Source organism: Balaenoptera ricei, chromosome 1, assembly GCF_028023285.1.
Source record: "Balaenoptera ricei isolate mBalRic1 chromosome 1, mBalRic1.hap2, whole genome shotgun sequence".
Classification (NCBI taxonomy): domain Eukaryota; kingdom Metazoa; phylum Chordata; class Mammalia; order Artiodactyla; family Balaenopteridae; genus Balaenoptera; species Balaenoptera ricei.
Window position 1 is genome coordinate 29,084,074 of NC_082639.1, and position 103,773 is coordinate 29,187,846.

At 53.1% G+C, this 103,773-nt stretch overlaps 5 protein-coding genes and 1 pseudogene across 14 annotated transcripts; 4 read left to right on the forward strand and 2 right to left on the reverse strand.

Moving 5' to 3' along the window:
• Window positions 1-714: 714 nt before the first annotated feature.
• LOC132375316 (succinate dehydrogenase [ubiquinone] cytochrome b small subunit, mitochondrial-like) lies at window positions 715-2,766 on the forward strand (annotated as a pseudogene).
• A 5,295-nt stretch (window positions 2,767-8,061) lies between these two features.
• On the forward strand, window positions 8,062-11,803 carry TEKT2 (tektin 2). The gene is made up of 10 exons (XM_059919073.1): window positions 8,062-8,187; window positions 8,962-9,170; window positions 9,254-9,379; window positions 9,557-9,762; window positions 10,272-10,415; window positions 10,491-10,605; window positions 10,789-10,896; window positions 11,022-11,165; window positions 11,327-11,406; window positions 11,574-11,803. Exons 2-10 carry the CDS (start codon window positions 9,015-9,017, stop codon window positions 11,785-11,787), a joined length of 1,293 nt encoding a protein of 430 aa, XP_059775056.1. The 5' UTR covers window positions 8,062-8,187; window positions 8,962-9,014; the 3' UTR covers window positions 11,788-11,803.
• A 655-nt stretch (window positions 11,804-12,458) lies between these two features.
• ADPRS (ADP-ribosylserine hydrolase) lies at window positions 12,459-17,893 on the forward strand. Its single transcript, XM_059919066.1, has 6 exons — window positions 12,459-12,684; window positions 15,169-15,265; window positions 15,551-15,758; window positions 15,860-16,044; window positions 16,382-16,482; window positions 17,056-17,893. Exons 1-6 carry the CDS (start codon window positions 12,471-12,473, stop codon window positions 17,346-17,348), a joined length of 1,098 nt encoding a protein of 365 aa, XP_059775049.1. The 5' UTR covers window positions 12,459-12,470; the 3' UTR covers window positions 17,349-17,893.
• A 1,180-nt stretch (window positions 17,894-19,073) lies between these two features.
• Window positions 19,074-50,966, reverse strand: COL8A2 (collagen type VIII alpha 2 chain). 2 transcript variants are annotated; one of them, XM_059919078.1, is made up of 4 exons: window positions 50,903-50,966; window positions 34,764-34,808; window positions 24,172-24,386; window positions 19,074-23,572 (listed from the first exon to the last, which is right to left on the reverse strand). In XM_059919078.1, the coding sequence occupies exons 3-4, from the start codon at window positions 24,368-24,370 to the stop codon at window positions 21,654-21,656; spliced, it is 2,118 nt and encodes a 705-aa protein (XP_059775061.1). In that variant the 5' UTR covers window positions 24,371-24,386; window positions 34,764-34,808; window positions 50,903-50,966; the 3' UTR covers window positions 19,074-21,653. The 2 variants fall into 2 exon arrangements, with proteins under 2 accessions (XP_059775061.1, XP_059775058.1); XM_059919075.1 differs by lacking the exon at window positions 50,903-50,966 and adding an exon at window positions 43,033-43,179.
• Window positions 50,967-52,473: 1,507 nt separating this feature from the next.
• TRAPPC3 (trafficking protein particle complex subunit 3) lies at window positions 52,474-63,031 on the reverse strand. 2 transcript variants are annotated; one of them, XM_059919082.1, is made up of 5 exons: window positions 62,883-63,031; window positions 55,318-55,415; window positions 54,974-55,073; window positions 53,705-53,887; window positions 52,474-53,238 (listed from the first exon to the last, which is right to left on the reverse strand). In XM_059919082.1, the coding sequence occupies exons 1-5, from the start codon at window positions 62,922-62,924 to the stop codon at window positions 53,119-53,121; spliced, it is 543 nt and encodes a 180-aa protein (XP_059775065.1). In that variant the 5' UTR covers window positions 62,925-63,031; the 3' UTR covers window positions 52,474-53,118. The 2 variants fall into 2 exon arrangements, with proteins under 2 accessions (XP_059775065.1, XP_059775067.1); XM_059919084.1 differs by lacking the exons at window positions 55,318-55,415; window positions 62,883-63,031 and adding an exon at window positions 55,208-55,301.
• Window positions 63,032-68,427: 5,396 nt separating this feature from the next.
• MAP7D1 (MAP7 domain containing 1) lies at window positions 68,428-91,428 on the forward strand. Of its 8 annotated transcripts, none has more exons than XM_059919166.1 (18): window positions 68,428-68,940; window positions 82,032-82,382; window positions 82,565-82,633; window positions 83,230-83,393; window positions 84,046-84,160; window positions 85,624-85,734; window positions 86,932-87,054; window positions 87,151-87,305; window positions 87,400-87,542; window positions 88,326-88,678; window positions 88,941-89,118; window positions 89,205-89,352; window positions 89,460-89,564; window positions 89,859-89,912; window positions 90,108-90,153; window positions 90,239-90,335; window positions 90,453-90,646; window positions 90,732-90,826. In XM_059919166.1, the coding sequence occupies exons 1-18, from the start codon at window positions 68,895-68,897 to the stop codon at window positions 90,803-90,805; spliced, it is 2,526 nt and encodes an 841-aa protein (XP_059775149.1). In that variant the 5' UTR covers window positions 68,428-68,894; the 3' UTR covers window positions 90,806-90,826. The 8 variants fall into 8 exon arrangements, with proteins under 8 accessions (XP_059775149.1, XP_059775156.1, XP_059775164.1 ...); XM_059919173.1 differs by having other exon boundaries at window positions 88,326-88,651; XM_059919181.1 differs by having other exon boundaries at window positions 88,326-88,651; window positions 90,111-90,153.
• The last annotated feature ends 12,345 nt before the right edge of the window (window positions 91,429-103,773 follow it).

The window sequence follows — 103,773 nt, forward strand, 5'->3', positions numbered from 1 at the left end:
ATATTTAAAAAATCAGAAGATCTCACATAAAAATCCCTTAAAAAGTAAAGAAGGTCATCGATTTCACTATTCCTTCAGTATCCCTTCACAGCTGCCACCAGGGGAAGCCCAAGAGTGGTTGGTCCCTTTGGATGGAGCACACTCTCCACAGCCCCACCACTCTGCCCAGTCTGCACAGGGCAAATGTTTTCCTTTGCCATCTCTGGACTCAAAGGAACCCTAGTGTGAGGTGAGGCCTCCAAGCAAGCAGGAATCCCTATGAGGATGAGCTCCTTACCTGGGGGTAACTCACTACTTTGAAGCAGTCCAGCCTAAATATTAAAAACTTGTCCCTTCATTATTTCCATTTACCCTATTTATGTTCTCCAGAACATCAGAGAATTCAGTCTGTTCCCTTCTGGCTACTGTGTGTTCTTCACCCCAGTCTTCTCCCACCTACATGTCGCCAGAGTCTGTGCAACCCTAACAGTACAGTTTGTGTTCTTAAAGGATCTTGTTACTGATGCTGAAGAAGCACTAGTTAGCTTAACTAACAAATGCTGATGGGTTGAGTTTTTTTTAACTATGTGTGTCAGTTGTTAAGTTTGACAAATTGAAGAGAATCACTCTACTGTCAATCTGCCCAGTAACTACACTGATATAGGAAAATTCTAAAAACGTCAATAACCACACCCAAATTCATACAGTTAAATGGGGGAAATATGTGTAACGGTGATGGCGAAGGCATGCTCTGATAAATCAGGCTGTAGCATCCCTAAGTGTAGTACCAGAAAAGTATGACGGCTATCTAGGCAGACAGTAATCGGACAATTGCTCTGATTGATTAATAAGACACGCTGGACTGGACAGAACAAGTCACCAATTATATTAGACTTCACTTGCTTGAAACTTCAGGGAAAAGGGTGCTCAGAGCACTACACTAAAGCATAGAGAAATGAGGCGGCAGTCTAAGGTAAAATTCCGAGGTGGTTTTTTTTGGAGGGGGGCCATACATCTTGAACTCTCAGTTCTTGTAGTTTCCATGATTCAGTCGTCTGATCATTTGACAAATTCCTTGGCTGCTGAGACTTGCATACCTTGCAGATGCTTTTAGGAAATTAATTAGGTTAATCTGTCAGTGCCAGGAAAGGACGGGATCATTTTTACTATATTTGATAAAATGTCTCTATCATAAAGGGGACTGGAATCTTTAGTTTTATCTGTAGAAAAGAGATGACTGTTTTCCTGCCTTCTGTCACTTTTGTTATTTCTGTAATTTCCACAGTCTATAGAGATCTTTGCAATGCCTTTATAGAGCAGCACTTGTCTCATACTTTTCTCTATTAAAATATTTTCCTTTAAGAATAATCCTTGGGGGACTTCCCTGGTGGCGCAGTGGTTAAGAATCTGCCTGCTAAAGCAGGGGACACGGGTTCGAGCCGTGGTCCGGGAAGATCCCACATGCTGCAGAGCAACTAAGCCCGTGCACCACAACTACTGAGCCTATGCTCTACAGCCCGCGAGCCACAACTACTGAGCCCATGTGCCACAACTACTGAGGCCTGTGCACCTAGAGCCAAGTGAAGCCACCATAATAGAAGCTCGCGCACTGCAATGAAGAGTAGCCCCCGCTCGCCGCAACTAGAGAAAGCCTGTGCACAGCAACGAAGACCCAATGCAGCCTAAATAAATAAATAAATAAATAAATAATATTTAAAAAAAAAAAAAAGAATAATCCTTGGGAAACTTATACAACATTGTAAAGCAATTATACGCCAATAAAGATATTTTTTTTACAAAAAGAATAATGCTTGGGTTCAAGATTTACTTATAAACAAAGCAGACATATTCGTGGTTTAGGATTATGAAGCCTTATATGATGTCTGATTCTCAGCTGAAATAAAATGTTAATGGACTTTTTTGCTAACTGACCTCAGAAACAGCCCAACTCAAAAGTACTTGCAACTGCTAACTGTACAATATTACTCTTTATTTACTGCAACATAAACTGTCAAATGGAAATTGCACATTATGTTGCAAAAACCAAAACCAAAAACAACATAGGAATAGGATACTTTACCAAACAGGATTTCAGTCACCACTATCATTCAGATGGTTTTCACTTGTATTTCATACAAATGTAAAATTAAGGTTGCTTAACCATTTTATGAGTTTAATTTTTCTAATTTATTTTTGTACTTTTATAAAGATTTTAGATTATAAATGTTTGCCATTTGTGGTATTCCTTTGAATAGTATTATTTTTTACTATATTAAAAGGTGTGTTTTAAATCTTTAATTTAAAAGTATTACTAGTATCTACATTAAGACCCTTTAAGGAGCGACAGGGCGACTCTCTGGAGACCGTGTCCTCTGTGGTGCCTGAGGAGGACAAGCTCTGTTCCTCCGAGCACCAGTGGTCAGACCATTCATGTCTCAGCATTTCTCCAGGACCAACCTACCCCAGGATGGTGTGGAATACAGGACATTCACCTGTCATCCATCCACCATTCTGGTTCCAAGGCTGCATCTCTCCACTGGACTGGTGAGAGGGTTGTCAGTGTTTTGCTCCTGGGCCTATTTCCAACTGCTTATTTGAATCCTTGCTCTGCGGTGGACTACTCCCTGGCTGCAGCCCTTCCCTCTTCATAGTCACTGGGACATTGGACAAGTTGTGACTATGTTCCAGGGATTGGCACTCTCAGCTTTCACCTTTGCTAGGCTTTGTTATTTCAACGATCACGATGAGGGCATCTGCACAGCTGTTGCTATGCTATGGAAGCTCTGACCTTTTAGACGTAATACCTTGAAAATTGATTATACACCTCCCTTGCCTCTGCTCTGTCATGCCATTCAATTCACAGTAAGGAGGAAATAACAGGTTAAGTCCATTGGTGAGACAAACCTCTTCTCCTGATCACCTCGTTATTTTTAGAATGTAATCTTTGAGGAAAGATTTGAGAGGAATTGTAACCAAAAAATTGTCAGACTGAGTTCTCTATGCTGGGGAGTTAATGGGGTGTCTCTCAGCTTCTCACAAGACTCTCAGTATAACTAAACATTATATATGAGCTTTTGCCTTTTAATTTATCAAACTCTTAAAGGGAATTCAGCTTTATTGCTCTCAATATCTGATCAGACTTCTATATTTGTCCTAGGATGGTAGAGAAAGGGAAAGACTGTTAATTCAAGAATAAAGACTTTGCAGAAAATTAGGCAGTGTTTAGTTTTTGCAAACTTCCCCACTCTGTTCAGTCGATACCAGTTACTGATGGTTACATGTCCAAGGTAAATTGGCAAATTAGAAATGCTGATATTTCACATTACTGATTTCTAAATCCTAGGAAGAAGAGCCTGGAGAGTTCCTGAATATAGAGAAATTCCATGTAGGGAAGAGGTCCCTTTATAGATGTTTCAAATTGTTACAGATTCTAAACCTAGACTTAATCCTCAAATGTGTTTATTTTACTTGTCCTAAAATAGTCTGTCCACAGATACAAAATTATAAGTAATAAGTTGTTGTTTTCCCATTGTGGGAATCTCTAACGTGAAGATGTATTCTATGAAGATAAAGTCTTTTTAAAAATAAGATGCTGTGTAATAAAAATTTATTCTACTCCAAAAAAAGACCCTTTAGATATTCATTTTAAAATCTGCACAAAAGTATAACACTTTACTTTGAATGCAGCAAAGCTACTTTCCATTCATTTGAACTGATAGACTTTCTTATACAAGAAAGTGGAAGGGCAAATCCAGTCGGGGAGGGGGGTTGTTGGTTGTTTCAACCTCCAGATTAAATCATCTGCAGCTGTGTAGTTGAAGCAGCGGTTCATTCTCTTTGGCTATTGTATACAAAACTACTTAGTCTCACTTAAGTCTCAACCTTGAGAATCTCAACATGAATTATTTGGCCTGAGACAGGTGCGAGAGCAACAGAAAAGTAAGCTGGAAAAAAGGCCAGAGTCAAGCAGTTTCCTTTGGAGTAGTGTACAAACAAACAAAAATGGCTAAGTTAGAGAAACTATTTCCACTCACTCTGTGTTTAAAAAAAAATACAATTTACTCGAGCAACTATACCCAAATCCCTTGGCAAACAACTCACACAAAAACGTCAAGATCTTCCACTGTACCTCGAAGGTGGGTCACTTGGTTGTGAGCAGCCAAAGCCAGTCCCAATTTAAAGCAGAAATCTTCTAATGTGACACTAAATTGCTGTTGCTTGAAAAACATTTTCACAATCACAGTTCTCACTTTTCTAAAATAGCAATTTCCAGAGGGAAGACCAGAGTTCAATTTAATAGTAAAATACAACTTTGCTGTCATTTGCCAAGCACATTAATAAGCTATTTAGAACTTAACTTTGGTTACCTACATACGACAAAATGAAGGTAAGGGGGCGGTGGGGGGGGGGGGAATCTCCAAATTTGTACTTTGTTTTTCCACTTAAGAGGGTAGAAAGGCCAAAATAGAACAGCTTTTAAGACATTCAGTTTTACATTTCTGCATATTGGAAATAACCTGACATTTTAGCATGCTTCTAAACAGAAAAAGGTGAATAAAATCATCATTCATCCTCTGAATTGTCTTTATATTTTTCCCTTAGATTTAAATTTAATTGAAAACAACCTCACATCAACACCAAAATAGGAACTACTATTTTGTTAGAAATTGCCCTCTTGGAAGAGAAATAAAGAAAGATAATTTACCTGAAATCTTTCCGGATAAAAAGTCGTTAACGATCATGGAGAAACAATCCAGTATTTAATTAGTCTGTAATATCTACAACCATCAAGAAGCACAATAGCGTATTTCAGTAGGGAAGACTTGGGAGATGGAGCACCACATAGTACTGTATCTGCCTCTAGACATTGGAAGTGCACGCTAAAGAAAGATAAGCCTTCAGGCAACAACACACGAAGTAAGCTGTGCAAATATACACCTCCAAGAAAGGCAATACAGTTTTAACTTCAGTAGCTAGATGTGGGGATGGATACCTTATCAAGATATTTTTCATATTAGAAAAAGATCAGCTGACCAAGTATTAACTAAAGTACTTTTAAACACTGGCCTAATTCAGTAAAAGGGGTACACTCTGAGGATTTTAATTATTGGAATTCACTAAGTAAGGTAATCTATGACATTTACTGGGAGGAGAAAATTGAGAAGAACAGAGAAGATGCATACCATAACACTTCACAGATTTTGAGAGAAAATAGCTTGTTATTGCCAGGGCACCTCATGTCTCCTTTGGCTAAGTCTTAATCACTTAAAAAAGTTACAAGTTCATATTCTGCTGTTTCATGTTTTTATTTTCACATTTAAAAAAAAATTCTTGCTTCCTTGTCTACATCTCTAGGATCCTTTTTAATCCACGAGAATGTGGAATGAATAGTTAGGTTCTTTAAATCTGAAGAGAGAAAGCAGCCAACTGAAGAATATTACAACTAGACACAAACAAGTCATGGACATTATCTTCCTATTTATAACGTTCATAGGAGAGGTGGCAGCTGTATCTAACAGCAACATTCCCAGGGTAATGCACACATGAAACAGATAAATGATATACACTTCTGCTACAAACTGAAAGTAATGCACTTCATGAATATAATGTGTCTGTCCTGTGTGAGTATTGCTTTGAGCAAATGGGGCTCCTCGTATATGAGTCCACATTTGACCAGATGACATCAAAATCACAAAACACAGAGCTAAAACTGCCCATAAATTTTTGTTAAAAATAAATTTCCTATTCCATTTCAATACATACACAAGTCCACCGATGAGAGCCAAAGATATCCCTAACTTGAAGGAATAGTAATAATGTATAGGCTTCCTGGTTCTGACATTGACCATCCATCTCTCAGTTCTCTCGGCTACCCACGTGAACATTTGCTGCGCTATGATAACCCTCTCTTTGAAATTATAAATGTCATCTGCTTTAAATTCACTTTTAGCAGAAAAGTGGAGGACATTCGGAACTGACATCACCTGGAGCATTTCAGAGACCTCGGGGTTTTCATCAAAATCCACCATAGCAAAAAATACCTTGTTGCTGAATGCACTGGAGAATTGCCAGGAATCTGCCAAGATCTGAAATTCTTGAAGAGCAAGTTTGCATGTTACACATAATCTAAACTTCTGGAGAGTAGTAAACAGCACAAAAACAGAATAGTTTCTTGGTTTTTCTAATACAAAACGATTGAACATGGCATCATTCATTCTTATCACTCTGTTTTTCTGAGTCCAGTCCATCAGCTGTCTGACCTTTTCTGCTAATATCTTCTTCCTTTGGCCAGGATGTGCAGGAGCCTCGGGAGTCATGAACACCAAAACCACCACCATGGTCAGAGATACACGCCAAAGCCACCACCATTCTTCCATATTTGTTTACTTCTTTTTTGTTATGTTTCCAAATATCTATGCCAAAATCTTATCATTTCTTCCGGCAAATAATTTGTCCAGGACCTTTTAGTTTTCTGTCTTCTTTAATCCTAGTAAAAGAGCTATATCACAAATTCCCATGCATGTCTGGTTTATGAGCCATGTATTAGAGTTTATAAAATATTCTGTGAAAAAAAAAATTTCTGTGATCAAGGAAGTCTTGGAAATGTTCCAGTCTCAGTCTTTCTGCAGAGTTCCAGACTCACATTTCTAACTGCCTGCTGGACAGCAATACCTAGATCCACCACAATCACCTCAAACTACTCAAAAGCCAACCTCATCATCCCCTTGCCTACCAAGCCCTGGGTTCTCTGCCTCTCTTCCCACTGTGACCCCATCCCACCAATCACTGAGGTTTTAAAACTGAGGACTCTTCTTGGACTCCTCTCTTACCCTCCATCCATCAAACCAGAACTTAGCCTCTGGAGCAGACTGCCTGAGTTTGGATCCAGGCTCTCCCACTTAGATTTGTGACCCTGGGCACGTTCCTCACTTCTCTATGCCTCAGTTTCCTCACCTGTAAGATGATGGTGGTCATAGCATCCATCTCCTAGGATTTTTCTGCACAGCCCTCAAAGAGGAGCAGGCGGGCAAGCTGGGCATAGCATCCCTGCCTTCCTCTTGTTGTCCAGCGCCACCACTAGAGGCAGTGCGGAGTCGTAACTGAGAGAAGGTAGAGCTGGGGACCAGATGCATCTGGGTTTCCATCCTTACCAGTCTCTTCAGTTACTGGCAAAAATGGGGGTAATGCCTACCTCACCTATTAGTTATGTACGTTACCTGTCAACATCTTCCAATGTCTAGAACGGTACTAGCACGGTTGATTTTTTTTTTCCTTCTCCTTTTTAGAGAAATGGTTGGATATTGAGCATTACTTCTAATACCTGTTACCTCTCCCAGGGGCGTGTCCTCTCCAATTACGATAATCATTCCTTCTATGCCGTCAAGCAGATGATGAAATTATTGGGAAAGACAGAATCAGTAGAATGTGTGTAAATAATGTTAAATATATACACATTCTGGGAAGGATACCTGCTGGAGAGTGAGCCTGACCGGGAGATTACTTTGGCTTTGTACGGTACTTTTTTTTTTTTTTTTGCCATGTCGCTGCGTAACCTTTATCAAAGTAAAGATTTTTATTTTTTTTAATTAATTTATTTATTAGTTATATTTGGTTGTATTGGGTCTTCGTTGCTGCACGCGGGCCTTCTCTAGTTGTGGTGAGCGGGGGCTACTCTTCATTGCGATGTGCAGGCTTCTCATTGCGGTGACTTCTCTTGTTGCGGAGCACGGGCTCTAGGCCGTGCGGGCTTCAGTAGTTGCAGCACGTGGGCTCAGTAGTTGTGGCTCGCAGGCTCTAGAGCGCAGGCTCAGTAGTTGTGGCGCACGGGCTTAGTTGCTCCATGGCATGTGGGATCTTCCCGGACCAGGGCTCGAACCCGTGTCCCCTGCATTGGCAGGCGGGTTCTTAACCACTGCGCCACCAGGGAAGCCCCAAAGTAAAGATTTTTAACTTGTGAATGAAGTAAACGCGATATCCTGATGCCCTCTCCTCCCCACCCTCTTGCAGCACCAGCCCCGTCGCCGGCCCTTTCCTACCCGGAAGACCTCTGGCCCCAACGCCGCCGCCGCCGCCGCCGCCGCCGCGCCGCCCGGCGGTTATCAAGCTGAACGCGGGCTGTGATGACCCGCGCGCGGAAGGGGTTGCCTAGCAACCGGGGGCGCTTAACAGAGGAGCCGGCGAAGGGAGGCGGAAGTGCGCGCTGGGAAGGTGAGAGGAGGAGGGGACAGGGGTGGGGAGGTGCTCACCCCCTCCCGCTCCTTTCTCTGCGCCGGGGTATTAAACTGAAGATGACTATCCTGGGAGGGGAAGGGAGAGATTGGGCTGGGAACTAGACAGACCACAGCTCCTCCCGCTGAGGCCCCTCACACACCCGCTCCTCCTCCTCCAGCAGAGGGCAGAGGGAGGGAATGTGATCCAGGTGGGGAGGCAACCAGCCCCCCACCCCCAATTCCCTAGTGCCAATTCGAAGCCCCTTCGAAACAAGCCGGTCCTCTCTGGATGGGGACAGGGCTTCTTCTCTTAGATCCCGCAGGGTCCTAGCCCAAGGCTGGGGCAGGGAAAACAAAGAAAGTTCCACAGGACTTGGTTACTGGAAGTAGCGGTGGAAACTGGATTAAGGGCTATTTTTCCTGCTACCTGCCCACCCCCCTCCACCAGCCCCACTGAGCACTTGGCACTACACACACACACACACATGCACACACACACGCGCGCACACACATACCGAGGAACCCCATTATCCCCTTTCACCTGCTCTAGGACCTGAAGGGTCCAGCAGTTTGTGTCTGTGGATGGATGGGTGGGAGGAAACTTAGTGCCTCACACGAAGTTGAGTGTAGGGAGAGCTGTTTCCAAGCAGGCTTCCAGCAGGAAGGGGCTTGGAGCAAAACGGACAGGAGCACGTCCTTTGGAGGGGCTTTGATCCAGGAGAGGCTTTCCTCAGTGGTCTCCTGCAGCCTTGTTTGCTCCCCCCCCACGCAGAGGTGGGTGTCTTGGAACAGGCCTGGGGTCCCTGAGCCTTAGGCTCCTGCACCATGGCCACGCTGAGTGTCAAGCCCAGTCCACGCTTCCGGTTGCCAGACTGGCACACCAACAGCTACCTGTTGTCCACTAATGCTGAGCGGCAGCGAGATGCCTCACACCAGATCCGCCAGGAGGCCCGGGTCCTCTGCAACGAGACCAACAACCAGGTTGGGGGCCGGAGCCCAGTTGGGTGGGAAAGGGATAGCCCCCAACTCCCGACAACCTCTTTATCTGGCTCTGTCTCTTCCAGACCATTTGGGACGAACATGACAATAGGACTCGACTGGCAGAGAGGATTGATACTGTCAACCGGTGGAAGGAGATGCTGGACAAGTGTCTGACGGACTTAGATGCTGAGATCGACGCCCTGACACAGGCAGGGAGCCAGGGCAGGGTGCCAGGAGACCCTGCCTGCAAGGACCTCCCTCTCCCTCCCCTCTTCCGGGTCAGGATATTTGGTGGCATGTCCATCTGAGTCACTTGGCCTAAGTGGGGATGAGAGCTGCTTCCCAGCGGATGGCCCCACCAGCCTCCTGTGCCCTCTCTTTTCTAGATGAAAGAGTCAGCAGAGCAAAACCTGCAGGCCAAGAACCTGCCTCTGGATGTGGCGATTGAGTGCCTGACCCTGCGGGAGAGTCGGCGTGACATTGATGTGGTGAAGGACCTCGTGGAGGAAGAGCTGCACAAAGAGGTAGAGGTCACTGAAGCCACCAAGAAGGCCTTGCAACAGAAGATCAGCCAGGCCTTTGAGAAGCTCTGGTAAGAGAGAGATATGTCATTCGCACGTTCACCCGCCTTTGAAGGCTGTGTTTTAAATGTAGAACATGTGTATCATGGGTAACAAGTCACTGGCTCTCAGGCCGCCTTCTGCCCCTGCTGTGCCCATGGCAGAAACCACTCACCCACTGATCGTAGCACTTTTTGCACCACCCGGACGTGGTCTCAGAATACTTCTCATGAACCTGCTCTAGGCAGCCATTATCAATTTATTGGAAGCATGAGAGATGAAGCCACCACCCTAACTTTCTGGGAGTGTGAGCCTTGAGAGTGTAGCTACTGGAGTGTGCCCTGTGGGTGTGTACAAGCACTTGGTGCCATAATTTTGTCTGTGGGGAGCTCATCCAGCTGTGCCCATATTTGTCTCAGCTGCAGCGGCAGCTCCATTGTCACCTCAGCTTTCCCATCCCTCCTTGTCCCTTCAGTACCATGGGGGCTGCGTTCCAGGGCCTTGGAGGTATGGCTCCTGATCCAGTCTGTTCTGTCCCCAGCCTCCTGCAGGAAGTCCGACAGCAGCTGAACTCTGACCATCGGGGCAAAATGGAGACACTGGACATTGACAGAGGCTGCTTCTCTCTCAACCTCAAGTGCCCGAACATCTCTCTGAAGATTAATCCCACACGTGTCCCCAACGGGTAAGAAGGGCATTTCATTCAGTCTCTCTTCCTCGCCGCAGAGGCCATACTCTGATTATTTCCTGCCACCTGCAGCTCCACCACACTCCAGCAGTGGGATGACTGCAGTCAGTTCAACAAGAATCAAGCAGAGGCTGAAATGAAAGGGGCCATAGAGCTGAGGGAGGCCATCGCCCTAACTATTGCCAAGGTGACTGACCATTCCCCCTACCCCGATCCTCCATGGCTAAGAGATGGCCCCAGCATGCACTCAAGCCCTTGTCTTTTGTTCCCTGTCAGCCGTGTGGCATCCCACCCCTCACCTGAGCGACATCCTCAGCTGGCCAGAGCTTATACCCTCCCCTTGCCCTCCCCGCCTACTTTCTGTCCTCAGACCAACAACGAACTGGAAGCCCAGAGGGTTGCAACGGAATTTGCCTTCAGGAAGCGGCTGTGGGAGATGGAGAAAGTGTACAGTGAGCTCAAATGGCAAGAGAAGAATGTGAGCCTTCTCCGTTTGGTCTCCTGGGGCCTGGACTTCCTGCTGTGGGATGAGGAGCCTGATGCCCTGCCAGGAAGCCCCGGACTGGGTGCACCAGGTGGAGACCAGTCACTCTGTCCCTGCAGACCTTGGAGGAGATTGCCGAGCTGCAGGAGGACATCCGGCATCTGGAGGAGGATCTGCGCAGAAAGTTACAGAACCTGAAGCTGTGCCACACCCGGCTAGAGACCAGGACCTACCGGCCCAACGTGGAACTCTGCAGGGACCAGGTACGAGGGCACCCCGGTGGGGCACGGGCCCCCGGCTAAGGTTCCTCAGGATGACTCACTCCCTGGTGGAGCAGGGGTGCTGGCGCAGGGCAGCCCCCAGACCCGTGGGCAGAAGGAGAGTGTGGCTGACCTGGACTCCCAACCTGCCCCTCTGCCTCCAGGCACAGTACGGCCTCACTGAGGAGGTTCACCAGTTAGAGGCAACCACTGCTGCCCTGAAGCAGAAGCTGGCGCAGGCACAGTAGGTTTGGGGAGTGGGCAGGAGGGGCGGGGAGACACCTCCCACCACTGGGGTCCCTTGCTGCCTGCGAGCTTCCCTGCTGTCTTCCTGACTCAAGGCTGGTGAGCTCAGCCCTGACCTCCCAGCCTCACGCCGGCGGTGGTGGGTTGTTAATCCCTCCTCCCCAGGGATGCTCTGGACGCCCTGTACCAGCATCTGGCCCGGCTGCAGGCTGACATCGCCTGCAAGGCCAACTCCATGCTCTTGGACACCAAGTGTATGGACACCCGGCGGAAGCTGACCATGCCGGCTGAGAAGTTTGTGCCGGAGGTGGACACCTTCACCCGCACCACAAACCGCACCCTGAGTCCACTCAAAACCTGCCAGCTGGAGCTAACCTAGCGAGGGGGCTGAGGGAGGAGGGGAAGGCTGGTGGAAAATGAAAGAGGGAGGGCAGTGGAGAGAACGAATCTAATAAAGGTCGGGGGTTCTCAGTCCAGACGGTTCTTTGCTACCCCTGCATGTAGCCAGCGGGGAGAGGGCTCTTGGCTCTCCTGTGCACGGAGGAGCAAAGATGGGGACATCATCCCTCAAGCTCCATGTTCCCAATCCCATGCCCTTCTCTGGGCTCGGCCAGCACCCTGGGCTCCAGCGCCGTGACCTCTAACCAGCTCTGTCCCAGCTGGACCTTTGCGTGCCCTCTTGACGCCTAGGGGAGGCCCAGACGGGGCTAGGGTGACAGGGGGAGGGCTTGGGGGTGGCCACCCCGGACTGAGTGACCCGAGCTGGGCTGCTGTGGCACGGCTGGCCGACCGTGAGGGGCAGTGGCCCGAAGGTCCGCCTCAGTGCGCAGCCCTCGGGGACGCTTTAGTGGCCGTCCCGCCCGGCTGTGACGCCGTTTACAGGTCGGGGAAACGCGGGCTAAATACAGAGGCCAGGCCCAATCGAATGAGGGCTGCGGGACCGCCCCTTGTCACCCGCGGGGCAGCTGCGACTCCGGGCCGCGGGGCGGCGCTGTGGGGCCGGGGAAGCCGCGCGGTGGGGCGCGCGCGGGCCGCACCGGAAGTGGCGGCTGGTCCGCGCGGATGGCGGCGGCGGCGGTGATGACGGCGGCGGGCTGCGGAGGGGCTGGGGCGGCCCGCTCCCTCTCCCGCTTCCGAGGCTGCCTGGCGGGCGCGCTGCTCGGGGACTGCGTGGGCGCCGTCTACGAGGCGCGCGACACCGTCGACCTGACGTCAGTCCTGCGTCGGGTCCAGGACCTGGAGCCGGACCCCGGCTCGCCGGGGAGCGCGCGGACAGGTGGGCGGGGCCGGGCGCACTGGGCACCGGGGAGCCCCGAGGGACTTGGGCTGGGAGGGGAAAGCGGCCGGAGGGGCCCGATCTGCACGACCCGCGGGCACCTCGGATTCAGCGTGTCCAAATCCGAGCCCCGTCTTCACACGTCTCGCCCCGAACGTTTGCCAGCCCGGGGCTTGGCTACACAGACCGCCCAGCCGTTCAAGCCACGCCTAGATTGCGCCTAGTCCAATACTTACGTCCCTGCCGATTTTACCCATTTTACGCGTTTTACCCGGGTCTCCCGAATCAGTGGGCCACCAGTCCCTCTCCAGGCAGCTGGAGTGCACTTCTGAAAGCAGATCTTATCGCGGCCTCCCCTCGTGAATCTCTGCAGTAATTTTCCATTACCCTTAGGACAGAGCCAAACTCCTTAATGTTCCCTACGTGGCCGGCCCTCACCTTCGTCTCCAGTTTCACCTTATACCACCATTGGCCTTGCTGTCTGCGCTGCACTTCCTCTCACTTCGTGCCTCCTCTAGCTCAGGCCTTTGCATGTACTGCTGTCCCTTTGCCTGTAATGCTTTCTCCCCTCTGCCTCTCCCTCCCTGTGCAGTCAACTCATCACCCAGATCTCAGCGCAGTATCACGGCTGAGGATGATTCTTCTTGGAGAGCATGTAGAATAGTAAGAAAAAGGGGCCACACCCGGAACCCTGGAGGAGGAAAAGGAGCTAGAGAAGGAAACAGTTTGTAGGAAGAGAAGCAGGGGAGATGGGTAACAACAAAACTCAAGAATTTCAAGATGAAGACACTGGTTACTGGTGTGAGGCTACAGAGAGGTTAAGTGGGGGGAAGTCTAGACTTAGAAAAGCATTTTCAGTAGAAGGTTGAACCTTGGAAGTTAGATTTCAGTGGGTTTAGGAGGAAATGGAAAAGGAGAAAATAATATGTTTGGTATGAGGGGAAGGAGAGAGATGAGCTGGGGCTGAGGTGAAGACAGGATGGGGGAGGACAGTTCATAATTTCATTTTTGGTTTGATGTTAAGATGAGGGGAAGACATTTTAGGCTGAGATTTTAGGACCGTTTGGGTGCAAGTGGCAGAAAACCCAACTCAAAATGGCCTGAGCAAAAAGAGAATGCATTGGCTGGCATCACTGAGAAGTCCAGGGCAGGTCTGGCTTTAAGCAGAGCTAAATCAAGCCATCTCCTCAAGACTCAGTTCCTCTGCTTATTCAGATCTGCGTTCTTCTGGGTGGGCTTCACTCTGGCAGACCCTTCCCACGGGGTGGCCCTCAGCAGCTCCCAGCTCAGCATCTCCGGCAGAGGAAGTTTCTCTTTTCAGTGGCACCAGCAGAGGTCTCTGGTGGAGTCTCACTGGCCTGGCTTAGGTCACCCGTCCATCCCTGAAACAGGGAATGGGGTGCTGTTTGGCTGGGCTGGAGGTGGCATTGGCTCCATCCCCTATCATCTGGACTGGGAGTGGGAGAGAAGTGATTCCCTGGGGGAAAGCAGGGTGCAGGGACCGATCAAAGGGAGACCGGGTGCTGCTGTATCACAGAAGGAGGAGTTGAGGAGACAAAGGAAGGACAAGGTCCCTGGGGAACTGGGCTCGGGGGGCACTTCAAGAGGGACCAGTCCCTCTGAGGACAGACTGGAGAGTGTGGCTGTGAGTAGGTGCCTGTGAGCCTCTCTTCCTGGTGCAGTAGGGGGTGGGGGCTCCTGAGAGTGAAAGGGGAGGAGAAGGCAGGGTTGGGGCTTGGGATACACAGAGCAGGGCGGGGATGGGGGGCGAGGGCAGAGGGCAGATGTGAGGAATAAAAAGGGGCTCACTAGGGAGTATGCTTTGTTCTCTGTAACTGTCTCATCTTCAGATAAAACCAAGTCCTTGGCCCTAGCTCACTTATAGCCTATTTGAGAAGCTACCACATAACCAATGGTGTGTGTTAGAAGTGCCAGAGCAGTAGACTCGGGCACCCAGAGGAAGGAGACAGGGCCAGAGGAGGCGGGGGGGGAGCAGCCCCACCTGGGAAGGACTTGACCCAGGCTCCAGGATTGGTTCTGAGGATGTGGAGAGGAGCAGTGGGATATAAGATGGGTGAGGAAGGGCGGGCTTCAAATGGCCAAGGCAGTGAGTTTGGACCTCATCCTGAAAGCAATAGACAGCCATTTGAGCAGGAGAGTGAGATGAGGAAAGTGATATTCTACTCTTTTTCTGGCTGCACATATAGGTTGGGCTGGAGGGTGGGGAATATGCAGGAGATTTGAGAGGCCCAAAGCAGGTCCATTAAGACTGGAGATGCAGTGATGGCAGCCAGAAGGGGTGGAAGGTTTTCCTCCAGAAATCAGCAGGACATGTGACTGACTCAGAGCCCTGGAAACTGGATGGGAGTGAGAGGCTGACTTGAGGCCTTCTGGAAGTAGTAGATAAAAGGAGTGAGTGGGAGGCCAAAGCCGCCACCCTCGAGCCCTGCAGCTTGATCTCCGCCCCCCGCCCTGTCCCTGCAGAAGCACTGTGCTACACAGATGACACAGCCATGGCCAGGGCGCTGGTGCAGTCCCTGCTGGCCAAGGAGGCCTTCGACGAGATGGACATGGCTCACAGGTGAGGGCAGTGGTCCTGGGGTGAAGCAAACCAGGTGGGCAGAGTTATTGCACCCCTTGACCAGACCAGTGACATCCGTGCATGACGGGACACCCTCCCTGCACACCCCGCCACAGGACACTCCCTAGGGCAGCTGCAGCTTCCCAAGCTAGAAGTGACAGCACCGCTGGCACAGGCTCCTGAGGTCCCCAAGGATTCCTCTTTTCCCAAACCAGCCAGGTTTCTTCTCTCCCAACCCTGGCAGGCATCTCTTAGATCATTACACTGTCCCCTTCTCTCCCCTAGGTTTGCTCAGGAGTACAAGAAAGACCCTGACCGGGGTTATGGTGCTGGAGTGATCACCGTCTTCAGGAAGCTCCTGAGCCCCAAGTGCCGTGATGTCTTTGAGCCTGCCCGGGCCCAGTTTAATGGCAAAGGCTCCTACGGCAACGGGGGTGCCATGCGGGTGGCCGGCATCTCCCTGGCCTATAGCAGTGTCCAGGATGTGCAGAAGGTAGTTAGGGCTGGCTGGCTTCTGGACACTCTCGTCCCTCCCTCCCTCTGCAGCTTGGGTGCTGTGACAGCAGGTCTTTGCCTCCCTCACCTTTGCCCTAGTTTGCCCGGCTCTCGGCCCAGCTGACACACGCCTCCTCCCTGGGTTACAACGGTGCCATCCTGCAGGCCCTGGCCGTGCACCTGGCTTTGCAGGGTGAGTCGTCCAGTGAGCACTTCCTTGAACAACTCCTGGGCCACATGGAGGAGCTGGAGAGTGATGCCCAGTCCGTGTCAGATGCCCGGGAGTGAGTATGCGGGCTGGAGGTGGGCTGGAGACGCATCTGTGCATGTGCATGCTGGTGGGGTGGCCCTGCCTCAAGCTGAAACCTTCCTTCTTTAATTGCAGGCCCTAAGGAGGGGTGGGAAGAAGCCCTTTGCCTTGGCTGTGCCTCAGGGCTCTCCAGGTCCCAGAGAACAAACGGGGCAGCTCACACCTCGCCCTTCCCACTTCTTGCCCTGACACCTGTGCCTAAGTGTCAGATGCCCACGTCCCTGCCTCGCCCTCCCATGCAGCCCTTCCCCCTCCTGCCTTCTCCACCCTCCTGGCTCCGACCTCCCTGAAATCTCGCCCCCAACCCACAGGTTGGGCATGGAGGAGCGTCCATACTCCAGCCGACTGAAGAAGATTGGGGAGCTTCTAGAGCAGGACTCAGTGACCAGAGAGGAGGTGGTGTCCGAGCTAGGTGGGTAGCCCCCCACCCGTCATCCTTCAGGGTCAGTCTTGGGCTCAGGGGTGGCTGGAGTCACGCCTGCCGCCATCACACCTTTGCCAGGGTTGCTGAGACAGCAGAGCCATGTTCTGTAGGGTCCTTGGCAGGCTGCGAGCACAGCACCCTCTTGTTCTAGGGCGACAGTACCCTCAGCCTTAAAGCTAAACATCCCAGAAATGGCAGCCGGCCGCTAGTTTTTTACAGCTAATGGTGATAACTGATGTTTATTCATACTGTGTTCTGGGCATTATGCAGAATGCTTTACCTCTAGGATGTCATTTCACCCTCACACCAGCCCTGCGAGAATTCCTAACTTTATTCACTCTCTACACGAGGAGCTGAACCCAAGATACAGCAATCACACAGCCAATAGGTGGGCGAGCCGGGATTTGAACCCAGGTAGTCTAACCCCAGAGCCTGTGCTCTTAATCGCAGCCCAACTTGAAGCTGAGAGTGTTGACTTGTGGCAGGTGGCAGGAAGCCTGGGGACATGTGGGGCTCGGGAAAGGGGGTGGGTCAAGTTCCCATAATCTGGCTTCCCCACAGGGAATGGCATTGCTGCCTTTGAATCTGTGCCCACTGCCATCTATTGCTTCCTGCGCTGCATGGAGCCCGACCCCGAGATCCCCTCTGCCTTCAACAGCCTCCAGAGGACTCTCGTCTATTCCATCTCACTTGGTGGGGACACAGACACCATTGCCACCATGGCCGGGGCCATTGCTGGTGCCTACTATGGCATGGAACAGGTGCCAGAGAGCTGGCAGCAAAGCTGTGAGGGCTATGAGGAGACTGACGTCCTGGCCCAGAGCCTGCACCGGGTCTTCCAGAAGAATCTGTGAGGGCCACAGCTGCTGGGGCTCTGCCATACCCAGCAGGACCAACTACAGCTCGGATTGGAAACCCTGGGCTCCCTTAGGCTTGGCTCCCTGCCTCGGTCTTCCTGCGGTGTGGCTGGAGTGCACCCTTGGGGCTGGGGACTCCTTTGGGGAGGTCACTGAACAGTGAGGGAGGGACGGGTGCCTTCTGGTGCTGGGTTCCTGGCTTCTGCAGAGCCTCGGTGCTCCTGGCTCCTCAGTCAGACATAAGGGACCGGGGCAGGTTTTATTTTGCAGCAGTACTTGTGTTTTCCTTTATTATCTAGGACATGGGATTTGGGGAGGTGGAAATGATCTGCGGCATCATTTCTCCTTGTTAGGATTTAACCAATTTGCCAGGATGCCTGCCTTTGACTGCACAGGGCTCCCGAGCGCCAAGTTTATACGGATCAGGAGGTGGACACGTGAATCTAGCTGATCTAGGTGCACACCTGGCCCTTGGCTGTCATGGGTCTTGTTAACAGCTTCCAGACGAAGTTACAGAGCAATAAACAGTTCTTTAAATCCCACCACTGTTTCCTGTGTTTCTCCTCTGCCCTGAATGGATTCTTCCCCCTTTGCCCTTCTGTGCCTGTGCCTCTCTGTCTGGGCCTCACTCTCCTAGGAGCTAGGGACCCAAGCTGCTGGCTTGTGGAGGCATATTCCTCCAGCTGTTCAGCCAGGAAAAGCAGAGCAGGCGTGGTTTGGTGCTTCTTCCTGTTGGAGATCCCTCACAGTGGCCCAGGCAGCGGGCAGGAACAAGCCAGATTTTCCTGCTCTCAGAGCCTGACTTCATAGGTTGCTCCCCAGATAGAACCCAGGCCCAGCCAGGAACCAGAACGCTGTAGGAGGATGCAGAGGGGACCGTGTATCACCGGACTGCTGACCTTTGTGTGAGGGGGGCACATCATCTCCGGTGAAGGCCGGGCCTCATTCTGCATCTTGGGCCTCAGTCAAAGGCCTTGGCCTGCTGGGAAGTTCTGCACACCATCCATTCTGAAGAAAGGAAAATTGAAATGGAGGAGGCACCTCCCCTCAAACTTGAGGGATATTCCAGCCTCGGTGGAGAGAGACGCATGCCCAGCTCTGCAGCTAGCCTGAGGTTTCAGGACTGTTGGACAGGCCTGCTTTCAGCCAAGATGGGGTTCTTCCAGGCTGGGGAAAACCACAGGACTTTTCAGGGCACAGGTTGGTCTCAGGTCTGCTGTCCAGATTCCCAGAGTGCGGCAAGTTATGGGGCGGTGCTTTCTCCCAGGACAGCTCCCCTGGCCCTGCCTTCAGCGTTGGGCCTGGCACTAGCCCCGCCCACAGGAGCAAAGATTCCTGATTTCATTCATAATTTGTATCAGATGTTGAAACTTGACCTTCGGGATCCTGAGCCAGCTGTCATGCTCCACTACCCTTGAGAGCTTGCAGGAATGTTCCAGGGAACATGTTCCACGTCTCCCCTAGCTCCAGCCACTGCCTTACTTTGCTTTCTTAAAATGCCTCTTGGCATTTACTTGGTGCAGAGCCTCGGCAGCTTCGGAGAAGCAAGCATTTCTGATGCGGTGGTGACAGAACCCCTGGCTGGGAGGAATGCACGCTCCTTGAGAGGGTGCAGAGCAAGAGCCCCAGAGAGCTCCCTGGGTGCTTTATGAAATCCAGAGGCTCGAGACACCTCTGAATCAATGCCAGTTTCAGCACAGTGCTGTTTGTTCAACAGGCTTTATTGAGATTGTGTCAATACAGTCAATACCGTTGTTTTTCTTTTCAAAAAGAAGTCCCATTTTCTTTGATTCCCAAGTGCATTTTTCCCGAATCTTCTGTGACACAGGGTACATAATAGGTATGTAGAGAACTAAGCTCCTATACCAGGTTAGAAATGAAATTACTAATGGAAAACATTTAAACCTTAATCTTAAAAAAATGAGGAATCAGAACATAAAAATGCACAAGGTAATGTAGTTTTGTTAAAACCTGACATAGTTTATCAAAGCTAGTCAGTTAAGTGGACACCTGGAAACCCCATAAATATTTCGGAAACACCCCCCACCTCTCCCCAAAGGCTTCAGGAATGACATTTAGCAGAAACTCAGTTCTGTGAAACAGTTTTGGTTTTTTTTTGTTTGTTTGTTTTGTTTTTTGGCTCCCTGTACCCTCCTCAGGGCCCTGGGCTCCCACTAGGAGCTGATGCATTTCCGCCCAACAGAAGCCTCCCTAACAGGCCAGATAGCAGTGGCTTTGACCCAGGAAGGAGGCTGAGCAGATGGCCCCACGAGGTACGATTTGAGACTTAGTACCCGTGGGTGCCGATGAATAAGAAACCCACCAGGAACCGTAGCCAAAACCTGCTCTTGAAGTGCCACTTGGGCAGATTTGGGTTTTTGTCTCTCCTTTTGAAAGTTAAAGCAAGCAAACGGTCTGCTTTGTTTGGAGAAGTTGTGGCCAGGCGACGGGCCTGAGGAGCCACAGAGTAACAAGTCGGAAGTCAGTGACATGAAGAACCCAGGGGCAGGACGGGAATAAAGACGCAGGCCTACTAGAGAATGGACTTGAGGACATGGGGTGGGGGGAAGGGTAAGCTGGGACGAAGTGAGAGAGTGGCATGGACATATATACACTACCAAATGTAAAATAGATAGCCAGTGGGAAGCAGCCGCATGGCACAGGGAGATCAGCTCCGTGCTTTGTGATCACCTAGAGGGGTGGGATAGGGAGGGTGGGAAAGAGAGGCAAGAGGGAGGAGATATGGGGATATATGTATATGTATAGCTGATTCACTTTGTTATAAAGCAGAAACTAACACACCACTGTAAAGCAATTATACTCCAATAAAAATGTTAAAAAAAAAAATCAGTGGCCAGCCTCCTTCCTCAACATGGGAAGGAAGGCTGGCACGGGCCAGAACTGGAACAGGTTCACGCTGGGTCCTCGGCTCTATCCACTCGGCTTGAACTAGGGGCTGAGGGCATGGGAGGGGGTCCTGCCCGTTTCCTGCAGGGCGGAGCTCTGATTGGGGAAAATGGCAGAAACATCCAACTCATTCCAAAGGGGCCTGTTGGCACCCTTTTTCTCAGAACCTCAGCCTCCTGGGCCCTAATCCTGCCTAGGACAGGAAATTGGAACCAGAGGGTGGAAGGAGAGGAAGCCCCAGCAGATTAACCCCTGTGGTCGACACATACCCATCATATGGCTCTTATTAAGAAAAAGCAGGCGGTGGCCTTCATCCCCAAGCTTGTGTGCACCTTGTTCTGAGGGCAAACAAGAAGCTCTCTGCCTTGGGGATACTGGGCTTGGGGGTGGCAATGATCTCTTACAATTTTGTGTGAGAAAATCAGCCCTCCCCCAGCAGGTGAAAGGAGAGAAAGGGAGGAATACTCATGTTCGCTGATTGCCCATCCTGCCTCGTGCCCGCCTGTGGTGGTCCCTAGGGGCCTGGGTGGCTGGCCTCATGATGAACAGAGCCAGAGCTGGTGGGGGCAGCCTGGGGGATGGAGACAAACATGAAGAGCTGCCATCCTGCCCCAGACCCATGCCCCTACCCCTCACACACCACCGTTCCCCATGGCTGCAGCCTGAGCACTGAAGGGGGGTTGGCACTTCCTGGGAGCCTGCAGGAGGGGCCACACGCCTGTACCTGCCAGGGACAGGCCTGATGCCACCGCCCCACCGCTAGGGTGGCAGTCCTGACAGGGTGTCCACACTGGCCACCTCGACGGTCCCCCTCCTCTCCCTTCCCCTGGAGAGAAACAAAAACTCTTCAGGGGCCCCACCGTCTTATGCTGGAGGTCCTGCCCGGGGCAGCCGGAAGAGCCCCAGCCAAGAACTGAGGGAGGCCCTGTCCCATTCCTGGAGCAGGGGCCGTCTGCGGGCAGGCAGGAAGGGCAGGGCTGGGAAGATGTCTCCCCGGGGGAATGGGTGGGGCCATTCAGTCCCCTCTCAGCTCTGACTCACAGAGCAGCAGCACCCTTCGCCGCCCAGCAGAGCCCAGCACTCACAGGGGGCCAGGGGTCTCCACCAGCTGGGCAGAGTGTCCCGGGGCCCTGCCTGCAGGCCAGGCAAGGCAGGAGGAGGGGCACAACCCCGACGCTGCACAGACACTCGGGGGAGAGGAACGCAGGCCACCTTCTTCCAGAAACAACCTCAGCCTGCGCGGAGGGAGAAACCCACTCAGTCTCCTCGGGCCGAGGCCGCGGCCGCCTCTGTTCCCGCCTCTGTTCGGCCTTTGGTTTTTTCTTTAAATGGAGGTTCTTTGTAAGTGAGAAGGTCTCTCTACCGCTAAAGAGGAGGAGGCCGGGGCAGCATGGGTTATGTGGGGCACAGCAAGAATCCTGAAAAGGAGGAGTGGATGTACTCGGTAGAGTAGAGGCCATTGGCCTGGTCCGAGGGCATCTGCACCCAGACCTGGTCGTTGGGCCGCAGCTGGAGCACGGCGCCCCCAGACGCCTGGTCCAGGTAGCCCTTCTTGTACTCGTCATAGGTGTAGGTGGCTGGCACATTGTTCTTGTACAGGGCCACCCACACGTTGGTGCCCTTGACGTGCACGTGGTAAGCAAAGTAGTAGACCCCGCCCACGGGGCAGGTGAAGATGCCGGTGGCCGGGTTGTAGCCACTGTGGCCATTGTAGAGGGTCCGGTCAAACTTCACAGGCATGCCTGAGGCGGGGAAGGGCGAGGTGAGCACAGCGGTGAAGGCGGGCGTGGCGTGGGCCGACAGCTCGCCCAGCCCAAACCGGGGCTTGGTCCCCTTGCCCAGCACAGCTCCCTGCACGCCGCCATTGGGCAGGTGCAGGCCGGTGATGCCAGTCTCATCAAAGGCCCCAGGGGCACCAGGGGGCCCAGGAGGTCCGGGAGGCCCAGGAGGGCCCGTGAGTCCTGGGGAACCTGGGACCCCAGGAGGCCCTGTAGGCCCAGCCATGCCAGGTTCCCCCACTTTCCCCTCTCCAGGGGGCCCCGGCAGGCCTGGTTCACCCTTCAGGCCTGGCAGACCCTGTGGCCCGAGAGGGCCAGCTGGACCCTGGAGTCCGGGGATTCCAGAAGGGCCCCTCAGGCCAGGCTGCCCAGGGAGCCCCAAGTCACCCTTCTGCCCCAGGGCTCCTGCCACCCCTGGTCCTCCAGGGCGGCCCGTGAAACCTGGCTCGCCTTTGGGCCCAGTCGGTCCAGGAGGTCCATGAGCCCCTGGAAGCCCCCTCTCTCCTGGGAGCCCAGGTTTCCCAGCCAGGCCACTAGGCCCCTGGTCACCCCGAATGCCAGGCACTCCTGGGGGTCCTCCAAGCCCCGTCTCCCCCTTAGGCCCTGGGGGCCCACGTCGGCCAGGTAGCCCTGCAGACCCCGGAAGTCCAGGGGGACCCCCAAGGCCCTGTGGTCCCTCTTCCCCCGGCTCCCCATCCTCACCTGGCTCGCCCCTGTCCCCCAAGAGCCCCGGGACCCCAGCTGGGCCCCTGTCCCCCTTGGGACCTGGCAGCCCTGGCATCCCATAGCCAGTGGGGCCTATCAGGCCAGGAGGGCCCCGGGTGCCTGGCTCCCCTTTGGCCCCTGGTGGGCCCTGTGGCCCTGGCACCCCTGCTGACCCTGGTACCCCCATACCATCCAGCCCAGGGGGCCCTTTTGGGCCCAAAGCTCCTGGCTCCCCCCTGGGTCCTGGCAGCCCAGGAGACCCAGACTCACCCTTATCTCCAGGGGCCCCAGGAAGCCCATCCAAACCTGGTTTGCCCAAGCCAGCTGGACCAGGGAGACCAGGGGGTCCGGGGGCACCCCCCTGGCCTGGGGCTCCAGGAAGCCCTGGTTGGCCCACTCCATTTTCGCCCTTGAGGCCTCGATCACCTGGGGGCCCAGGCTCTCCCTGGGGCCCTGGCTCCCCCCCAAATCCTGGGGGCCCTGGCACCCCCTGGGGGCCTGGTTTTCCAGGGACAGCAATGCCTGAGGGCCCAGGTAGGCCAGGGGGCCCTGGGGGCCCCCGGAGGCCCTGGTCCCCTCGTATCCCTGGCTCCCCCCGAAGCCCTGGCTGCCCTGGTGGGCCAACCTTGCCTGGAAGCCCTGGGGGACCAGCCTTGCCCATCCGGGAGAAGCCAGGGGGGCCAGCGGGTCCAGGCTGCCCATGTAGCCCTGGTTTTCCAGTGCCTGGTTTTCCTGGGAAGCCAGGAGGGCCAGGGGGACCCCGTGGCCCAGGTTTTCCAGGGGGACCAGGCTCTCCTTTCAGGTCCATTGGCAACAGCGGTAGAGGCATTTCTGAGAGAGAAAGAGAGAGAAGGGGCCGTCAGGGGCCTGGACAGTGGGGACAGGGGACCCATCTTCCCACTCCCCATACCAGCATGTGGTGCAACTTGAGAAGACAAGGTTCTGTATCTGTTCATGAAGACCACTCCCGGTCTCTCCCTCCCTGCTGTCATGGAGGATGGAATTTAGGTGGTTCAGTGGCCACCTGGGGAACTGCAGGGTATCCACCCCAGGGCTCTTAGCACCCAACCCACCCAGGCTGGGCCTTCCCCAAGAGCTTCTCATCCCTGCATGACCGGGATGGAATGGCCACCAGGTGGCACCAGCATCCCTCCTTAGAGCCAATCGGAGCCGACACCCCCCCCCACTTCCCCACAAACCTTCCCGCCCCTCCCCCTACCTAATGCCCATCTCCGCCAGCCAGCTGCACCCCACTTCTGCACCCGCCCCGGACCAGCATCAGGAAGAAAGTGGAGATGGGAAAGCCTTTGGTGGGGATTGAGGGGTTGTGGCCGGAGGCGGGGGCGCCTGGGAAGAGCTGGTGGAGGTCGGGAGGCAGGGAGTTGGGGGTCAGCACTGTCCGAGGCGGGGCGGGGCGGGGAGGTGCTCACCCAGGTATTGGCCCTTGCCCTCGCGGAAGGGCGGCCCCACGGGTCCTTTGTGCATGGGCTGCACGTACTGCACCGGCGGGTAGCCCGCTGCCCCGGCGGCTCCACCGCTGGCGGCCGCCCTCAGCCCGCACCCCAGCACCAGCAGCAGCAGCAACAGAGGTGGCGGCAGCGAAGGCAGCGACGTCAGAGCCCCCCGCATGGCGTCCTTAGGCTTGCTGCAGGGAGGAACGAGAGGGGCCATCAAGCCAGCCCATGGGTACTTTGGCACCAGGCCCGGGGACTCACAAAAAGATCAGAATATAGATATTATTCACAAGCAATGCTCAAAGTCTCAGAGTCTTGCAGAAGTTACTAAACCTCTCCTAATCCTGCCCATAGCTCTCCATCACCGCCCCCCCCCAAGTCTACCGAGGACCCCTCCCTGGACAACAGCCACCCCCTAACCATTCACTTGGCAGCCAGATGCCCTTTCAGAGCATCTCTAACCTTGGCACACCTCTACCAGAAACTGTTTGATGATTATACCCAGTACCATGTGCTGGGCTGGCTCTCTGCCAGCCAGGGGCTAAGCTCTCTAGAGATGGAAGCTCACTTAATCCTCCTAACACTTTAACGAGGTATTGTTATTGTCATCCCCATTTTCCAGATGACAAAACTAATGCAAAGGTCTCTAGGAAGCAGACTGGGATTTTTTTTTTTTTTTAATATTTATTTATTTATTTATTTGGTTGCACTGGGTCTTAGTTGCAGCAGGCAGGCTCCTTAGTTGTGGCATGAGAACTCTTAGTTGCGGCATGCATGTAGGATCTAGTTCCCTGACCGGGGATTGAACCCAGGCCCCCTGCATTGGGAGCGTGGATTCTTTTTTTTTTAACATATAAATTTATTTATTTTTTAATTTATTTTTGGCTGCGTTGGGTCTTCGTTGCTGCGTGCAGGCTTTTCTCTAGTTGCGGTGAGCGGGGGCTACTCTTTGTTGTGGTGCGCGGGCTTCTCATTGCGGTGGCTTCTCTTGTTGCGGAGCATGGGCTCTAGGCACGGGGGCTTCAGTAGTTGTGGCTCGTGGGCTCTAGAGTGCAGGCTCAGTAGTTGTGGCGTAGGGGCTTAGTTGCTCCGTGGCATGTGGGATCTCCCGGACCAGGGCTCGAACCCGTGTCCCCTGCATTGGCAGGTGGATTCTCAGCCACTGCGCCACCAGGGAAGCCCTAGGAGCGTGGAATCTTAACCACTGTGACACCAGGGAAGTCCCAGAACTGGGATTTGACTAAGGTCTCTCTGACCTCACATTATGTCGATGCCCTTCTGGGGCTCCACACTGCCTCCAGGATCAAGTCCTTTGTGGGCATTCCCTGGCGGTCCAGTGGTTAGGACTCCATGCTCTCACTGCCAAGGGCCCAGGTTCAGTCTCTGGTCGGGGAACTAAAATCCCGCAAGCCATGTGGCCAAAAATCAATTGATTTTTTTAAAAAAGGGGCTTCCCTGGTGGCACAGTGGTTAAGAATCTGCCTGCCAGTGCAGGGGACACAGGTTCGAGCTCTGGTCCAGGAAGATCCCACATGCAGTGGAGCAGCTAAGCCTGTGCGCCACAGCTACTGAGCCTGCGCTCTAGAGCCCATGTGCCACAACTAGTGAAGCCTGCGCACCTAGAGCCTGTGCTCCGCAGCAAGAGAAGCCACCACAATGAGAAGCCCGCGCACAGCAACGAAGAGTAGCCCCCACTCGCCGCAACTAGAGAAAAGCCTGTGCGCAGCAACGAAGACCCAATGCAGCCAAAAATTTAAAAAAAAAAAAAAAAAGTCCTTGCTGCCCAGCATGGCGTTCAAGGCCTTTTTTTTAAAATTATTTTTTATTTTTTAATGCTATTCTTGTCTGCTTACATTCTTTTTATTTATGTATGTATGTATGTATGGTATGGCTGTGTTGGGTCTTCGTTTCTGTGCGAGGGCTTTCTCTAGTTGTGGCAAGCGGGGGCCACTCTTCATCGCGGTGTGCGGGCCTCTCACTATCGCGGCCTCTCGTTGCCGAGCACAGGCTCCAGACGCGCAGGCTCAGTAATTGTGGCTCACGGGCCGAGTTGCTCCGCGGAATGTGGGATCTTCGCAGACCAGGGCTCGAACCCGCGTCCCCTGCATTGGCAGGCAGATTCTCAACCACTGCGCCACCAGGGAAGCCCTCAAGGCCTTTTAAATCTAATCACCTAGTGGGTGCCTGCGTCTCCAACCCTATCACCTGCCACCCCTTTCTCTGCCTCTCCCCTCCCCCATACCTTTGCCCCAGACACCAGGCAGCCTCACACTTCTGGGCCTTTGTACCTGCTATTTCTCTGCCTGCAGTGTTCTTCCTCTCTCCAACTCGTCCTTTAAGGCCCAGGGAAGCTGTCACCCCTTCCTCCATAGAGTTAACCCCTCACTCCTGTGTCCTGATCTAGCCCTGTCACAGCATTTAGCTCAGCTCTGAGAACAAGGCCTGGGTTGGGAAGAAGCACAGGCTCCAGATTTGGATGGCCAGCCTGAGTCCTCTGCTCACCAGCTGGGGGAGCCTGGGCAAGAGGTTTCCACTCTGTGAACCTCAGTTTCCTCATCTGTAAAATGGAATAACATGTCCACACAAAAACGTGTACACGAACGTTCATGGTGACATTATTCATAACAGCCACAAGGTAGAAACAACACAGATGTGCATCCACTGATGAATGGATAGTGTGGTATATCCATACAATGGACTATCATTCAGCAATAAAAAGAAGGGAAATACTGATAAATGCTACAATACGGATGAATCTTGAAAACATTATACCAAGTGAAGAAGCCAGTCACAAAATCATATTATCTGATTCTATTTGTATGTTCAGAATAGGTAGATCTATAGAGACAGAAGGTAGATAGATGAGTGGTTGCCTAGGGCTGGGGGGAGTGGAAATGGGGAGTGATTGCTAATGGGCACAGGGTTTCTATTAGGGGTGATGAAAATGTTCTAAATTGCTTGTTGTGATGGTTGCACAATTCTGTGAATACCTTAAAAAAAACATTGATTCGTACACTTTAATGAACCAGTTGTATGCTATGTGAATTGTATCTCAATAAAGTTCTTTTTAAAAAAAGCTAAGCTAGGGAATTTCCTGGCGGTCCAGTGGTTAGGACTCTGTGCTTCCACTGCTGGGGCACGGGTTCGGTCTCTGGTCGCCACCAAAAATATAAAATAAAACAAATTAAAAAAAAATTTTTTTTTAAAGCTAGGCTAACAACCTGCTTCTCAAGGCGGCTGTGATAATTAGAGATATCACAGTGCCTCAGGGCAAGCACCCATCAATATCTGCACAGTGGACTAGCCTGGCATTTCACACACCCCAGGAAAGTCCCACTTGCCCTGGCATCCCTGCTCCGGGCTCCCCTCACCCCACCCAGGGGCCTCTCCACACCTGCGCCTGGCTGCAGGAGGGAGTGCAGGTGGGTTGTACACACCCAGGGATGCACGTGGGGCTGAGTCTGGAGCTGCAGTGTGGTGTTCCTCCAAACTCAGTATCACTCAGGGCTTTGCAGGAATGAACGCGGGGCTCCAGAGAAGGTCGGTGAAACTGCCAACCCAGCTCTGCCATCAACCTCTCTGTAACCCTGGGCAGGTCGTTCAGCCTCTCTCAGCCCCAGCATAATGGTAACATCTGCCACCTAAGGGCTCCCCACGTGCCAGGCAGGGCTTCACCAGCTTCACATCGCTAATCCTCTTAATGATCCCCCCACCAGCTCATACAATTATAATCCCCTATTTTATAGAAGTAGAAACAGAAGCTTAGACTAAGAATCTTGCCCAGAACACCTTCCCTCAACACAGGCCACCTGCTCTATCTGCACCATGATTGGTGCTGGGCCTCATGAGGCCACACCGTGTAGGCCTGGTACCCAGCTGCTGCTGATGGAGGCTCTGGCCATGCACTGCCCTAACGTTTGTTTGATGTTCCATCCACGTGCAGCCCTGTGAGGCTTGTCGGCCCTGTTTTACAGATGAGGAAACTGAGGTGCAGTCAGAGCCTAAACCCAGGCAGTCTGACTCTTGAGCCCCAATCCCTAACCACCACACCATGCGGCCTCTCCGGAGCGGGATAAGGGCCCTCCCGCACTTGCCACCTGAGCTGGGGGGCTATTAGGGTGGAGGTGGTGCTCACACAGCACAGAGCCAGAATGTTCTGCCTGGTAGGGGGGCAGAGGGTTGGGGGAGCAGGTGGAGGGGCAGAGCTTGCAGCAGGAAGCAGGGGGAGGGGAGTGAGCAGTTCTGGCCTGGGTGGGCCAGAGGCCAAGGTCATGGCGCCACCATAGGAGGACTCAAGAGAGCCCTGGCTCTGGGGAGCCCTGGTCCCCTTCCCATGCTGAGCTGAGGCCTCACTGGGCATGGGGGGTGATGGAGGGTGCAGGCAGCCTCAGGCTCAGCTGGGAGGGTGTCTGGGGTGGGGAGAACTGTGGAGGAGCACAGGCAGGCCGGGCGCCAGAGGAAGAGCCCCCGGTCCACTCAGGAGCCCGGGCAGGGGCAGGGCCCCCGCCAGCTGCCCACTTTTCTTTCTTCCTTGGCAAGGTGGATCTCCAGGAAGCATCCCCACCCTACACCCTGTAGCTCCCTGAACTTGCCCCATCCCAGCACCGCCAGCATCGTGGAGGTGGGGCAGATCTGCTGCAGGACCCCAGAGCAGGTGTTTCCTCTGGAGGGAGGGGTGCCTGAGTGAGGATGACAGCTCACACCTCTGGTTGGGCACCGCCTAAGTGCTGCACATTCTGCATTTGATTTAATTCCCACAAGGTCCCTGGGAAAAAGGAACTATTGTTCTTCCTCTTGCTATAGATGAGGAGTCTGAGGCTCGGACAAGTACAGTGATGCGCCCACTGGCTACAGCTGGCAGCCGGGATCTGAGCGGAGGTCTGTTAAGAACCTGAGCTCTTAACCGCTGGGACAGACTGCCATGGGGGAGGGCGTGGGGGAGAGTGCGCCAGAGAGCTCAAGCTAGACAGAGGGAGAAGCAAACTGAGAAAGAGAGTCTCTCTTCCAGCTCCAAGCTGCCTGTGGGTTTGAGGAGGGAAAACTTACTCTAGCTCTTAGAGGGGAGGTGGCCATGCCACTCCAGGTGGGGCCTTGGCCAGAGAAGGGGCTGAGAATCGATGGCCCTGGAATGGTGCGACGTGGCAGCCCAGGTGGGAGGGACTGCCCCCCAGCGCCGGCCGCCATCAGAGCCGAGGGAGCCTGGGCGCCCCTGAGCCCCTGACTCCTGCTCACTGTCACCTCTCCCCCCCCCGCCCCCCCCAACTGAGGCTCCCCAGGCTCTCTGGCTTCTGTACGTTCATTTCACCCTACTGCTTCTCCACCTCCTAACTCTTACTCATTCTTGGACATCCTGGAAGCCTATTGGATGCCTCCCCCGGGCTCCTCTGACACCTGCAGGTCTCCCTCACAGCTCTTGTTTCCCTCTTTGGCTCTTCTGCTCTCTCCCCGCCACATTCCCCCGACTCCATGCCCAGCACAGGACTTGGCTGGCACACAGAGATGCTCCATAAATGTTTGATGAGCTCAATTTGCTGTCAGATTTAATGATCACACCAATAACTCACTCCCGGAAGCATCCAGGACTTTGCACAGATACATGTCACACGGCCCTGGGAGCCCCCTCCCTAGGCCAGATGGGCTTATCTGTTGGCTAGAATGGGAACAGGTGGGACATTCACGTGGTCTCAATCAAGGATCTTCAGCTAAGAACTGCCTGCACGGGGAATAGAGGCACACAGGGAGGAACAGCTGATCCCTTTGCTTGCTCCTGGTCTCCCCGTGGGGAATGGCGGCCAAGCAGGGGTGTCAGGGGTTGGGGGAGGGCCCTGAGGCTCAAGCCTGGCTCTGCTGTGTGACCTTGGGTAGTCCATCACCCTCTCTGGTGACCTCTTAGGAAGGAAGGCAGGAGCCAGGGCAGCTGGGAAGGGGCTGGGATGGCAGGGGCAGGAGATGGGATGCAAAAGGAGACGCTAATTCAAGGGATGGAGCGGTGGCGGCAGCAGGGTAGACGCGGTGTTTGGACAGCTGCAAGTCCTTAGCGGGGATTTCCCCCCTTTTCAACAAATCCCCGTAAAACAGCATTTTGTCCAAGTCAGCGTTTTGTGGCAGCCTGGGCCTCCTCCAGGGGCGGCCGAGGAGGTTGGCTGGGAGCGGGTAGCGCTCCAGGGTCTTTCAGACCAATTGAGAGGGGAGGGGAATGGACCTCAGCAGGAAGAAGAAGCGCATGAATACAGACCCCTCTCTCGCTGGACAGGGCTTTGGGAGGGGAAGGGGCATCAGCAACAGTGACCCCTCCCCACCAGTCCCCTCTCAAAGGGTCCTGTCCCAGGGGGCGACCAGCAGAGGGGGCCCAGGTGATCCTATGGAATTTAAGGGCCTGCCCACGCCCCATCCCATTTCACACGTGAGCTATCAGAGGTCCAGATAATAAGGGGAGCCGGAGGGTGGGGCGCAGGCTCCCAACAGACCGTGCAGGGGTGTGGCTAGCGTGGCCCTGGCAGCACCCCCACCCCACCCCCGGTGGGTGGATGGAGCGCGGCTCTGCGCAGGCTCCTGCTGCTCCAAGCCCCCCACCCCAGAAGGGCGGCTGCAGCTGAGGAAGCCTCGGGGAGCTCAGGCAGCCCGGGGCCTGGCCAAACCACAGGTATGTTATGAGACGCTTCCTGTTGTGGAGACATTTCTGCGGGATCGGCTGCCCCACTTGCTCCCCTGGTGCCTCCTGCCTCCCCACTCACCCAGCCTCACTCTGTTCTCTCCCTGGGTCTCTGGCCCTGACTCATTTCTCTCTGTCTCTCTTTCTCTCTCCAACCCGGTCACTGCCACTTCAACAGGTGAGCAGCATTTCTTGCTCAGGCTCTCCCTATCAGGGATCCAGCCCTGGGGGGCCCTAAGGCCCTCTAGGTCCCGGCAGCCCCTGAACTCCCATTCCAGCAAAGCTACTTACCAGCTGGGTGATCTTGGGCAAGTGACTTAACCTCTCTGAACCTCGGTGTCCTCATCTGTGAAAGGGTTAACTGAGATGGTCTAAGCCATCAGCCCCTCCATGCTGCCTTGTCCTGTTACCCTGGTGGCCAGAAAGTCCTCCCTTCAGTCTAACCTCAGTTCCTCCTGCTGCAAAGCAACATCTCCTCCAACCCTTGAAAACCTCAGGTGACTTGCTGCCAAAGGCCAGCACCTTGTGAAGTTCCCTAAAGTCAATTTTCTGGCCTGCTAGGCCTTTTCCCTAACCACTCCTGAGATGACACCGGCCAGGGGTCACACAGCCTGCTCAGGACAAGGATGGAGTTATGGATCTTGGAGAGGAGCAGAGGAACTGCCCTCCTCCCTCACTGGGCATGATGCCCACCCCCACTGCTGAGCAGGGTGGCTCCAGACTTCTCCAGGGTTCCTGAGCCTCCCAGCCCCCACACCTCTCTCCCAGCTTGCAGAGATCAGAGAGCCCTTTCCCGTCCCCCTCTCCTGAGTCTCAGATGAAGGGGGTCCTGTCTCCCACTCAAGGCCCCGGGCCCCTCCACACCTCTACCTCTTCCTCTTCCTCGGGGACCTCTCACTCTCTGTGGATGCCTCCCCCAGTCTCCAGCCTCTCCAGTCCACATCTACACAGGCCTCACCCCCGCCCCTGGCCACCCTCATCTCTCTCCAGCCCTTCTCAGCCAAGCTTCTCAAAAGAACTGTCTCTACCCCTCACCCTCTCACCTCGTGTTTCCTTCTCGCCAGCACTGACTCCCGCCTTGTGACCCTGCTTTCCTCCCTCCTGGAAAGGTTCTTCCTCAGATTCTTCTCTGCTCCTTCCCTCTGCCCACTCTGCAGACCCAGGCTTGCCCCAAGGAGCTGGCTCAGGCCTCTTCTCTTCTCTCTGGATGTTTCTCCTGCAGTTTCCAGCTCTTCCCATCTCCCACAGTTTTAATCCCATCACCAAGGACTCCCACATCTGTTTCCAGCTACCTCTCTCCTGAGCCCCAGACTCTTGGGTTTGACTGTGAGCTGAGCATTTTCGCCTGGCTGTCCCTCATACACCTCCACCCAAACTGCTGTCATTACCTTCTCCCCTATTACTTGCTTCTCCCCCACTCCCTGGTGCCCAGGCCAGAAATCTTGACATCACTTCTGACACTTCTGACCCTTCCTTCCTTACATGGAATCTCTCCAGCCTATACCATGCCTTAGCACAAGTGGAAAAGGCTACCCCTTTTTCCAGCCAACTCAGGCCTACTCATTGCCTTTCCCGAGTGCCCTTGAACAGTAACCAACCTGCACAACTGTACATGACAGCCCTGTTCCTTTACCCTCAAACCCCCAATCCAGTCTTATGGACTCTGTCTCCTCTACTTCTGGGTATGTGACATGCCCACCTGTGTCCCTTCCTCTGTGTCTCTGTGTCGCTGAATCCAGATCCTCACCTGCCTGGGTATCTGAGGCATCTCCTGTTGTGTCTCTCTCCTCCTATCTCTGTGTCACCATCCCATTTGTCCACCCACCTCTGTGACCCTGTCTTTCTCTGCTGTCTTTCTCTGTCCTCTCTTGTGCCTTGTACCTAGATCCTGTCAGAGTTCCAGGTTCTGAAATCTCTAGCTGTTGGTCACTTGATGGGAGCCTCTAGAAGGCCAGCACTTATGGCCTTAATGTTAACGTCAGGTCTGGGGCTGACCACCGTGGACGATCCACGAGCAGCCCCGCAAGGTCTGGGTGGAGACTTGCAGGGCCCAGTGCCCATGAGCTGAGCTCACTGTCCTACAGGCCACTGGGACTCTGAACCTCTCAAATTTAAATGTGCAGGTGTGAGGACCGCTCCAAAGCCAAAGGGCTGCCTGGAATCTGGGAGCTGGCAGGGTGGAGGGAGGTGGGCAGGCTGGGACAAGGCTGGCTGGAGGACACCTTATCATCCAGGTTGATGGCAGGACAGGAGTGCTGCCCTCTTCACACCTTGTCTACCCAACCAGGCTTCAAGAGTCCTAACATCCCTCACCCCTGCAGGTGAGGCTCCCAGACCACAGGGGACCTCAATTTGCAAAGCAGCGTTGGAAGGAGGTTTGAAGGACAGAGGACAGTTCAACATACTCATAGGGGCAAGTGATGGTGGAATATTCCAAACTGAGAGCAGAGCAAAAATCTAGTCAAGGAAGACTGAGGGGCTTCTGGGGTGGGCAGTAGCTAAGAGGCAGAGAACCTGTGGTTCTGAAACTTGGGAGGGAGAGAGATTGGCTGGAGATAAAAATAGGGCTTCATTGGCAGGGTTGTTGCAGCCTGGATGAGGGCCATGGATGGACTCACCCTTAGGGAAATCACCCATGTTTAGGGAGTGAGAGGAGCCCACTGTGCCCTGAGCCCCAGCATCCTGAATCCAGACAACCGAAACCTTTCGATGTTTCCCTGTGCCCACCTGCCTGCCCTTGCCCGAATTGCTCTTTCTATCTTTCTCCTCCAGGCAAACATGTTATTCCTCATTTAAGACCCAGCTCAAACGCCTCCTCCTCTAAGCAGCCTTCCGTGCCTCTCTCAGGCAGAACAGCTCCTCCTCCAGGGCATGTCTTCCCCCAACCCCACCCCATCCCCAGCTGGGGCTCAGCACACGCACTCAGTACAGTCTGCAGCCTGTGTGCTCCAGCTCCTGGCCTCTGACAACCCCACCTCCCACCTCCAGCCAAGCCTGCAAGATGGCTTCTCACAGGGTCCCTTTTCCTTTGTGGCTCTTCCAGGGTCCTTCTCAGCTCTGGGCTGGAGGGGGCTTGCGCTGAACCTCCCTCCCTGCAGGTAACTAGGTTTACCTCCCAGACCCCCAGCCTCTGCCCGTCTCTGGGGCTAGCCACCCCACTACCACGCTGGGGAGGAGCTTCTTGCGGGGCAACAAAGCATCCAGGGAGGTAGGGACAGCCAGGCGGGGGGAGATGAACCAGAAGAGGCCCAGCAGTGGACAGGACCCAGGGCAACACTGTATCCTCAGGCAGGTGGCCAGGGGACCGGCCCTTCCTCGCCGGGGGCTCAGGCCTCAGCTGGTGCCATTTCTCATTTCCCAGAAGAGGCCTTGAGCTTCTGACCGAGACCGGACATGGGTGGGCCACCAGGCCCAGGCACCCCCAGGCCCCAGGCCGAGCCAGGCGGGGCCTTCTCAGCTGCCAGTCCCCGCCCCCCCCCCCCCCCCCCCCGCCTTCTGTTTCGCATTTGCAGCCTTTTCCGGAGCGCCACCCGCCGCCCGCCGCCCGCTGCCTCCCGCCGCCTGCCAAGATTCCTGGGCCTTCGCGGCTTCCCCGCGCGGTGGCGGCAGCTTCAGCATCGGCAGGAGGGGCTGAGCTGGGCAGGGAGGGGGCCCGGCGGGAGCACGGCCAGGCCACTGCACCCGGGCAGGCCAAGCAAACACGGCCACGCCAAGGAGCAGGGGCGAAATAGTTCACAAATGAGAAAAAGCTGCTTCCAAGTTGGGCCGGAGGGAGCTGAGGTCACCTGCCCGCTAGGCCACCCCGAGCCTGGGAGGGGCATCTGCTGCAGCTGGAGGGAGCAAGGGTAGATAGCAGCAAGCACAGGTCTCATCCAGCTGGGGATATCAGAGAGCCCTGCCCCCAAATCTAGCTTACCTTTCAGGTCGGAGGGGCCTCTGAAGGTGCCAGCAGAGACAAGGCCTGAGAATGAAAGAGGGAGACAGTGAGGAAGATGCCAGGAGCTGGCGAAGCCTCCTGCCCTAACTCACAGCCACCCCAGCGCCTGCCATGGGTTTTTTACCAGGAGCCCCTGCTGGAACACTGGCCCCCAACCTCAGTCTCCTCTCAGGGAGCCAGGGCCCCCCATCGACTCCCTTCATTCATTCCATGCACTTAGCAATGCCCATGTGGGACCTGGTCCTGGATTGATGGAGTTCCTCCTGTCCTAGAGCCCAGGCTGAGGAAGCCCCTTCTGTGGGCCAGGGTCCATGCCGGAGAAGTCCCTACACTCTGTCAGGCCCTAAGCTGGGGTGGCCCCTACTATAGACTAGGGTTCCTGCCTGGGGAAGCTCGCACTAGGTAGGGGACCTGAGGCTAGGCCTTGGGACAAAGAAATGGCTCAGCCCCATGCCCTGCCCTCAATTAGCTGGAGGCATCAGACAAGTGGCCATCACACAATTGACTAAGGTCTCTGGGCCGTGGGAGTACAGAGCAGGAAATATTGCCCTCCCTTGAGTTTCCCTGGAAGACTTCATGGAGGAAAGGACATTAAGGCTGGATCCTGAAGGGTGAGTAGGAGTCTGACAGGCAGACAAAGTAAGAAAAGGAATTTCAGGCAGTAGGAAGCTGCTTGGCAGATACAGGGAAGGTCCAGAAGTGCTGTGGGGTTGAGAGGACAAGCAGGAGCTGAGAAGCCTCGGGCAATTTAGTGAGGAGCCTTAAATGCTATGCTTGTATATCTCTGGAAGGCAATGGGGAGCCATGGAAGGTTGTTGAGCAGGGAGAGATGATGTGGTCACAGCCCTCGATGGCCAGGTCCCCATTTCTGGCTCAACCATGATGCCTGGCTATCATAAGCCCTAGTCCAGGTCACACAGCAGAGCTGGGGTCGTAGTCCAAGCCCAGATATGAATCCTGGGTGGATGGGGAGGGGACGCCTAGCCAGCCCACCTGGCAGGGAGGCCTGCCGGCTGCGTCACTCTCTCCCCCAGCTGCTTGCTCGCCTCTGCCCGCTCCCATGGAAACTCTGACATCCCAGCCCTCTCGCTGCACAAGCAGCCAGATGCTGAAGCCAGCGGCTCCTAAGCCTTCTCTCCAGCTCAGCTGAGCCCTGCCTCCATCCACGCCCCTCTGACACCATGACCCCAGAGGTGGGGCATGAGGCTACTCTCTCTGAGGGCCCAGACTGGCTGATGGAGCTTGGGTGGGAGGTCCTCACTGGCCAACTTGACTCCAGCTTCTCTGGCCCCAGCCCACACCCTCACCATGAGGCTCAGGGAGGGGAAGTGACTTATGTTGGATCTGGGCTTTTGAAAGATGAACATGGATTTAACTGGGTGGTAGTGGGGAGAGGTGATCAGTCCAGGCTAAGGGAATACCATGTGTGAGGGTATGGAGGTGTGAATGCCCTGAACATAATTAGAATAAATAAACGAACTAACTAATCATAGCTAACATTTATTGTATACCTACTATGTGCCAGGCATGGTTCTGGGCTCTTCTCATGAATTATCTCATTTAATCCTCACACCAACCCAGTGAAGTAGGTTCTTTGTCTTTCATTTTTACAGAGTGGGAAACCAAGGGACAGAGAGGTTAAGTCATTGGCCAAAGGTCACACAGCTTATGAGGGGTAGAGCCTAGGCTGTTGGTGCCAAAGCTTGGGCTCTTAACCTCTGCAAACACAGATGGTTTGAGATGAGAAGGGCTGGCTGGGGTCAGCCTGAGAAATGCCTTAAATATCAGAATCAAAGACCCCCAGCACAGGGACTTCCCTGGTGGTGCAGTGGTTAAGAATCGGCCTGCCAGTGCAGGGGACATGGGTTCGATCCTTGGTCTGGGAAGATCCCACATGCCGCAGAACAACTAAGCCCGTGCACTCTAGGGCCCGTGAGCCACAACTACTGAGCCCGTGTGGCACAGCTGAAGCCCATGCGCCTAGAGTCCATGCTCCGCAACAAGAGAAGCCACCGCAATGAGAAACCCGTGTGCCGCAACAAAAGTAGCCCCTGCTCGCTGCAACTAGAGAAAGCCTGCTCGCTGCACCTAGAGAAAGCCCGCGCTCAGCAATGAAGACCCAATGCAGCCAAAAATAAAAATAAAAATAAATTAAAAAAAAAAAAAAAAAGACCTCAAGCACAGCTTAAAGCTGGCTGCCCATCCCCTCCACCCATGTTAGCCCTTAATAATAATGGTCTCGCCTGTGCGCCGCAGCTGCTGAGCCTGCGCTCTGGAGCCCGCGTGCCACAGCTGCTGAGGCCCGTGCGCCTGGAGCCTGTGCTCTGCAGCGGGAGAAGCCACCGCAATGAGAAGCCTGCGCACCGCAACGAAGAGTAGTCCCCGCTCGCCACAACTAGAGAAAGCCCGCGCACAGCAATGAAGACCCAACCGCAGCCAAAAAAATAAATTAAAAATAAAAATAAATAAAAAGCATGTTTGTCAAAGAGCTCTTAAAAAAAATTTTTTTAAATTAAAAACAATAATGGTCTCTAAAAATCCCAAGTACATTTTCTGCACCAGACATAGCACTAGACATGCTCCAGGCATTATTTTTTATCGTGCTCTCCCATAACTCTATGAGGCGGGAATTGCTGTCCCATTTTTCTGAGGAGGAGCATTGAGGCTCAGAGAGGTGACATCCATTCTCCAAGGTGACAGGAAGCACCGGGGCTGGGATCTGAACCTTGGGGCTTGCCCAGACCCTAAATGGCCAAACCCCTGTACACTTGGGCTTCCTGGAGACCACAGCCACAGTACTTCTCCCCACTTCTCCTCCACCCCTGCCTGTGCTGCCTCAACCCAGATGCCAGCACAGCTGGCGACAGAGTGAGCAGCTCCTATCACGGGCCTCAGGAGCCCACTCCAGTTGACCAAGGCTCCCGCGGTCCTACAAAATAGAAAGTGGGGTGGGTGAGTGTGCCAGGGCAGTGCCTGAGCCGACTTCAATGGGACTCTGTTCTTAACCTCCGCCCTCAGCTGCCTTCCCTAATCTCCTCCTGAGCCCCTCCCCTGGCGACATCGCCTCCTTGCACAGAGCCTGCCTCCAGCTAAATCCCAGGCCAGATGTGTGGGGCACAGTCTATACCCCCGTCCCCCACCAACTTCGGCGAGCGCAGGCGCCCAAGGAGACTGGCCAGGATCCCAGGCCTGCTTCCCCATCCCAACTTTCCAACCTGACATGCTGATGGCCATGAGGTGAACAGTTGGCTCCTCCCAGAGCGGGGCTCATGGGAGAAGTCTCCATTTTCTGAGCCCCTACCATGAGCTGGCCCTCGGCTAAGAGTCTTGCCTGAAAAATCATGATGGGTTAAGAACCACTCTGGAGGCCAGCTGCTCACAGTCTTCTCCCAGCCCTGCCTCTTACTAGCAGTGACCTCAGTGGTCTGTGCCTCAGCTTCTTGGTCAATAATATGGGAGCAATTCCTACTTCGCAGAGCACTGGAGAGGATTAAACACGTTAATTTCATGTAGCCGACTTCAAGCAGTGCTTGGCATAAAGAACATTCAATATATGTTTCCTATTATCATTATTATCATCATCACCATGACGCCTCCCAAAAGCCCTGTGAGGTTAAATTATAAACCCTATTTTACAGATGAAGAAACAGAGGCTCAGAGAGAAGTCATTTGCCCAGGTTCACCAGCCAGCCAGTGGTGGACGATGTCAGTTTGGACTGAAGCTGAGTGAGTTCCCAGATAATGAGGACATGAGGACAGCCTTGCAGCTCTCTGGAGCTGAGGCACAGTGTGTGTGTGTGTGTGTGTGTGTGTGTGTGTGTGTGTGTGTCGGGTTGGGAGGGGTCCTCCACTCACCCCTGTCCTGCCTGACCTCCAGGGGCTCCCCTGCCCAAGCCCCTGCCGCCGCTGCAGGAGGGGGCTCTGCATTCCTGGCTAAGCAGCCGGATTTGCTGTGCTCCAGGAACTATGAAAAGAATGTTTGCCACGAGCTGAGCCGTGGTTGCCTGTCAGAGGGAGCATGGCCTGGAGGGCCCACACAGAGCTGTGTGGCGGCCAGGAGCCGCCACAGTGGGAGGGAAGGAGGCTAGACACAAGAGAGCTTCTGGTTAGTGAGTGCAGTGGATGCTGGATGGGGGTGGGGACCAAACAGTCAACCTCCTGGGGTCTTTCAGGAGGGAGAAATGACCCACACACACAATCTACATTGCTCCTCCCCACAGGCTCCAACGAGAGCCAGGGAGGCATTACTGGCCCATCTCATGGATGGGACTATGGAGATCCAGGGAAGGCTCACAGCCAGTGGCAGAATTGGGACCTGTGGCCAGGACCCTTCGCTCCCAGAGGTTGCCCACCCTCACGGACCCACCAGGACCACAGCGCATTCTGAGATACTACAAAACACCATGCCAGCCCTCACTGTCCTGGCCACCCTCCGGGCCTGACCTTCTCATGACTGCTACTCCCCATGTTCCCTGTCCCTCAAAAAAGTCCCTTGTGTATGAAAATTCCTGGCACACTGTGGACAGATGCTCAACAATTAAGTTTCCATTCTTTTCCCCTCCAAACCAAGCCCTGTAGGGGGCAGTGACCCGGGAGGTCGGTGGGAAGAACATGAGTTGTACATCCTCACAGACCTGGGAGTGAATCCCAGCTTGGCACTCAGCAAGGGGACGCTTGGCCAGTTTATGGGCCTCTCTGAGCCTCCACTTCTCCCTCTGTTAAATGGGCTACCGACCCTTGCCTTGCAGTAGTGTTACAAGGACTAAATGAGATACGCAAACACAGGCCCTGATACACAGTAGGTGCCCGATAAACTCTTATTGTTACCCTCCCCCAGGGGGACAGAAATAATTGAAATTAGAGAACCTCAGATGACAAGGTTCCCTCCATCCCAGGTTCCTGATAGCCCCTGCTAGGGGAGGGCGGCCTCTGAGAGGAAGGGAAGCCTGAGCCCAGGGTCCTGTCCTCAGGGCTCAGTTCTGCCACTGACTGCTATGTGACCTGAGGCAACTTCCTCTCTGAGTCTCCATAATCCCATCCAGGAGATGAGCCAGCAGTGCTGGCATGGCTCTCTCCAGGAGGCAGTAACCCTCTGCCACCCACTTCTGCCCTCCAAGAGCCAGAAATCTCAGCCTGCATGGGGACAGTCACTTCTCAATTCAGAACTTTCCAAGAATCTGAACGGAAGCAGGGCCAGGTCCTCCCCATTCCCTTCTCAGGATCCAACCAGAGAGGTGTAACAGACTCTGATCAGAAGTCTGGGTGAAAGTTCTTGGCACTGCACCCTGATCATGTGTGACCTCAGACCACTCCTCACCTCTCTGCAGGCAAAAGGACCCTGGAGACAAGTATTAGCATTCCCATTTTATAGATGAGGAAACTGAGGCACAGAGATGGGAAGTCCCTTACCCAGAGTCACGCGGAAAGTAATCCCAGTCTGTCTGACTCCCGAGGTCAGGATCTGCTGTCTACACCCCGCCACCATAGAACAGAGCAGGCCTGGAATTCCCTTTCTGGGACCGTGACTTCCCTAACTGATGTCTGGGCACACGTGTGCACACATATGGCCTCACACACCCTCTTTGGCTTCTAAACATACATACCCAGGCCTCCCAGACACTAAACTAGCCCCCAGACCCATGGCCACACTCAACACTCAGCCCCCTGCACCTAAGCATACCAGACCCTGGTGTCCAAACCCACATCTCCCCTTGACCTGACTCCTCTGAGGTCAGACCACGGCCACCCAGTACAAGGCTCCTGGCCCGCCCTCTCCTATCCCCACAGCCAAGCATCACTGAGGCCTGTCCAATCTCTCTCCTTACTCCTCTCCATCTATACCTGCCTCCCATCCCCATGGCAACCACCCACCTCAGCCCCCATCACCTTCCTCCTCAAACTCTGCCCAGCCTCCTAAGTGGTCTCCTTGCCTGTAAGATCCCTCTTCATCCTTTCCCCCCAGAGCAACCAGAGTGATTCCCAGTTTGCACCACTCTGCAGCTCACACCCTTTCTCTGACAAGGCCCTAGGAAATCTGACCTCGAAGTAGTTGTCAGTCCCTCCCCCTCAGTCTCCCACTGTGTAGTCACCTTCCCCTGAGAGAACTCTGCAGCTTCCCACCTCCACACCTTCGCACACGCTGTGTCTTCTGACTGGAATGCCCTCATTTACCTTTTCCACGCCCTGCACCTGTCAAAGTTCTCGTTCTCCCTGAAAACCGCAGCCAGAGTCACCTCTTTGCCACTTCCCCTGATGGCCCTTCCCACACACACTTCGGCTTGTAAGGTTCCTCCCCTTCATGTAGCTCGACGGGCACCCTGAGACACAGCTGCACCCCATATGAGAGGCCACTGTGCCTCTGGTTCTTCCACCCCGGCTCTGTAAGTGCCTCAGGCCACAGATGGGACTGGCTCATCTGAGGCCCCACTTTCCTACAAGGGCAGCCCCATGCGTGCCACTGGGGGGCCTGGAGTGGGCTGGGGGACTAGTAGGGCAACCAACCTTTGCTCTGGCTCAGACCCGGAGCAGGGGGGGAGGTGGGGTGCTCAGGCTGACAGCCCTGTTTGATATCTTCACCTCCCTTTTTCTTTCCCCTTCCTCTGAGCCAAAGAGCGGAAATTCATTTTCACTGTGGTGGACAGAGTGAAACTGGAGAGAGAGACCCTGGTGAGTGTGAGTGTGCGTGTGTTGTCCTGTCTGAGTACGTCTGGCTGGGCCACGTAGGGCCTGCCATGTGTCTGTAGGAGTTTGTGTGTGTGTGTGTGTGTGTGTGGTGTGTGTGTGCGCGCGCCCGCACGCGCGTGCTTTGTCTGTTATTTCAGCATCTGTGGTGGTATGTGTTTCAACAGAGCATGTTCTGGTGTATGACTGTGTATGACTGTCAATGGGAGGGAGTGTAGCTATGCAGCTGTGCGTGACTCTGTCTGTCTGTGGTGTGCCCTCATTATCGTTTTGGGGTGATTGTGTGTCCAAGGGTCTATCGGTGTTCACCAGCCCAGCGAGAGGCCAGTGGGGACATCTATGCCCTGACTGAGACCACCAACTCCCACTGCAAGGTTGCTGCCCCCCACACCTCCTCTTCTGGGCTCTAGAATGGGCTCCCTGAGGGCCCCCCATCTACTCAGGCCAGTGAGGCTCAGTCCCCAGAGAGGAACCCCAGACTGCCTGACCCTCCAGCCATCCTAGCTCCACAGCCCCCAGATCTTCCAAACACCCAAGGCAGCTCCCTAGGAGGTTGCCTTCGCTAAGGGCACTCCAAGGAGGGGATGGACCCTGCCACCAGACAAGGGCACAGGCCTTAGTAAGAGATGCTGAAGGTAGACAGGAGGAAGGACTTCTGGGTTGCCAGGGTCCCCTGAGGGAGGTCAGTGGTATTTCTGCGTCAAAAGCCTAGCATGTTCTCACACACACTGAGAACCTCACACAAGCACACACTGACTGACGCACACATTAATAACATACTGGCAGACACTCACTGTCCCCCTCACGCCTCACAAATGCACACATTGACAGGCTCACACATGCATACACACAACAAGCAAACTCAGAGGGTCTGCCCTTCCCCGACTTGCAACTCATGGGCTCCTCTGGATGAACAGTGTCTCTCCGCCCGGGGACTAATGGGGCCACTATGTCTCCAGCCCCAGGACAGACACCTGGGGAGGCTGCTCTGGGGCCCTCAGACCCCTGCCCCTCTGAGCCGGGAAACAGTCCGGCTGTGAGTCGGTCCCCTCAACCCCACAGGTCTCAGGCCTGAGCTGCGGCAAGGTGCTGAGCCTCTGGCAGGGACATTCCTCAGAACCCCAGTCTCCAGTTTGGGGGGTGCTGCCAGGACACCTAGAATAGGAGGAACTTGGGGGCAGAAGCAGAAAAAACGGGAAACCGGGAGGTTGCCAGTAAACTAGAATCGGCAGAGAGATGGGGAGAGGAGAGTTGAGCGGTTTCCCCTCCCTGGGGCTACAGGGGGCTCTAAGGCCACTGCTCCGTCCTCCCTGCTCCACCATCCTGCGATGGAAGCTTTGTCATCCCCATTTTACAGGTGGGAAGGGAGACTCCCGGAGGTGAAGTGACTGCTCCGAGACACATGGTCAGGGATGCCACCCAGGACTGTCTGAAGCTGGAGCCCCCGCTTCTGGGAAAGAAGGGAGGAGGGGGCTTTAGCTGGGATTCTGCCCCGGGAAGCAGGAAACAGGATGGGCGCCCGCATACCAGCGCCGACCCCCGGCCCAGTCCCCCATCCCGTCCTCACCTCGGAGTCCAAGGCGTAGGCCCAGCCGTCCCAGCTGTCCCGGACAGTTCTGGGGGAAGCCCAGGCCGGGTCCTGCTCTCGGAGCCCCCAAGCCCGGCAGCCGTGCCGCCTCCCCCCGGTTACCTGCAGGGGCGGCCGCCTGGCGCCGCTCCCGGCCCTCGAGGGCGGCCCGGGGCGCGCGGGCTCCGGGCAGGGGCGTCGTCGGGGTCCGCGCCGGCGGGGCTCCGCGTCGCTCTGCCGGCCGCCCCTCGCGGCTGCCGGAGTGGGCGGGCTGCGCTCGGGGGCCAGGGAGGCGGGAGGGGCGCGGCGGGGCGGGGCCTCCACCCTCTTCTTTCCACTGGCACGGCCAAGGTCCGCGCCCAGCCCGGCCTCGACAGCCGCCTCCCTCCCGGGACCGACTCAGACACCCCCCCACCCCACGCACATCCCGGGCAGCTCGGTCCCCACTCACCCTCACGCGCCCTGTGCCTGCGTCTGGAGCCCCCTGCTCTCGGGGACGACCCGTCTATGGGGACACAGACCCAGACCCTGTCACCGAGAAGGGGGGCATGGTGTGCTCAGTGCGGGGAAGGGGCAGCACAGGGGTGATGGCCCATAATTGAGCAGTCCGCGAAGGTTTCCTGCCAGTGGTGACCTAGCTGAGAGGGACTGGGGCGGGGGTGGGGTGGAGGTGGGGGGAGACTTAGGGGGAAGCGAGAGGAGGGACGGTGGTGACCCGCACATTCTGGGTTTAGGGAGGTGAGCCTGTGTGCTCACAGGGGCGGGCAGCGGGATCTTGTAGGCCGTGCAGACGCTGGTTAGACTTCACTTCAGGGAAATGGGGAGCCACTGAAGACTCTGGAGCAGCGCAGTGACGTGGTCAGAGTTGTGCTTTAGAAAGAGCCCCCTCTACTTCACTTTGCTGTACAGTAGAAAGTAACACAACATTGTAAAACAACTATACGTCAATTAAAAAAAAAAAAAAAAAAGAGCCCCCTGACTTCTACGTGGAGGAAGACAGAGGCAGGGACACTGGTGAGAAGGCTGCTGGAATAATCCTGGCTGGTCCAATGAGGCGGACAATGGGCGCTGGAAGGAAGGGTCAAATGTGAGAGGAGTAAAGGAGGTGGGATAGGCAGGATTTGGCTGTGGGGGTGAAGGACCTAGAAAGAGGGAAGTATCGAGGACAGGGCCCAAGTTTCTGATTGGAGGTGGTGGTCCAGAAGGAGGATGGTCAGATGCATTGAGTTGCACACTGCTGTGGGCTTCCACGTATCCAGCAGGGAAGTGAGAGTTCTGAGCTAGAGATTAGGGGCCCATGGTGTACAGATGGTGACTGATGCCATGGGAGTGATGCTCTGGGAAGGAGTGCCCAGGCCAGGACCGAGGACCATTAACATTCAAAGGACCTGTAGAGGAAGAGAGGTCAGCAAAGGAGACCTAGAAGGTGGGGCTGGGAGGTGGGGGGAAACCAAGAGAGCAGTAACTCAGAAAGCAAAGACAGGGTGTTTCTAGAAGTCCAGTGAGGCCCCCAGGGTCAAGATGTCACAGTCCTTTGGGACTGGCAGTTAGGGGCTAGTGGTTGACGTGGAGGGCAGGGGCAGGGGCAGGGGTCAGGCTGCAGAGGCCAAAGGAGCAGCCACAGGGGAAAAAGTGGAGGCAGCAAGGGCAGTAGGGGAGTTTGGAAGGGGGTTTTGGGTGAGGGTGTGAGTGTGTGTGTGTGTGTGTGTGTGTGTGTGTGTGTGTGTGTGTGTCTGGTCTAAGTGGGAAAGACCCTCCACAGGTCCAGAAAAGGAGCAGGGAGGGCCCACGGCTGTCTGTCTTTGGGTCTGGGCCCACCTCCATGGCCCCCTCACCCTCCTACTGCCTGCCCTCTGAAGGCCTCCCACTTTGCTGTCCCCCTGCCAAGGTACCCACCAGCCCTGACACTCCTCGATGGGGCCTCCCATCCTCACCCAGCTCCAGAGTCTGGGCCCACTCCCATCCTAGCCCTCAGATTGGGGGGATTGCAACAGGTCTTTGGGTCTGGCCTCCTGGCCTGAGCCGCTCAGAGGGACAGCAGGGGAGCCAGGCTGGGGCACTGTCCGAGGAAGGGGAGGGGGCCTGGTTGGCGGGGTACCTAAGAGGACACTGGCTGGGGTGGAGAGCTGTGGCCCTCCCCCAGAGCTGGTGTGAAAACCAGGCCCTTGATGGGGATCAGATGGGGGTGAGCGTTCAGGGAGAGGGTGGGAGCTAAGCGGCAGGGAGTGTGGAGTTAGGCTGCCTGGGTTCAAGTCCAAGAGCCACCACTCACCAGCTGCGTGTCTTGAGCAAGTTACCTAACCTCTGGAGCCTCAGTTTCCTCATCTGAAAAACTCTCATAGGCTTGTTGTGAGGATTAAACCCATTAATCCACGTCGAGCTCTTAGCTCTGAGTGTGAGCTGTTCTTGGGGGGGAGCTCAGTGAAGGGGGCGCTGGTGAAGCAAGCAGGCAAGTGAGGGGGTGCACTGTGCCCGGGAAGGGGCTCCCATGGGCTCCACGCACACAGTTGCTGCAATAGATACTCAGTCCCCTACGTGATCCCACCCCTGATTCTCCTGACTCACCCTTTAAACTTTCCTGAGGCCCCCCTGCCTGGTTCTATGTGGCACACATGTCCCCAGCCCCTCTTTTCTCCCCATGCTGAATGCCCTGCAGTTAGGCAGGGCTCCAGCTCCTTCTCCTTTCAACCGGCCCTAGGAGGCCAAGTCTGGCCCTGTCCTGTTGTCCTGTGGCCCCTGGTGTTCACTGGACCCCCAAGGTGAGCCTCAGCTACCCATCCCCCAACAGAGGCTGAGACAGTCTTGCCATGACCCTGCCACAGCTGCCTCCTGTTCTACCAGATCTTTGCACAGCAAACCTCAAGACAGGAAATGAGTGTCTGGGTGCCAGAGGTTGCAGACTTTCCAGCCAAGGCTCACGTTTAGGCTAGGCCAGGCCAGACTCCCAGCCCGGTTCCCCATCCCACCTGCCAGGGCTTCCATCCTTGGTCTGTCCCTGGTAGTGCCTAGATATCAGTGGGTCAGCCCTGCCTGCGGTCGCCTGCTGTGTGGCCTTGGACAAGTTGCTGCCCCTCTCTGGGCTTCATTTTCCTCAGCCACAAGAATCAGAAGCTGCCCAGAGAGGATTCAAGGACTGTTCTAGGCCTGAGCAGGGGTATGAAATGGGGTGGCTGGTTAAACTGAACCAGACGAGGCATGTAACCTGCTTAGCACAGCCCCTGGCAGAGCCGATGCTGGCACCCACCTGGTGGTTCAGAGCACAGGCTGAGGAGTCAAGTAGACCTGGGTTTGGATCTGCAGTTCTGTCACCTGACTGTGGGCAAGTGACCTCATTTCTCCAAACCTCAAATTCCTCCTCTTTAAAAGGGGGATAATGATAGTCCCTAATGGCAACAGCTAACCCTTGCAGGGCTCTTACTCCATGCCAGGCACTATTGTGAGCACTTCTCATGGATTAGTTCATTTAATCCTCACACCAACCCTTTGCGATTGGTGTAAGAATTGTCCCCACTTTGTAGATGGGAAAACTGAGGCACAGATGGGTTAACTGACTCACCCATGGTCACATAGCTAGGAAGTGGATGAGCTGGGGGTTGACTCCAAGCAAGCTGGCTCCCCAGTCTTCCCCTTTCCCACCATGCTATAGGGCCTCTTAGAAACAGTGAATATAAAGGGTTTAATACAATCCTGGCACAGAGTAATGACTCAGTAAATGTTAGCAGTTGTTATTACTGTTACCATGATTCTCCCATTCCTTCTAAATTTCTCTCTTGATCTGTCAATGAGAAAACTCTGGGCTCCAACCACCCTAGGTTGGAGCCTGGGGAGGGCCTGGCTGGAACCTTCCTCTTGCCACCCCTTCCATCTGTCTGGCAAGATGATGGGAGAGAGGGATGTTTGCACAGATGTGTGCCTGGGGTGTGCAAATAGTCTGGGGAGGGGGCGTGGTGTTGGTAAATTGCTGCTCCACCAGGGCCTTGGTGATTCTGCACACCCCCATGCCCACCCCTGACTTTCCGTATCTGCTTGGGGACTACAGACTCTTGGTTCTACAATTCCTGGAAAGTCCTTCCCTCTGTCTAGCCCTCCTTCTTTCTTTTCAGTTGCCAGAGGCCTCTCTTACAGAACTAAGGAAATGAAGACTCCTCCCGCAGGCCCCACCGTTCTCCTCACTTCTACCCCAGGGGATCTCTCAGCCCCATCCTCAAAAATCCCAGTAATGCTGTGGAAATTAAAGTTACCTTAAATATTCTAATCTTATAACAATTTTGCTTCAATCAATGTCTAAATGTGACCACATGTGCCCAGACCACCCAGTGGCCTGCTTGGTGGTTTGGTCGGTGGCGTGGGGTGGGGTGGTGAGCTCCTAGAGGGATGGAGGGCAGAGGACTGTTTTCAGGCCTGGCCTGGCTCAGGAGGGGCTCCTTGGGGGAAAGGTCTGCAGGTCACTGAGTCCCTCCCTGGCCTGTCTGGCAAGGGACACTGAGCAATCCTTCCCCTTCCTCACCTTCCCTCAGACAGCCTGGGAAGCACGGCAGGCCTGGGTGGAGCCTCCTTATACTCCCTCCTGAACAGCTGGGCTGGGGGAGGGCTGGGGGCTGGTGATGCTCAAAGGCAAGGGGAGGCCGGGGCTGTCTTCATGGGCCTGTAGCTCGGAAGGGCTTGGTTTTATGCTCTTGTGGGTCACCTTTTTTTTTTTTTTTTAATTTTATTTATTTATTTATTTATTTATTTATTTATGGCTGTGTTGGGTCTTCGTTTCTGTGCGAGGGCTTTCTCTAGTTGTGGCAAGCGGGAGCCACTCTTCATCGCGGTGCGCGGGCCTTCTCACTATTGCGGCCTCTCTTGTTGCGGAGCACAGGCTCCAGACGCGCAGGCTCAGCAATTGTGGCTCACGGGCCTAGTCGCTCCGCGGCATGTGGGATCCTCCCAGACCAGGGCTCGAACCCGTGTCCCCTGCATTGGCAGGCAGACTCTCAACCACTGCGCCACCAGGGAAGCCCTCGGGGGTCATCTTGAAATTCATAATAATTTTTGAATCAGGGGCTCTGCATTTTCATTTTGCACTGAGCCCGATAAAATATGTAGCTGGGGGAATTTCCTGGTGGCGCAGTGGGTAAGACTCCACGCTCCCAATGCAGGGGGCCTGGGTTCGATCCCTGGTCAGGGAACTAGATCCCACGTGCATGCCACAACTAAGAGTTCGTATGCCACAACTAAGGAGCCCTGGAGCCGCAACTAAGAAGCCCTGGAGCCACAACTAAGGAGACCGCCTTTCGCAACTAAGATCTGGTGCAACCAAATAAATAAATAAATACATATTAAAAAAAATATATGTAGCTGGTCCCGGTGGAAGCCCCCACACTGCCCACTCAACCCTCTCCCTATGGGCCCTCCTCACTCCATTCTTACACTCAGCCAACAGTGAATAAAAATTTACTGAGCACCTGCTTTATGCTGAAAGTAGTGCTAGACGCTTGGGGATACAGCAATGAACAATAGAGGCACGACCCTGATTTCGCAAAATTTCCATATGCACACACTCAGACACTGACATATACACGCACAGCAATTTTGCAAGACAATTCCCCTAATATGTTCGTCATAACTGCCAGTTAGGGAACACTCGGCCTATGCCAGGAAATATACATACTTCATTTTGTTTTATCCTCAAAACAGTCAGCAAAGTAGGCATTATTATCCCCATTTTCCAGATGAAAAAACTGAGGCTCAGAGTTCAAATTCTTTGTCCAGAGTCACGTAACTAATAAGTTATGTGCAGAGCTGGGACTTACCCTTGACTCTTATTTTCAACCTCTCCTCTCCTCCCCACCACCACACATGGCTTCAGCTGCTTCCCCATGGATAGAAGCTCCCAGCATCTCCATGTCCCCAGCCCCCAGCTCAGGGCTACATTTCCATTAACTGAAAGAATTCACATACAGACACACTCCCCAAGGAATACAAGGAAACAGTCACCCACTGAAATACACACACATACATATGCAACACAGAATGTACTGGATAAGAGCTTGGTGTCCATTACTGGACTATTTTGGTTCAAGTCCTAAGTCTATTGATACTATGTATTAGCTGTGTATCTCAGTTTTCTTATCTGCGAAATAGGAATAGTGATTGATAGGGTTGTTGTGAGTGCTAAATGAGAAATCCAGGTGAAGTGCTTAGACTCGCACTGGCACATAGTCACTCTGCAATAAATATTAGCTGTTGCTATGAATAACATTTGTCTGCACTCACTCACACATGCTGTCATGCTCATCACACCGTCTTCCCAGCCCTCCTCTAGCCTGGCTTGGTCCTAGATGCCCTCATGGCTGACAGTCCAGGCCCCCAGAGCCCAGAGGGTGGGGGGGTGAGGGAGTTGCCCCTCACCAGCTCTGGGTCCACCAGAGAATGCTTCCTGGAGGAGGCCTCTAGCCAAGCAGGTTAGGTGAGCCAGACTGAGTTAGGAGGGTGCTGCCCTGTGCCTCGGCTCCCTCCATTATTCCTTACAACACCCAAGCCCTCAACTCTACTGCAGCGCCCTCCCCCCACCCCCTTCCCCACAGTAGAAACTTTCCTCTCCTGCCGCCAGAAGCGTAAATTGCCCCCAGGAATGCGCTGCATCCCACAGCTCTCCTGGCAGTGGCCAGCGGCTGTCCTGGGGTCAGGCCTGGCCCTACATCAAAGGCTGGGGATTGGTTAACAGCGAGGCTCCTCGCCTGCCGCCACCCTCCCCTCCCCTCCCACCGGCCCTCTGGCTTCCAGGGAACAGCACATGGTAGCATTTAAGCTCCAGGAGGGAGAACGGGAGGATGCTTTTCCTGCACCCACCACCCCCAGCCATTCACAATGAACTGCTTGTTAGGAGACTGTTTTAACTTTACTTAGCGCAATTTCTGCTCCCGGGCCTCTCTTGCCACCTCCTTCTCAGACCTGGATGCCCAGTACAAACGTAGGGGCAGCCAATCCACCAGAGAAAGGTGTAACCTGAATATGGAAATGTCACTGGTGCGAGTCCGGGGCAGGAACAGGACTCTCTTACATCAGGGGAACAGGGCTGGTGCTCTGGTCTCGACTCAGGAAGTAAGGGGGGGTTGGTTAGGTGAGGGCTCAGAGCTAGCTCGTCCAACTCAGGAGGCCAGCATGAGAGTTTGGGGTGTGAATGGAAGCCAGTGACTTCTTAGCCAACGTGTTCTTTCCAGCGCCCTGGGTTCAATAGGCAGGCCCTTAGCCAGGCAGCCATGTGAGCTTTGTTCTCTGGTCCCATGGTTGTGACTAAAGAAAAGGGGCACTTTCAGGCTCTGACCAGCCTCTGAGATTTACTCCATCAGGTGCATCTTCTGGCAAATTCTGAAAACCAGGGATCCAATAGTAACTCTCTGGGACAGTACAGTGGTGGTCTGGAGACCCCTGGTGGCCAAAGGCTGCAGAGCAAGGCCTTTCCTTAGAGCTCTGCCCAGGCAGCGCCAAGTCCAAAGGCCACCAGCATGGACTACTCCAGCCACCCAGGCTCTTTGGGAACCCCGCCGCACCCCCGGTTAGTCAGGCCCTCCCATACAGCCAGGCAAACCTGCCCCATCCTGCTGGCTGTGCCAGTACATCATGAATGGGGAATGGCCTAGCCTGGGGGTTGCGGGGTGTGGTGTCCCAGCCTCAGTCATAGTAAAGCAAAGGGATATGTAATCTACAGTTAATTAACTTCAGGGGTGGGGGACCAGCTGTTGGGTAGCTGGGCCTTGTATGTTTGGCTCATCTGGGGAGAGGATGAGGTGATGTTCCCAACAGCTCACAGCCCTCAGCCCTTTCCCTTCCCTTAGCCCCTGGGTGCACATCACACAATTGTGGGGTTGTAACCGCGAGAACTCACCAAGGGGGCTTTGTTTCCACAGCTTGCCGACCCTGTAACGTTGCCCAAGTTAAATTCTGGGAAAGGAAATATCCAAAACCTCACGCCATACAAACAGCTGCTGGGAAGTTGGTTGTGGTCTGGGAGGAGAGGAAGGGCAAGGGCCCCCCTGGAGAAAGAAAGGGTGGTGCAGCTCACTTTTCTTGGCAGGGTCCAGACACCACTCAACATTTTCCACATCTGGGGCCCAGCCTTCGTTCCCTTAATCTCTCCTTCATTCACTCAAACTCTGGTGTGACTGGACCCAGCATTGATGGGCGCTGAGTATACAGTTGACCAAAATGGGATGCCTGCCCTGGGGCCCCCAATTGTACCTGGAGGGGGAGGTAAAGAGGCTCAGAGAAGGATTGGATCCCTATACTCGGGGACACAAAAGTGATCTTTCCTCTCCTCAGCGGCTTAACCCAGCGGGAGGAGGTAGGCCGTGTGCTCTGGTGCCCCAGGACCCTTGTCCTAACCTTTATGACCAAGACACACTTCAAGCACAATACTCCCCTCATCTCAGGCCTGCCTACTAACCTCGGGGAAGGCCTGGGGCTCTGTTTCACCCCAACAGCCTGAGACCTCAAGGCCCTAGGCCATCTCCAAGAACAGTGCTACCAAATATGGCCTGACGACCTCTGATCGCTCCCTTTAAAAGCTATCCTAAGCTCTGTGACACTGAGAGGGAGCCGCAGGCCTGCTCCCCCACCCTCCCACAGTGCGAACCAGGCATCACGGTTAAGAACGCGGGCTTTGGAGTTTGGCTGGGGCTTTGAACCCCAGCTTTTCCACTTACTAGCTGTATGACCTTGGGCAACTTGGGCCCTCCTCCTAAAAATTGAATTGTGAATTAGATGATACATACAAAGTGCTCGGTACAGTGATGACACACGGTAAGCACTCAATAAATGGCACCCCAATACCAAGGTTTACATGGTCTTTCTAGCCAAATCCTCCAACTTGGTGGCCAAGGGCCCAGGATAGTCCATTTTAGGCATGTCTAGGGTAATGGTCTGCTTCTAGTTTTTGCTACAGACAGTAGACTAAAAAATGACTCTGGGGCTTCCCTGGTGGTACAGTGGTTGAGAGTCTGCCTGCCAATGCAGGGGACATGGGTTCGAGCCCTGGTCTGGGAGGATCCCGCGTGCCGCGGAGCAACTGGGCCCGTGAGCCACAATTGCTGAGCCTGCGCGTCTGGAGCCTGTGCTCTGCAACGAGAGAGGCCGCGACGGTGAGAGGCCTGCGCACCGCAATGAAGAGTGGCCCCCGCTCGCCACAACTGGAGAAAGCCCTCGCACAGAAACGAAGACCCAACACAGCCAAAAATAAAAATAATAAAATAAATAAATTTATTAAAAAAAAAAAAAAAAAAAAAAAATGACTCTGAAGGGGCCTCATTTGCTCCCAGGTTTCCCAGACTCTCTGGTCCGTGGGAAGAAGCCATTCCTAGACCAGATGAAATCAAGGTAGGGCACAGGAACTTTTAGCAGGTCTCCTCACCCCACTGTAACAAAATTCCCAAGGCTGAGCAGAGAGAAAACATGACATGATTGGGATTTCACTCAAGAATGTGTCTTTATTGAAGAACTTGTAAGAAAAAAAGATGGACCCTCTATAAAAAGAGGAGATGTTGCCTCCAAACAGCAGGGAGGAAACAGAGACCTGGGTGGCTTCCCAGAAGTCAATGTTTCTGGCATGACTGGTTCCCCTTTCCTGGCAAGCACTACAGTGTGTCACACTACAGCTAGCAAATCCAACCCACCACTCCCAGCTTCTCCTCCCCTGTCCCAATGAATCCTGGATTCCCTACGGCCATTCATCAATGACTTTCTGAAGACCCAGGGACAAATGTGCTAGGCTTGCCTCTTAATGGGGTCAAAGTGTGTTCTACTTTGGAAAATTCAAACAGGAATGTAGAATGGTTTGAGCTCTTTCTAGTCCCACCAAGGATGACTACATCCAGCCCCTTTGAAGGGAAAGGGAGCAAAGAATTTCCCTCCTGAATGTGCACACTTGTAGGGTAAATGGACTATATCACAGTCCGCTCTTTATTAACATGGAGAAGGGAAACAAGGTTAGAAGAATATATAACATCCGTGTTAAACAGTCACTGAATTCTAGAGGGCAGAGGGAGCATTGAGGCTTTCTGACTCCAACAAGTGCTCCTGCTGGTTACCCTGAAGTCCTGGGGATGGTCATTCCTCTCCAGCTGGGAGGTTGTCCTCAATCCGCCTGATGAACCTCATCCGGATTTCTGTCACACCGTCTCCTTTCAGGGTGTCCTGGACAAATTTGGCCTCCACAGCCATCTGGACCTGGGGGACAGTGCGAAAATGAAGGGGCGGCTGCCTAGCCACAGCCTCTGGGAAACCACCAGGGATGGAGCTATAACTGTCTCATCCACAGTAGCCTAAACAAGGGGGCTGGTTTCCACATGGACAAGATTGCCAGTTTCTGTGCAGAAGGCAGTGGCCCCCACCCAATAAGGGAGACTTAGCAAAGAACACTCACAAATCAAACTGTCACCAAATAAGCCAATCTGGGAACAGATGTTCCCGGGCTCTGAGGGCTGAGCGCACCACCTCCCAGCCTAGCAGGGAGCATCAACACCACGTGGAGATTTCCAACTTGGATCCTACACTTGGCAGCTTCACCGCCTCAGGCAGCGAAGCACTGGGGTGAGCTAAAAGCCTTTATTTCACTCTCCCATTCATTCGTTCAAACATTTATTAAGACCCTACTACATTTCAGGTGTCTCAGAAGGTAAAGAGCTGCACTCACCATCTCCAAGGCTCCTCGCAACACCCCACACAAGAGATTGGAATAAATAAGGGATGAGTGGTTATCAGGAAGTTCCACAAAGTCCACCAAGGGATTATTTTCCAAAATGAGGGAGAATTCGTCACCAGCTGGGCTCCAATTGGTGATGCTTGGAGTGATGCCCAAGTACATCTTGAACGCCACCTGTCAAAAAACACACAATGGCACTATGAGGAAGAGCAGTAGGGGCTGTACAACAGGGAAGGTGATGTGATGGGACCACCAAGGGGAACTAAATGGTTCAGGAAAAAAATTGTGGCCTCTGCAAGACATTGAAGCTTCAGGTATTCAAGGCAAAAAAGGAAAAGCAACTGTGCACAATTCCACACCCTTCTCCTTCAAGGCATCATACAATTAGGTGACAACTTGCTGACTACCTGCACTTCTTAGTGGAAAGGAGCACTGATCTTCTGACAGGGGTGGCTGCCCTGAACCAGCATCTAACCACAGAGAGGTCCCAACACACTTTCCTGTCCTCTCTCTCTGCTATCTGAACCCTTATTCTAACACCACAAAGCTATAGGTGTTATATCATTTATCATTAACCCTATAATATATAACACTAATATTAGTAATAGCAAACATTTTCTATATACACTCTACAATAAGGGCATTCATTTTACCTGAATGCTCATGTTCATTTTTTCATTTACTCCTTACAGAAACCCTATGAGGTAGCTCTTATTTTCTTCATTTTAAAGATGAGGTAACTGGTAATTAAAGAAGTTAAAAATAACTTACCTAAGAACTACTAAATATTGGAGCCAGAATTTGAAGCCAGGTTTGTCTGTATTCTTTATTTTTTTTTCCCTAAGATTTTTTTTTTTTTGGATGTGGACCATACTTCCCCGGCAGTCCAGTGGTTAAGACTTCGCCTTCCAATGAAGGGGGCGCAGGTTCGATCCCTGGTCGGGGAGCTAAGATCCCATATGCCTCATGGCCAGGTCTGTCTATATTCTTAACCCCCGTGCTACTCTGCTACATCTGCACAGTTGAAGAGATCTGGCTTTGATTTTAGTGGGTCTTTAATCCACAGGGATGATCCCAACCAACCATTCTTCCCTTTTTCATAATCTGTGCTATTCCTAAACCACCAGGAAGGCTTCTTTGGTCCAAACAGCTGCCTAGCTATTCTTCTGGAATAATAAGGGCCTTTCTAAGGGAGCGAGTGGTAAGCAGTGCCTTCCAATGACAATCCTTCGGTATGGCCAGGTGGCCCAGGATAATGACCTTGGCAATGACATCTGCAGTTTCCCGAAAGTCATGGCACCTCCCGACATTTGACCGTGCCAAGAAATCTTCAATCAGTCGGACTCCAATGTTATAGCCCCTGGGAAAGAAATGAGAGAACAGACTATATTATGCGGTCTGAATGTCTTATGTCTGAACATAAGGCTGTTGGTGGTAAAGGGAAAACGAGGACAATCCCAAAACATCCCAATAAATAAGCAGTGGAAACTGTACCCAAAGTGTTGGTAATGAGAGTGAACCCTGTTCTGGGCTCTAAGGAACGACGTAGATTCGGTGTGCTCAGGAGTCCCATTACTGTCTCTCCCACAGAGGAGCTCACTCACATTTTGTCCAGCTGTTTATTCACATCTTCATCATTTTCATAGTCCTTGCACAGCTGGGTGACTAGAGCCCCATAGGTCAGAGTGAAGAGCTCAGAGCTCTAAAAGAGATTCAAAAGGCAGTCAGGACCAAGCCACACAAAAGAGAAAGTTTGGTGAGAGTCTGGATCGGCCTCAATGCAACTGTCAGAATTCAAAGGAAGGTTACTGTGTCTGGTGGGAAAGACCATCACCCACTGTGGAGTAGCCAAAGAATTTAGCTCCCTAGGGTCAATGTGTCAGGGCTGAAACTAGACCCACTACAAAACGGGCTGTGAAAGGTACCTCATGCACTGAGCAGTCACCCTTCCAACACACCAAGGTGGACTTCTGCTGACCCAGGATCCCACCACAGCTGCCAAGCCTAACTGCACTCCCAAGGCCCCATCCAGGAGCAGCAGAGGTCCCAGGGGGAAGGAAAGAAGTACCAGATGAAGTCCACTGTACTAATGATAACCCTCTAAGTCACCAACATGGGAAAAAATAATGTTTCTCTTGACACATAGCTAAAGTGTTTGCGGGAAAGGGATAACTCTGAAAGGAACACAATCTTTTGTGTACCTGGAACACAATACTGACCTGGACTGGTTTCTATTACAACCACAGTTAAAAGCACAGAAACTCTCAGATAAAGAATCCTGTCACCTACTTACCAAAAAGCAGAGAGATGTGGAAGGTGAAAGGAACAGCAAATATCAAGACTACAGAATAAAAGCAGCAGGTTGGGGGAAAGGTATTATCGGAGTTAAACAAAGTGAGAAACGTGTTAGCAGCACATTTGGATCAATGTACTCATACAGAAACACGGCTGAAAAATCAAGATTGCTACCCAACCAGCCCTTTCTGAATGGAGGCTTGTCAGACTCGGAGCAGAGCACCTTTCTGTCTGCAAGTCTTCTGGGGAAGAAAGTACAACTAACATTAAGGCCCAGGCTCCCACGACCCAATGCTCCTCACCTCATCCCCACGGCCTGGTGATGAGGTCACTGCAAGAATAATAACGTGAGGGGCTTCCTTGGTGGCACAGTGGTTAAGAATCCGCCTGCCAATGCAGGGGACACAGGTTCAAGCCTGGTCTGGGGAAGATCCCACATGCCACGGAGCAACTAAGGCCGTGCACCATAACTACTGAGCCTGTGCTCTAGAGCCTGCAAGCCACAATTACTGAACCCACGTGCCACAACTACTAAAGCCCGTGCACCTAGAGCCGGTGCTCCACAACAAGAGAAGCCACCGCAATGAGAAGCCCACGCGCCACAATGAAGAGTAGCCCCCGCTCGCTGCAACTAGAGAAAGCCCGCGTGCAGCAATGAAGACCCAACGCAGCCAAAAATAAATAATAAATAAAACAAATAAAATTTTTAAAAAAAGAATAATAATGTGAATGCCTTTTGCTTACATACTACATTCTATTTTTCATTATCTCATTTTTCACCCCACAATAACTCTGTAAAGCAGAAAGGGCAGAAACTAATCTCATTTTAGAGATGAGGAAACTGAGCCTCAGAATGGTTCAGTAATTTGTCCAAGGACAGATAATTATTATTTTTATTTTAAAAATATTTATTTATTTATTATTAATTTTGGCTGCGTCACGTGGGATGTTTCATTGCGGCGGACAGGCTTCCCTCTACTTGTGGCGCTCAGGCTCAGTAGTTGTGGCATGTGGGCTTAGCTGTCCCACAGCATGTAGGATCTTAGTTCCCCAACCAGGGATTGAACTCATGTCCCCTGCATTGGAAGGCGGATTCTTAACCACTGGACCACCAGGGAAGTCCCCAAGGGACAGCTAACTATTGACAAAAGTAATTTGGGGGGACGAAAACCAGGAGCTTCTAAGCTGATGTTCATTCTGTCCACTGTTCCCCACAACTGCAATATTAATAAATCTCCCCTAAAAAACAAACAAATAAAAGGTAGTTGTACCAGGGAGTCAAAGAGAATCAGTTTCAGGATAAGTAAGCTCTTTGAATTCAACTAAAACAGATCAGGGTGTCTCCAAGAGACCGTATACCAAATATGGCAATTAAAGGGAAGCTACTGAGGAGGAGAATAATTTTTAGTAAAGTTAAGGGTTTGGCACTAGAATGGCTTAGGCATGAATGGATGGAGACAATCCAGCAGTAACCAGTCCATAGAGTTGGCACCACGGCATTAAATCAGGAGAGTTTTCCTTCCATTATTAATGAGTCCTTGGATGGAGACTCCAAGAGCCTCAGCCCACCATGATGCCAAGTAACATGCATATCATGATGTTACCAAGCACTTTATACATGCAGCAGCCCCCAGTTTACCAATAAGAAAAATCAAGGTCCTAAATATATCTGTTGGTGGTCACAGAATCAATACGCCTGGGATCTGGGAATAGGGTCCCTGATGCAGGTTCTCCACACCCTCTCTTAATTTGTATGTCTATCTCCATCTTCAGTTATGAACCAAGCCTACTTGGAATAGTGCATGACATAAATATACAACTTAAAGGTCTTCAGACTTTAAAAATAGGAATGAGCTGTTGTATAGAAAAAACCATTCATTCAAAGTTTACTCTGTACCAGGAACTACCTAACAGGAAGGAAAGAGGTAATAAACTGAATAAATAAAATAAATGGTTTGCCAGATGGTGAAAAGTGCTATGGAGGAAAATAAGCACAAAAGGAGATTAGGGAGTATTTATGTTTACCTATATGTGTGTGTGGGGGGGTTCAGTTTTAGATAGGGTAGTCAGAGAAGGCCTCATTAAGATGGTATTTGTGCAAAGAGCTGAAGGTAGTAAGGGTATCTGGGTGAAAAAATTTGAGGCAGTAAGTGTAAGGCCCTGAGGTGGGAGTATGTCTGACATGCATGAGAAACAGCTAGGAGACCAGTGTGATTAGACAGGAGTAAACACAAGAGAGAACAGAAGAGGAAGTCAGAAAAGTAACAAGAGGTTGCAGAGTCTGAAGACCCTTATAACTTAAGGTTCCATGGGACCTTAAAGGTCAGCCAATTCAACCAGTCCCATTTCTTCACTGAACATAAGCACATTCTTCCAACAGAAACATGAATCTCTTCTGCAAAACTTCTACTTTCAGGCTGCTTTAATTATGTTTAATAATAATGATCACTAACATTTATAAAACTTTCACAGTGTCTTCACAGATACTTACTGAGCTTTATAACAACCATGAGAGGTTAGCAAAACAAACATTATTTATCCCCATTTTACAGGAGATAGGTTAAGTAACTGAGACTCAGTCTTCTTAGAGTTGAGCACTGTCCTGTAAGTTATTATGTCCAAAAAAAAAAAGGTATGTCATCCTAAGCCACTGCTTAATCTCCCTGAACATCAGCTTTTCCCATCTGTACAATGGTGATAATATTATCTGCCCTTCAGGGTTATCAATGAGATAATATGTGTAGAGTACCTGTTGCACAGTACCTACTCAAGAAATAGATATTGTGGGACTTCCCTGACTTTCGTGGAGTGGTTAAGACTCCGCGCTTCCACGGAAGGGGGCACGGGTTCGATCCCACATACTGCTCACCAAAAAAAAAAAAGTAGATATTGTTATTTTTGTTCTTAAACTGGTTCTCTGTGGTGTGGTGCCAGAAAGCACCCTGAACTAGGTTCAAAGAGGGAGATTCTGAATCGCTATAAAGAACTTTAAAACAATTAGTAAGGCATATAGAAGGATGCTCGGTTTATAGTCAGAAGACCTGGTTCTGAGTATGGACTTGTCACTAGTTGTGAGACTTTACCTAAGTCACTTCACTTTGCTAAACTTCAATCTTCTCCAACAAAAACAGTAACAGTGAAATATGTCATGCCAATCACAGGGTTGGTAGGAGGGTCTAATGAGATCCTGGACTTAAAGATGCTTTGCAGACCAAGAAACCACAAGAGTGGTTTCATACTGGCAAAGCCAAGTACTTCAGGCACAACCTGAGCAGAGTAAGCCAAGTCCTACACTCAGGTAAGCTACTGCACAGTTTTCAGGAGGCTTGCAGTCAGTGCCCCAAACAAAACATCAAAACTCCTTAAGGGGCTGATCTTTTGAGCTAATGCTCCAAGATACTTATTAAGAGTCATACTTACTATTTTTGCCAACACAAATAATCCAGTGTGACTGCTCCCCAGCAGCCGGGGAAGGAAGGTCAGTGACAGGACTGAGTCCACCCCTCTTTTGTCACTCTCCAGCCTCCTGTCATGGAGATTCTGAGTGCTGCTACTCAAGTAGTAACTCACCTGAGCTCTGGAGAACAGAGTCACAACACAAAAGAAGGGCAGGCCTAAACACACAAAGGTTAATATCTTTACTAATAAGGATGCTTGTATGGTGACCATTTTGCAGTGTATAGTAATACCGAATCACTATGTTGTGCACATGGAACTAATATAGTGTTGTAGATAAACTATACTTCAATTAAAACAAAAAGCATGGGCTTCCCTGGTGGCACAGTGGTTGAGAATCCGCCTGCCAATGCAGGGAACACGGGTTCGAGCCCTGGTCTGGGAAGATCCCACATGCCGCGGAGCGACTAAGCCCGTGCGCCACAACTACTGAGCCTGTGCTCTAGAGCCCGTGAGCCACAACTACTGAGCCCATGTGCCGCACCTACGGAAGCCCACACGCCTACAGCCCGTGCTCCACAACGAGAGAAGCCACTGCAATGAGAAACCCGCGCACCGCAACGAAGAGTAGCCCCGGCTCTCCGCAACTAGAGAAAGCCCGCGCGCAGCAACGAACACCCAACACAGCCAAAAATAAATAAATAAAAATAAAATAAAATAAACAAAAAAAACAAAAAGGATGCTGGGAATTCCCTGGCGGTCCAGTGGTTAGGACTCTGTGCTTTCATTGCAGGGGGCACAGGTTCGGTCCCTGGTTGGAGAACTAGGATCCCACAAGCACGGCAGAAAAAAGAAAAAGCTTGCTAGCTGACATTTACTGAGTGTCAACTGTGTTCTTAGGTGCACTATCACACTGGTAGCTTTACACGCGATACCTCAGTTAATCCTCAGAACAACCCTATTATATAGATACTATTATTACCTTTTTAGTGGGAGTTTCCTAGTGGCCTAACAGTTGGGATTCCAGGCTTCCACTGCCATGGCCCGGGTTCAATCCCTGGTCGGGGAACTGAAATCCCGCAAGCTGCTTGGTGTGGCCGAAAATAAATAAAGATGGTGAAACTGATGCTCAGAACAATGAAGACACTTGGCCTAGGTCACACAAGTAAGCAGTGAAGCCAGGACTCAATCCCAGACAGTACCATACTTCTGTGTTGTGTATTTTTCCACCTCTCTCATAGAGTATGTGCTTCTCAAGGTTAGGGACTAGGGCTTCATCTCTGCATTTCCCACAATGCTTTGCACAGAGCTGGGACTCAGGAAAAGTTTGCTAGACAAATAGGCTGTTTCTATTTGCACAGACAAAAAGCAGAGATCTAATTACTTGGGCATATTAACCATTTAAGTTTTGGAAGGCTTAAGTGGGAACACAGTAATTAGCAGAAGGTTGGGATGACTGGGAAGTGGGCTGCTAGAGGGGGAGACTCCAAAGGCAGAGAGGAAAGAAAGGGAGCATGTCAGAACCAGGTGGCTACACAGAGGATCATGTGACAAGCCTCGAGTGGGTACCAATAGGAATTGAATGACAGGATGCACCAAACCTTCATGTCATTCATTCAATATAGATTGCCTAGTGCCAAGCATCATTCTAGGTGCTGGGAATGGAGCAGTGAACAAACCAACCCCTGCCCTCATGGAGTTTACATTCTCATGGGGGAGACTGAAAATAAACAAGTAAGTATAGAATTTATAATGAAATATTTTAAATGAAATAGACAGTGCTTGAAGAGAAAAAGAGTAGAGTAAGAGGACAGAGAACTAGTCAGGTGGTCAGGGAAGCCCTCTTTGAGAAGATGGTATCTGAGTAACTGAATGAGGTGAGGAGTAGCTAGCTACTCTCTGGGGAAAGAAGTTCCAAGCAGAGACTACAGCAGTAGCAAAAGCTTTGAGGCCGGAATGCACTGCTGCCCTCCCTAATTCCCTCACTTCACCAAAACTGAGTGAATACTGAGGGCTGCCGGGGTGGGGGGGGGGTGGAGACTGAAGGTTCCTGCTAAAATGGTATTAAAAGTTTCAATATTGGTTTCAGGTTTTTAAAAAAAAGTGCAAAAAAGAGCTAGATATGAAAACTAAACAGGAAGACTTCTCATATCCATTCATATCATAGGAGGTAATCCTAGGGAGATATTAATCCTAATACTTAATCCTAGGGAGGTATTACTGTCCCCATTTCATAGATAAGGAAATTGAGGACCAATGAGAATTCCAACCGATATCCATGCTTTTTCCCCTACATGACATTGTTGCCTAGCAAAATATTCTCTCCTTCTTCTTTTTAACTCAGTATTTCCTCCAAAACAGGAATTCACAGAGTATCTTCACAGGCCCACAAATCCTCCCCAAATGTAAGTAAATGTCTCTGTATATGTTTGTCTATTTACTATTTCTGCAGAGAAGATCCACAGCTCTCATCAACTTTTCAAAAGGGATCTGAGAGAGAAAAAGTACAGTACTACTCTGGAGTAATAGGGCCTCCTGCTGCCCATTTTTGGTGGCTGTTCCTTGTATAAGATGCAAAGGTGTGAGGGGAGTTTAGTCATCCCCTCTAGAGCTGAGTGTCAACAAAAGGCCCATGGTCTGCCCTGCATGCAACCTTCAATAACTCAGTCTGTAAACTGGAAAACAAAGACAAATGGGCAATTCTGGAGGAAATAAGAATATGCCAAAGAAAAGGAACACCTGTCAAGAAGTCCCCTCAGTTTGGATAAAAACATCATCCACGTTACTTTCCAGGCCCAGTCCCCATCTGCAGCCAAACTTCATAGGACTAGATGGTGTCCCACTATTCCCAGGACAAGAAGGGAGCCTCCCCGCCATTCGCCAGAGGGAGAGCACTTACTCCCTACTCTGGCCCACCCCTTACACTTGCTTTCTGGCAAAACCAGTATCTGAGTGTGAGAGACATTACGGTCTAGTAGTATGAAGCATTAGCTTTGGGGTCAGAGAGATATGGGTTCAAATCCTAACTCTTCCTAGCTGTAAATCTGGGCCAGTTATGCAACCTCTCTGAGCTTTAAAATGGCGATAACATTATCCACCTGAGAGAGTTATTTTGCGGATTAAATGATAACGGACGTAAAATGCCAGGCCCAGTACCTAACACACAGTAAGAGAGCAACAGTGGGAGTTACTGTTATTGCCGCCGTCGTTGTTGGTCTTGCACTCAACTGCACTCGGGGGAGGGGTCTCCGAGCTACTCCAGGGGCCCTCCAACCTGCCTCAGACCCGGGACCACCCCGGAGCGATTCTCCGCTTTCAACCCACCAAGGAGCCTCCTCCTCCTTCCTTCCAGCGGAACCACCCCCTCCCAGCGCTAGCAGAAGGAGCTTTCCCAGTTGCGACTCACGCCCCGCGCCGGGCCCCTTCCTCAGAACACCTCCATTCCGCCCCGCCCGCCGAGGTCACACGCTCCGGTTACCATTTTCTTGCTCTCGGTGCCACGGTTCGCCTGCCTCGACATGGTGCCGGCCGCCTTGCCCCACCACAACACACACCCACTCGGTGACCCCTTCTAACACCGCTGGACCCAGTTAGCGGCCCCTCAACATTCGGTATTGACCGGCACCGACTCACCGCGCCTGCGCAGCCTGCCGCGGGGCACCACGGGACTCGTGGTCCGGCCGACGAGGGTAATTCCCGCCCAGGAAACGTCGGACTACAACACCCAACAGCCCCACTGGCAGCACCGGCTCTTAATGTAGTAGGACTACAACTCCCAGAGTGCTCCGCGCACAGCGGACTCCTGGAGCCTGGCTCCCCCATGGGCTGCGTTATGGCCGCTGGGTGGCGTCCGCAGCTTGCCGTAATCCTGTATCATCCACACACTTCCTTTTCCTCCCCACCACCCTAACCCCTCCACCCCCCCACCTCCACTCAGTGATGCTCCGCAAATTCCTCTCTCGCCAAGGATGGTCTTGGAAAATCCCTCTTTCAAACTAGCTTCTTCCGCTGTTGCTGCAATTCAGAGCCAGAAGCTCCCAGGATGTCCCAGAGAACTGGCCATGGCTCATACACAGATCTGGCTTCTTCTTTACAAAAATATTCAGTGATCACCTACTACCTGCCAAGCATTTCGTCAGTGGTTTTCTCTTCAAACTGTCATCTGTCTCCAAACCCCAAACGCAGCCAGCACCTGCATCCTACTACTGTGGCCTCCTGATGAAATATCCAGGGTGATAAAGTTCGGGTCACTTTCTCCCTCTCCCTCCCCTAGAACAAGTACACAGCCTGGTTCCCAGAAAAGAAAGATCACCGGTGTTTGTAGCAGTCAGTCCTGGATTTTAATCCCAGCTTTGCCATTTTAGGCAAATTGCTGGATCTCTCTCAGTTGTTGTGAAGATTGGTGAGACATGTATGCAGGCACTTGGCACAAAGTAAATGTACATTCCCTTTCTTCCAGCCACTCTCTAAAAACACAGCCCAGCAAACAGGCCCCAGAAATACCAGGGGAATGTGCTGGCCGCACCCTCACCCATCACCAAGGGGAAGTCTTACAGTCAGTCCTCAGCTATAGCTCTTTGGTTGCAGCCCCAGCCATCCCTGGCTGGTCAATTCTGAGAGGGCTTGGCTGGGAGTCCCTGAGCACCCTCTCCTCACTTAGGAGAGCCTGACTCTGCGGCAGCTCCATTCTAGCCCCTAGCCTTCACCATGACAACCAGCTTGCCCAGACGTGGGCCATCCTGGCTATCCTGGCTGGGGGAGTTGGGGGGTGGGCAGCAGGCTGCTCAGCCTGAAAGCCAGCACCCAAGATTCCCCCAGTCCGTCCCTCCCGTGCAGGACCAATCATTATTATACTCTTCTCCCTGTGGCACAGACATTCTGGGGCCTTCCTAGAGGCAGTGACCTTTGACTCTCCCTCCTGTGTCAGTGCCTTGGCTGAGGGTTCTGGGAAGGAACATGAGGGTCGCCTGGGGGTGAGGATGAGGAAGCAGGGGTGGGCTAGCCCTTGGAGGCCAGCAAAGCTAGAGAAAAACCTCCTGCATTCCCAGGAGAAAGGACAGCTGAGGTGAAAGCTGCAGTTGGCTGGCCTGTCTGTTGGTCTGGGCTCCTCCCTGCCGGCTGCCCTTGGCTGCCCACAGAAACCTGAGTCACAGTCACAGCCAGCAGCTCCACCCCACCCAGCCTGCTGTCAGGCAGGGTGCGTCTGGAGAGACTGAAGGCGGAGCCTCTCCCCGCCCATCTTATAACCTCTGCGATTCTTCCTCTCTCTGCCTGTGATTCCTCCTTTTGGAATTCCTCTTTCTCTTTGGGACTCCTCCTTGGAAAGTCACCAGTACTGAATTGAGGGTGGGGGTGGGGTCCACCTCAGGCTAATCTAGAGGGTCTCCTCCTGGCTCCTTAGCGACTTCTTCAAGGGCTCTCATTCCCAACTCCCAATCCCTCTCCATCACCCCTGGGGCCAGGACATTTAAGAACACCAGGCACCCCCTCCCCACCATCATCTCCTTCTCCCAGGAAAAGAATGCAGCAGGGACAGCTTCCCATCCCTAGCAGGGACTCTAGACGCCCCTTCTCAAGAACCCAAAAGGTTGAACCTCTTTAGTCCTGGATCTGAGTTCCTCCCCCTCCAATCCCTCTCTGTTAACTTCCCCTCTGCAAGAGCTGGAGGGAGGGAGGCCTTTTTGCAGCTGGTGTCAACCTTGCCCTTGAGGACATTCCCCACCCCCAACCCCAGGGGGTGGGCCCTGGAGGGTACAGCTCCCCAGCAAAGTGGTCTGGGTTAGAGACCCCTTCTTGCTGCAGCGCCTTGGGTGTAGGGTGGGAGTCAGAATCTGATATCTGTTCTCTCAAGCTGCCCCCACCATGAGGCCCCTCCTACTTCCTACTTGTGTGGGAGTAGAGACAACCTCCAGGGCCTTGGTCCCAATTCATATCTCTTTGTCAAATCTCCCAGTGATTTCCTTCACCTCTCTGTCAGGTTCATCTTGGACCCTGCCCCACCAAGCCTAGGAGGGTGTAAATGCTCTTGCTGCTGCTCTCCCCTAGGGGGATCAGGAAGAGAACATATATCTGATTCCCATTCGGTAACCTGTCTCCTAGCCCCAACCCAGCCTCATGGTGAAACTAACAGCTCATTCAAGCCTGTTTCCGTGGAGTGGGGAGGGGACTGCCTTGGGCTGTAGGGGAGGAACAGGGGAGGTCACAGAGTTCCCAGCCCCTCACTGAAGAAGGCAAGACATTCTCAGACCCCTGTGATGTTGCAAGTGTCCTGCTTGCTCCTTCTCTGCGATGTTTAATACGTGGAGGGCTACATGGAGCACTTTCACCCAGCCCCACACTCAGAGACACCCACTCTAAACCCCATCAGTTGCCGGGGCCTGGGATCCACCAAGGATCCTGGTCAATTAGGGGGCAAAGGAAGAGGAGCCCACTCCATCTGTCTACTCCAACTGCATCAATCACAGGACATCGGTGCTCTCCTGGCTCCCCTCAGTCACCTTCCCAGGACTCGCTGTGCAGGAAGCCTCCGGGGGCTGGCCAGGAGAACTGTCCATCAAGTTGTCTAACTCCCAGATGTCCCCACCACTAGCATCTTGCGAGGAGGTAGGTGCAGGTGCCTCCACCCTCAGTCTAGGGAAGGGTTCCTCAACCTTGGCAGCATTGACATTTTGGGCCGGATGATTCTTTGTTCAGGAGGTGATGTTGTGCATTGCAAGATGTTAAACAACATTCCCGGTGTCTAAGTACTAGATGCCAGTAACACCCCTAGTTGTGACCACCACAAAGGCCTCTAAACATTGCCAAATGTCCCCTGGGGAGCAAAATTGCCTCTGGTTGAGAACCACTGAGTAGGCTAATACCATATACTGTCTCTTTGCAGAGGGCTCCTCAAAGTCAATCCTAGATCATTAGACACAATGGAGGATTTCGAGTTCTAAAGCACTGCTCACTCTTCTCCTTCTGAAGAACCTTCAACAGCTCCCTAATATCTATATTGTGTAGATCATGATGCCAACTGGCATTCAAATCCTCCTATATAGGCCATCCCTGGCCTATCTCTTCATCTTCAGCTCCCATTTCCCCCTCTACTATTTTTTTTTTTCTATTTATTTATTTAGTTAGTTAGTTAGTTTTGGCTGTGTTGGGTCTTCATTGCTGTGCGCGGGCTTTCTCTAGTTGCGGCGAGCGGGGGCTACTCTTCGTTGCAGTGCGTGGGCTTCTCATTGCGGTGGCTTCTCTTGTTGTGGAGCACAGGCTCTAGGCACATGGGCTTCAGTAATTGTGGCACGCAGGCTCAGTAGTTGTAGCTCGCGGGCTCTAGAGCGCAGGCTCAGTAGTTGTAGCGCACGGGCTTAGTTGCTCCATGGCATGTTCCCCCTCTACTATCCTTGAGCTCTAGCTACAGAGGGTATCTCACTATTCCCACCAATATATGTCTTTGTCCCTACTGTATCCTCAAGATTGTGTGTGGGGGTGGGGAAGAACCATCCCAGATTGCTCTCCCCTACTGGGTTCTGTTCATGAATTCTGAGTCTAGTCACTACCTGGCTCAGAGTGGGTCTGGTCAGCTCTGGAAGATGCAGGACCTGAGGTCTCTGATCTCACAAAGGTCAGTGCTGGACTCACCATCCACATGGTCCTCTCACCCTGCAGATGGGATGGCTGACAACAAAGATGGGGGATCTGATCCTCATCCTAATCTGCTTTTACTTTTGAGTGCCCATCATCATCATCATATTTGTTAAGCACTTCCTATATGCCAGGCTCTGTGCTAAGCACTTCATCTGTGTTGCCTTATTTAACCTTTACAGCGACCCCATGATACCTCATGGTATTATTATTTTCCTGATTTTATAGGTGAGCTAACTGGGTTTCAGAAAAGTTAAGACAGTAGCTTAAGGTTACCAGCTCCAGTTGCAGGCCTTCTAGCATCATCCTTTTCTAATGTGTTTGGACTGGGCAAGGTAGTATTCCCTCCCTGGCCCTCGAAGAGGGTTCAGTCCCCCATCTACTCACTCCTCCCAGGACAGTCTGCTCCCAGGTTGCCTGAGACCCAGAACCTTTTGTTCCCAACCCTCCCCCTTGAAATGACTGCTCTCTGGAGCTGAGCTGCTCAAAGGAAGGAGACACTGGCAGGAAAGGGGGGGGGGGCAGGAGGACAACATATCGCTGGGCCTAATCTCTGGGCAATGGAGAACTAGACAACTGACCTTCTGGAGGTCAGGACAAAGGGCAGGGATGGGGTGGGCAGGGCCCAGCTGCGTCTGCTCCTTCCACCCCTCTGTCAGTCCCTGCAGCACCATCATCGATCCACCTTCCCAGCAAGCTCCCCGCTCTCTGCCCAGGTTGGGCCCGACTTGGCATGAGGCCCCACCTCAACTGGCACTAAAAAGGGGATTCGGGGATCCACTCCCCCGTGCTGGGAAGCAGGACTTCTTGGGGGAGGGGAATCAGAAGGGACTCACTCACGCCTTCGACAGGACACAGGGGAGAAAATCCTTCCGGGGAGCTTGAAGGGGTCGTCTGATGGGGCTGGGGAAGGTTCAGGGTCAGGACCACCCAGTTTGGAGCCGGGAGAGACCCAGCAGATTAGAGACTTTACTTGGGTAAAGCGGTGGTGCAGGCCTGTAATTACCCCAGAGGAGCAGGGAAGACACCAACCATAGGATGATGGAGGAAGGGCGGCAGCAAGGCTCCCGGGCCGGGCCTCTCGCCACCCCAGCCATCACCAGGGGAGAGAAAGCATAGCCCGTTTAGGGGTCTCCTTGCGACCCTCCTTCAGGTCTCCCGACGTCCCCCGGGAGGATTTTGTTTGAGGGGGGTTTGGGAGAGAATGAGGACTTGAAGCTGCCGCCAAGGCCCTAGAGCCGGAGCTTCCCGGCTCTAGGGTGGGATTGGGGGCTTCCATCCCGGCTCCCCCCTGCTCCCCCCAGTCCTAGCGGCGGATGAGTCACCAAAGCGCTCCCTACATAGTCGCCTCGCGCTGCGGCGCGTACCAACGCGCCGCCGCAGGGGGAGACAGCTCGACGGGTGTCCTCTGGGAGCCGTGGCGTCCTCTCCGCGGCGGCCGAGTTCCCAGGCTCGAGGCCCCGCGCCCCAGGGCGGGGGCGGGGCGGGTGGGGCGGGCTCGCGGCCGCTTGGTCCCGGGCACTGCGGGGGTGACCCTCCCAGAGTCCAACTTGGTACGCGCCAGCGGCGAGGCCAGGCCCAGCCCGGGCGGTACAATAGGGTTGGGCCGCGGCGGGGACTGGGCCGGCGCTGGGCGAGGAGCAGGATCGCGGCCGGAGCCGACAGACACTGGGCGGCCGGCGACTCCGAGCCCGCAGGCCACCAGCCGAGCCAGCCTCGACCTACCCCGGAGCTCCCCCCGCCTTCAATCGTTGCCCGCCGGGCCGGGCGTGATGCGCCGCGGGACCCCTATCCTGGCCGCTGGCCGCCGCCGCCGTCGCCGCTGCTGAAACCCCGAAGACTCCCCAGTGACGCCGCGGCCATGGAGAGCGGCTCACGTTCGGAGTCCGGTGCCGGCGCAGCCCCAGGTATGCCAGAGGGGAGATGAGAGAGGGGGATCGTGGGGCCTCGGACAGGCCGAGGATGAGGCCGGCCCGGTCGGCGGGGACCCCTCCCCTGCCGAGCCCTCTGACCACTTGGGAGTTCAAAAATAAAGGTTGCAGCGGCGTCGGCGGCTCTGGGCCACCGACGCATCTTCTGACAGCTGCCCCCTCCCCCATCCCGGGCGCTGGGACGTCCTGGGCGCCAGGATCCGCGAGGAACCCAATGTGGAGTTGTTGGTGACCCTTCCGCCCCAGCCCAGTGCCACCTCGGCTTCCCTGCCCTTACCCTTCTTCCTGATCCACCCCAGGCCCTGAAGATCCTCTTCTCCTGAGCTGGGGTGTCTGTCCCCCTCCCCATCCCCGGTGGGCACGTGTGACCCCAGCCTGAACGTGTGTGTCGGGGGTCCACATTCTCAGGCCTGAAGCCTTGCATACCGAAGCCTAGGCCCTGGTGCCCCCCCACTCCCAGGCCCTGGCCCAGACCTCGCCCCCACCCCATCCCTCCAGCTGCCGCGCAAAGGGCCTGTTGCTGCTGCGGGCTGGCCCGGAGCGGAGGAGAGGGGAGGGGGAGGTCTCTAGCGGCGGCTGCCAAGTAACCCGCCGGATAAAGGCGAGGGGGAGGGGGAGGCGGCATTGTTTGGGGCGAGGGCGGGAGCTGGGGAGTGGGCCGATTCCCCTGCAGCCTGGCCTACTCTGGAGCCCACCCAGGCCGATTTGGGGAGGAAGGGGACAGAAGTAAATCTGTCTACCCTGGTGCCCTCCTTCCCAGCCTCTCCGGTCCTGAGTCTTTCCCTGGAGAATGAGTTGAAGGCTTGAGGCCGGCACTCCAGGGACCTGCCACATCATTCCTCAGGCTGAGGCTTCTGATACCTACCCCCCTTACACACACACACACACACACACACACACACACTCACTCTCTCTCTCTCTCTCTCTCTCTCTCTCTCTCTCCCTCCCTCTTTCTCTTTCTCTTTCTCTCCAGGCCCCTGACCATCAAAGCTCTCTCCTCTCCCCTCACCCCACCAACCACCAGTGCCCCGGACTTCTGCAAATCCCTTTCGGATCTGGGAGCAGCTGATGAGGGGGTGGGGACAGGTTTCTGGTTGGGCCTGGGGTTGGAGGGAGGGATTTCTCCTTCTCTTTCTTCCTGGAAAGGGAGGGAAGAGCTTGATTACTGAGGACCTAAGTCCTGTTCCCACTGACTCAGGGGGGGAGGTGGCCCCAACCCCACACCTCCATAGAGTCCTAGAGCCTAATCCCTGTCACCTCCCTGCCCCCTGGGGCATGGGCCCAGGATGAAACAGTGTCTGTGGGTGGGGAGAGCTCAGGACAAGGTGGAGCCACTTGGCTGTGGGTGGGATCCTCACCGTGCCAGTGTGGGTGCTTGGAGGGGATCCTGTGGGTGTGGGAGCTGGAGGACGCAAAGGGGAGGCTGTCAGACTGGTGTGGTTTGGGAGGTTTGTAGGCTGTGCTGGAACAATGGCACTTTGGTCCGTCTTGGCTCTGCTGAGCCTGAGAGGGGACCCAGGGTGGCCTAGGCTGGGTCAGTTCCATCTGCTTACTGACCCTCTGCAGCTGAGGGTCTCTGGCACTGGTGTGTACATCGGGGCCTGAATGGCAGTGATTACTGGGCCAGAGATGAGGGCTGGAGTGAGTAGCTGGTTTAGAAGCAGGGCACTGGAGTGGGATGTCTGGACTGAACATGAGGGCATGGGCGGGATGCTTGGCTGTATTGGGGGGCGCCTGAGTGGGTCCTGCATACAGGGTCCTGGATTGGGAAGACTTCTACACATAGGGACTTCTACACATAGATGGAGTTACATGAGAACCTGGGTCAGGATGGTGGCTGGTCCCTACACAGAGAGAAGCTGAAGGTGATAAGGGCCCCTGTGAGTCAAGAGCTTCCAGGGAGTAAAGGAATTGTCCAGTACACGTGCCCTGTGAGAGTTTGAGGCATGGGTCTGAGACACCGAGTGCGTATGACATGATTCCTGCCCTCTTTGAGTTCCCTTTGCACACTGAGCGTTAACAGGAGGCAGCATGCAGTAGGGGGTCAAGTGTGGACTGGAGCAAGTGACTTACTTCCTCCGGCCAGTTTATGCCCCTGGAAAATGGAGATAGTATTGTCAACCTTGTGGGGTTAATGTGAGGGTCAGAGGTGATGTACCTAAAGGAACCTGGCACACAGACACCTGCAATACAGTGTTATTGCCATTATTGTCGTTATGCTTATCGGAACTGGTGCCAGCAGGGAGGTACGAAATATGGAGGAAGTTAGGGCAGGAATTGGGAGCCAGTTTGCTTAAGAGTGTAGACTCTGGAATCAAACAGTTTAAGTCTCCCCTTCGTAACTTACTACTGTGTGACTTTAGGTAATTTGCTTAAGTCTTAAATTTTCCCACCTATAAAATGACAATAATGCTGGAAATTATCTCATAGAGACATTGGGATCATTAAGTTAGAGAAACGCATAAAACACTTAGGAGAGGCCCTGATACGTAGTCAATGCTCAATAAACGCTATTTATTTTTGTTGTTATCATTTTTAATTCCTTCAGAGGCCTGAGGTGGAGGTGTGATTAATTAGAACTTCAGGAGGTAAATGTAGGCCAGAGAGCAAGGGGGAGGTGGGTTCTAGACAGACGTGAGCCAGGCTGTATCTGGGGAACAGAGGGCCCCGTACTTGAAGTGGGGCAGTTGGGAGTAGGAGAGAGACCCAGGGGATGGGTGCAGCCATCCAGCGCAGCCATACTGATGCCCGCCTTGTGCCAGCTTGGTGCTGGCTGTACAGATGGCAGAGAAGTGAATCAGAGTCACTACCCTCAGGGAGCTCCTGGCCCAGTTGGGGGAAGCCGATGTGTTCACTGCTGGGAAGCCCAGGTATAACAGTGATACAGTGGTTGGTGGAATCTGCTTGTGGAAGACTTCACAGAGGAGGCATTTGAGGTGGACCTGAATGGATGAGAAGATGGGCCGCCTCTCTACATACAGCAGCCAGCCTGGCTGGCAGCTCCCACTGACAGTTTCTGTCCCTCCCTGGGTTGGTGGGCCCAATAATGAGGCCTCTAATGAGCCCCTAATGTGCAGTCATGCATATGCAAATAAGGAGGAAGGGGCACCAGGCCAGTTCACTCCCCCAGCTCCTCCTCCTCCTCCTCCTTCTCAGGGATGGGCACCAGCTGGTGGTGGGGCAGGGCTGAGGGAGCAGGGAAGGAGCTGAAAGCAGGGCCCAGGCTGGGGTGGTGGCACTCGAGGGTGGTCAGGGCAGGTCTCAGGTCTGATCAATGTTGGGAGTTTGGCCGCAAGCAGCTGGGAACCATGTCCTTGGGTCCCCACTGGGCCTTGGGGCCGGTTAGGCAGCCAACGAGCCAGCCCAGATAATGCAGCTTTGTTGGAGGTGGCAGCTCTGCCTGGCACCCCAGGGCACAGCCTTCAGCATCTCCACCATCACCTCTCAGCTGCAGCTCTGCCCCGAGGGGAGCAGAGAGCATGGTAGGGGGTAGACAACCTGGTATCTAGTGCTCCTCCCCAGTTATAAGAGGAGATATGGGCCAAGAATAGACCCTCCTGGTGATCCTACTTATCTCCCACCCCTGTTTATTAAGGACCTTCTCTGTGCCACACATAGCACTTAGTACATCCCGTGCATTGTCTCATTTGATTATCAGAACTATCCTGGTAGGGACTAGTATTATCCTCATTTTATTTATTTATTTATTCAAATTTTCTTTTTCGTTTTTGGCTGTGCCGCACAGCATGTGGGATCTTAGTTCCCTGACCGGGAATCGAACCCGCACCCCCTGCAGTGGAAGCGCGGATTCTTACCCACTGGACCATCAGGGAAGTCCCATATCCTCATTTTATAGATGAGGCTCAGAGAGGAAAGTAATTTGCTTAAAGTCACACAGCTAGGTACTGGCAGAAGCAAGATTTGAACCCAGGTCCATCTGACTCTAAAGCCTGTGCACCAAACCTGTATGCTGTATTAGTATGGCCAAGCCAGCTGGTGATAGAGTCTGGCCCACTGTCCTTGCATGACTGGTCTTCTATGGGCATCTTGGTTTTAGGGACCCTGTGATCTTTTCTCTGGCAGGCATAGGTAGAATCAGCAGAGCCCTGGGTCCTCTGTGCCTCCTGCTGGGTTGGAATCTGAGCAAGTCGGACCAGAAGGAGGCCCTGGACTCAGGCAGTGGTGACAGTTCAGCCAGTAGGCCATCCTCAGGCCTTGGCCTAAGTCTGGGCTTCTGTCCTCAGCTTCTAGGCCCCAGCGTGGGCAGCCCTGCTGGGGCTGAGGGAGGGCCCAAGCTGTGGGATGGGGTCATTTCCTGCCGCCTAAAATAACAGGAAGTGGGTGCTCCTGATTGGAGGCTGGGAACAATGGCCGCCAACCGGGCCAGAGAGCTCTTCAGATCTGCAGTCTCAGGTGGGATCCCGGCTTTATCACCCACAGAGGCCCACGGCCTGGCCCCAGCGCCCTGCTGCGAAGGGCCTGTGGCCCAGGTTCGGAGGACCACCGGAGCAGGCTGTCCCTCTCCTAGTTCACTCCCTTTCAGAGCTGGCTCAGCTCTGTCCCGGCTGGGAGTAATGCTGCCCCCTAAGGCTCCCCTCTGTCCCGACCCCATGATCAGGCATCTCCCAGGGTTTGTCCTTCCTGCCCACCCCATCCTCCCAGCCCAGATCTCTCCAGGAGAGGAAACCCACGAGGCTGCCCCCTTTGGGTAGCAGAGTGAAGGTACAGACTGTCACCCTGATTCGGGACCCAAACCCAGCTTTGCTACTCACCAGCAAGTGTCTTAATATCTCTGAATCTATTTCATTTGTCAAATGGGGTTATAATGTCGACCTCATAGGATTGTGGTGAAGATGAAAAGGACTGAAGTTTTAAGGTGTTTAGCTGTGCCTGACACAGCATTAGCTGTTGCTGCAGTTAACTGGACTTTCCCTGGGCCCAGGTAAAGGAGTGCCCAGAGGGGCAGGGCCGAAGTGACCTGGATGAAGCTGTGTAAATATACTGGGACATCACGTCCCTGAGTGCTGTATGAATCTCTGAGGTTTCTGTCTATGCCTCGGAGGGGGTGCCTGACTGTGTGTGTGTGTGTGTGTGTGTGTGTGTGTGTGTGTGTGTGCGCGCAGATTTCTGAATCCCAGTAGGTCTGTTTTCTGTATGTAACAGGAGAGAGAAAAGAAACGTGTCTTGTCTCTCGCCATTGTGCAGACTCTGTCCACATTGTCTGGGTCTCGCTCTCTGCAGTGTGTACCCTCTGTCTGCGTGTGTGTCTTTGCCCCTCTGTCGGCCTCCCTGTCTTCGTTTGTCTGGTCCAATGCTGCCACCTAAGGAGCTGCTACAAGAGCCAGGAAGGCTCTGGCTAGGGGTCAGCTAGATGCTGACCTCTGCTGTCTGTGCAGCCCCGCCCCTGGGCACTCCCTTGCTCAGCCTCCTGGAGGAGGGCCACTCGCCCTCACACCTGCTCAGGTGCCCCACTTCTTGGCTCCCGGTGGCCAGCCTGGGCAGGAGCCTGCCTTCCCTGCATTCCTGCCCTCTGAGCTCAGTGCTTGCCTGCCCCACCTGCACCCTTTATCTTCATGGGGGAAACCTCCCCAGGGGAACCACTGAATCACTTCCGTCTTCAGGGAACAGGCAGGAGCCTTGGGGAGGGGTGATGTGACACCCACCAGAAACAGTGTGACATAAGGGTTTTGTCCTCAGACAGCCTTGGGCCCTGTCCTACCTCCAACACTGACGTGAGCAGTTCACTTAACCTGTCTAAGTGTTCGCACCTGGGGAACGGGGACCCCTATAGCACTTTCCCTTTGGGGCTGTAATAAGAACTAGATGAGATAAGGGAAGGTGCCTGGTGTACTGTAGGGCTTCAGCTGTGTTTCCCTTCCTGGGCTGAGGAGCTGGCAGGGCACATACAAGGCTCTGATATGGTAAAGACATTTCGGGTTAGAGAGGCTAGACTTTGGAGCAGCTTGGGGTTTTACTATGTTATCCACAGTGCATCCATCCATCCATCCATCCATGCAGGTGTTCATTAAACAGACACAGAATTCCTACCCTGTGCTGGGTAGGTCCTGTAGAAAGCTCTGGGCTGCAAAACGGATTCTCGCCACCAACTCTCGCAGGGGCAGCAGGCAGACAAAAAGGGCAGGCTGAGTTATCGGTATTGTGAGAGGAGTTTTGGCCCAGGAGCAGTTGTTGGGGAGGGATGAGAGGAAAGGCCTGCCAGCGCCCAGAGGGTGGAGGTGGGGAGTAAGCACCCTGAGACATGTGACAGGCCCTCCGAGAGACTCGGCCCTGAGCTTTCTGCAGTCCTTCTTGGTTTTTCTGAGAAGACTAGACTTACTGACCCTGCAACCAGCTCCTGCACCTTTGCCCTGCTAATGCTCTTTGTGCCAAGAAATGAATACAAACTATCTGTCACTTATCCAGTTCTTAACAAATACTTCTGGTAGATATCAGCATAGCAAAATAAAACCTCACAATTTGACACACACAAAAATACAATAAAATGAGGTGGCTGAAGGATCACATTTGATGATTGAAAATGGGAATAATCAGATATTGGTTTAACCACACCATATAGATAATTAACCAAGGAATTAATTTGGCTTAACATAATTTGTTCCGAATAACACTGTCCCAATGACATTTCATCAGGGTTGGCATAATTCTGAGGAAAATATTTGGATTCGGGGTCAATAGTCCGCCAGGTCAGAAGAAGAATTCCAAATGTGCTATTTGCCTCTTGGGAAGTTTTTCCTGTTGAATTGCTGGAGTCAACACTCATTATTACTTTGATTAACTTCTCCCTGACTACCTTAGTCCAAGAAGCTGCCCAGACTCAATTGAGGGGGAGTTGTTTTGCTTCCCTTCAAGTGCTTATCCCTTTGCAAGAAATTGCAACATGGATTTGCTCATTATTAGAGTAAAAAATCTCCTTCTCTGTGCACCTGCTTTAGGCGAGGATGGCTTCCTGGTACAGTGCTTTATTCTCATTTGGCAGCATTTCGTGACGGTCTCCACATACCGGGCACCACGGTAGCTGCTGTTGAAGCAGTGACGAGCAGAGCAGATGCGCCCAGCCCTTAGGGGGAGGCTGACAATAACAAAAGAACCAAACAAGGAAGTATAAAATCGTGACAGTCACAGTGCTCCAAACAAGAGGCACATGAAGCCATCACTATATATAATGAAGGAATTTACCCTGTTCGGAGAGGCCAGGGAAGGCTTCCCTGAGGAAATGATGCCTAAGTGAAGATCTGAAGGGTGAATGGGAGTTTAAGAAAAGATGGAGGAAAAGAGCATGTGCAAAGGCCCCGTGGCAGAGGGAGTGTGCAAGGCTATCAGAATTAAAAGGTCAGTGTGGCTAGAGTGTAGAGAGCAAGTGGGGAGCAGGGGAGCAGAGGTGGGGACTCAAGAGGTGTAGGGAGGGAGACAGGGGCTTCAGACTCTGCCAGACTTGCAGCCTGGGTTCAAGAATTTTGTCTTTCTCTTCAGAACAAGGAGAAGTCACTGTGAAGCTTCCAGTGGGGAAGAGTACCATGGCCAGATTTGCATTTGGAAACAATTACTTTGGCTGCTCAGTGAAGAGCAGAGTGGGAAAGGGTGCGGGTAGGACAGTGGGGGGAGTTTGCAGTCATCCAGGGAAGAGAGGTGCTGATGGTATCTGCCAGGGTGGAGTTCATTGATACATTCATTCAACAAATAGCTGTGGAGCGCCTGTGTGCCAGGCTCTGTTGGCCTTAGAGATAGAAGAGCTAAACAAAGTAGACAAAAATGTGTGCCCTCGTGGAGATTACCTTCTGGAGGTGGGAGACAGTGTTAAAGTGCTACTAATGCTTACTGGGAAAAATAGAGTTGGAAGGAAAAAGAATACAGTTGGAAAGGGGAGGGAGACTTCAACTACAGTTTGTAGTTTATTGTTTTTGTTCTTTTTTTAAAATATTTTTATTGTAGTATAGTTGATTTACAATGTTCTGTTAATTTCTGCTCTAATTTTTGTTTGTTTGTTTTTTTATAAATTTATTTATTTATTTTTTGGCGTGTTGAGTCTTCGTTGCTGTGCGCAGGCTTTCTCTAGTTGCGGTGAGCAGGGGCTACTCTTCGTTGCAGTGTGCGGGCTTCTCATTGTCGTGGCTTCTCTTGTTGCGGAGCATGGGCTCTAGGCGCGCAGGCTTCAGTAGTTGTGGCACGTGGGCTCAGTAGTTGTGGCTTGCGGGCTCTAGAGCACAGGCTCAGTAGTTGTGGCACACGGGCTTAGTTGCTCCGTGGCATGTGGGATCTTCCCGGGCCAGGGCTCGAACCTGTGTCCCTTGCATTGGCAGGCAGATTCTTAACCACTGCGCCATCAGGGAAGCCCTACAGATTGTAGTTTTAAGGAGGGGATCAGGGAAGGCTCGAATGAGAAGTCACATTCGGGTAAAGATCTGAAGGAGGTGAGGGAGTGAGACATGCAGGATCCGGGGGCAGAGAATTCTGGTAGAGGGAACAGCAAGGGCAAAGCCCTGAGGCAGAAGCATGCCTGACACAAATAAGGAACAGTGGCCAGAAGAGATGGAGCAGGGGGAGAAGGGGAGGAGGAGAGGAGGCCAAGAGGTAATGGGCTGGAGAGTGAGGATCCCCAAGGGCCTTGGAGGCCATTGTGATGCCTTTGGTTTTTCCTCCCTTGAGGTGGGGCGTCTTTGGAGGATTTTGTCAGTTCCCCAAGCAGGGATTGAACTTGGGCCACGGTAGTGAAAGCCTGCAGTCCTAACCACTAGGCCACCAGGGAACTCCTGATCTGACTTATTCTTGAAAAGAATCATTCTGCTGCTGTGGTGAGAAAAGACCAAAGGGGAACAAAGAATGGCAGCAGGGAGGCTTTTATGAGAGATGATAGTGGCTGGACCATGATGATAGAAGTGGAGATAGAAGTGATTGGATTCAGAATATACTTGGCATGTGGAGCCAAAAGGATTTACTGAGACATTAGATGTGAGTTGTGAGACAAGAAAAGATTCTAAAATGACTCCAAGATTTTTGGCCTGAGAAACTGGAAGGACTGGGTTGCCATTGACCGAGATGGGGAAAACTGGAGGAGGAGCAGGGTTCGGGGGAGAAAGATCGGGAGCTCAGTTTTGGATGTTAAATTTGGGGTGTCACAGACATAGAGAATGGACTTGAGGACACGGGGAGGGGGAAGGGTAAGCTGGGATGAAGTAAGAGAGTGGCATGGACATATATACACTACCAAATGTAAAATAGATAGCTAGTGGGAGGCAGCCGCATAGCACAAGGAGATCAGCTCGGTGCTTTGTGTCCACCTAAAGGGGTGGGATAGGGAGGGTGGGAGGGAGATGCAAGAGGGAGGAGACATGGGGTTATATGTATATGTATAGCTGATTTACTTTGTTATACAGCAGAAACTAACGCACCATTGTAAAGCAATTATACTCCAATAAAGATGTTTAAAAAAAAAAAAATTGAGGGCATCAGTAAGACATCCAGGGGTGTCAAGTAGGGAGTTGCATGAGCTAAACTGGCACTCAAGGGAGACATCTGGGCTGGAGGTACAAATTTGGTTGTCATCAGCAGAGCAATGGTATTTAAAGCCATGAGTCTGGATGAGATCACCAAGGGAGTACGTGTAGACCAAAAAGAGATGAGGTCTTCACTGAGCCTTGGGGCACTCCGGTGCTAAGAGGTTAGGAAGTTAAGGAGGTACCAGCAAAGAAGCCTGAGAAGTCACAGCCAGCAAGTTGAAGGAAAACGGGAGAGCATGTTGTCTTCAGAGCCAATTGAAGAAAGTGTTCAAAGAGCACCAAGGGATCAACCGTGTCAAATGCGGCTGATAGGTCAGCAGGACGAGGACCAGGAAATGGCTGCTGACTTAGCAATGCGGAGGTCATTGGTGACCTTGAGAAGAGCAGTGTCATGGAGCAGTGTGGGTGAAGGCCTGACCCACGTGGGCGCTTGTGGCAGAGCTGGGAAGAAGTGGACCAATTCTTCCAGGCAGGTGCTGCTTACTGAGCCCCTGTCAGGTGCCAGAGGTGGTGTACCTACTCACCATAGGTCCCAACACCATAGGCCCCAGCCTGAGAAAACTGGGGCTCAGACAGGTTCAGGGCCTGTCCAAGGTCCCACAGCAGAGCTGGAATTCCCTACTTAGTGCTGTCTGACTCTGAAGCCTAAGACCTTTCCACCCCGCTGCATCTGATGCCAGGTACAGGCCCTTCCAGGCCTCATCCCTCTACTTCTTCCGAGACTCCCTTCACAGGGCTAGTCAGAAGCTAGTTGGAAATTCACTGTCTTGCTTGGTGGGTGTGATTTGCCTAGGTGTAGACAAACAGCCGCCTACCAGTTTTCCTTGCAACACATGTAGCAGGCACAGGTGCTAGGAGAATGGCAATAAGCAGGCCTCAACCTCAGCCTTCAAGCTTTGTATTGATACTTACATACCTAGGCCCCCTGGCCCCAGAGAGTCCTGGGTTCAATCCTGCCTCTGCCATATACTAGTTCTATGAGCCTGGACAAATCACTTAGTGGGGTAAGTTTTGATAGTCTCATCTGTCAAATGGGGATAAGATTCTCAGAGCTCATATGAAGATGCAGGATGGGGATACAAAGGGCCCAGCTCAGCTCTCGGTATGTAGTAAGCACTCACTAAATGGTTGCCACTAGTTTTTTTGCCCATTGGAATTGGAAAGGAGTTTGCGGGTGGCTGGGAAGTCGACTAGCAGTGACCAGGCAGCCTTTTGGAGCTGGTCTGGTGAGAGCTGTCGTGAGCCTAGGGGCTGGCAGAGTTGGAGAGACCGTTGCGGGAAAAGGGCCTTAGCTGGGGCTCTTGCCTGGAGCCCAGGAAGCTGGAAGGGAAGGGATGAGGAGGAAATAGTGTGAGCCTCAGATAATTTCATTGTGTAACATGTGTTACCCCATACTGCCTGACACAGGGGCAGGAGGGTGTGGGGCTAAGAGCATGGGCTGTGGTGACCAACACTGGGTTCAAGTCCAGGCTCCTTCACTTCCCAGCTGAGTGACCTCAAACTACTTTACTTAACCTCTTTTTGCTTTACTTTCCTCCTCTGTGTGAAAGAGATATTTATAGTGCCTTCCTCAGAAGTATTGTCATAAGGATTAAAACTAATATGTGTAAAATATTAAGAGCTCTCAACATAGGAAGCTCTCGAGAAATATACACATGTTAGTGGTTATTGTTGTCACTAACACTCATCACAGTCCTACTATCTGCATTTTTTAAAAAATTTATTTATTTATTCATTTATTTAATTTTTCGCTGCATTGGGTCTTCGCTGCTGCACGTGGGCTTTCTCTAGTTGCAGTGAACGGGGGCTACTCTTCGTTGTGGGGCGCAGGCTTCTCATTGCAGTGGCTTCTCTTGTTGCAGAGCACAGGCTCTAGGCGCGCGGCCTTCAGTAGTTGCAGCACAAGGGCTTCAGTAGTTGTGGCTCGCGGGCTCTAGAGCGCAGGCTCAGTAGTTGTGGCGCACGGGCTTAGTTGCTCCACGGCATGTGGGATCTTCCCGGACCAGGGCTTGAACCCGTGTCCCCTGCATTGGCAGGCAGATTCTTAACCACTGCGCCACCAGGGAACCCCCTACTATCTGCATTTTACAGAAGAGGAGCTATGGCACAGAGAGGGCCTGTAACTAGCCCAAGGTCACACAGTTAGTGGGGAGGCCACATATTCAAATAGCCTGCCTTCTTCAGAGCCCACTGGACACCCGTCTCCCTGAAAAGGGTCCCCAGAGTTCCAAAGCTGACTCCTTGGGAGTGTCCTCTCCCTGCATACACATTGTCACCCACAGGGATGGGGAGTTTTTCACCTCCTGAGAGGGCCACCATTCCTAGAGCAGAGGACCCTGCATGGTGGAGGCACCTGGCGAGAGCGAAAAATGCTTCCTTAGATTGACCTTTCCATGGACCCTGGCCCTGATCCCTAAGCCCAGGCAGTGGCTGTGTCCCCACCAATCCCCTCAGTGCCCAGAGGGCAGCAGTAGATGGCACCAGGGCTCAACATGCAGAGGCTTCTCTTTGGCAGCTTCATAAGACCCACAGGAAAAGAGAGGGAAGTATTGTTTGCTGGCACATGAATTGTTCCAGGCACTTCACTGACATGCCTATCAGCTTGGGCTTATAGTCCCCATTTTACAGATATGAAAACTGAGGCTTAGAGCAGTTGAGTGGCTTCCCCAAGGTTATCAGGCCCTCTCTTCCTGTCTTGGGGTGGTGAAGTCAGAATCAGGCCCTCATCAGGCTAACTCCCAAGCCTGTCTTTCTGTTGCGCTATAGTGTACTTGTGCTCACATGTGTGCATGAACATGTATACACCAAATCATGTGGCTTCCTTACTTGGCACTTTGGTGTCTTTTACAGGGACCTTGAAATATCAGTGTCTTAAAAGAAGAAATCTGAGGGTGGTTGGGAAAGAAAAAAAAGATGACAAAGGGGATGTTGCTGGTTGCCTACCCTTTTGGGGATTCCACACGGGCATCCCACTGTGCCCAGCACTGGCAGCCCCTGAGCACCAGGCCTTGGGATGGGCACTGTGACCCCCAAGGTAAAGCAGAAAGGCGAGGGAGGCAGACATGGAAACCAATCATTACCATTTGGCGTGCTAATAACTACTACAAACTTCTCAGCTTTTCTGATACACCCTGCTCCCTTCTGCCCCTTTGCAAATGCTCTTCTCTTAGCCAGAACCCTCTCTTCCTTGGTTTGCCAACTCCAGCTCATCCTGGACCTCAGCTTGGCTATAATTTCTGCAGGAAACCCCTCCAATATAGGTTAACCATCTCTGCTTTGCTACCCCAGACATAGTACTTATTCTATACTGTAATCGCCTAGCTATCTGTCTGTCTGCCCTGCTAGAGTGTGGGCTCCACAGAGGCAGGGACTGTGGCCATTTTCTCACCGTTATATCATTAGTATCTGGAGGAGGGCCTGGCACTTGGAAGGAACTCGATAAACATGTATGAATTAATGAATATCAGCTGGACAAGGGAGAGAGCTACATGTTGAACTGATGGCACAGATGTTCTATCTGACTTTCTCTCCTCTCTTGTGTTGTTCTTCCAGATGTGGCAGCCAGGACCCCTCCAGAGCCAAGACCTTCTCCAGAAGGTGACCCCTCCCCGCCGCCGCCACCGCCACCGATGTCAGCCCTGGTGCCCGACACTCCCCCAGACACCCCTCCCGCCATGAAGAACACCACTGGCCCTAAGCAGCTCCCACTGGAACCAGAGAGCCCCCCAGAGCTGGTAGGGCCTAGGCCAGCCCTGCAGCAGGAAGAGTCCCCTTTCTCAGAAGTGAAGATCAGGGGACCCACCCCACCAGCCACAGGCCCACGGGATGCCAGACCTCCTCGAAGGAGCAGCCAGCCATCCCCAACAGCAGTGTCAGCTGCCGACAGCCCTCCCACGAAGCAAGGTATGTGTGATGTCCCTAGTCCTGGGCCCAGTCCCAGCCCTGGATGATGCCACAAGAGGGAGTCTCTACCCTGGAGGAGATAAGAAAAGGCCTGGGATGAGGCCTTCGGGGAGGGCCCTGAGGCTGACTCCCCTCTGGGGGGAGCCTCTTGACCTAAGTCTCTTCTTGTTCCCTCTATTAAGATGCAAAGAAGGCAGGAGAGAGGCACAAGCTGGCGAAGGAGCGGCGGGAAGAGCGGGCCAAGTACCTGGGTAAGTGTGTGGGAAGCAGTAGCATCTTCTTCAGCGTCACCACCATCGACATCCTATTGGTAACACTAACACTTCTGGAACATTTATTATGTGCACTGTGCTAAGAGCGGTACGCTTATCCCACTTAACCCTCTACCCATTCTGAGGATGGGGAAACAGAGGCTCAGAAAGATGAAATCCTTTGCCTGAGCCACACAGCTAGTGGCGTAGCTGAGATTCAGACCCAGAAGCCTCATCTCACCCCAAATCTCATGCTCCTAATCACAATACGTGAGTATCTGTACAGCAGACCCCAAAGTCAGACAGGCATCTGGCACTAAAGAGCTCGTTTCTCCTTCGGTGCCCAGAGACCATGAGGCCAATGGGGGAGAAACAGGCCTCCCGTTGGGGAAGCCCTCATTCTGAGGTCTCAACCCATCTTCAGGATGCCCTTCAATTTGAGGGGGGAGTCTGAGAGCAGAGGCACCTCCCCACCAAGCAGGCAGGGGGAAGACCCACCCAGGGTCGCAGGAACAGGCAAGGCCATTTGGAGGAGACACTTGCTGGGCCGGGCGCTGCAGGACTGCTCACGCCCCCTGGGGCTCCTTTCCCCACAGCGGCCAAGAAGGCAGTGTGGCTGGAGAAGGAGGAGAAGGCCAAGGTGCTGCGGGAGAAGCAGCTCCAGGAGCGCCGGCGGCGGCTGGAGGAGCAGCGGCTCAAAGCCGAGCAACGCCGAGCAGCCCTGGAGGAGCGGCAGCGGCAGAAACTGGAGAAGAACAAGGTGCGTTTATGCTGAATTCTGAGCAGGTGCACGTGGATCTGTGTGCGTGTGTGTGCACACATCTGCATACTGGCTTAGTGTGTATGCACATCTGTGTTCATGTGTCTGCAGTGTGTGCCATGGGTACTACATCTGGGCATCTGTGCAGATGTGTTTGGTTCTGTACACGCCAGGGTGGGCACTTGTAACCCTGTGCTGTCAGTACACGTATGTGTGTGTGTGTGTGTGTGTGCGCCCCACGTGTGATGTGTATAGGTGTGCAGAGATGTGTCTGAGTGCGCTGAGTGATCTCCTAGTTAGGAGAACCCTGGCTTGAGTACCATGAAGATGTGAAGGAAAGGGCAGCCTGGCCCTGCCCCTGGGCCTCAGGCTAAAAGCAAACACAGCTCCAGGGTCAGGACCCTCGTGCCAGTGGCCCGCCTGGGAGTCCCAGGCACGGAGAGTCCCGCTCCATCCTCAGAGAAACAGCTCATACACTCAGGAATGAGTCAAGAACACTGAAAAGCTCCCCAAGAACAAGTTGAAAGGGATCTGTTGCAAACTGTCTTCAATCATAGGGGGAGGCATTGTCCCAGGAGAGAGAGGGCCTTTCTCCCAGGTAGGAGGAATGATTCTGAGCCCAGACCCTTCCCCTCTGCCCCCTCCTCACCAGGAGCGATATGAGGCAGCCATCCAGCGGTCAGTGAAGAAGACGTGGGCCGAAATCCGGCAGCAGCGCTGGTCCTGGGCAGGGGCCCTGCACCACAACTCCCCAGGACGGAAGACCAGTGAGTGCGCTGGAGGGGCTGCAGGGTGGGCGGGAGAGGTTGGGGCCTGAGAGGTGGGGGAAGGGAGCAGCTTCAGTGCAAGGAGCTGGCAGCTCCCTGCAGCAGGTATGCCTTGTTTCGTGTGACTTGTGCCTTCTGGAATGATCTGTAAACCCAAGTCTGTAAAACCAAGTCCTTTACAAGGACTTCCACTATCAAGTCAGAGGTGGAGTCTCTTCATTTGGTTTGCTCTTCAAACCTCTGTCATTTTAGATTAGCCTTCTTTGTTCTTGTCAATTACTATTAGTTGCTCATACACAGAAGAGCACTTTAATACCCTGCAGACACTGGACGTTTAAAGAAAACAGTCACCCCCTTATGTATCTGTCTTGGAAGGTAGATTTCTGTCTCTGAGTTTTCTTCACATAGGGCCATCGCGGATATTGGTCTGACTTTTTGCTGGCATGTATGTACTGCTGTGTTTGGATGTCTTTATGTAATGGCAAGACTCAGTATTTCTCATTGTGCATCTTTTGGTGTATGTGCTCATGGATCTGTGCATTGTGTGTCTTAATATGTGTTTGCCTTGGTGTGTTTGTGGCCTTGTGTACCTCAGTGTGGGTTCCCAAGTCAGACGGAATTGGGTCAGGATCCCAGCTCTGGCACGCGTGGTGTGACCTCTGACTTCCTGCTGTCTCACTTTCTTCATCTGTAAAATGGGGATAACAGTACTACTTGCCTCCGAGGTTGTAGGTAGATGTTGGGGAGGATCAAGTGTGGTAACATGTGTGTGGTGCCCAGCACAGTGCCTGGTACATGGTAAGCATCCAACAAATGCTAGCTGTTACAAATATGATTAAGTTGCTTCGATGTATTTGTGCCTGTGTGCATCTGGGTCTGACCCTCTTTCTGTTGGTGTTTTTGTTTCTGTATCTGTGCATGTCTGCACACACTCATGCATGTGGAAGTACCTATCACTCTATATGCCGGGCCTTCACGTCTTTGTCTTTGTGTGTCCCTATGAATATGTGGATTTGTGTGAGTGACTCTGACCATGGGTTCTTCTGTTTAGGAACGTCTCTGCATTTGTCCCAGTACCGTGGGTGTTGTAGCCATAGAGCCTTGGCTGGGCAGTGCCAGCAAGTGCCGACGCTGGGTGGTTATGGGGGAGGGGTTGCAGCGCCCAGTCCTAGGGAGTGACTTCCTGGCCAGGAAGGCTGTAGTTTCTCTAGTTTTACTCCATCTCCTTCCTCTGTTCCTTTTCCGTCGGCTCCCCCAATCCAGGTTGTCTCTGGTCACCTACCCAACCCCCCCCACCCCCCCGCCCCGTCCTCTCAGAGCCAAGTCTGCCTCCTCCTCCCCTTCCTAGCCTGCCCACTCCTCCCTGTCCCCTCCTGCCCGCGGAGCATCCTGCATGGAAGGCCTCAGTGCCCCCCCTGGCTCCCGTCCGGCCCGGCCCTAATGCCGTGTGTTTTCCCCTCCAGGTGGGAGCAGGTGCTCCGTGTCGGCAGTAAACCTGCCCAAACACGTGGACTCTATAATCAACAAGCGGCTCTCAAAGTCCTCTGCCACGCTCTGGAACTCCCCCAGTAGAAGTAAGAGAAGGCCCAGCCCTCCTCCCTCCAGAGCTCCTTGTAGTCCCCACCAAGCCTCCTCCAGAGCTCGGCAAGAACCCCAGGTCCCAGGAGCCCTCACATACCCCAGGTCTCCATCCCCACTCGACCCCGCTCGGGGCTCTGCACCCCTCGGGGGAGCCGGCATTTGGGTCTGGGCCCTGAGAACAGAGGTGTGCCCCACAGGGGAGGAAAACAGAGACAAAGGGCAGTGACCTAGCAGGCAGAGAGCCTGGCTGGGGCCTCAAGAGCAGGTGGGTTGGGGGTGGGACTGGCGGTGGAGGGTGGGAATGGGCAGGCAGCCTCATCTCCAACCACAGCCAGCTGGCCTAGGCCAGCCTTAAGCAGGTGGCCTTGCCCCCGAGTACCCGACGAGCCTGGGTGCCGTGTGTGGAGGAGCCCTCTTATTCTGACTCCACCCTGGAGGGCCCATGCAACCCTGCCTTCTCTGCTTTCAGAGCCCCCGCCGTGGCCTTGGCTGGCTCCAAAGCTGTGGCCAAGGAGGGTAGCACAGCCCCTGTGTTCCCACCATGCCCTGGTGCTTACATGTGAAGGGGCCATGGTAGGAGTTATTTATAAGTTTCTCCAGCTTTTATTTGGTTGCTCTGTTGCCTAGCAACCAAATCAGCTGCTGTTACCAACCCCACCTGACTAAAGCTTAAAAATAACCCAGCAGCTGAGGGGACAGAGCAGGGTGGCCCAGGGCAGCCAGGCCCCCCTAGCAGCCTCTCCCTGGCATGGGACGCACAAAAGCTGGGCCTCTCCTCAGTCAGAGGAGCACAAGGAACCCCACTGTCCCAGATCCATGGGGGCATGCCTCCCCAGGCCAGCCCTCTGAGAGCAGGAAGTGGGATATGGAAGTGGGCAGTTGGGTCTGCCACCAACCTTGGGTGGCTCCTCTCTATACTAACAGTGCAGAACCCTTTCACCTGGGGAGAGCGGTAGGAGGGGACCCTCTAGCCCTGCAGGACATTGCCATGGGAAGTGTCTTGTTGCCTGGGTCTGCAGTGGAGGTCAGACCCCAGGACGGACCTGTGTAACCCCCATGATTGGGGGAAGAGGCCTCCTGGGGGAGGAGACTCCTTGAGCTCGGCATGGGGGGTGGTACCTGGCGGTCTCCGGATCCCTCTGCCTGCTCTGGCCCTGCGGTAACCCGCTTCTCCCGGCATCTCCCCCTAGATCGCAGCCTGCAGCTGAGCCCATGGGAGAGCAGCATTGTGGACCGTCTGATGACGCCCACCCTCTCCTTCCTGGCACGGAGTCGCAGTGCAGTCACCCTGCCCCGAAACGGCCGGGACCAGGGTAGGGGCCACGGTCCTGGGAGAGCCCCCTCGAGAGGCGGGACAGGGGCCAGCCTCGTGAGTAGGCCGCACCCCGACCTCACTCATCCCTCCGCAGCCGTGCCCGTGTGCCCTCGCTCGGCCTCCGCCAGCCCCCTGACGCCGTGCAGCGCCCCCCGAAGCGGGCACCGCTGCGCTCCCACCGGGGAGCGCCGCAAGGCCAGCGCCGGGGGCAGCCCTGCCCCGGCCCGCCTCCGGCCCGAGGCTTCCCTGGTGAGTGGTGGGGACAGGGATCCCATCCAGGGCAGCGCGGGCGCCTCTGACCTCTGCTCCCCCTCTCTACGCTCTCCTTAACCCTCCTCCCCAGGTGCAGAAAAAGGAGAAGAAGGACAAGGAGCGGGAAAACGAGAAGGAGAAGAGTGCCCTGGCCCGGGAGCGCAGCCTCAAGAAGCGCCAGTCGCTGCCTGCTTCTCCGCGCACGCGCCTCTCCACTGGCAACTCGGAGCTCAGGTGGGCCGGGCAGTGGGGCACCGCCTGCCTATGCCAGCCAGCCAGCCAGCCAGCTAGCCAGCCAGGCAGCCATTCATTCGTAAATACGTGTTAGGCACCCACCTCTGGAAGGAAAGCTCCTTGAGGGAGGATTTGTTTTTTGGGTTGGGGGAGTGTTTTGATCACTGAAGTACCCTGGCACCTAGAACAGTGCCTGGCGTCTGGTAAGCACTCAACAAATACCTGCTGGATGCATGAATGGTCCTTGCCAGGTACTCTTCTGGGTGCGGAGGACATTTCCATGAGCCAAACCAGGCCTAGTTCTTTTTTTTTTTTTTTTAATGTTTATTTATTTGGTTGCCCTGGATCTTAGATGCAGCACGTGGGCTTCTTAGTTGCAGCAGTCAGGCTCCTTAGTTGTGAAATGCGAACTCTTAGTTGCGGCATGCACGTGGGACCTAGTTCCCTGATCAGGGATTGAACCCAGGCCCCCTGCATTGGGAGCGCAGAGTCCTAACCACTGTGCCACCAGGGAAGTCCCTAGGCCTAGTTCTTGCTCTTATTAGTCTTACTGGCTATTGGGGAAACAGACATTAATCAAAGAATCACAAATGAATATGTAATTACAACCTGGGATGTATACTCTAAAAGGAAATTTTATGTTTCTGTGAGAGCACATAAGGTGGGGTGCTGACCCAAGCCTGGGGAGGACACTTCCTTGAGGAAGTGACATGCTGAAAGTGTGTACATGTGTGCGTGGACACTCTGTGCCCTCAAGGTCTAACTCTTCTTTTTTTCTCCCAGTCCCAAATCCAAGGCCCGGCCATCCTCTCCCTCCACATCCTGGCACAGGCCTGCCTCTCCCTGCCTCAGCCCAGGGCCAGGTCATGCTCTGCCCCCAAAACCACCGTCCCCCCGAGGTACCACTGCATTACCCAAGGGGCGGGTTCGGAGGAAGGATGAGGCAAAGGAGAGCCTCAGTGTGGCGGGGCCTGAGGACAAGAACCAGAGCAAGGGCAAGGCCAGTGACGAGAAGGAGCCTGCAGCCCCAGCCTCACCAGCACCCTCGCCTGTGCCCTCACCCACCCCAGCCCAGCCCCAGGAGGAGCAGCCCACAGAGATCCCTGCAGGTGGGCAAGGAGAGAAGAGGCCAAAAGGTGGGCAGGGCAGAGAAGCCAGCTTTGCCTGTGAGGGGCAGGTGGTCAGAGGTGTGGGCTGCCAGAGATGCCTGGGGATTGGGTGTTGCCAAAAGGAGGCTCTTGCCAGAGAGGAGGACCTCACTGCTCTGAGTTGGTGGCAGGAGTTGGGCGAGTGGGCCGCCTGGATCGCCCTGAGGTCCAGGAGGCACGGGGGCATGCAGGGGTGATGGAGGTGCCTGTGCTGGTGTGTGCTGATTCCTGGTCCTGGATCCCGCTCCAGATGCAGCAGTCTTGACCTCACCCCCAGCCCCTGCTCCCCTGGTGACCGCTAGCAAACCGATGGCTGGCACGACGGACCGAGAAGAGGCCACTAGGCTCCTGGCTGAGAAGCGGCGCCAGGCCCGGGAGCAGCGGGAGCGCGAGGAACAGGAGCGGAGGCTGCAGGCCGAAAGGGACAAGTGAGCACGCCCTCGGGAACTGAGGAGGCCTTTACAGGGGCTGGAGAAGAAGCTGGGGATAAGCCTGAGTCCCCTCTGTCCCCCAGGCGAATGCGAGAGGAGCAGCTGGCTCGGGAGGCCGAGGCCCGGGCAGAGCGGGAGGCGGAGGCCAGGAGGCGGGAGGAGCAGGAGGCCCGGGAGAAGGCGGAGAAGGCTCAGGCGGAGCAGGAGGAACAGGAGCGGCTGCAGAAGCAGGTGCCCCCGCGGGGCGGGGCGCGGGCGCCTCCTCGTGGCGGGCCTGGGGCCGGCCGGGAGGGACAGCTGGAGGCCGGCTGCCGAAAGCTCACGGGGTTCTCTGGCAGAAAGAGGAGGCCGAAGCTCGGTCCCGAGAAGAAGCGGAGCGGCAGCGTCTGGAGAGGGAAAAGCACTTCCAGCGCGAGGAGCAGGAGCGGCAGGAGCGCAAAAAGGTGTGCAGAGCGGCGGGCGGGAGCTACGTGGGCGGGGCTTGGTCCTAGTGGGCGGGGCCAGCTCCAGGGCTCAGTCCCCATTCCATCGGAGGGGCTAGTGGGGCTGGGAAGTGGGTCCTGCCTTGGACTTGTAGAGGGCAGGACAAGAAGGAGTTGGGGTGAGGTCGGCTTCCTGGCCTGGAAAGAATCGATACGAGCTGGAAGGGCCTTGAAACTCCAGGACCAGGGCTAGCTGGTGGGAGGTTGAGGGTTAGGGCGGGGCTTGGGCCTAACTGGTGTGGGGCTTCCAAACAGCGCCTGGAGGAAATCATGAAGAGGACTCGGAAGTCAGAAGCTGCTGAAACCAAGGTCAGGATGCCCCCAAGAGCCGTGTTGGGAGTGGAGGTCCGGTGAGGAGGGGAGGTTGGGGAAAGGCATCCAGGGTGGAGGAGGGAGGCCGTCTGGGAGGCTGCTCAGGGTCTGGGCTGGGGAGAGAAGAATTCAGCAGCTCAGTGGGATGGGGCCAGATATCCCCTTGAGCCTGACTGCTCTTCCTCTTCAAAGCAGAAGCAGGACAGAAAGGAGGCGAAGGCCAACAATTCCAGCCCAGGTAAAGGCCTGTTCCCCTCATTTCCATCCCGACCCTCAGCCCTCATCCTTTCACCAGCCCCTAACTGGTGGCCATTCCTTCCCAGGGATAGACCCTGTGAAAGCCACGGAGGCTCGGCCCTCCGGGCTGCAGAAGGAGGCTGTGCAGAAAGAGGAGCTGGCCCCCCAGGAGCCTCAGTGGAGGTACCAGCTCCCAACCCCAGGGGCCGTGAGCAGGGAGGCAGGGTCAAGCTGGAGCTGTGGGGTACCTGGGCTGTCCTACGATGGGAGGTGCCTAAGCGTTGGCCTCTGCATCCACAGCCTGCCAAACAAGGAGTCGCCGGGGTCCCTGGTGAATGGCCTGCAGCCTCTCCCAGCGCACCAGGAGAATGGCTTCTCCCCTAAGGGACCCTCTGGGGACAAGAGTCTGGGCCGAACTCCAGAGGCACTCCTGCCCTTCGCAGAGGCAGAAGCCTTCCTTAAGAAAGCTGTGGTGCAGGCCCCGCAGGTCACAGGTAGGTTTCCCTGTCTCCTGGACCTATATCTGTACCTCCCAGCAGCTTTCCCTGGCCTCCTCAGCCATGCCCTCTCTTCTCGTAGCTCTGCCAGAGGCCCTCTCAAGCTCTACCCTGAAGACCCCCAGCCGTCTGAGCTTGGAGCCTGGTTTCCCCTGACTGTTTCCCCTCCTGCTTTTTTCCCAGAAGTCCTTTAAGGGGTTGCCTTGGATCCAGGCACAACTATGAGGGCTCCTTTGCATCATCTACCAGGATGTCTGCAAGAGAAAGAGACAGAACAAAGCTGGAAGTGGCCTGGGCCCCTGAGGGTTGGGTCCTCTCTGTTATTTTTAACCTGCACCTTATAGACTGATGTCTCTTTGGCTGGAGCCCCTCAGTGCATTCGTGTGCTCACACGTGCGGACACCCCCTCCCCCCACCCACACACACACACATACACTCACAGCCTCTCTGGCCTCCTCCCATGGGGAAGGGCTACCTGTAGTATTTGCCTTGGTTTGGTGGGGTACAGTGGATGTGAATACTGTAAATAGCTTGTGCTCAGACTCCTCTGCGTGGAGGGGTGGGTGCAAGAGGCAGACCCTCCCGAGACTCCCTGGGGAGATCTTCCTCCCTCTATTTAACTGTGACTGAGGGGGAACCCAGGTCTGGGGATGGGGGGCACCTTGGGCCACAGGATACTGGTTGCTTTAGGGGTACCCATGCCCCCTGCCCTCGCCTGGTATCAGTGTTATTGCATCTGATCAAATTTCTCCAGAAATAAAGTGAGAATAATTCTGCCAGTGCTGTATCTTCTTGGGGCTGGCAGTGGGGCTGGGAGCAGGTGGCCTCCTGAGTTCTAAGAAGAACTTGAGGAGCCAGGGGCCTGCAGATATCCATCCCTACCTGGTATCAGTCCTAGACATCCTGCCTGTGGCCTTCCATTTTGTCATTTATTCATTTAACAAAAATGGTTACATCTACCCTGTACCAGGCAGTGGGCTTCTGTGCCAGGGATGCAGTGGTAGGAAAAGACTTGGCCTCTGCCCTCATGGAGTTGACAGTCTAGCAGGTCAGAGTGTCAGAGACACAGTCGTCCACTCAACATCCATTCCCATCGCCGCTTCCTCATTCCAGACAGAATCCTGATTTTGTTCAGGTGGCTGTCTTCCTCCTGGATCCCACCCTGTGCTTCAGCAGAGATGGCTCCTAAGCCCAAGGGTGAATCATGATTGTAATTGATGGTCCCACGCCCCTCGGGATGGATTGGTTTAGGTAGGGGCATGGGACACAACTGCAGCCAGCAGATACAAAGAAAAGTCTCCCCGGATTTCTAGGAAAGGCTCCCTCACTTTTGAAAGAAAAAATGCCATGTGGGAGCCAGCCTCTAAGATGACCTCCCAGCGTCCCCCACCTTCTGGTGTTCTCACCCTGTGTAGTCCCTTCCCATGTAGAACCAGGGCTGGGCTGATGATAGAATACAGCAGAAGTGGTGGTGTGTCACGTCTGAGATTAGGTCCTAAAAGACACTGCAGCTTCTGACGTGGTTTCTCGGTCAGTCTGGAGGAAGACGGCGAGCACTACATTAGGAACGGCCTTATGGAGAGGCCCACGTATGGACGGACCAAAGCCTCCTGCCAACAGCCACGTGAATAAGCTTGGAAGTGGATCCTCCAGCCATGGTTAAGCCTTCAGGTGACTTCAGCCCTGGTCAAAAGCTTGACAATAACCTCATGAGAGACCTTCTGCCAGAACCAACCAGCTAAACCACTCCAGTTAAAATGTTATTTTAAACTAAGTTTTGTGATAATTTCTTACACAGCAATAGTTACCTAAGACACATAATGAGGAGAAAACCCTACTAGTATGACATGAAGTCCAACTGTGATGCCTGGAATTGCTGCATCCATCCTGCTAACCTGAGGACAAAGCCAACATCAAGGAGGCAGAGCAGTGAGATGGGGAGAACTTAACCTTGAGAATCTCACTGAATTAGCCCACCTCAAAACCAGTCCTACCACTAGACAACTTTCCTCATTGTTTAAGCCAGTGGAGTTGGGTTTTCTGTTATTGTGGTCAAAAGCTTCTAACACATCTAGGGATATAGATGATAAATATATAAATGCATTTCCCTGCGAGCTGAGATGAAGGAAATGAACTGGATGAAAAGATGGCCAATAACAGGGAGACCTACTCAGAGAAAGTGTCCTCTAAAGATGCAGCATTTCGACTTGACCTGAAGGACGAGGTGGAGCAAGCCGTGTGAAAAAGAGCAGGGAGAAGAGTTGCAGGGGGCGGTGTCAGGGTGTGAGAGGCCCCAGAGGAGTGGGAGCAGGACCAGTGCTGCTGGGGCACTGTGAGCAATGGGGAGGGCTGGGGTGGGGGGAGGAGAGGTGGGCAGGGCCAAGTCACAGGTGTCGGGGATGAGGAGGGGGCAGGGAAGGGACTAACAGCTTCTAGGCCCTCTCCTTAGTGAGAGCTCCTTTGACACCCCTCCCAGCCCCCAGCTCATATTCACACCAAAGCAGAGGTGCCATTTCCCTGAAGGCAGTACACTCTGAATACTGCTGCAGGAGAATCACTTACTTACTCATTTATTCATTCAATCAGTTGTGGAGGACCAGAGGGATAGGATGGTAAGCAAAACCGGACTTGGAAGCTCTTGGAGCTTCCTGGGAAGATGGGTATTAACCAAAAAACCACACAACAAAGGTGAAAATAGAAAATGTGATTAAGTGCTATGAAGGTGGAATATCTGAGCAATAAGAGCATCTAACAGGTGGACCTATGTTGGAGTCAGATAAGATATCCCTGAATAAATGGTGCTTAATCTGAGGTCTGATGGGTGGTAGGTGTTGACTGGGCAAAGTCAGGAATGGAGAAAGGAGAGGAAAGAGAAGCCTTTTCTAGACAAGGAAAAAAGCATGTGCATAGGCCCTGCATGGAAAGGAGGTATATTTGAGTATCTGGAGGATTGTAGACAGATCTGAAGGGGTCTGTTTTTACTCATCACTGAGTCCTCGGTGTCTGGTACAACAGGTACTCAATATTTGTTGAATTAAGGAAGGCCCGTTTATAGAGATGATCCTACTAAGTGAAGTAAGTCAGACATTACCAAAGGGGAAAGCGGATTCCCTAGTGGTCCAGTGGTTAGGACTCTGCGCTTTCACTGCCGAGGGCCAGGGTTTGACCCCTGGTTGGGGAACTAAGATCCCACAAGCTGGGAAAGGGATAAATTAGGAGTTTGGGATTAAGAGATACACACTACTATATATAAAATAGATAAACAATAAGGTCCTACTATAGAGCACAGGGAACTATATTCAATATATTGTAATAAACTGTAATGGAAAAGTATCTGAAAAAGAATATATATATATATATATATATATATATATATATATATATATACACACACACATATATATATATATATGAGATATATCACTTTGCTGTACACCAGAAACTAACACAACATTGTAAATCAACTATATTTCAATTAAAAAATTTAAAAAAAAAGAGAAAGTTCCGTTGAGGAGGTGGAGCTTGGCACAAGGTAAGGCAGACCATGCAAGGCCTTGTTAGGCTCTGTCAGGAGTTTGGATTTTATTCCAAGGACCATGGGAAGACAATGAATACTATCAAGTGGGGTGGGAAGGGTGACATGGTCAGATTGGCATTTTTATTAGACCTCTCTGGCTGTTGGGTGGGAAACCAGTAGGGACTTGATTGTAAACTGGGAGACCAGTTAAAAAGTGATTGCCGGACTTCCCTGGTGGCGCAGCAGTTAAGAATCCGCCTGCCAATGCAGGGGACACAGGTTCAATCCCTGGTCCGGGAAGATCCTACATGCTTCGGAGCACCTAAGCCCATGCACCACAACTACTGAGCCTGTGCTCTAGAGCCCATGAGCCACAACTACTGAGCCTGTGCTCTAGAGCCCACGAGCCACAACTGAGCCCGCATGCCTAGAGCCCGTGCTCTGTTACAAGAGAAGCCACTGCAATGAGAAGCCCGCGCACCACAACGACGAGCAGCCCTCGCTCACCACAGCTAGAGAAAGCCCGCGCGCGGCAACGAAGACCCAATGCAGCCAAATATAAATAAATAAAATGAAAAAAAAAAAAAAAAAGTGATTGCCAAGGTCCAGACAGGAGATGATAGAGGGTTAGGCTCAGGAAACAGAGGCGGAGAGAAGTGGGCCACATTAATTTACTTATTTATTCAGGAAACATTGAACACCTACTGTGTGCTAGGACAGAGGTGCTGGAGATTTTCAAGTGAGCAAAAATTGACATGGTCCTTACGCTCACGGAGCTTACAGTCTAGTGAAAGAAACAGACATTACTTAAATAATATCACAACCTGGACTTCCCTGGTGGTCCAGTGGTTGACTCCTCGCTCCCAATGCAGGGGGCCCGGGTTCAATCCCTGGTCAGGGAACTAGATCCCACATGCCGCTCTTGTGGGATCCCGCATCCCACAAGAGCCCTCACGTGGCAACGAAGATCCCGCGTGCTGCAACTAAGACCCGGCGCAGCCAAATAAATAAATAAAATATTAAAAATAATACTACAACCAAATGGACAATTACAACTATGACAGGTGCATGAAGGGGAAGTATGTGGTGCTGGGATGGTGAATAATGAGGAATCTGACCTGGTCAGGGAGGTCAAGAGGAGGGTGTCCCTGAGAAAGCAATGCTGGAGCGGAGATCTGAGGGAATAGGAGTTAACAAGGCAGAAGGCTGGAATTCCGTGCAGAGAAAACAGCAGGTGCAAAGGCCCTGTGATGACCACAGCCAGTGTAGTTGGAACAGAGAGAGTGAGAGGGAGGATGGGGCCAGAGAGGGAGGAAGGACCAGACCATGCAGGACCTGATGGGCCATACTAAGAGTATGGCCTTTTTTTTTTTTTTTTTAAATTTTTATTTATTTATTTATTTATTTATGGCTGTGTTGGGTCTTCGTTTCGTTGCGAGGGCTTTCTCCAGTTGCAGCAAGCGGGGGACACCCTTCATCATGGTGCGCAGGCCTCTCACTATCGCGGCCTCTATCGTTGCGGAGCACAGGCTCCAGACGCGCAGGCTCAGCAACTGTGGCTCACGGGCCCAGTCGCTCCGCGGCATGTGGGATCTTCCCAGACCAGGGTTCGAACCCGTGTCCCCTGCGTTGGCAGGCAGACTCCCAACCACTGCGCCACCAGGGAAGCCCAAGAGTATGGCCTTTATTGCAAGAGCACTGGGAAGCTATTGAGAGATTTCAGCAGGTGGGTGACATGATCAGATTGATGATTTTAAAGATTATCAGAAGCCACCACCTGGAGAAGGGATTGAGAGGAGAAGGAGAGAGGAGTGACAGTAGGGAGTCCAAACAAGAACACCAATTCTGGTGAGACATGATGGGCCCTCCATCCAGTGAGTGGTGGAAACCGAGAGGTAGACAGAGGAACTGAAAAAATGGGGAATAAAAAAGAAAGGTGTCAAGGATGACTTGAAGTTTTCTGAGGCAGATGGATACTGGTATCGTTCACTGAGAGAAGGAACTCTGGAAGAGACCCAGGTTTCGGGGGACAGATCATGAGTTCGACCTAGAAGCTGGTGGTGGATAACAATTTCTCCTACAGGTCTGGAGCTCTGGGAATGGGTCTGATCCCATAGGCTGGGAGGAAGGGGCCGGGAGGCCAGGAGGGAAGAGTGCAAGGGACGTTCTAGGAGGGTGTAGTGTCCAGGCGCCTGGGGCCTGGGTCCTCTGGCGCATCACGGGGGTTGCTTTGGAAGAACTGGCCAGGCTGCAGAGAGGCTGGCCTCCTGGTCTATTTCTTGGTTTCCTGCCTGAGCTTTAGGAATGTCCGGTCTGTTCCTGAGCAAGACCGAGCAGAGTGGAGGCGGGGGCAGAAGCCTGTGCTCCGGAGAGCCCTCCCTTTCTCCAGTTCTGTCCCTTTCCCAACAGGGCCAGACCAGGCAGGGCCAGAGGAGGCAACAAATGCCCTTCCCTCCTCCTCCCTTCATCCCAGCCGCCACCGCTCCTGAGCGTCGGCTCTCTTATAACCGCCCAATCCTCCCGCTACTTTCTTTACCAGCGTCAGTCCGGATGGGCCTCCGTCAAAGGAGCGGTCATTCCAGCCCTCAGCCTGGACCCGGCTACTCCATGAATGGGCATCTGGCGCCCCCTCGTGGTTAAATGAGCACATTGGCGAGCTAGGTGAGGCCGGAGCTGCCGGGACCAGAGGCAGGGCTGTGGCCAGGGTCCTGGCAGAGAGGTCAGGAAGTGAGTGTCCAGTCCTGGCCAGTGACTCACTCTATAACTGTGGACTATTCTCGTGACCTCTGTGAGCTTCGATTTCCTCGCCTGCAAATTAGGGCTAGTGATCTGGGTGAGGCATTCCTTGAGCTAACACATAGAATAAAAGAGTCTTGTTAGTTGCAAGACCCCCTCCCTAAATGGAGGGGCCTTGACATCCTGGGGCAGCTCAACAACACCTCCTGTGTACTACCAGCCCCTTCCCCAAACCACTCCACTTCGGGACAGCCTCATTAGACATACCTCGATGTGGCCAGAACATTGTGATACATAGGGCCATGTCCGTACTTTCAGTGTGCTCCTTCTAGATGTAGCAGGAGGCATTGAATGCAACCTAAGAGGTCAGTGACAGAACCAGGCACAGGATGTGATAGGAATATAAAGGAGAAATATTTGATCCAGATCTCAGAGGCGGCTACCCGTAGGAGATAACTCCCGAGAATCTCCTTTAAATTAAGGGTTGAGAACTGAGAACGTTATGCCTCGAAAGGACAGCCCCTAGCGCTCAGCTCTGGTCCACTGTTGCCAGGTGGATTTGGATCCCAGCATTGCTGGCAATGGCCAACAAAGGTAGAATGATGGTTTGGGTGTGCCCCAGGTGTGGGCAATAAAGGTAGAGAATTAAAGAATCATAATAAAAAAACTAAAAATTGGCCTGCTTTTTATCATCACCACCCACTGGCAAATTTTTTTTTTAATTTTAATTTTAATTTTTTTTCCCACTGGCAATTTTAAACAACATCAGTTAAAAAATGCTTCTCCTGGACTTCCCTGGTGGTCCAGTGGTTAGGACTCCGAGCTTTCACTGCTGAGGGCTGCGGTTCAATCCCTGGTTGGGGAACTAAGATTCCACAAGCTGCGCGGCGTGGCCAAAACACACACACACAAACCCCCAAAACACTAATGACCCATTCCCTCCTCCACCCAGGCCCTGGCATCCACCATCCTACTTTCTGTCTCTGTGCCACCAGGGAAGTCCCCCGGCAACTAATTTTTAAAAATTAAAACACTAGCATTTCAGAGAAAACTTATCTTAAGAGCAGGATTCAGACCCTGGGCTTTAGGTGCTTGTATTCCTCAGGGTTGACAGTCTGCCCTTCTCACAATTCTGAAGTTGATCTCATCCGCTTTTGGGGCTTAAACTACTGTCTAGGTGAGAGGCTGTATGATGCGGTTAAGAGCATGGATCCTGGAGCTGGACTTCTGGGGTTTGAACCCAGCTCTGTTGTTTAGTAGTTGTGTAACCTTGGTTACATTATTGAACTTTTCCCCCTCATCATAAAATGGCAAGAGGGAAGGCACAGGGACTTCCCTGGTGGCGCAGTGGTTAAGAATCCGCCTGCCAATGCAGGGGACACGGGCTCGAGCCCTGGTCCAGGAAGATCCCACATGCCACAGAGCAACTAAGCCTGTGTGCCACAACTACTGAGCCTGTGTGCCACAACTACTGAAGCCCGCGCGCCTAGAGCCCGTGCTCCGCAACAAGAGAAGCCACCGCAATGAGAAGCCCGTGCATTGCAACGAAGACCCACTGCAGCCAAAAATAAATAAATAAATAAATAATAAAAATACATTAAAAAAAAAAAAAAGTTCCTGCATGAGACCAAAAACTAAAATAAAATAAAGAGTGAGGGCACAATACCTCATAGGGTTGTTGTAAGAAATCAATAAATTAAAGTATGTAAGAACTTAGACGGAATTCTCTGGCTGTCCAGTGGTTAGGATTTCGTGCTTTCACGGCTGAGAGCTGGGGTTCGAACTAAGATCCTGCAAGCTGTGCGGCGTGGCCCAAAAAAAAACTTAAAAAAGTGTCTAACAGTTGATAAGGGGTAGATAACATTTTTACTGTTAACTTTTTGCTAATGACTCCCAAATAAGAATCTCCAGTCCAGGGCTTCCCTGGTGGCGCAGTGGTTAAGAATCCGCCTGCCAATGCAGGGGACACGGGTTCGATCCCTGGTCTGGGAAGATCCCACATGCTACAGAGCAACTAAGCTTGTGTGCCACAACTACTGAGCCTGTGCTCTAGAGCCTGCGAGCCACAACTACTGAAGCCCGCATGCCTAGAGCCCGTCCTCCGCCGCAAGAGAAGCCACCACAGTGAGAAGCCCGCGCGCAGCAACGAAGACAAATGCAGCCAAAAATAAATAAATAAATAAATAAATTTTTAAAAAAGAGGGCACACTATTAAAATTAAAAAAAAAAAAGAATCTCCAGTCCAGCCCTTCTTCCCGAGGTTGACAACATACGTATGTGTCTGCTGGACATCTTGGCTTGGACATCTTGCAGGCACCACCGATTCAAGTCCAAATCTGGACTTAGAAATATCACCAGAGAGCATCACAGGATCCACCAGCCTCTCAAGCAAGATCCCTGGGAAGTCACTCCTCCCGCCGCTTCACCTCTGTGATATCTCCTACTCCGTCCCCAGTGCCCTATCGCTGGCCCAGGCTGCCATCATTTCTGCCATCCTAGAAACAGCAGCAAGGTCTTCTCCTCCAATCCAGTCTCTTCAGAACAGCCACAGATGTGCCCACACACTCCCCTGCGTTAAATCCCCTCAGGCCTTTAGGATAAAATGCAAACCCTGTAGAGTGGCTTCCTGGGGGCTGCTGACCCTGCAGCTCCCACACCCTTCCTCTCTTCTCTGTGTTCCCCCAACCCTGGATTTGTGACTCCTCCTGATGAACCGTTTCCTGGGCCTGGGACACTCTTCCCTGCCTGCCCGTCTCCCACCCTTAGTTGGTTGATGACTGTTCAATTAAATAGCTCTTCTTCCAGGAGGCTTTCTTTGACCCCAGAGCTCTGGACCTACCCTAGCACAACAAATGCTTTATTGCAATGATTTGTCTATTAAATGCTCCTCTGCCAGAACCTGAGTCACAGGAGCAGGGACGTTTCAGTTTTGTTGTCCACCATGTCCCTTGTAGCCCCCCGTGCCGGGCACACCATAGATGCTGTCTGTGTGCAATAAATGTCTGACAGAGAAATGTGAGCAAGAGCATGGACGCCAGAACAGTTGGGAGAGTACTTGGCGGGTTGTGTTTCTGTGGTGGCGTGTCAGATCGGCCGGGATGATGCCAAGTGTCCAGGAAGATGGGCAGGAATCAGGCACCAAACGCCTTGTATCCTGATTAGCTGGGAATTTTGTTCTTCATCCCATGGCATGGAAAACCACAGCAGGGTTTTAAGTCAGGAGGTAACGTGATTGGAGGTGAAACACCAGCTGGCCACAGTATGGAGGCAGGTGGGCCAGACTGCAGGCAGGAAGACAGTTATGAGGCTGTGGCAGTTAAGATGTCTCTGGAAGGACACACAGGGAAGTGGGGAAGGGAACTGGGTGGCTGAGAGGCAGGGCAGAAGAGACATTTCATTGCATGTTCTTTTGTCCCTATGGAATTTTAAACCGTGTGACTATATCACTTGGTCAAAAAATCATTTTAAAGAGTGGATGAAAGGGGGCTTCCCTGTTGGCACAGTGGTTAAGAATCCACCTGCCAATGCAGGGGACACGGGTTCGAGTCCTGGTCCGGGAAGATCCCACATGCCGCGGAGCAACTAAGCCCGCGAGCCACAACTACTGAAGCCCACACAGCTAGAGCCCGTGCTCCGCAACAAGAGAAGCCACCGCAATGAGAAGCCTGTGCGCCTCAATGAAGAGTAGCCCCTGCTCGCTGCAACTAGAGAAAGCCCACGTGCAGCAACGAAGACCCAACACAGCCAAAAATAAATAAATTTAAAAAAAAGTCTTTGTTGGGAATTCCTTGTTGGTCCAGTGGTTAGGACTCTGCGCTTTCCCTGCCGAGGGCCTGGGTTCAATCCCTGGTTGGGGATCTAAGATCACGCAAGCCTGGTGGTATGGCCAAAAAAAAAAAAAAAGTCTTTGTTGTTATCTGAATTCAAAACGGCCTCTATTTTATCCGGCAACCCTATACCCCAGCTTTTCTCTTCCCTCTGCCCATACTGCTGGGCCTTTCCCCACATTTTTTTTTTAATATTTATTTATTTGGCTGCTCTGGGTCTTTAGTTGCAGCATACAGGCTCTTAGTTGCAGCATGCAGGATCTAGTTCCCTGACCAGGGATCAAACCCGGGCCCCCTGCATTGGGAGCGTGGAGTCTTACCCACTGGACCAGGGAAGTTTCCGTTCCCCGATTTTTATTTTAAATCTTTTTTAGAAAAAATTTTTTATTTTTGGCTGCGTTGGGTCTTCCTTGCTGCATGTGGGCTTTCTCTAGTTGCGGAGAGCGGGGGCTACTCTTTTTGTGGTGCGCGGGCTTCTCATGGTGGTGGCTTCTCTCTTGTTGCGGAGTATGGGCTCTAAGCATGCAGGCTTCAGTAGTTGCTGCGCGTGGGCTCAGTAGTTGTGGCTCACGGGCTCTAGAGCGCAGGCTCAGTAGTTGTGGCGCGCGGGCTTAGTTGCTCCGCAGCATGTGGGATCTTCCCAGACCAGGGCTTGAACCCGTGTCCCCTGCATTGGCAGGCAGATTCTCAACCACTTGCGCCACCAGGGAAGTCCTTTATTTTAAATCTTGATTTGAATAATTTTTACTTTAAAAGTCACTCCAATTTATTTTAAAAATTGCCACTAGACTTTTCTGCAGTGTCCTTGTCCTCACACAGTGCCCACCTGCACACAGCAGCCTAGGCCACCAGGGTCTGCCGGGGTGGTGAGTGGGAGGGGCAGGGTGGGTAGCCCTGGCACCAGGCCCTGGGTCCTGGTGATGGGCACTGGTAATTGAGCCTGGATGCTGAGTACTGGGTTCCAAGCACCGGGCACCATGTCGTGGCTCTGAGCTCTGGGCTCTGGGTCCTGGAAACCAGGACCAGGGCAGAGGCCACAAGTGCCTGGTTACTTGGCAGAAGTTATCGGGCTCAGGGGCAGTCATGAGCCTGGTGTCACTTACTGCCCCAGGGCAGGAGGAGCTGCCTAACTCCAGTTGTTTTGTAACAGCTGCTGGACTAAGCTAGAGGAGAAATTTAAGGAGCTGTGGGTGGGGAGGAAGGGATCTGTGGGTTGAGCAAGGCCACTTGGACAGGCTGACTCAGGTACCAGGCCCTGGGGGGTGACAGCAGGTTGGAGCTCCAAGCCTCAGGGAGACAGGCAGGTAGGGCCCTCGGGGCAAAGGCAAGATGGGTGGTGGGAGGTGTGGGACCCTTTAGCCCCCTGTCTTTATACCCTCCCATTTGCTAAGCTCCTGGCCCAGCTCCCAAGCCAAGGCAGCTGGAGTGATGAGTGTGGGCCTAGGGAGTATGAATGCCAAAAGCTTGTCTCACGTCTCAGAACACAAGGATCCAGCCAGAGCAGATGGCACAGCTGAGAGTGAGAAAAAGAGACCAAGAGATAAACAGGGACATCACCAGAGAGAGACTAGAGAAACAGGACAGGACACAAAATAAGAGACTGAATGGCCACACACAGAAGTGGGTTTTGTGGGGGAGGGAGGGATGAGTAGCTACCCGGCCAGCAGACCTTTCCTTTATCTCTTCCTAGACCCTGCCCTGTCTGAGTTTCTCCCCACTATGTCTCCTACCCCAGTTTCTCATCCTCAGCACTATTGATGTTTGGGGCAGGAAATTCTCTGATGTGGGATTGAGGGGTGGCTGTCCTGTGCATTGTAGGGTGTTTAACAGCATCCTGGACTCTGCCCACCAGATGCCAGTAGCACCCTTCCCCACAAATGTGACAACCAAAAATGTCTCTGGACATTGCCAAATGTTCCCTGGGCAGGAATTGCCCCTGACTGACAATCTTCCCTGCTCCCAAGTAGATACATGTGCTTGAGAGCCAATTCCTGGTTTCTGGCTCGTTCTGGTTCTCCCATCCAGAACCCCCTTTGCCCCCCGCATGGCTTCAACTGCCCTGACTCTGAAGCCAGGGAAACTGGGAGAGTTGCTGAGACTGAGAAGGGATCTGAAGATCTGCTGAAGCAGCTGTGAACAAAGTACCTGTCCTCATAGCGTTTTGGGTCTTATTCCACCCAGAAGGCACCACAGGGTGTTTTGGGGTGCTCTAAGGGGTGCTTTGTGAGTGGGTATACACTCTTGTCTCTAAGGGAGGAGGGAGAGATGAGTCCCCAAGTATGTCTGGACTAGGTATTTGTAGCAAGTATTCATTTTACCCACAATACTCAGATGTAAGACATGTCATATTTATTTATTTCTCTAAATCACATTATCTGCTCCAAACCCCCTGCCAGCCAAGCTGGCGGGAAATTCAATCACAGTCATGTTTTGGGAATCCTCTACCCAGTGTTGTGCTGGTAAAATGTTTACAAACGGCTTGAGGGAAAGGGGGAGGGGTGTGTTAGGGAGAGATTTGTAGCATTTGCCAATTTCCGTGGTGTAAATACTCCCACCACTGCCAGCTTCAAGCTGCCAACCTGATGTCACTGAAGGTGCTGCTGGGAAGAGGCCAGCAGCAGTGCACCGTTATGTAGCGTTTCCACCATGTAGACACAAATAACCCCAAGAGCATGTGTAATAGCAAAGTGCAGTAAAATAATTAGGAAGTGACACACTTTGAATGTTATTACCTTTGAATATACTTTATTTAATTGTAAGTTTACATACTTTAATTTTTTATAATGCCCCCACCCCTCTAAAGCACTGTGTTTAATTCCTGTGTTTATCCAATCTAGAATATTCAGGGCAGGACTGTTTAATCTTCAATCAACTTTCATTTATCCTCGTGGACCTGCTTGGCTTAGCCACAGTGGTCTTTTGCTGTGACTCCCAAGCCAGCATTCTTAGTACTCACACGTACTCACGCACCCATGCCCTCCCCAGCAAACAGAAGCTCTGCAGGCCCATCAGAGGTCCTGGGAGATCAGAGTGGGAGCGGTGCA

What these genes read in the sequence shown, in the direction of transcription:
- TEKT2 (XM_059919073.1), top strand. Translation starts at nt 9,015, where the DNA reads ATGGCCACGCTGAGTGTCAAGCCCAGTCCACGCTTCCGGTTGCCAGAC. An exon ending in GCAACGAGACCAACAACCAG is followed by an intron (nt 9,171 to 9,253) that starts GTTGGGGGCCGG and finishes TGTCTCTTCCAG; the next exon opens with ACCATTTGGGACGAACATGA. An exon ending in TCAAATGGCAAGAGAAGAAT is followed by an intron (nt 10,897 to 11,021) that starts GTGAGCCTTCTC and finishes CTGTCCCTGCAG; the next exon opens with ACCTTGGAGGAGATTGCCGA.
- ADPRS (XM_059919066.1), top strand. Translation starts at nt 12,471, where the DNA reads ATGGCGGCGGCGGCGGTGATGACGGCGGCGGGCTGCGGAGGGGCTGGG. An exon ending in GCCGGGGAGCGCGCGGACAG is followed by an intron (nt 12,685 to 15,168) that starts GTGGGCGGGGCC and finishes CTGTCCCTGCAG; the next exon opens with AAGCACTGTGCTACACAGAT. An exon ending in GAGATGGACATGGCTCACAG is followed by an intron (nt 15,266 to 15,550) that starts GTGAGGGCAGTG and finishes TCTCTCCCCTAG; the next exon opens with GTTTGCTCAGGAGTACAAGA.
- COL8A2 (XM_059919078.1), bottom strand. Translation starts at nt 24,370, where the DNA reads ATGCGGGGGGCTCTGACGTCGCTGCCTTCGCTGCCGCCACCTCTGTTG. An exon ending in GGGCAAGGGCCAATACCTGG is followed by an intron (nt 23,573 to 24,171) that starts GTGAGCACCTCC and finishes TTTCTCTCTCAG; the next exon opens with AAATGCCTCTACCGCTGTTG.
- TRAPPC3 (XM_059919082.1), bottom strand. Translation starts at nt 62,924, where the DNA reads ATGTCGAGGCAGGCGAACCGTGGCACCGAGAGCAAGAAAATG. An exon ending in GCACCGAGAGCAAGAAAATG is followed by an intron (nt 55,416 to 62,882) that starts GTAACCGGAGCG and finishes AATCTCTTTTAG; the next exon opens with AGCTCTGAGCTCTTCACTCT. An exon ending in AATAAACAGCTGGACAAAAT is followed by an intron (nt 55,074 to 55,317) that starts GTGAGTGAGCTC and finishes TTTCTTTCCCAG; the next exon opens with GGGCTATAACATTGGAGTCC.
- MAP7D1 (XM_059919149.1), top strand. Translation starts at nt 68,895, where the DNA reads ATGGAGAGCGGCTCACGTTCGGAGTCCGGTGCCGGCGCAGCCCCAG. An exon ending in CGGTGCCGGCGCAGCCCCAG is followed by an intron (nt 68,941 to 82,031) that starts GTATGCCAGAGG and finishes TTGTTCTTCCAG; the next exon opens with ATGTGGCAGCCAGGACCCCT. An exon ending in CTCCCCAGGACGGAAGACCA is followed by an intron (nt 84,161 to 85,623) that starts GTGAGTGCGCTG and finishes TTTCCCCTCCAG; the next exon opens with GTGGGAGCAGGTGCTCCGTG.